The sequence below is a fragment of the Carassius gibelio genome, chromosome B18 (genome assembly GCF_023724105.1).
Source record: "Carassius gibelio isolate Cgi1373 ecotype wild population from Czech Republic chromosome B18, carGib1.2-hapl.c, whole genome shotgun sequence".
Classification (NCBI taxonomy): domain Eukaryota; kingdom Metazoa; phylum Chordata; class Actinopteri; order Cypriniformes; family Cyprinidae; genus Carassius; species Carassius gibelio.
The window spans coordinates 19,315,682-19,459,860 of record NC_068413.1 but is presented as its reverse complement, the minus strand read 5'-3'; the positions used below and the strand labels follow the sequence as shown (position 1 = coordinate 19,459,860).

At 38.2% G+C, this 144,179-nt stretch overlaps 4 protein-coding genes and 1 long non-coding RNA gene across 8 annotated transcripts; 2 read left to right on the top strand and 3 right to left on the bottom strand.

Moving 5' to 3' along the window:
- Positions 1–35,313: 35,313 nt before the first annotated feature.
- On the bottom strand, positions 35,314–57,638 carry LOC127977662 (PTB-containing, cubilin and LRP1-interacting protein). The gene is made up of 3 exons (XM_052582647.1): positions 57,490–57,638; positions 46,617–46,763; positions 35,314–38,450 (listed from the first exon to the last, which is right to left on the bottom strand). Exons 1-3 carry the CDS (start codon positions 57,517–57,519, stop codon positions 37,962–37,964), a joined length of 666 nt encoding a protein of 221 aa, XP_052438607.1. The 5' UTR covers positions 57,520–57,638; the 3' UTR covers positions 35,314–37,961.
- Positions 57,514–59,866, top strand: LOC127977663 (uncharacterized). Its single transcript, XR_008158281.1, has 3 exons — positions 57,514–57,661; positions 58,747–58,850; positions 59,450–59,866. It is a non-coding gene; the product is annotated as an uncharacterized LOC127977663 (long non-coding RNA).
- A 1,232-nt stretch (positions 59,867–61,098) lies between these two features.
- LOC127976927 (delta and Notch-like epidermal growth factor-related receptor) lies at positions 61,099–92,899 on the bottom strand. Its single transcript, XM_052581512.1, has 13 exons — positions 92,486–92,899; positions 81,492–81,821; positions 81,306–81,400; positions 80,429–80,592; positions 78,894–79,042; positions 78,565–78,718; positions 72,657–72,770; positions 70,168–70,398; positions 68,127–68,249; positions 67,939–68,052; positions 66,862–66,993; positions 65,971–66,217; positions 61,099–63,722 (listed from the first exon to the last, which is right to left on the bottom strand). The coding sequence occupies exons 1-13, from the start codon at positions 92,780–92,782 to the stop codon at positions 63,611–63,613; spliced, it is 2,262 nt and encodes a 753-aa protein (XP_052437472.1). The 5' UTR covers positions 92,783–92,899; the 3' UTR covers positions 61,099–63,610.
- A 10,337-nt stretch (positions 92,900–103,236) lies between these two features.
- Positions 103,237–108,099, top strand: LOC127977486 (C5a anaphylatoxin chemotactic receptor 1-like). 2 transcript variants are annotated; one of them, XM_052582372.1, is made up of 3 exons: positions 103,237–103,468; positions 103,961–104,517; positions 104,637–104,918. In XM_052582372.1, the coding sequence occupies exons 2-3, from the start codon at positions 103,966–103,968 to the stop codon at positions 104,769–104,771; spliced, it is 687 nt and encodes a 228-aa protein (XP_052438332.1). In that variant the 5' UTR covers positions 103,237–103,468; positions 103,961–103,965; the 3' UTR covers positions 104,772–104,918. The 2 variants fall into 2 exon arrangements, with proteins under 2 accessions (XP_052438332.1, XP_052438331.1); XM_052582371.1 differs by having other exon boundaries at positions 103,961–108,099.
- Positions 108,100–109,136: 1,037 nt separating this feature from the next.
- Positions 109,137–143,757, bottom strand: LOC127977485 (dapper homolog 3). 3 transcript variants are annotated; one of them, XR_008158247.1, is made up of 5 exons: positions 143,246–143,757; positions 137,733–137,868; positions 137,442–137,534; positions 135,380–136,962; positions 109,137–110,571 (listed from the first exon to the last, which is right to left on the bottom strand). XR_008158247.1 is itself a non-coding variant. In XM_052582370.1 (4 exons), exons 1-4 carry the CDS (start codon positions 143,453–143,455, stop codon positions 135,632–135,634), a joined length of 1,770 nt encoding a protein of 589 aa, XP_052438330.1. In that variant the 5' UTR covers positions 143,456–143,757; the 3' UTR covers positions 133,950–135,631. The 3 variants fall into 3 exon arrangements, 1 of the variants encoding a protein (XP_052438330.1); XR_008158248.1 differs by having other exon boundaries at positions 143,242–143,389; XM_052582370.1 differs by lacking the exon at positions 109,137–110,571 and having other exon boundaries at positions 133,950–136,962.
- Between the last annotated feature and the right edge of the window lie 422 nt (positions 143,758–144,179).

Below are 144,179 nucleotides of genomic sequence, written 5' to 3'. Positions count from 1 at the left end.
ATATATATATATATATATATATATATATATATATATATATACACTCAACACATTCACATTTCTACGAAGGAAAATAAATGCTATCTGACCATATTTTTATAGTGACAAGCAGAGGAGAATGCACTCTTTTCAAGTTATTTACACGCACAAAGCAGCTGACAGAAGGAATCAAGTTTTTACTTCAGAAATCGGACTAATCACCATGCAAATGAAACCTCACAGTCTGTGAATTAAAACACTGTGCAATTACAGCCAATTATTACTGAAGCAGACGCAAGCGTTTGATTAACATCAGAACAGAGAGAGCGAGAGACGACCAACTCATGCGGTGCACGCTGAGATTTCTGCAATACACATGGAATGAGGAAAGGAAGGAAACAGGACCGTTCTCACTTGGTAGGGTGAGTGGCTTCACATCAGAAATACAGCAATCACTCACGAGGATGAGAAGAGTAGAGACCGGGAGGGAAAGACATCTGCTCCCGAGGGGAGATTGGGAAAAATCAGGTAGTCTTCACTCCCATCTGCTTCTGTTTTTCTGTCCTATATCTGCTCTTTTTATTCATCCCTATTCGTTCCTTCTTTAAACCGACAGATATCACACTTTCATATCTCATACTAGGCATGTTTAAGCAGCAGCTGAATGGCAAGTTCAGAGGCCTGGGTAAGATTTCCAGTTAATTACCGGAACCTAAAACATTAATGTAAATTAGATTAGAAATAGCATTAAATTAGGGATGAAATAGGTGCAAATAAGAGGTTTTCAAACAGAGGTCAAACAGGGTTTCTTATGGGTGCTGCAAAAAAAAAATTCAGAGGAGAAGTACAAAACACTTTCATGGCTCGGTGAGATTTCATATAGAAACTGTTGTTTTTGTGCTCCAAAACATTCATTAGCATATCAATGTTTTTTTCAGTGTGTCAGTCGGTAACACTTTATCTTAAGTTCCAGTTCTCACTATTAACCCTTAAATGCATGAATGTTTTGCCAGTCATTATTACATATTCTGGGCCCGGTTCCCCAAAACGTTCTTATCGCTAAGTAGTTCCTAAACTATTCTTTAACCTCTCTCTTAACCTTATGGCATGATTTCCAACACGTCCGTACGATAAGTATATCTTCTGTAAGTCACACCTTTGTAAGGTTGGTCTGGACCATTCATAAGCTCTCTCTTAGCGTTGTTTGAGCTCAAGACGCTAGTCTTTAGAAATCAGCGCAGCGCTGTACAAGTCAAAAACTATTGTATGTTGACAATGTTGTGGCTCAACAATGATTTTATGTTATGGACATTTTAAGACTACTAATAAAATATGTTCGCAATGGATACAGGCGTATTTACCAAGTTGAGTTTATGTGGTATCAGAAAGAATATGGTGTTAATTAGCCTAGGCTATTTTTCGTAATGACATTAAAGCATTTAAATTGGCAGTCACTTTTGATATTTAAAATCTGCCAAACAATTTGGCTCTAAATGGCTAAGATCTATAAATGGATAAGCATGGTGGTGTAAACATGCAGGTTAAAGTTGACCATAGGGGTGTGATCTCCGACCTGGTAGCAAGGTCCAGCAAAACTTCAAATTCTTCTGACGAGAAGCTTGGTGCCCATTTTTACGTTGCTTCCCCAGCATATTCTGTATCTAACTCTCTCTTTCTGTTCATTGTAGATAGGTTGCTTTTTATTGAAAACATTAACCAATGGCAATCAATACTGCATTAAACAGAAGTAACTGCAGCTGCTTGCCAATCAATTCTGATTGTACCTTACCATTAATATAAAAGTGTATTATATAATTTTTAGAAGTCGTTAAACCCATTTCAAGAAGAGGCACAAGTGGCACAATGGGATAAGGAGGATGATTAGCGAGGGATCCCCGGTTCGTCTAACCGTCACAACATATCGTGTGAACATATTACTGACCATTTGATAATTAAATTTATAGTCTATATTTTACTGATAACCTAACCCTATGTTAAAATAAATGTCACTGTAATAATTTGAGGAATGTTTCATTTGCATATAAGGTGTTGTCTTTCTTAATGCTGTATTGCATCTTCGCATAAAGTGGAAAATCGATTCCTGAGCAATCGATGGCAACTAATTCAGCACCCTCACTCACACCATTGTAACGTTGGACGTAAGAGGCAGCGTGCTAAGAAGCTTTCTAAGGGACACCTCAGGGAACACACTTAGGAACATAAACAACTTTGGTAAGATATATCTTTCGAGTCTAAGAGTGAGCGTTATCGGGGAACCGGGCCCTGGTCTTTAGCGACCCGACCTACACTACCGGTTAAAAGTTTGGGGTCAGTATGTTTTTATCTCTTTTATCTTTACTTAACTTATGTTTAAGTCTCTTATGCTCATCAAGGCTGCATTTATTTGATTAAAAATACAGAAAAAAACTGTATTCTTACAAAATGTCATTACAATATAAAATAATGGGTTCTATTTTAATATCCTTTAAAATATTTTTTTTTTTTTGTGATGCAAATCTGAATTTCCATCAGCCATTACTCCAGCATAAAATGTCACATGAAATCATTCTAATATGACAATTTATTATTAGAATTATCAATGTTGGCAACAGTTGTGCTGCCAAATATTGCTAGGAAACTGTGATTCTTTTCAGGATTCTTTGATGACTAAAGTTTAAAAGAACAGCATTTATTCAAAATAGAATTCTTTTCTAACAATATAAATATTTGCTAGCGCTTCTTAACGATTTAACCCATCCTTGCTGAATAAAAGTTTTAATTTTTTTCAAAAAAAGAAATTAGGAACATTTACTGACCCCAAACTTTTGAAAGTGTATATTGTTAGAAAAGACTTCTATTTTAAATAAATGCTCTTCTTTTTAACTTTTTATTCAGCAAAGAATCCTGAAAAAAAGTATCACAGGTTCCAAAAAAATATTAAGCAGCACAACAGTGTCAGCACAGATAATGAATCAGCATATTAGAATGATTTCTGAAGATCATGTGACACTGAAGACTGGAGGAATGATGCGAAAATACAGCTTTGCATCACAGGAATAAATTAGATTTTAATGTATATTAAAATAGAAAACTATCTTGATATTTTAAGAACAATTACAGAAGAATTGAATAAAGCATATTTTGTTGTCTTTTGAAACTTAGAAGGGTTCAATTTGATCAGATGATTTTACCAATGCTGTTATCGTCAGAGCTCACTTCCACAGTACATCCAGCATCTGGCTCATAATCTCTATACTATCATTTTCAATGACTTCAAAAACAATATTTTTATAACTCTCAGCTTATTCGCCACATCCACCATCAAATGACAGTGACAATTGTATTTCACAAGTATTTTTTTATTATTATTTTAATTAAACATACTATATTTTCTAATCTAAGGAAATAGCTCAAATACCCTATAATAGCAAAGAGGAGGTTTATTAACTGTATTTTAGTGTCAATAACATGTCCAATTTAACATCTGGGTTATGAAACAACCGGTTGAGATCCACTGATATGACGGCATACGGTGAAGCCAACGCCCTGCAAAACAGTTTTATATTATTCACACACACACTGCATAAAATCTGTACGCCTGAGAGTGCTTGCAAAAATGACCTTATATAACCTTTCTTTGCTTTTCAGTTGCATTTTGCACAGGTGCACTTTTGGCCAATGCAGTCTGAGGCACTTTAAACTATGTGTGTGCGTGAGTATGAGAGATAGAGCAAAGAATATTTGCTGCTGTTTTGAATCAGTAGATGGGTGTAAAGGCTTGGAAGCATAAAGAGCAAAGGCTTCTTTCGCTGATAGCAAAGGCATACGCATTTCCAAACACTTAATAAACTTCCAAGCTGCAGTGAGGCAAATATTGGCTGTGCATTGAACGAGCTTCTGTAGAGACATGTTCTGCTGTGGTCAGGCTGAGGCTGTGATCATCAATCCTGCCCTTCACAAACAGGTGTGGGGTTTGCCCTTTTTTTGTGTTTGCTCTTATTACGCCTGCGGTCAGGATTTGTGTTCGGACAGCTGGCCTAAGATGGGCTTAAAAAATCTGTCTTGCACTCGACTCTGCAGCAATGTACTCCAACACCAATAATGCAATTCTGTGCCTGAGGTGCGTTTTGTTCCCCGAACGCTTCATTTTTCTCCTTAAAGGGACAGTTCGCCCAAAAATGAAAGTTCTGTCATCATTTACTCCAACACTGCCATACAGTTACAAAACTGTATGAATTACTTTCATCTGTGGAACGTAAAAATATATATTTGCAGTGTTTAAAAAATATATGATTTAGTGCTGTCAAAATTAGTGAGTTAATTCCAATGATTAATTTTCCCAGTTTATAAGAATTCTAAATATTTAATGCAGTTAACTCAGGGGTGGAGCTACAGGTGGCCACCCCACTCACAGCTGCTGCTTTTTTTTTGTCTTCTATTTCTTGTCAAGAATTGTGTTTATTTAAACGCAAAACACCTTTTCTATCACATCAGTCCGGAGACTTTTCAGATGCACACTCCACTCCACAAGAAAACTAGAAACACTAGAAAAAGGGAGGAAATCCATAACTTTTGGATCTTTAAGGATTCGTATCTATTTCATTTACAGTTTAGTGTTTGATATTTGTATTAAATTTATGTATATTTCCTACTTGCTGAAGGGCACAGGTAAATATGGCATTTATTTTAATGGGTTTATGTGAAGATTGTTTAAGGTTAACTTAAATTAGGAGTTCTTATTTTTAAAGTCTAATAAATGTTAACATTTATAGTGTTTATAATTTAATGTTGATGTGACCTACAGTATAGTCAATGGTTAAATATTAGGGGGGGAAATATCAATTTCCTAGAGACATCAGTAGGATTGGTATCATTGATACTCATCTTCAGTCATAAAAAAATATAAAAAAAGAGTCTTAATTAAAAGTCAGTAACATTCTTTGGTTAAAATGTATCAATGGTAGTGATTAGAAATAAGAGCTAGAGGTAAGCAGTTTTATGTTTTAGTGCCATATCGCGTTGATTTCGTGTCGCAATTTTACTGGTTGGTAGTAAACGTGGGTCGTAACTGCAAACACACTGTGAGATGAACATGTTCAATTTCTGACACTCCCAGGAAAATTGTCATAGCCTATCTCTGGTCACAAGACAGTGACAACGGCCATCTTTGAACCTCTCTCACTGAACGACATATGACCACCAATTAGGAGCCACGGTCACAGAAATGTTCATTATTGTTTCACAATGCCAATCTTTTGTCTGGGACAGCAGAAAATCGTGTAGTGTGTCTCGTGCATATCGCTCGTGAGAAGTTTTCAGCAAGCAGTGACACGTGCACACATCCAAAGTGCACACATACATACGGCCGCATCGACAGCGCACTAATGCCTACTTGAGCTGTCTTCCACCGATGATTGTGCATGGATGAACAAATACAGACCAAATTACCCCAACAAGTGTTCCTTGGCGAAGATCCTAGTAAACACAGTCCATCAGACCTATGTTTTAACGTAAACGGTCAAGAAAGAAAACGCATGTGTATCAGTAGATTGGATCCATGCTTTCATTCTTAAAGTGAAAGCAGACTAAAAGAAAAATACACACATTTGTGTAACTAAATATGCAATATGCACACAAATATGCAAAAGAATTCACACTCCCAAGCATTGTTAGAGAAGTCCCTATATTAACTTGATGTAAATCTGAAAGAAAGAGAAAAGTTAGTGTGAAAGTCGATCTGGACAAGACCTGTAATGGCATTTCAGCAAAAAAACTAAAAACAAACAAAAAAGACAACCTAATTCAGAAATACTAGTTGAGAAAGCATGGAAGATCAGTCCTATAACACTACACCAACTATGATTCTCTTGGCAATAAAATAAATGATTTTGAGAGTTTGAACCTATTATGAAGACGTTTTAAAATCATGGCACAAAATTAATATGTTAATAAAAATATGGATAACACAGCCATTAAAGCACTAATAATCTAAGCTGAACATCCCTGTGAGTCGTGACTCTACTCTGACATTCATGAAGGACTGTTCGATTTTACTGTCACCTCAGACAAGCTAATTGATTTCATTCTGTTATAAACGTTCTTGTCAATCATATTTCAAGTGAGTCACGTCCCTAAAGTGCATGTGCGCTTCTACTAATTGACAAAATTGAGTCTATAATTATGAATTTAAAACAACCCCAAAATTACAATTAGACAAATTAAAGAAATTTCCATATTTAACAGCGTAGAAACATTACAAATTCATCAGACCATCAAAAACTATTTCAAATTTGTAAAAGCGTAAAAATGCTCAGAGCCCAGATTCGGTTGCATTAGGACTCAGTGAAACAATTTAAAAGACGTTAATTGTGAAAATAAATAAATAAATAAAATGAAACCGATACATTTTCCAGATTCTAGAAACAGAGAAAATGGAGCCTGATTATCAGGAGAGCAGAAGTTATGTAGGCAGTGCTGAATAAAAGAAAAAAATAAGTTAAATATATTTTCTGGTCTGCTGGCCAAAACACCAATCAGTCATGAGATGGTGAATACTGAAATATGAAAATACCAACTACTGAAATGAAATCATATTTACAGTATATTCCATCACCAACTCAGGTATCAGATCTTCTTATTTCCTCCAAATTCATATCAAAATATAACTTTCTCATAAATGTATACTTGTGGTCTGATGTGAAATGTTATTTCTGGATTTCAAAATTCCTTGGTAGTATTGTTTTCTGACAGCCATGGCACTGAATAGTCAGTAAACTGCAAGGCGAGTTTGTGGGGTTAAAGGTCAACTGATGTCCGATGTCTGCATCTCTGACAGGGACACCAAGAGGAAAGTGTGTGTGCACATGCATGAGAGATTTAAAAGTGTGTGTCCCTTAAGAATACAGAATGGCTAATGGTCAACAACACACACTTTAGTGTCAGTAAATACTTTCTGGGGCAAACACACACAAGAGACGGATGGATGGACAGACAAATAAATACTAAACAAGGCTATCACATTGGTCCCTATACTGAAAAAAGAAAAGAAAATGACAATGTAACTAAATAGTATTTTTAACATTTCTGCTGCATCTTTAAATAAAGTTGTATGGAGTGTAAAGTAAAATATAAAGAGTAAACATATAAATGCATATAAAAATACATCAAAATATGTCTTTAGCATTATGTTAATGTATTAAATTGTGCTCTATATGCCTGTGGAGGCAATGAATGGAAATGGAACTTGAATTTACTTTGAATGAAAAAAAATACCTCAAACCCATAAGGGAGTCTGCCTCCTCATTTCAGACTGCTAACACACACACACACGCACGCATACACACACACACACACACACACATTTTGAAGCTGCTCTGTAGGTAAGAGCTAATCCCGGTGAAATAAGGAAATAAAAGGCCAATTTTCTCTTCTTTCAGCCTGTTGTGACAAGCAGTAATTTCTCTTCTGCTTTCTCCTTCTACTATAACAGAGAAGAAAGAAAAAGTAGAGAAAGATGGAGCATGATGAAAGAAACAATTCACCTGATTTTTGTCAATAAAAAACCTGACTTTTGAATGTGTGTACATGTGATAGATACATTGCACGCAGAAGATAAACTGAACACAGCCTGAAGAAATGAAGGCTGATGTTTAATCTACAATAAAGGCCATTTAGCGTAGATACTGTAATACAACTTTGAGTCAAATGATAATTATTTACCTCAAATTCTCATGGTTCAGTCCCATGGCAGCGCAGATACTGCAGCGTCCGATTAAACTGGTTTGGGATAGTTAATGTTGAATAAATACGATTTTGTGCTGAAATACTGAGTGTTAAAGCAGTGCAAGTGTTTTGTGAAGTCAAACAGCCCTGCTAGTATTGTAAATGATGGATAAACGGAGACAGAATAAGGACAATAGTGTTCAGTAAAGTAAAGGACACAAAGAAATAAAGCGCATGATAGACACTGTGCCACAGGCGATGAAGGGAGGTCTTACACACACACACACAAAAAGCTGAAATGCTGAAGGACATAATCTTGATGAACACCTTGAAAAAGAGTCTCCACAGAAGGACTAAACACGAGTATCAAGTGATGACAAATGTCAAATTTACACAAATCCTTCAACTCTATAAAGTAGGGGAGGGCAGGGGCGAAAGTACCATTTTTCAGAAAAACTTCATTTTAAAAGATAATGTTGTATACAGAGATATATTTCTGCTGTGGCCAGTAACTCAGAAGTGTGGACTAACAATACCCAACCAATACCAGGTGGTATTTTGTAGAAATGTAGAAAGACTTCAGTATAATTTCACTTTGAACATAAGTTGAACATCAGTTGGGTCAAAAGTAACACAACAATATAAGCTAGATTTTTTTCTGTTAGTCTTATTTTTCTTAAGTATACCTGATTGTGACCTTGTTAATAAGTAACTGCAAACATATTTTATCCTTTATCTTTGCAAAAAAAATATTAAATTACATTTTCATATTTTCATTTTAAATTTAAGTTTAAGTTTCATCAGATGTCTTAAAACCTGACTGTATTTTTTTATTGTAAATTTCAATGTATTTTTATATAATAAAAAAAAATTATACAGAATGCACAATATAAAAATCTAATCACATTAGCATAATAATAAAAACCTCTAAACATAATGTAACAGTAGGCCTATTTATGTTTCCATCCAGTTGTTTTTATGCATGAATTGAAAATGTGCATTAAAACATCTGGAAACACTGCAAATTCACAGGTGGAGGTGTAAAGGCTAAGATACGGCTAAAACCTAAATATAAATGTGACGTAGCAGCTGCCCAGAGAGAGATGTTCCTCTATGTCCGGAAACACCCTCTCAAAAACATCTGGATAAAACCAGACCTCTGTTTGTCTTTCTGACCCTCACTCAGACATATTCTTTTGGTATAATATGACATTAACATTTGTAAGAAATGATGCAAGACACAGAAATTCACAATATAGCTTGCACTGGAACAAAATAAATACTTTTTTGATTGTAGCGGGACAAAAGTAACAATTGTTACTTTCATCCCGACAGCAACACCTGACATTTAAACTCGATTTAATTTTATATAAAAAAAAATTAATATGCAAACTTTAGGATGTGTTAAAGCACTAAATAACCTGTAGATTGATCATTATTATGACACATGAAACGAAAAAAAAACAAAACGACTAATAAAAAAAAATTACTGCTTCAACAATTTACTTTTTGTACTCGAAAACAGTTTTATGGTCCTAACTTCGGGAAACGATGAGGAAATCACATGATATTTCTCAGCTCCGTCAAGGATTGCATGCTGAATATCTGTCATAGCTGGGAATGCAAATGCAGAAAGAGACTCGGAAAAAAATTGCTTTGTTACTTTCGACCCATGTTACTTTTGACCCCGCTCTCCCCTACCTTAAAATAGACAGCTTCTTAAATTTTCATAAAACAATCAAAATTTTGGTCAAACGAAATACAAATCAGAGAAAACAGAACATTGGCCAGAAGATGCCATGTTATAGACATTCACAGACACAGTCTCTAAAAATACCCTGCTTGAGGTTCAAGGCAGTAGCTACTGCAGATGATTTGATATTGAAATAATATATACGTACACACACATTTCCAATATGCTTTTAAAGATTTCCAACTCTAAAATTCGTGATGGCTGTACTCACACATCTCATTAACCCTGGATGTAGTTTGTGTATAATTGTGAGGAGACTGGGAAAAGAAAAGAAGAATGCGCGATAGGTGTGAGAGAGAGACTGAGACAGAGATGGTAACGGTGACGGTCTCAGTCAATCAGTGAGACTCAATTACTTAATAATGTCTCATTATTGAGCCCTGATTAACCCTCATCCATCTCCTGATATCACTGCAAGGACACGCAGAGGACGAGAGGCTTTCATTCCCCTCTTCCTGCTTTTTCGCCCGCAATTACGCTTCATTGCACTTTCTAGTTTCTGTCATCTCATTCCATCCATCAATCGTTTCCTGCATTCATTCATCTCACTTGTCAGTGTGTCATTTTAGATCTAAGAAGGTCTGCCTGTAGGAAAGTGAAAATCACATATAAGATCTCTTTAATATCTCAGGTGTTTCTTCAGTGCAAATTAAGAATTGAATAGCTTCTTCTTTGAACAGCAAATTCTTCCAAAACCAAATGATCTGTGCTATATATATATTATACAAACATGCTAAACCCCAACATTTATCATATTTGTGTATATTTCATTATTTCCCTTAAGAAAGTTTAGGTTAAAATTTTAGTTTAGAGAGTTACTTTAGTATTATTGATATGTTGTTTTACTATAATTAAAGTTTTGAATAATATTTTGAATTCATATTTAATTTCTGTTTTCATTTTACGTGTCAAATTATGTTTTTATATTTTTTTTCTGTTTTTATTTCAGTTTTATTTTTAGATGTTTTAGTGCTTCAGGTTAAAGTAAAATGAGCAACTAGTTGAAAAAAAAAAAAAATATTTTTTTAATTTAAGTTAATGTTTGTTTTAAACAACAAACAATTTTAATGGTTTTAGTGCGATTTTTGTCTAATACTGCTTAGTAAGTTCTCCATTAAAGAGGGGGGGGGGGGTGGGGGTGAAATGCTATTTTTAGTTTTTTACACTGTTAAAGAGTTGGATTCCCATGCTAAACATGGACAAAGTTTCAAAAATTAAGTTGTACGTTTGAAAGAGTATTTCTGTTCCCAAAATACTCCTTCCGGTTTGTCACAAGTTTTGGAAAGTGATCAGAGCGAGAGCGTCGCGAAATGTCACAAAAGAAGTGTGTTTTTGGTTGCCAGGGCAAGACAACCCTGCACAGATTACCAAAAGAGAAACAGCATTAAGGGACCAGTGGATGGAGTTTATTTTTACAGAGCATCAATGGAGTTGTGCAAGTGTTTGTGTTTGTTCCCTGCATTTCCAAGATGCTTGTTTTACAAACAAGGCCCAGTTTGACGCCGGATTTGCACATCGTTTATTTCTTAAGGATAATGTAGTCCCAACGAAAAAGGGTCACGATCGTGTGTTGGAACCGCAGGCGGTGAGTAAAACTGCTTCAAATATCTCTGTGTTGTTAACTTAGCTATCAGCTCGTAAGCACATCAAGTAAACAACATGCGATGTTGTCATCAAACTGCACTTTCCACATGTACAGCTTAAAAAAAAGTGGAACTTAGTCATTTTCCAAAACTGCTAAGCAAATATATACAGTTTCAGTACATACCACATAGAGACGTCGTTGCTGATGCTGCTCTTGTTAAATTTTAGCCTCTGGATCTGATTCTGGATCATAAATAAACGGCTGAATCTGACTGTTAGCCATGGTTTGTTTTGGTTGGTTTTTTCCTCACGGTAATGTCACAGCTTCCAAACGCTCTCAACTCAAAAGCCTACTGGCGCTCGTGATTCTTTAGCTCCGCCCACACGTCACGCCTCCAGCCGGTCGTGTTTTTCCGGGAAAAATCGGTACAGACTATCTTTCTCTTATGAATATAATAAAACTAAAGACTTTTTGGAGTTATGAAGGATGCAGTACTACTCTGTAGGTACTCAAGATTAACAGGATATTGAGTGAAAACAAGCATTTCACCCCCCTTTAAAGTCAACACAAAACTCTCAAATTGACCCAACTTTCTTGCTCAGTTCACACTTTTGGTCTCATTGTGCTTTTTTTTTTTTAATTGAAAAAAATAAAATAAAGAAAAGTCTTCATACAGTATTTTTGAAACAAAATAGCATGCTCTTCAAATTACCTTGTTTTATTTGATAGGCAGAAATGGGCTTCCATAGTTTTACCTGTTGTTATTTTTAACAAACCATATTGAAGATGCATTATCAGATTTGAGTTGAACTGATGCAAGTGTGTGCCAAACCGTGGGTGAAGAATGCGGTTAGATTTTTAAACCATCAAACCCCTAGTATAAATGTGTCGACTCTGAGCAGTAACATTTTGCAACCTTGTTTTCTTCTGAGTGTGAAAGTGCTTGAACTGGCCTGCTTGTGTTTGGATCAATGGAAACCAAGCATGAAAGTCAACACTTGACCACAATGACTCTCTCTGCTTATCGCCGTGCTCCCGAGGCATCGTCGGTATCCATAGTGACACTGATATCTGCATCGCCAGTCGACGTCTGATCTATAACATCACTCTTGACAGATACCTTTCTAATTAAATGCCATTGATTGGATCTCACCTCTCCACCAGTCTCGTTTAACTTCCCTATCTCGCACTCACACAGATATACACATACACAAAGAGTGAAAGAAGGCCAAATAATGAAAGTTTCCACAAAAAACCCTATGCTATCATGATGAAGATCTAAAAGGGTAAGCACTCAATTACTTATACATATTGTATAAAAAATCTACCAAAGCATCTGATTGGCCTTATGTGGGCCAGAAGTACAGCATAATTACCTCAAATACAGCAGGATGTGCACCGATAAGACAAAATGTGAACATCAGGACCTGCTGTATTGACTCTGAACTACTTCCTTAAAGTACAAAAGACTAATCGACACCAAAGAACAATTGGCGATCCGTTTCAGCGAGATCCTGCTAAATTAAATTTTGTTTATTTATTTTTTTTTTTTGTTTATGTACAGAGCCGAAACCTTCTCTGACAGGTATAAGATCATTCTTACATCTCATCCTGGTAACACCAGAGAAAAACTAGCTGTCTATCACTCAACCAGTGACATTTTAGATACCCTTACGTTTCCTCCAAAAACATGAAATACACTCTGTGCATGAACACACACACACACACACACACACACACACACACACACACACACACACACACACACAGTAGTTTGAAGCCATTTAATATGGAAATCAAGTAGATATTAATTTACTAAATAATGTTTTGTATGCATTATTTATTATTTTTATTTATACTATTTATACTTTTTGTGCAATTACTTGTCTGTCAGTGTAATTTCATAAAGTTCAAATTGATTTCAAAATGCAGGTGCATGCAAATTTTTTTTGCATTTTGTGTTTTTCACTTAAATAAAAGACAGATTTTCCCTATTTATTTCATCATTGAGAATTTCTTACAAAAAAAAAAATAAAAAAATCTTGTCTCATTCTCATGAACCCAGTCTCATGTCTCGTCTCATCTCATGAGATAAATGTCTCGCCGCCTACAATGTACTAAATGTACAAATTGCATAAATAAAGTCTAAACCTGCATTTTTACAACATTGTGTTTGGGTTATGAAAATTTCTACATGCATTTGTAAGTAAACAGGTGCTCAACTGCAAACACCGCAAGTGAATTTTTGTTTGTGTATCTCAATTGTACTAAAAATTGACAAATTATTAATTTGTTTTTGAAAAGTTTCGTGTACAGACAGCAATGCAGTCAAAACAATCTTCGTTTGGAAGTTTGTACGGATCGGCCAAAATGACTAACAACACTGTATTACTCATGCCAGGCCAGCATGTGCATAACGGTTTTCATCGTTTACACAGAAAGTAATGGGATGATTTTCAGAGACTTGCACTTTAAAATCAATTAACCAAAGGTAACATTTTCAGTCTTTCAAAATGCTTTCGTTGTGTAAATGAATGGCCAAAACACCACAAAAAATAAATAAATCAGTTTTTATTTTATTTTTTTGTCTAAAAATATAGATATTGTCAACCAAGATGTTTCAGCCAATTCATTCACCCTACCAAACCATTTCTGGTAATTTCTGCAACCCAAAATGTTTAGCAAAAACTTTTTAAGCTGAAATTTTTGGTTGCTGAAACTACAGTGCAACTAAGCAACTAGAATCATGATGGCAGATTGGGCAAGCATTGCTCACAAAATGTAAAAGTATGGTTGTGTCTGTCATTTGGCACTTGACGACAGAGCCCCAGTCAAGGGAAAAAATCCACTTACTCCAAACCCAGTGTGTGTTTTTGTTATATTAAATCTGTATTTGTGTGTGCCATTTGAAAGAGACAGACAGAGAGTTTGTGAGAGCACAGAGAGGATAATCCTGTTATCTGGAGAGGGGAGCAGGCTATGATTTCTGCTTTTAATGACACATCTCAAGCTCCACTATTGGTTTATATTAATAGAATCTCTTTCTACAAAGGCTTGCTTTTCTTTTACATTAAGTTTGTGTGTGCATTCACTCTTCCAAATGGCCATTTCACGGAAGTAAGGTTCAGAAATAACCCTCATTAATATTGCACTGCTAAACACAAAACGTGCTATAAAATATGTGGGCAGATTTAAAGGGCAAAAGCCTGCCGTGCCAAGCGAGTCAGTTTGCGTGCCTGTGCCAATAGGAGGTGCTTTTCCTGCCGGGTGTTGTGATGGCGACACTGCATTGTGGGGTTCGGGGTCACCATGGTACTGTGAGGCAGCTAGACAAGATAATTACTGAGCAAGCTCAGAGGGTTGAAACAATCGACCAATCAGAAAGGCCAAAAGATCCCCCATGCCAATAATTTTCTCTAACAAAAAGAGTTTTTTCCTCCCACTCTTTGCTTTCAAGTTGGATTGTTTTTTTGTGCATGTGTATCTTTACTGTCTTGTAAAATGGATCAGTCTGAGTCAGTATTTTCCTGTTTTGCATAACCAGTGGAATAAAGATAGTCATAAGGGTTTGAAAAGTCGTGAGGGTGAGATGAAATGTTAAAAGAATTTTCAATTTACAAAGTTTGGAAAAATTACGATTTGTAATGTTTTTGAAAGAAGTCTCTTGCCCTCAGTGAGGCTGCATTTATTTGATAAATGTCTATATTAATAGATGTTAGAATGTAATTTATTCCTGTCATTACTCCAGTCTTCAGTGATGCATGATCTTTCAGAAGTCAATTTATTATCGGCAGGGGGGTCGGACTGAGGGTAAAACCAGTACTGATTACCAGGACCCCAAAGGAAGAGAGGGCCCTTGAAAAGTCTGGAATATATGAATATATATATAAATGGGGGGGGGGGGGGGGGGGGCATTAGGACTTAGGGCCCCTGATTATTGGTGCGATTAATAAAAAAAAGTTCTATTTATTGTCATTGTTGTAATACAGATATTTTTTGCTGCTTAGGATTTTTGAGGATTTTTTCCCAGGATTCTTTGATGAATACAGTTTATTTGAAAAATAAACTTTTATATATGTGTGTGTGTGTGTGTGTGTGTGTGTGTGTGTGAACATTAAGTTGATTGAAGTGACGGTGAAGACATTGCAAAAGATTTCTGTTGTTTGTATATACAGTATGTGTGTATATATATAGAAAATCAGTAAATTAGAATGATTTCTAGGATCATGTGACACTGAAGGCTGGAGGAATTATGCTGAAAATTCATCTTAACATCATAAATAAATTACATTTTAAAAACATAGAAAACTGTTATATTATATTGTAATAGTATTTCACAAAATTACAGTTTTACTGTAGCTATTTCAAACAAATAAATACAGCCTTGATGAACATAAAATACTTCTTTCAAAAACAAAAACAAACAAAATCTGAATTATTCCAAACGTTTGACCAGTATTGTGTGTATCAGATGTTTCGATGGATTGTGAGAGAGCTGGTAGTGAACACAGTCACAGAGTAGAGCGAGTGGAGGTCACGAGCTGCTGGATTACTGTTCAACAGAACGAGAGAGAGGCTTGTGTTCAGTCTCATGGCCTGTGGTTGCAGACCCGTAGAGGCGTCTTATCATCTGTAGACAGATGGCCCGTCCAGTCCAACTATCCTCTCTCTTTTATCAGTTAGCACCTCTACTCTTCATCCGCTGTTTCTCTTCTCTCTCTCATCGCTCTCTTCTTCTTCACTGTGTCGTCTGAAGATAAAACAATCTGAGTTAACTTTGGCTAAATCCAGGGGACTAAAAGGGGACCGACACTGTCAAACTCCAAAAAAAACAAAATATTAGTCTCACAAAGTGGTTTACACTCATATTACAGAAATGTAAGTCACAAAAAATCCCACTTTTCACTTGTAGCTTTTCAAGTCAAGTCAAGTCTGCTTTGTCAATTCTTCCACATGTACAGTACATACATACAGAGAATCGAAACTGCGTTACTCTCAGACCCTTGGTTCATATGGATAACATTGAACAGTAGAGCGTAAATATCTAGATCAAATATGAAATATAAGATACAGCTATACAATATGGGAATATAAAAAAGTCATATAATAAAATTAAAAATAAAGTTAAATAAAGCAGCTCAAGGCACATGGCAGATAGAGTGCAAATCAGTGAAGTGAACAAACAGTGCAGATAAAAAGATTTTTAGTGCAACAAAAAGCTTATTCAGTATGATTTAAGTGACAAAAAAAAACACTTATTTGAAATATTTAAAACAGTATTTAAAACACTTTTAACACTTATTTGCATTCATCTTTTAAATATGTTGCCTTTTTGAATTTGTTGTGTCAGATATGATGTTTCTAAAGCCAACGTATTTGAATGGCTGTGTAAGCTAATTATTTTTATTTTTTAAATTTCCTCATATAAATCTATCATCTGAAGATATGGAAATTAAATGTGATATTTTTTTTAAAGGTGTCTTTTATCTATTTATTTATTTATTTTTTTTTTTTAGCTGCACGCATCTTCAAATTACATTCTACAAATAGTAATAAAGAAAGACAGAAATGACCAGAATGTTCTTTCACATTTTGGTATGTCAAAACAACAACAACAACAAATAATAATAATATGGTCATATGGTTTTAAAATAAATGTTTGAAATAAAATATCCAAGCTGATTTTGGGCATTTTGTTTGTAATCATCTCTATTAAGGCCCGTTCACACCAAGAACGATAACTATAAAGATAACTATAAATATAACGATATTAGCATCCACACCAGCGAACGATATCGTCTGTTTATTCTGAGCGCACGTGCGTCTGCTGCTTTAAATCCTCGAGCTCGTTATAGCAGGGTGGATTCTGATTGGATGTCAATGTTTTTATCATTCATCAGCTGGAAAAAAAATCTTTCTGAAAATGTTTCCAACGATAACGTTTCTCTATGCCTTTATCGTTATAGTTGTAGTGTGGACTCTGCTATTCTTTAATATTGAGAACGATTTTTAGAACTATATCTTTATCGTTATCTTTATAGTTATCGTGCTTGGTGTGAACGGGCCTTTAGTCAGTAATATTTCTGTTTGGCCAATGTGTAAGCAAATAACGCACCAGGAACTCTGGCAACTGAGCTTCCAATTTCCGTTTTAATTAGTTTAGTCTCTGAATTATTTAACAGAAATCTGTTAAATAAAGCATATTAAATAAAATTCTAGCATAGATATCAGCCTGTTCAGACTAAAAACTATCAGGATATTAAATTTTTTATAAAGTTATAAATGGAGCTCCTGGTTTGTCCTCCTCCTCTCTTTAGTGTCCTGCTCAGAGCATGTCTTCATGCTCCACTGCGTCCAATCACGAAACGGGTGCTCACCCCTCTGTGAGGTCCTTACATCTGTGCTCTGGCCTGCTGGCTTTTCTGTGTCCCCTAATAGCCAAAGAGCCACCTGATTCCAGGTCAGTTGTGCCATAAAAGTGCAGCAGTGAACTAGAGGAGACAAGCAGTCTCAGCCTCAGACAGCATCACAGACCCTTCACTGAACATCAGAGGCAATCAGTTTGAGAAGCTTTAACCTGATTGGCTGACTTTTATACAGTTTTAGTGTACAGGTTTGTATTAGTTTGCCGGAAACATCTGATACATAATAATATATATATGTTTCTATTCTATTCTATTATTATATTTATTTTATCTTCTTTTTATGTACACTACCAGTCAGTAGTGAAGTAAGTCATGTTTTTTGAAAGACTCTTATGCTCACCAGGGCTGCATTATCTTACCTCAATAGTGAGAAATGACAGTTTTTAAGTTGCTAAACTATTTTACTGATAAAATCATCAGAGCACCATTGACAACATGTTTCTGTGTGCATGTGTTTTTCTGTGTGTGCGTGTCCATATTGTATGTGTGCGCATTTGTAAGGGAGAGAGAGCGGGAGAGAGAGAGTATGTGCTTTCTGTACATCAAAACAACAACATAAAAATCTTGGTCAGTGTCATTGTGGATTTTGCTGCTTTTGCTGTTTTAGGCTGTAAGGACCTTAATATAACTGAAATCAATAAACAGGTGCATCTAAATTAATTAGAATGTCGTGGAAAAGTTCTTTTAATTGTGATGATTTTGGCTCACATTTAACAAAAGGTCTGGTGAGTTTGCTGGCCAGTCAAGCACACCAACACAATGGTCATTTAACCAACTTTTGGTGCTTTTGGCAGTGTGGGCAGGTGCCAAATCCTGCTGGAAAATGAAATCAGCATCTTCAAAAAGCTGGTCAGCAGAAGGAAGCATGAAAAAAAAGCACAATGACCAACACTATCAGATGACATTGCACCCCAAATCATCACAGACTGTGGAAACTTAACACTGGACTTCAAGCAGCTTGAGCTATGAGCTTCTCCACGCTTCATCCAGACTCTAGGACCTTGGTTTCCAAATGAAATACAAAACTTATTCTTATCTGAAAAGAGGACTTTGAACTACTTGACTTTACTGGGAAACAGTCCAGTTCTTCTTCTCCTTAGCCCAGGTAAGACGCCTCTGATGTTGTCTGTGGTTTAGGAGTGGCTTAACAAGAAGAAAACGACAACTAGCCAAATTCCTTGACACGTCTGTATGCCTTGACCTCAGCCTCAGTCCATTCATTGTGAAGTTCACTCAAATTCTTGAATCGATTTTGCTTGACAAATCTCATAAGGCTGCGGTTCTCTCTGTTGGTTGTGCATCCTTTTCTTCCACACTTTTTCCTTCCACTCAACTTTCTGTTAACATGCTTGGATACAGCACTCTGTGAACAGCCAGCTTCTTTGGCAATAAATGTTTGTGGCTAATCCTCCTCGTGAAGGGTGTCAATGATTGTCTTCTGAACAACTGTCAGATCAGCAGTCTTCCCCATGATTGTGTAGTGAACCAAACTGAGAGACCATTTTGATGGCTCAGGAAACCTTTGCAGGTGTTTTGAGTTGATTATCTGATTAGCATTTCACCATATTCTAATTTGTTAATAATAATTCTAGATCGTGAATTATTGGATTTTTATTTAATCTGAGCATAAATCATCACAATTAAAAGAACCAAAGACTTAAACTACTTCAGTCTGTGTGCATTGAATTTTTTTTAATACACAAGTTTCACAATTTTAGTTAAATTACTGAAATAAATGAACTTGTCAACAACATTCTAATTTATTGAGATGCACCTAGACATGTAAAACTACTTTAGTGCAATTCCCTGAAAATGATTGCACACCTCAGACTGTTCGTCAGCCAATCAAATTGAAGCATTAAATTCAATGTTTATGTCAGTTTATGTTTAAGCGGGCAGATTTTGGTTATATTTTACAGTACTCAAAACAGTAAATGAACACTACACACTGGACCAGACTTTATGTGATTGTCCTAAGTCAGGATGCTCTACTATGCGTTCAGAAGGGATGGATTGATGTCAGCATGTTAGAATAGTTAATTCACACTTTCCAGTTATAATAGGATTGAGCGTGTAAGCCTGCTGTGATGTATGAGAAAATAGATTTATATGTTCATCCCATAAGCCAGAGTCAGTTAAAGTCAGTGCCTCACAATGTTCACAAAATCATTTTCAACTTCTTAGGAAACACCTGGAAGAGAGACATAAATTATTTCTCTTTTTATCATCAGCATGCATTGATTATTTTTCCCCCATGCTGATTTGAAATAATAAATGTCATATTTTGGGGTAAAACCCCCAGTTTTTCCAGTGGCTAGATTCACGATGCACACACATCATATGGTATCCCGAATCTGGCTGCTTTTGCACACAGAGTAAGTAAAAATCATTTTGGTTTAATCCTTCTTTCAATACAGAAACACACACACATTCTCGCAGCTCAATTTCATGGGTTTGGAGAACAAGAATGGCTCCTGTTTAGCCTCGCTGATTCATGTAGAGCAATTCACAGCAGGAAAGATATAGAGAGACTGAAATTAAACATGTATATGTTTTGGTTATGATAAGCTGCAACTCTCTCTCTCTCTCTCATGCTCTCTCTCTCTCTCTCTCTCATGCTCTGTTCTGGTGTGTGAATAGAACTCCACTTATCTGTCTAGAGTAAAGTACAAGGTAAAGCATTTTTGTCTCAAAATGTGCTTCATGAATAAAAACATTCAATTTAGATGTTAATATGTCAAAAATATAATGTAACTAGACTGCTTCAATCTTACTACATTATTATGTTTCACCAATGAAAGTAACATTTAAAGAAATTGCTCAAAAAAGAAAATGCTGTCATCATGCGTTTCTCTTTTGTGAAACACAAAATGAGATGTTTTGAAGAATGTTCATGCTGCCTTTTTCTTGAAAGCAGATGGATCTGTGTATCATTCTTTCATTAATTTTAATATTTAATATTGATTTAATATTGATTTAATATTGAAAGTAGAAAAATAATTTCTGAATTCTGATTTATTTTTCAAAAAAAAAAAAAAAATGCTTAAACAAAAACTTAAATTTAGTAAATTTTGTACTTTAGTAAACATATAGTAAGTGCAGATTGCACTGTAACAGGGACATCTTAAAACAAAGTAACCTGAACATATAAATGATTATAATTTGGCACTTCAAAACAAACCTTTACAAAACTGTTTTATGTAAAAAAATAAATAAAAATAAAAAATTACATTAAAACGCACATGCATGGTGAATAGCTGATAGAAAAAGAAAGCTGAATGAGCTAACAAATATGCAGAAAATAGAATGAGAGCAAAAAAACTGCATTGCAGTGGAATCAGCTGGCGTGAAAGACATTAAAAGCTCATAAGTTTTGAATTGGGAATTTATGGAGCAGAAAGTGAAGTTTAAGAGAAGTGGGCCATCCAATGCACAGCATATGTTCCTCATAACTTCACCCTGTTGCTCTATTTTCACATTCTCATACAGTGTGCTTATCTGATAAAAATAGCCACTGAAAAAATAAGTGAAATGGAAAAGTGTACCCATCTTGTTATCGGTGTGTATATATATATATATATATATATATATATATTCATTCTAAAGCACTACAATGTTGTTTATCTACTACTCCTTTCCTCCTCTTTTTACTGGAGCGTCACAAAAGCGAGATTCTGGAGATACTGAACTACATCCAGCAGGTGTTTCTGTGTTTGTATGGATACTGTAGATTGGAGTGATGACAGCAGAGAAAAGCAGATGTTCTCCTGGAAAACACTGTATCTGTTCTCCATCTCGCAATACTTCCGACCCCAAGAAATGTAATAATCTTTACCTTTATAAACCTACAATAACAACTGAACCCCAAAATTAGATTTTCTCCTTTTCCGTCTTCTCTTCTTCTTTCCCCATTTCTGTTTGACCTTTATTTTGCTCTCAATTATATCCAGATTTTGCGCTATGTTGCACTTCCCTTTGTTCAATCTCTCATTCATTCACTGAGCATCATCTGAACTCAACACTCTCATCCACACACACACACAGACTTTTTTCCCAATATAAAAAAGTCTGAACCCTGAGGGGGAAACCTGCATTGCTGGAAGGCCTGTGCTGCTCAGGAGACTGCAATAATTCAGTTCTGAGTAACACTCGATTTTAGAAAATTCGATAGATTACATAAATAAACAGCACTGTACACTGACTTTAACACGTTGCTGTATGAGATATTGAGAAATCTCACATGTGGTTTTTAATTCATGAAACTCAAGTTTATTTCAACGCAACATGAATGATATATATTAGTGCAGAATATAATGTGGATGTGAATGTAATATTTCTTCCTCCTGATATCAATATAAGCAGGTTTGAGGGAAAGCATATATGAAGAATGAGTGTGCCAGAGGGGTCAGTTAGGTCAGTATACGGCTAATCCTGTTAGCCCTGGAGTTAGCATTAGTGCTCAGACTTGTTCTTGAATATTACAGCAGAAAGGGACAGCATCATTACTCACATGATCCTTCAGAAATCATTCTAATATGCTGATTAGCTGCTCAACACATTTATTATTATTATTAATAATCAATAATGTTGAACACAGTTTTACTGCTTAATATTTTTTGTGGGAACAATGATACACTTTTAAATAGACAGGATAATGTAAGAAAATTTTAAATGTAATTTCAAATGTAAAAACAGCATTTATTTGAAATTTTGTTACTTTGGCTTAATTTAAAGCATCGTTAATAAAAGTGTTAATGTCTTTCAAAAACAAATCTCACACAAATCACTTTCACACAAGTATATGTCTCTAAAGTCTTTTGGGGAAAGTACAATGGCAATTTTAAAAACTATTTGTGTGATTGTGCAATGAACACAGGGCATGGCTGGTCCAAGAGCTACAATCCTTCTCAAAACAATGCAAAGCTTTCGTTCTGAAAACTATTATGTACCAAGCACACATACAGTAATTGTATCATCTCAACATGTGAAGGCCTTACAAATCTGAAGTCAATAACTTATAATATAATAATCCAGTATTCCAGAGCAATGCCAACACAATACTTCAATCACTACATATATCCAATCCAGTAAATATACAAACCGACTCACACACACATTTGCATTATCAAACAAGATTCTCTTTTGACAAACCACCCCATTAAAATCTCTCAATACAACACAGAGACTGTAAATAAACTCTCTCTCTCTCTCTTTCTTACACACACACACACACACACACACACACACACCTAACAGCAGGTAATGAGCAGAACCAGACTGTCACTTACGTCAAACCGAACTCTCTCTCTCTTTCTCCAGCTCACTGGGACGAACGTCTGTATTTTTCTCCGAGTCCTCCAGGATCATTTGCTTTCGTCTTCTCCTCCTCTGTCCTTCTTCTTCACTTTGTCATTGTTTTTCAGCACCGGTTGTGCTCTTACTGCAGTGTGTTTGTGTTTATGTGCAGCATATAGTGTGTTAACTACGTCTCACGGCGGTACTGTTGAAATAATTAATGTCTTTCTTAATTGTTATGCATGCAAATCATCATTGTTTCTTGTCGTTGTGGCACAATACGGTTATGTGTGTGTGTAATGCAGATCTAATCCCTTTGAGGAGGTGAGAGAGCAGCTGCTTAGCAGCCAGGACCCTATAGGGAATAAAAGACGAATGTTTCAGCTCAACACACACACACACAGTGCAAATGATGCTGTCATACACTTCAGCTTAACGCCATCCTATTATGCAATAAACATCAACTGCGTATTTAACCTCATGCTAAACACTCACCTTCCACACAGAAAAGGCACTTACACTCACATATACTTGTATAAGTGGATTAGACTGTCAAAGTAGGACACAGTTTGAAGCTCTTAGCTACAAGCGTCCTTGACACAGCCATCATTATGAGCAGGCAAAACAAGCCCAAGACCTCATACGCCATCAATACACTGGACAGCACGTCTTGACCCACTGAAACTGACTCGGTGATGATTTCTGGATGTCAAAGTCACCGAAGTGATATCAATAATGAGCAAAGTGGAGCTTAAGCAAGTCAAAGATTAGAGCATGAGGTCATGTGTTCATTTGTCCCATCTGGCTCCCTGAGTACATGTGCACGCACAAAGTTACGTCTGCTCTCGGCCTGGGATCTGATCAATAGCTTCCTCTCTGTTAGAATGAATTGTCAAGTATACAACGAGACAAACAAACCACCTGTTGTTCTCATTTTCTTTCACTCCCTTGGCTATCCATTCTATTTCACTTTAGAAGTAGTTTGTCTGAAGGCCAAGCAATGATACAATTCTCACTTTCACCCTGTACAACCTGACATATGTTGCTAGTATTCATATGGAAAAAAGGTAAGATGAAATTCTGATAGTTTATTTATATCAATGAGATCTTAATAACAATAGTCTATAACTATATAAATATCAGATGTCACTCTTTATCTTCTCAATAATGTCTTAGTAACATGTTTTATGGTCAAAGGTCTAAAGTTTTAAAACTTTCAATGCAAATGCAATGCAGTGATGATTGGAAGATGAACAAATAAACACTTGATACACCAGTTAAGGATCTAAGGATTGATCATGTCGATAATTTAGAGGCTGTGCTGTAAATGGTGAAAGTTAACAAATACCTTACTTACTTTCTTATAAATGCAGCTAAAAATATATGTTCTCTCATCATTTACTCACCATAATAGTATATGAAGCACAAAATGAGATAATTCAATGAATATTATTCATTGTGACTAATGATTTACTGTCACACAAGCATATACTCTGGAATGACTTGAGGTTGAAGTTTTAATTTTTAAATGAAATATACCTTTATATTTGATCTATTTCTAAAGCTATACTCTAAAAAATACTGGGTTGTTTCAACCCAACTTTGGGTCAAACATGAACTTACCCAACATTCGGGTTAAGATTGAATGTAAAAATGTAACTCAATGGTTGTGTTTGTCCATATCTGACCCAAAGTTGGTTTGAAACATCCCAGTATTTTTTATAGTGATATAGTTAGAACGCAGAAGACTTAATATAGTGCTTAAGTCATATGGAATACTTTTATGATTATTATAAACCATCTCAGATGTCCACGGACATCAAATAGTGTGCTAATGTCATTGCATATTGCCTTTAAACACTCTAACTGGAATACTGCTCTGGAATACTGGCTTCACTCAACCGGGATTCCCGGAGTGAGGTTATCCACATACACATCCGCACGTGTGACTAGCACATCCATAAATGCACAAACAAGCTTGTGGTTTTAAGGTTAATATTGTTTATCAAGAGGTTTTTCTGCTCAGATCAATAAAAATCTTCATGAAAAGATGCAGAGAGATGAAGAACGAATGAGTGATTAATGGAGAGAAACACTGGGGGATGAGGAGAAAAAGAGAAAATTCGTCTTAACAGTAATTGAAAACATTATTTCGCCTCAGCACCTGTCAAGGTTTGTTCATCCATCAGATGCACATTCACACGTTAACACAAGACACTTGAAAGGGGCAAAAGAAAGCATATATTTGGTGTAAGAATACAATATTTAAACCAGACCATCATTCAGTGGCAGTGGTGTCTTTTTTTAGCTGGTTATCAAGCAGATAGAGAGGCTGATGGGAAGGATCTCATGTCCGTGGCCAAACGAAAAAAGACCTGTCCCTCCGCTAATGGCATCATTCAGGTGTGAAATGAATCACCTGACCTTTGCAACACACACTCACAAATACAAACACACACCTCTCTATTAGTGTGAGTCAAGCTGTCTTTCAATCTCTACACAGCTGAATTTCTCCTGAAGGAAAACCAATCCCAACGGGAGGCCATTCATTTATCCGTTTAGTTTCTCTTTCTGTCAATCTGTCTCCTCTTCATTCGAACATAACCTCTTCCTTTCTACAATCCATTCACAAGTTTCAACTGGAATAAAAAAAAGTCTGTCCTCTGTGTATTTTATCTCTCACAAGCAGACACTGGCCATTTGATCTATTTCAGTCCATTCGGAAATCCACACGCATTCAAGATACATCGAGCACTGAACCCTAAAGTCATGGAAGGCAATGCTACAAAATCACTCAATTAATCTATCTATCTATCTATCTATCTATCTATCTATCTATCTATCTATCATCTATCTATCTATCTATCTATCTATCTATCTATCTATCTATCTATCTATCTATCTGTCTGTCTGTCTGTCTGTCTGTCTGTCTGTCTGGTGTGTGTGTGTGTGTGTGTGTGTATAAACAATGTATTTGACATTTTTATTAATTTTTTATTCAGTTATGTCATTCACCATTTTTGGGACTGTAGGTCAAACTATCTGCTATTGGTTGATCAAACAGATAGTCCCGCCCACAGTCACAGTGTTACATTTTGGGGGTCACCACTTACTAACCTACTAACAGCTGTCTTATCATATTAAGCTAAGATGGGATACGGCATATTAGTGCCAAAATAAATTACACACTTCACCTTTAAAAATTACTGTACATCTGTGCATGTGTGTGTTTTGGTGGCTGTGATGCGAGCATGAAGGATATTTTTAGCCGACCTCTCATAAAATACTTCTATTTTCCGCTCTCATGCTTATTACTGGAGGCGTAGGTGTTTTCATTGTGGGCTGAAAGCGCTAAACAGCAAAAATGGAAATTCTGTCATCATTTACTCACCCTCATTTTTTTCTAAATCATATGGAACCTTTCTTCAATGGAACTGAAAAGGACAGCTTTAGCAGAATGTACAAGCTGCTCTTTTCCATAAAATGTATGGGGAAGTCATGGTCTAGTGTGTGTTCACGGTGTGTGTGTCTGTGTGTGTGTGCACTTTGGATGGGTTAAATGCAGAGGACGAATTCTGAGTATGGATCACCATACTCGGCTGTATGTCACTTTCACTTTTGCATTTTTTTTCCCTTTGCTGTAGCAAAGCAATTCCACTTCCATCAAACCTGACTCATCACAGTCACACGACTCTACAAAGGTACAAGTTTTGAATAAAATATGCGACTTCTACTGGTGTGTCCCATTTTCAGTTAATAACTAGAATGAATTTCTGTCTTGTCATACTTTTATGGCTCTTTTTGAAGCTCGCAAACCCTGGTATGTTTTAAAAGAGCAGCAATACCCGTAACACACACACACACAGTTCAGTGATGGACGTGCAGGTCAGTAAGATTGGAAGCAGTGCCTGGAGCCCGTCTGGTAGTTCAGAGAGCCAGACATATAAACACACAAACATTGTTAATCAAGTTCGGGAAAGTACCAAAGAAATTCAATTATGAATGTTCCTACGTTTCTGTTCTTGATCACTGTTCTTAAGTCAGTTTAAAATGTACATTTGGCTCCAAAGTCAAAGAAGTGAGATCACTTCAGAATTAAAAAAAAGAGGATGAAATATTTCTGATTATGCAATATTTCAAGTTCACTAATCAAATAAGTAAATATGTGACTGACACTCAAAATGGTCTAATGCTTTCAATGCAACTTTAAAAAAAAAGTCATGTTTAGAACTGGTGGTGAAACCAACAGAATCAGGAGTGAGCACCTTTACATCCAGTGATGCCATCGACTACAAATCCATAAAAGTATTCAAACTAAAGCATGTCCAGTACAGTTATAAGTTAATAAACAGTTAGGCATTCAATAATTGTTGAATGAAATTATATTCCATCAAATGGCCTACTGATACCAAAATATAATGGTACTGTCTGTGATCACATCACAAATTGCTCTACCTCATTATTTAATTTTTCTTTTTCCCTTCTCCTCTACAGTATTGTCAAACCACTGTAATTTCAACATTTCATAAATTCGATTAATAATCAGAGTCATTCAGAGCTGCACGTGCAGGTGTTGAACTTCATAAAGACCAAAAAGTCAACGCTGGCAAATGACGGGATGCATTTGAAGGTCAGATTTTAAGGTGTTGTTAAACATGCATTTTATCAAGCACTCTTTTTGTTCGCCGTGATATTTCACTTTTTTGAGCTAAAAATAGGTCACATATGAGATTTGCTTAGATCCAGTGATAAAGTGAGGCGGTGTCTACAAGGGTCATGTCTAAAAAGGGTAATATTTTATGTATGTAAGATCTGAAATGTGGAAACAGTGATGAGAGAGGGCAAACATTTTGCATTTTAGGTCAGAATTGCTGTCTAATTGGCCGATATTGTCTTATAAATAGCTTGGATAGCACTTCATCCTTTATAACATGGAATTTTGAAAAAAAAAAAATGTTTGTTTATGTTGCAACAAGATGATTTATTAATTTTTTTTTCTGAAAAATGACAGTTTAGAACATATAAGGTAATACAAAAATATTGTAAATATGGCATCATTATTGTTTGCTTACAAAGTTAAAAACAGCTTCAAATGATTCAATGTGTATGCGAACTGTTTTTAATTCAAAATGAATAATAATAATATATGGAAATAATAAATCAAATAATATGGAAACCTAGTCACTGTTCTTTAACATTTAAAGCAAAATGGGCACAAAGGGATTTGAAATTTAACTTTTACTCAAACTGTAATGTATATGATAGGATACAATACAGAAAATTATATATTTTTGTGTGTATATATATATATATATATATATATTTTTTTTTTTTAATCTTACAAAGCTATACTCTATTATGCTAAGCTCGACTTTCCTAAAAAACAAAATCTGTGCACTTCAAAGATATATGAGGCAGAACCTTTTGTTAATTAAACTTTTATAGCTATCGATTAAGAAGATTGATTAAAAGTAGGATTTGATGCTTAAATCTGAACAAATATGTTATTTGAAAATCAGAGAGAGAGCGAGAGAATCCCTCTCCTCTCCTGTCCTCACACTGCATCTGTGAGAATAACAAAGACGTCTGTAGGCAGTGAAGCAAAAGTGAGATAGAAAAAAAAACTGCCTTCTTTTACCACAGTGTCTTCTGAATTTTGTTATCGAAAACAACATTTCCAAGAAGTCCCCTCAAAGAATTGACAAACATGGAAAATCAGGTTCTCATGAAAGAATTGTAATTTGTTTGGCTCTTTTCTGCTGCGCTGAAGCCCCGGTGATGGAGGAAAACTCAGAAGCAGTGAAGCTTTGAGAATCGATAACCTGGAGGGACAGAGGAAGTGCGGAGCACCGTGTGTATGTGCTTTCATCCGCTCTCAGAGTAAAAGGTCACTGATGTCATCTGTAGGTGTGTGTCTATGTGTGAATAAGTCAGTAGTTGTGTGTGCATGATTCAGCAGATGTTTTTTTCTGTCTCAGTGGGCTGTGAAGATCAGAGTCTGCCCTGTTAATCACTGTCAACCAAAGACACATTTACTTTGGGTGCTTTTATCTACATTCTTACATTTAACCTCCGCTGCATGTTTTTGTGTGTGTGTGTGTGTGTGTGTGTGTATTATGTGTAGGCAAGTATGACTTTTGCTATCGTCACCCTTAACCCAAAGTATTGAACTTGGTTCACAGTCTGTGTTACACACATGAACATATCTCAAAATAAGTGAGAAGCGTGCATTACTTTTCTAAGAAACTAACCACTGACATAACCATTGCAACCTTCTGGAAAGGCCTAAACATGCATAAAAACACACATAACATCAATCAAAAATCCAAAACACACTCCAAACCTGATCTCAGGAGCATCTTTTTCATATAAACTGTGATTCTATAAAATATATTTACTTATGTTTGCACAGGCACTAAAAAGTAGAATTGTGAGCTTATCTTATACTTTTTTCAAAATAATATGTGAAACATTTTCTCAGAACTGAGAGATGTTAAATTTCAATTCTGAGAAGAAAGGTCTGAATTGTGAGATATAAATAGCACCTTCATTTTTTTTAATTCCAGGGCGGAAACCAAAAAAAAAAAATCACAAGAAAATAAGTCAGAATTACAAAATGTAAACTCAAAATGAATTGAGAGAAAATAAGTCGGAAACTGCAAGATATGATTAAGAATTGCGAGATGTAACTTGTAATGGTGAGGATATAAGTCAGATGTTCTTACTTTTTTGTCAGATTTGCGAGAGAAAATTTTCAGACTAGTATTTATTTATTCTTAATCTATGGCAGAAAGAAAAATGTTAATGTAAACTTGTAATTTCAATAGAAAATGTTAGAATTCTGAGTTTATATATTTCATAGATCTGTCCTTTTTTAAATTGTGAGGATTTGATTTCTTTTCTATCAAGGAAACAGGCGTTCATAGTCACCCTAACTGAGATCATATGCAGCACACATTTCACAGTCACATTTCCTCCAGATTTTTTGTTTGTTTGGTTTGTTTTTCGACGTGATTTTTAATTTTTTTTTGCATGACATGATGCCAGGTGAGTGTGTGTATCCCAGGTGGTTTATAATGAACTAAGGGTCTGTGAGATTGAAATGTCAGTGTGCTGTTGGGGAGTTGAGCTGTAATCACATAAAAAGGTCAACCGAGTGTTTCCAGTTTCGCACGCAGAAAGGAAAACAACAAGAAAAGTGTGTAACCTTAAGCCCACGCTAATACCAATGAACACAAAGGCTGGCCTAACACAACTCTTTCAAGTGTTTACCAATCAGCTATTGCTTTCAGCCTCACTATTAAATCCACTAATAATCTGATTCCACATGAAAGGAAAAGGCCATTCATAGTGTCCTTAAAAAGAGACCTTCACTGCATCCCATCACTGGAAGCATCTATCAGGGTCACAGTTTAATTAGCCTTTTGTGTTTCCAACAGAAGCCTGCGCTAAAAAGCACAATCTCCTGGGATTAGACACGATAAAAGGCATGATTGCTTTTTTATATATATTTATTTTCTAAATGACTTGGGATTCATTCACACAGAATGAGATTTTGCGATACTAAAAACATGAGACTCAGGGCAGTGTATTGAAAAAAATGTCATGTTTTCATGCACGAGGCGTCGCAAAAGACATACTGGAAAGGTCAAACTTGTCTAGCACAGGCTTGCGTCTAGAGAAACTGTGGAAAAGGAGAAAGCGTTGGTATTGATCCCGCTTTTACTGCTAGAATTTTAGAAGTCTAGTTTCTTCCTAGATTGGAATTTTTTTAGGAGTCTCATGGCACATTGGTGACATCTAAAGGATATCAGAGCCTGTCTGTTGTTCTGGCCCTGTGTAATGAATGAGGTCACACATTTATCAAAAATATCTTCAGATGTACACCTTCCATCTGTGTTCTGCCCACCCATGTCATCTCTGCACAGACTAAACACCTCGGATCTGAAGATAGCCCTCACAGTCATAAATCAAGAACAAGAATCAAAGTCCACATCTCCTCTGATCTCAGGTACACACCATGAGAAAAATCAATACAAACCTGGAGTGTTTTTAAAGTGAGGCTGTTGGGTTCACATCAGAAGGTACATTAGAAGAAGATGACTAGTCGTTTGCAGTTAAACCAAAAGATTGTGTAGTCAGGGGAACGCTTGATCATGTGACTAATGTGTAAAAGATCCCACCTTCTTTGCATATATATGCATTGCATTATGAACTCAAGGTGAAGTGACCTTGAGCTCCTGAAGACAAATGTGTTTTGTTGGACTCTGAATCATATTCTAACCACATTATTATTTATGAGAAGTCTGTTCTGGTCAAGTGCAGTTCTCTATTTTCTTAGCAACACTGTCCATTTGTTTCTCATCGGAATGTATTAATGCATTTGAAATCAGAATTTGACATTCAAAAGGTGTTCCAAGGACATGCAGGGATTTTATACTCGACTCAGATGGGGCAGGTAATACATATGTAAAGTGCTGGGGTCAGATGATGTACAGAATTAATCCAAGCAAATGTGTTTGCTCTGTCTGTGTGTGAGAGGATGAGATGAGAGTGCTTGACAGACACTCAGATGGATCAAGCATTGGAATAATACACAGCGCATACAAAACCTCTGCTCTTACCCCCGATTTCACTCAACATGGGGACAGGAGAGCAGTCAGTCAGTGGACAAGCAAGGTAACACGTGTTACTTGTTTCAAAAGGAACTCAGTAGGCTATTAAAGTAATTTGTTGCTTTATAGTTACTTGAAAAAGCAATCTGATTATGTAACTCAAAACTGCTAATAACTTTGTACATGGGGATCAAGTAATTCTAAGCAAAAGTGTATATTTTTTGCTCAGTTTTGGCATCTGAATAAAACTGATTTGTATTTTCATCATTTAGTATCAACTCAAATCTCTATTATAATATATGAACCACAAAAGCCTTATAAAAGTCAACAAAAACACATCAATCTGAAATGAGACACATATGATTCTTTTTTTTCCTACTTTCACCAAAAGACAATTATTATAATTATATTATATTATTGAATATATCAGGCTTTACGGGGTTAATCTCCACACATTTTCTTGAACTTGATTTCATTTAACTGATGTGTTTTTGAGTGTAACATCAGCAGGTTGTAAGGTTGCATCAGCCCTTCTGCTTCGCCGCTTGTGTTTGGAAAGAATCAGTCGGGTGGATTAATGACACTTGATCTTTACAACCTGAGAAAAACAAGCAAGCTAATTCATCCGTTCGGACATCACTGATGCCTACTCAGAGCTTCCATTAAAGCCCCTGCATGATGCTATCTGCATTACAAAAATCTTCTTGGGAACACTATGCTATTTCATTACCCACAATGCACCTGTCTCTCTGATACGAGTTTGTGTGGGGATTAAACCAAATCGGGTGCTGACCTTCATTCCTGTGATAACGCCACCTCACACTGGTCACAGATCAGCAGTGGACACATTAGCTTGGACTCTGAGGTTGTGATAAAACAGGTCATAGTTCTTCACTGATGGATGATTGTATGATAGGAGATCCAACAGTGTTCATAGAGGTGAAGAAGAAGAGAGAATTGGGCAGGGGGATTCTCTTGATGCTTTTTTTTTCAGATATCAGGATTCAATCTTTGCTGCTTTCTAAAAGGTCAATTAGAGATGTCAGATATGCTGAGATACTACTGCTTAATCTGACACAGCCCCTTCGAGCCTCGGATCAGCTGATGTCCCCTGATGTCTGTCACTGATTTACATCTTGTTTTGACTAGTACCACCATGCCCTGCTCAACACTGAGGGTCTAATTCCAAAATTATTCCAATTTTAAAAAGAAAGGAATTTTGTGTGTTCTTCCATGAGTTTTCATATTGTTATCCCTAAACAAAAGACTCTAATGGTTCTTTTTAAAGTGAATCAAAAACATACAGGTCAAACCATATACTGTATAAAAACATGGATGTAATGTCTGTGACGTCAGGCTTCCAAAGAGTGTTTTTGAAGCTGAAAGTTCCTGGAGGCGGCCGTCGCCAATATTGCAGCGTGTCACTGAGCATCACTCCTGGATAATCGAAAATGGGCAAAAAGGCGGGAACTGGTTGCTGAAGCCTAGCTCGCCTAGCAATGTCAACGGGCAATCGCCCTGTCACTCATGTGGCCATGCCCTTAATCATGCAGAACTTTAAGTCTTAATATAACTTAAACTGTTATAAACTTGAGTTATAAAAAAAAATCACCCCCCCTCACAGTTGTCATGAAGGGCAAAATTAGCTATATAGACCAAAATAATTTTTTGATCCAGGCTGTAAACGTATTTTTTTTTTCTTTTCTGCTGTAAAGTTGAGCATTTTAACATGGTGGCTGACTTGCTGCCTCGCTGCCATGAGGCAATGACTTTGTAGGCAGCGTTTATGCACGAAGGCATCTCATGGAACAGAGTTCTATCAGTTTAATGATCTACGACAATATAGAACGAGTTTTTGTGATAACTAAACAAATATTTAATTACTATAATACTGATTTCTTGCTAGAACTAACATCAAAAGTGCAAAAAGTCAGAAATATACATTTACACACAAACTTACCACCAAACGCAACTTTCAGACGCCATCTTTTTTTCTTTCTTTTTTTTTTTTTTGCAGCTCAAACATCACGGAATGGAATGCACAGGATTGTGGGATATCAAAGGCAGTAAAGGATAGGCTACATCTATGTTGCCTTCAAAATTCGATCAGAAGAAGGTACCTCCGGGGACAGGAAATAAAGCAGAATTTGGATTTGAACGTGTCTTGATGCCTTCCTTCATTGGAAGGCAGCATTTTAGAGTTGTTCAGAATGCCGCCTGTGGGATTGACTCTCTTTTGCAGCCAGCCTCTTGCGGACAGTTGACGAATTACAGTTTAAGTCAATTCTGTATTGGCTTCACGAGAGAGAGCGGGAGGTTGCCGCTTGAGTCAAGAGTGGAGTCAGATTCCTCAAACAAATGACTCTGTCGGTTCTTTTCAGTTAATCAAAAACACAATACGACTGTAGTACAGTTCCCTAAACAAATGACTCATATACTGTAACATGCATCTCAGTCGGTGTAGTTAGATTCCCATACGAATGACTCTTATGAGCTGGTTCTTTTTGATGAATCAAAACAGCTGGAGTGAAGATTCTCATTCCCCAAACAAATGACTCTTATGAGATGGTTCCTTGTAGTGAATCAAAATCATACAGCTCAGCCAGTGTAGTAAGATTACTGAACGAATGACTGCTATAAGATGGTTCTTTTTAGTTACGCAGCAACTTAAGTAGTTTTTCAGCCAGCTATTTTTTTTATTAGAGTTATATTAATTATCAGTACTTGTACTCAAGTAAAATATTTCTTAAGTAATACTTTTACTCAAGTACAATTTCTTAGTACTCTTTCCACCACCAATTATTTATAAATTACAGTGGATTTGGGCATCCATCCGCCATGACACTTGCTGTAAGAAAAAAAAAAAAAATGTTGGATTTCTGTGATGACTAGAATATAGCACCACTGGAAAAGGCTCTCAGCCAATCAGATTCCAGGACCAGAAAGAACTGTATGTATCTCTCTGTGTGTGTATATAGAACACAACCTCCAATTCCAACACTGTCTGTGAATCAGTGCTCAATAACAAGATAGAGCTGAAGCTGAAGAGCTGAGTGTGCAGTAGAGCTGTGACAGATCTCACTCATGACGCTGGCGAAGGGTTTCGTCTAAAGTGCCTCCAGAGGGAGAGAAATAAGAGCTTGGTGCGTCTGAAGAGGCTTATAAACCCTTTGATCCGAGCCCATATGTTCAGCGATCTCACACATGACTGAATCTGACAGCAAACTGTATTCACACTGTTCACTTTGACTCGTGAGAGCTGCTTATATAAAGCTTTGAGTGCACTGCTGCAAATAATACATATTAGTATATCGAAGTATTTATTCACGCTGGTCAGCATATTTAATTAGTCTACACTTCTGAATCAGTCATTAGTCTCCTACAGTTATGTCCAATCACATAGCTTGCGCGTCAGGATCTTGTCAAGAGCAAATTTCTTGCCTCAGGCTTTATTCTATAATTATCCTTTGCGTAATGATTTTGCTTTTCATTTTGAACGATCGATTATTATTTGACACACAAGGCTCCTTCACAAAAGTCCTGTCAGTAGAAATAAAAGCAAGCATGTGAGATGAAATTAATGAGCAGAATGTAGCCTACCATATCATATGTGGAGGTGTATATCATTAATTTGAATTATGATTTCAATACCACATTTCCATTATACTCTTCAATGCTGCAGCGTCTTCTAGAGGTTCAAGATGAAGATAACAGTGGCATAAAGTAAAAAAATATATTTTTTCTAGGTTTTCTAGGACTCTGCCGCCACCTACCGACTAAGAATGGACGTGCAACTAGCGGCACAGATCTCAGTTACTTTATAGGCCTAGATTATATATTAATATTTAAATGAAATATATACATAAAATATTTAATTACAAAACCTGATCCATACACCACAGTCTGATATGTAAATAATAACAGAAAATCACCACAAAATAGCTTGGTAAATAGTTTATATATGACTGTATCTTTTTATCTTTGCAAATACAGCATAAAAAACACATGGTGACATTTCAGAACATTAAAGCGGGTCTGAGCCATTAAGACGTACGTAGTGAGAATGTTCATCTGCAATTTTACAAATTAAACAACAACAACAACAACGAGACGCTCATCTTCATTCTCTCCTGACATTTCATCACTCACAATGAAGGCTGGCCTCCGCTTCCAGGCCAAATTCACAGTCGGCCTTAACACTGATTTCTTCAATGGTGCTTGTCACTTCAAAATATCAAACATTTAATGCATTATTGAAAAGAAGAAGAAAAAATGGATACATTTGTATTTACACTAATCAAATGTTTTTTTTTTTCAAATACACTGTAGCTCTATATCTTTTATATATATTTCTTTAGATTTATAAATGTCACTGCCAGATGCACTCCAACAGAATCCAAATCCCAATTAGAATCCGATTTCAAATCAGAATTCAAAGTAGAGTCGGTTCATTCATCTGCTCGATGCTCCACACTCCATCGTCCCATAACAGGGTTTTCACCGGTGGGTGGAGCCACGTGTAAAATCACGCATGCATTATAATTACACACACGTACTGCTGGGCATCTTGTACAAAGAGTGACTCTAAACCACTATACAGCTTCCAAATTACCTGCAAATACAAATGTATATTTAAACCAAAAAAAAAGTAAAATTATAATAATATTTAAAAAAGGCTTTCAGTACCAGTACATACTGTATATAGCGCTTGCAGCACAAGAGACGTCATACATTCAGCATGGGAGAGACAGGCACTCTAAGGGGCAGCTATGCTATTGGGGTCCTCCCTCTCCCTGCACAAAACATTAACACCGCTCTCTCCAAATCCACCAGAAAGTCGTCCCAACACGTGAACGAAGGACCGTTAGCGATGGCAGAAACAACGCTTTTTGAAGCTTGGAATCAGCTGAATCATTTGCTTCATAAAATCATTTACGGTTTCAAAGCACACAAAATCTGTACAGACTGGCGGCACCTGCTGGTCAAAAAAAGTGTAAACGTAATAAAAACTCATTATGACACCTTTTATAAACCAACTGCAAATATTTTCATGAAAGTGTAATCTATTAAAGGTAATCCACAAATAATTACATATGAAGGTTCTTTGAAGTTTGCGTTTTATTAATTTGTATTGTAATTATTGTTTTTGCTTCATTTGGCAGGTGCTAGGCAATTAGAAGCGTAATTAGAAGTATAGCCTAATTTTCTTAAATTATACATGCAAACTTTATTAAAAATGAACCTGACTCAGTTAAAAAAAAAACACTACTAGTTTCACTAGATCCACAGCATCTGGATTTTTATGTTTTGAAGTCGAGGTTTGAAACAATTCGGCATCACAAAGCCTTACTTAAGCTAAAATCACATGATTTGGGGAGTTTGATTCAGCGATTCGAAACAACAACTACAAAAAAATGTTTCATGAAGCCTTGTTTCAAAAGGACCTATCGCAAGTTTCGTGAATTACAGGTGTGGTCACAATATCGTAAATTTCGCGTCGAAAGGTCTACTATAAATAGCTTAGCAATGTATCAAGCTCAGCTCACACTTAAGCCTCTTTCAAACCAAGCAAAATCTGCACGGTGAACTCTTTCCTCCTCACAAAACGTTTGCAGACTACTATCAGAATGACTGGAGTTTGCTCAAAAACAAGGGTGAACATGACCCTGCAGGAGTTCAAGAAATAATAGTTCACCCAAAAAATGAAAGTCTCTTATATATATTTTTTTTCTATACTATGGAAGTTCATGGCTACCGCAATTATTAGTTCCCAACACTCCTCAAAATGTCTTCTTTTGTGCTCAACAGAAATATACACAAAGAAATGAGGTTGAGTAAATGATGACAGAATTTTAATTTTGAGTGAACTATGGCTTTAAAATACAGATGCATCTGGAACATCTTGCTTTCAACATTTTATTTAACCCAAAAGCGTTAGTATTTTTTGTTGGAAAGTGCCTCGCGCACACAAACACACTAAACTACGCTGGACAGACAAGCGCACTCAGTTTGTAGAAGAGAACCCGTTCCATAGTTAATCAAAGGCTCATGAGCTGCAGACAAACAAACCCTAGATCGCACATTGACTTTTGGCATTTAAAAAAAAAAAATAACACTGATATCGATGGATGGTCCCTATAATTACACTTCAATGGCCCGATAAAGGTAAAGAAATGCCCTGGACTGGCTGCCCACCATAAATATCTTTTTTATCTCTCGGAAACACACCTCTGCATTATCTAAAAAAATGACATAAAAGATTTCAGCACACACATCAGGAACTCCCAGATCCAACGGTTTTGATGGGCAGGACGAAAGCAACATAACAGGTGAACGTGTAACAAGTTCTTGCCAATTCACACCTGCCATATCAAAACCAGCAGCTTTCCAGTGGGAGTGTGGACGCTTTAATAAAACGGGCACGAACTGTCTGGCAGCCGAGACGGAAAAAAGGCAGACTAGTTTCTTGGTTTGTGGTTTGAATTTCCATTTGCGTTCTCTTTCTGCTGTGGTTATTTTTCTGCATATTCTATTATGGCACAAAGACGTGAAGAGCGCGAGAGGCGTTCCCGAGCCCCGGGGGTCTCTCAGCCGTCGTCGGGTGTGCTGGCCTCTTCGGGGAACTCGTCGGACGAGCCGCTCTTGTGGATGCGTCCTTCGCTGTGCATGCTGTGGAAGGTTTTCTTAAAGGCTTCCATCATGGAGTGCGCCAGTTTTTTGGCCTCCAGTTTACTTTCGCACTCCACGGCGTGGCAGTCCATCTGGAAGGTCAGATCGTCGTTGATTTGCCGGTAGATCCAGGCGAAGACATTGGGGCTGACGTCGTGATCCGCCGTGCAGTACGCGATGCGAGCCACCTGGAAGGTGTCCATGGCCCCCGTAGTCTCGCCCCGGCCGTCCAGGTGATGCAGTCGTACCTGGAACGGCCGGATCTCCAGTATGCCGTTGCTAGAGGTGATGGAGTCATCGTGGGCCACTGATGTCCGCTTGGTGTCCCATAATCCCACCACAGCTGACTCGGTGCAGCCGGACAGGAAGTGAGTGCCGGAAATCGTCACCTTGCCAAGGTAGGTTACCTAGTGAGGGGAACACACAAAAAGAAAAATTCAGACAAATGCCCACATGCATGAAAGATATAGATATATATGCAAAACATTTGGGCACACAATAAACAACTAGTTAATAACCTGAAAACAATACATGTGTTTGCTTTACTGGTTACTGAATGTGTTATATATTTTGTTATACTGAGAATATGTGGAAATGTTTTGTTTCATCTATCATTTTTTAATTATTTGATTTTTCTTAGTATTTATTTTCACATATCTGTGCATGATAGAAACACAGTATGGATATTATATTACATAACTTTCAGTTCAGTAATCATTTTGTGGAATTGCAATAATAATGGAAAAAAATAAAACTCTTTAAAACTATAAATTATTATAGAACTCTAAGTATTAAATAAGGTCTGTTTTGTTTGGGTCGATTTATTAATTACATTTTACATTTTCCAAAAAAGAAAAAAAAGAAACACTTTGGGGAAAAAATATTATATTAATATATAATAATTATATTATAATAGTTATTATTATTATTATTATTATTATTATTATTATTATTATTATTATTATTATATTAAAATGATACCATGTAATCATGTAACACATTTTAAAACTAAAAGCAGAATTCGTCACATTCTTTTTAAAAAATAATAAAGATTTTACACATATTAAATGTGTGCCGTTCCTTGATGGTTACACTACTTCACATAAATCATAACCTTTAGTTAAAAATGAAAAAAATAAAAAATAATAATAATAACACACACACACACACTATATATGAACTTTAGAGATACACTGTTTTTTTTTAATTATTATTTTTATTTTTTAAGAAAAACAAAAGATTTCAGTTAAGCGGAGTAGTTGTGAATACCTGATCTTGTTGTGTTTGAATGTATGTGTTTTGGCAAAGGTTTGGGAAGAAAAACACTATGTCTGTCTATCTGTTTTCCTCTTCCAGACGTTTTGTTTAGTCTGCATCCACAAGGTCTAACTCTGGCCTCCCATTTCTTTAACTCATTTAAGTATTCAATTAAACAATTTTTTTTGTTGTTGCATTACACACTGTACAAACTTTGAAGACATGCAAGAAGTCGAACATCTGTGCTGTACTTGCTAAGAGAATTTCAGAACACAATGCCAATTCATCCCTCTCATGAACATGACTGTAGCGTCTCTCTCTCCAGATGCGTTTGGTTTTTCTTAATCTCATTCCTTCTCTCGTGTCTGAAACAGAAAGATGAGGCCTTCCTGCGAGCAGGGAGCGGAAATGCCTGTAATATCTCTTCTCTCCTGAAAGTGATTTACATCAGAGCGAGAGAGAGAATGAGAGAGAGGATGAGTGTTCTCTTCTGGAGGAAAGCATTCGAGCTGAAAGCAGCCCCTCACTACTCTACGACGTGTGTTTCCAATACCTGATGGATAACATGAGGCCTTAAATCGCAAATGAACTCAATAACACAACAAGAAAAAATGTGAGAAGTGTTGACTACTGTTCAAAAGATGAGGGTCCGTATGAAATTAATACTTTTATTCAGGAAGGAAGGACACATTCAAATTGATCAAAAATAACAATTTATGTTTATGTGATTTTTTTTTTTCAAATCTCACAAAATATTAAAGAGCAAAAACTGTTTTAACACTGATAATAACTGGAAATATTTCTTAAGAAGCAAATCAGTATATTAGAATTATTTCTGAAGGATCATGTGACACTGAAGAGTAATGATGCTGAATATTCAGCTGTGCATCACAGGAATAAATTACATTTGGCAATATATTCTAATAGAAAACAGCTATTTTAGATTGCAATAATATTTCAAATTTTTTATTGTATTTTTGATCGAATAAACGCAACCATGATGAGCATAAGTGATTTCTTAGAAAAATATGTATCTGACCTCAAACTTTTGAACAATAGTCTATATAAAACACACACACACACAAAAGATGCATAAAAACTCTGGTAAGCTAAATGTTTTGTGCCAAAAAAAAAAAAAAGTCTCCCCAAAAATCATTAAAATATATTAAGTGAAACCAAAGTTTAACAGCCCAGTTAACAAACAAACAAACAAAAAAAAAAAAAACAATATTTTATATATATATCTATATATATATCTATATATCTATCTAATATATATATATATATATATATATATATATATATATATATATATATATATATATATATATATATATATATATATATCTTTTTTTAGTTTGGAGTGACCTTCACCAATGAATTATTTACAGTAAGATAATATTTACAGTAAGTAATATTTGTTTTATTAGATAAAACTAAAATCAAACCATACTATCCACGATCCTCACCCTTCCATCATCAAGTCATTCCTCATCTATGTGATGTGTGTTCCCTCAGCGGCGACATGACAGATTACAGTCTTTCTGAGAAAGTGTGTGTTTGTTCACACGAACCTCACGATGTCTGCTCCTGTGTGTGTGAGCGTGTATCTCAGGTTTAAACTCTGAGAAATCATCAAACACGGGCAGATTGATGCCTCTCAGTCACCACAGAGTCTAGACAGCGACAGAGCGCTCATTCATCTCTCCGTCCTCTCACATCCAGACCACTGAGAGCCATCCGACAATACAGCTGCTCTTCCAGATCCCTGATGCTCAGGGCTCAAAGTGACTGACTGCAAATACATTAACCTGATGAAAATACAGCATCCTATGATTGTAAATTAACTAAAATATGTAAAACATGTAGTATATCCACACAGTGGAAGCACATGCACAAACCTACACTAAGTACATGGAGAAGCAATGTTGTTTGTGCAACTCTGTTATGCAACATGTGGCCACAATTACTCACTATGTATGTGATTCACTCCTTTAGTACTTTATTCCAAGGGCTGGGTGTTATGGACAAAAATAGATGCATCTCAATTTTTTTAGCCTTTCAGTAAAAATTTTCGACATTCATGTATTTACAACAAAATAATTTGATTTATTTTTCTTTTTCAGAGAAACTTCTGTTTCAACCAAACAGTCAATTTTGTCTGTACAAAGCAATATATATATATATATATATTTACAAGGTTAATAGGCTTGCAATTTTGTATGCAAACCAAATTTTATTAAAAAAAATAATATTATATTTACTGCGGTATTTTCAACCAAATAACTAGTTAAATCACAAGGCAGTACCAAAAAAAATAATAGTACCCAGTACTACTTTGTCTACCAATTATGTAATGGCATATACAAATCAGTCAAAAACCAACAAATATTTCCACCACACACTCATAAAGCTCTACAACTAAACAAGTGGCTCTGCTGCTGACTCTTGTGTCCAGCAGGTGGCAGCGTGACGAATCACAGTCTTCTGCTGCTCAACACTCTTCACCAGCTCAGCATTCCAGAGCGGAACGTTAATGATTCCAGAATGAGAGGCGCATGTGTCCCCCGAAACACATCTGCACACAGTCATATACACAGAGAGAGTGTATGTGTGTGTGTGTGCCTAAGCCATAGAAAGTTTCTTCTGAGGGAAAGTGATGGCTTTATTTGGTCTGTGTGTGTGTGTGTGTGTGTGTTTGAGTGGGGGGGGGGGGGGTCACTATGTGTGTTAACAGAATATATTTAAATGTGTGTGTGTGTGTGTGTGTGTGTGTGTTTGTGTGTGTAAACAGCACACAGAACAGACTTTGTACGCGCTGAGCTCACAGAAAGAATCTTTCATAATGAAGGCTTTCCCAAACATACAGCACCAACATACACAGAAATAAACTCCACCAAACACATTCTCACAAAAAAAAGCATCTAAATGAAGAGTAGCTAGTACACACACACACACACACACGCGCGCACTATGAGTCACCCGCTCTAAGTGTTGCTACACTGCTGAGGTCCAGACACATTCTCTACACAAGTGTGTGAACAAAGCAAATTTTGTGCGTCACTGTATTTCGAAATTTGTCAGAACTCAAAACATAATGCTGGACAAATGTGTGCCGCATTCTCAGAGTCGCCACATGAGGTGCTTTCGCAACATTTGCAGAAACATCATCTTCTGGAGTCTGTTTTCTCTGTCATGGCACAGAAACAGTTGAAGAGACTCTTCCTGGTCAATTCAGTTAAAGCTGGTCAACGTTTACATGTTTCTGTGATTTGGTTGATTACCACATTGTTGATTCAACATTTTTACCATTATGGGGCATAAAAAAAAAAAAAAAAAAAATTTTTTATTTGAACTGAAATATTAAATGATTTTATAAAATGAAATTATACTTTTAAATATGAAGCTATACCTGTTAGTAGGTGGCTGCAATTTACTGTCTTAATGAGCGAGTCATTGAATCATATACTTAACCAATTCGTTTAAACTGCTGATTCATTTGTGAGTCTTAATAGTGGATTATTGAGCAAAACATGATTTTTGGCCATTGTGCTTAAAAGTGCTGGCAGATGAACGTGAGATTGCGGAGGCGGAGTTAAAGCAATTCAACACACACACAAAAATAATGTTTCCATTAATGATGAAATTTTGATTTCCAACATTATGAGGTAAAAAAAAAAACATAGGTGAATGAGATCTAAGAACATGCCTTTATAAAAAATATGCCAAATGATATTTAATGCTGGCTTTAAAAATGTGGCGCTCAAAGATGTCTGTCTAGCACAACCTTCCACAGACCATCAACCAAAAACTTGTGTAGCAGTACCGTAACAGTACCCAGATTGCACAATAAGTGCCATTTTCAAGTCCAAGGATGTCTACTTCAGCCTCATGGCTTCTTTAACAGGGTCTCGCTCTCTCAAAGTGCTTATTCAGTTCATGGGAATTCTAAGAATAAGACAGAGACAACAGGGCAGAGGAAGAATGTGTTTATGGCGTATTGTGGTGACAGTTTAAACCCATGTGTGACCCTGATTAAAGAGCGGCCAGTTCCACAAACCACACAGTTATGAGGAGATCAATACAGAAACCACAGTTACAGACACACAACAACACACACATTCATGGGAAACATTCATCATTCAATCACATCTGTCTGCACACACACTGCAGAAACAACACCCAGTACAATCTCAATGAGACGCGAACTATTAAGAACAGGAATAAGACGATCCTGAAACAAGAAATGGCTTGAAATCGGGATTATTAAAACTAGTTACTTAAACATACATACACACACATACATATATACATATATACAGATGCATTAAGAGCTGGGGGGTGAAAACTTTTGAACACGATGAAGATGGCCAAATTTGTCTTATTTTGTTGAAATATAATTTTTTTCTATTTAGTTCTGCCCTTCGTCAGCAACAGAAGATACTTGTATGTTTCCCGGTACACAAATTAAGTACAATTTACCTTGATCTTCAAATTCCAAAAGTTTTCACCCCCCAGCTCTTAATGCATCTAGTTTCCTTCTGGAGCATCAGTGAATGTTTGAATCTTTTTAAATAGTTGTGTTTGAGTCCCTCAAATGTCCTCAGTGTGATAAGATGCATCTCAAAATCATAAAGTCACTGCTGGAAAGGGTTCAAATATGCAAAGATGCTGGGAAACGGTAGATTCTGTAGGACCTTAAAGATTTTTCTGAAGAACGCTGCTCAGTTTAACTGTTCAGAACAAACAAGGGACTCATGCACAACCATCACAAAACAGAAAGACAGTCGAGGATCATCATGTGACAGAACACAGTACTAAGAACCAAGGGTTCCCAAACTTTTGAGTGGGGTTATTTTAATAATTTCAGCATTTTTTTTGTCTTGTGGAATAAATGTTAAAATATTTTATGTACAATATCTTACTCAGGACAGTACTAAATAAAAAATAACATGCATTTAGTATGATCTCTCTTATTTTTTGAAAATTACTCATATTTTCACAGATTCTGCAAGGGGTGCCCAAACTTTCGAGCCCCACTGTATGTATATATATATATATATATATATATATATATATATATATATATATATATATATATATATATATATATATATAAATAATTAGTAGTACAATTAATACAATTCTAAATTAATAAGAAGACATATGAAACTGACCCAGATCAAAACAACAAAAAACAAAACTAATGAAACTTTAACATTTTAAATATAAAAACAAAACAATAACATAATAATACTTTGAAATATATATATATATATATATATATATATATAAGAAATTAACTAACCAGGTTACAAAAACAAAGAAACACACATAACATGGTAGTCTACTTTACAATTAAAATAAAAACAGAAAATACAAAAAAATACAACAAAAATTCCTAGACTTAAGCTCATTTTTATTTCAGCTAGTTGCCGAAGCAGCATTTAGAATTTTAATATAGTTTAAATTCATGCATTAAAATAACTTAACGTAAAACATGAATTAAATCTATATAAACATTAAAAAAAAAAAAAAAAAAAAAAAAAAAAAAAACACAAAGATACCAAAACTTAACGACATGATTCAAACTGTTAATAAAACTACAATAGCATCTCAATGACACTAAAATAACACTGGTTTAAACAAGAAGAGCAGACATTTTATATATGCTATTGCCTAGTGAGAAGTGAACACACACACACACACACACACACACAGAGCGGGGATGATCGCCATGGAAACAGCATATAGGCTAGCTTTGTTGTGTCGTTACATAATCAAAGGGTCTCAATGGATGATTAGGTGCTTCTTTCTGTCTTTCTATCACTAACCCTCTCTAACAGCTACCCTCGTGCAACAACACGTGGTCAGACATCGTTTCAAACGGCCTCTGCCATCTCAAGAAACATGCAAATCATTAGAAAACCAGTCTACACCCAAAAATGTAGAAATGCTTGTGGTGGAGTGTGAGTGAGTGTGTTTAGGGCAAACCAGATGCTTTATATTCTCTGAGGTCCATGTTAAAATACACAGATGAAAATATGCGAAATGTTTCAACGGAGCGCAAATATGTGCCCACAGTACATTCCTTAATGGTAGAAATGTGGCATAAATTATGGAGGCTCTACGGCTTTCAAGAGAAGGAACGAGAAACACTAGTGAGGTGGAAGAAACACGACAGAGACAGAGATACTCAGCATTTGTCTTAGCCAGCATTTTGCCATGAATGGATGCTGAGGTTTCCATGGCAACAACATCGCAGCTTCTTTAGTAGGCCGATATCCTTGAGAGATTTTCTGTATTTTTAGCTGATGTATTATTCGGATGTTCTTTTCTCTCAATACATGCATGTGACTCTATAATATTCTACAAGGACAGGTCGACAAACACTAGAACACGAATACATCCAAATGCAGGAATCCATTTTTAATATGTGAAGCGTGTCATATGTGCACCACTATTGGAACTTCAAAAAATATTGTTTTCCCACTGGACAAATAGGTTGTCCTGCCCAAACTCAAAACACTGCAGAACAAAATAACACACTTCAATTTGAATATCTTCAGGATTATTTGGGTCATTGTGGAGCTCTTTTACATTTAAAAATCAAATCAGGTCAATGACATGATGCACACTTATATGTTTAGATCTATTAATGTGTTTTGTAGATATGCATGCAAAATCTACATCTTTAAACATTGAGGTGATTCAACTATCCTGAGATCATGACGAAGAAACCTCGTTAAAACTGTGACATTCTTGAAAAGAACAAAAACTACAAATATTTTAACAGAACTGCTTGACTGTTTGTTTAAATTTGAAAACCTTTTGTCTGCCAAATCATTTGGTGCAACCAAGATCCAGATAAAGCATAATACATTAAATAATATTATAGAGAAGACACATCATCAGTCGATAAAATATTTGATAATTGTATATTTTTAAGACAAAGCAAAGTTAGTTCAGATTATAACATGTCATGCAGTTCGACTCCCTAAAAACACAATTACATTATATCTTGAATGAATAAATCACGATATTTCAAAAAACAGATGTTTCTTTTTTTGATTATACAATGTTAAGACGTTTACACGCACATGCATTCAAGGAATAACTAAAAAAAAAGGTTATTTCCTTTATTACTTGATGGTTGCACCACATGACGATAAATTTAAACTTCTTGTGAAAATGGTATCAACGTTTTTTTCAAAAGTACATGACAACAACATACATTACTAGGAACTTGTCACACTTGTTTTTCTTTTAAGACGCTCTTATTTGTCATTGAGCATTAAACACAACAGCTTGTTCACCTTGTATCCTGTGTGTGTGCGGTTCTTGGTGTGAGGTGCGGTGGAGCACAGCTCGATGGCTTCTGGCTCATGAAAGATCACTGTAGGCAGCGGCTCCTTGCGGAGCGTCAGCACGTTGAGTTTGGTCTTCAGCATGGTCTGTAAATGCTGAAAAAAGAGAAGAACAACTCCGTTTAGGCTGCAGTTTGAACATTTTTAACAAATACAGATTCACAGATGCCTCTATTTAAACTCATAAAACACCATTTCAACAACTTGGATGTTATGCGCAAACGATTCATTCATCTGTCCAAGTTAAAGTTTACGGCACACTTGTGTGATATTTCACAGGCGTCTGTCTCTCTCTATCGCAAAAATAATCTATTTACAGCTTATTCCACAGAAGAACGTAGAGAAGGAGCAATGGAGGCCTTCCATGAAAAACGTCCTGCTCTTTATTTGTGCTTAAAAGTTTACCAAAACATATCAGTCTGCATTTCCGCAGGGTCATAATAAAATGTCTTCTAAAACAATGATAATTCAAAGTTTTGGGATGTCGACCTTAAACTTCCCTTCCTGAAATAAGATATTGTTATCCAAACTTTACCTCCTGCAGAGCGAAGTGTTCCTCTCCAGAGAGAGAGAGAGTTTCTGAGAAACAAGAGGACATTCTCAGAGTAGAGTCCTCATTTCAGGAAGCCTCGACACACATTTTCTCCCTTTACATCAACACTGGATGCACGTTTCTGTAACTTAGGCAAGTTTTCAATGGGCTGATCCACAGGAACAGTTTCACTTCTGTTTTAAGTGGCCAACAAAAACAAGTGCTGAAGAAACATCACGGGGCTGAGCTTCAAAAAGAAGCTTTAGTACCAAACCAAAGAGCATTGTTAAGGATTCAGAATTATTTGGGATTTGCTAGAAGCTGCATGTGCTGAGAACAATGTGACCCAGCAAAAACAAAATCATCTCATTGGATTTTTAACTGTACCTGTGCATGCAAAAGTATCTCTGAGCATGCAAAAGTGCTTTGATAGACTTATTTTGAACCTCCAAAATGTTTCTTACATTATCTCTCAGCTGAGGTCTGCCAATATCTGCTACGATTCTATTCAAAACAATGTTCCTGGCCCAAACTGCTGCCAAAGAGCTTCACTTAATGACTTCCACACCTCAACTACACTAATACCCGAGTTTGTCATCTTCAACCAAACTTAAGGGTCACATCTGCAGCACAGTGCCACACTAACAACAAATTAAACCAATGGTTCTTAAACATGTTCCTAATCAAAAATACTGGATTTTACTCCTCAGTTCATCAGTAGTTGCTTCAAGATCAAAATAAGTGGGTGAAACATAAGGGAGATATCCAAAACATGGACTAATGTGGGGCCATAGGGCAAACAGGGTTTGGAAATTTTACACTTGTTTTCATCATTTGGTCGAAAAGTTTGAGTCCATTATTTGGCACATTTGCGTCATCAACTTGAGTACTCGTGGCAAACAAACAAAGGTCCAAAACAAATGCTCTACTGAGAAAAAGGTAGGGCTGGACGATTACGACAAAAAACATAATCGTTGATTACTCTCTTGAAAATGTAATTGTGATTATTAATAACGATTATCACAATTTACATTAATGATGTTTATACCATTGTTTGATGCAACTGCATGCTGTATTTTTATATGAAATAAGCTGAAAGTGTAAAAAAAAATATTGGGAAAAAACGAACACAAATAATGATAAAATAATGGTACGAATACTACTAATAAGAACAATATAAAACACACTAAGGATTAATTCATGAATATTAATCAGGTTGTGTCTGTTGTGTTTGTGCATTAGCTCCGCCCACTACCGGAGAAACCGGAAGTTCTTAATCTGAAGAATTACAAAGGAACGCCATTATTTTGACAGGAAAATACATCAAAGAATATTGTTTACATGTGGCGCGTCAATTCTGTCTCTATTCTCTATCTCTCTACATGTGTGTGAGACAAAGCGACGGCACATTGTGCGCCTTTACACTAGAGTTTATGGTATGTCAAATAAAATGCAATTAAAATATGCAATGTTTCTATGCATATAAAAAAGGGAGGTAGAAAACTTGTCAGATTTAAAGGGATCATATGATTTTTTTTTTTAAAGATCATTATTTTGTGTAATTGGTGTAACAGAATATGTAGATATGCTATAATGTTTTGAATATCGTAGCACTCGTCGGAAATGTAATGCCCCTTTCCATAATCGTGAGCTTCATCTTTCAAAATAAATGTTAAGACAGTTAATAATGTCCTTAATTTTACCATCAGTTCAAGCCTGAAAGAGGAACAGTGACGTGACAGAGACAGTGATGAAGCTCCTATGTGATTGCAGTACACAAGAAACACACACATAACGCGCGAAACTCTGCATTTGGACATTCAACAGCAAATACTTAAACTAATAACAAATTATACTTACAGTAGCTGATTCAGAAGCGCCAGATTGTCATAGCAAAGTCAGAATTATCTCCTCTCCTAGGTTCACGAAACTGTTGTCCATAAAATGTGTTGCTGTTCAGTTGTAAGTAATCTTAAAGATTTTTAAATGCATCTACTTTCAGAAGGTCAAATAAAGCGCTTTTGCTTTCTCCTAGATGCACACACATCTTCCTGACATGACTGTTTCAACACTAACTGTGTTACTGAAACCACGCCTTCTTTATTTGTGTGAACATTTGGGCGGCATTATGCAAATTTTCCACAGTGAAGTAGACATGTGGGGGCGTGTTTGAATGAGACGTTTTAGGGGGGAGTGGCAGAGTCTTAACTTAGATTTAAGAATATCTCTTTTGATTTGAGACTTTAGTCTTTGCAACTTTACAGATCTTCTTTATGAACCAAGAGCTTGTGACACTCCAAAGAGAAAGGAAAAATTTTAATTGCATCATATGACCCCTTTAAACTGTGAACCATGTATTTTTGTGTGTGCCCACAACCTGCTGTGTGTGGGTGAGAGATGAACCTAAACTGGGTCAGTGTTTAACACATTATACGGATGTTTGTGGGTCTGTCCTACAATGATGGGTTTAACAAGACCAGGAGTGTCTCTGTTCATTCATATATCACTCACAGACAGAGACAGAAAGAGAAAAACACAAGAGAGCTGGAGTGAGTTAGTGAGGTAGTGAGACAATGGAAACGGTTCAGCCAGATCTCTGGTGGCTATCAGCTTGATTACATCTGACAAGCCTCGTATTTCATCCACTCTCAGATTTAGCTAACTTCTGGCGACATTCTTCAGCAATTTGGTCTTGAAAAAATATAGGTCAGAAACACATAAACAGAGTCTTTGCAGAATATTTTGAGTTAAATGCAACAGTCTTCACGACGGCTGCCAATATCTGCAACAATTCAAAACACTGTTCTTGGCCTTCACTGCTGCCAAAGGCCTTCGCTTAATGACTTCCACAAATGAACTACAAAGCCATCTCCATGCCGTCTCCACTCATCTTCAGGGACATGTGTAGCCACCATTAGATTATCCAGGCAATGTTTTCAAACTCCGTTTAACTGTTTGTTCAAAGCGTGAACTTCCCATTCATGTCTCAATGGTCTGCGCTCCAGATATTTTCACGCCTCAATAGTAACAGTAAATTTAATAGCAAATAGCCTACATTTTGCTGTTCACTTATTGTATACAGGCTTCAAAATTAATAAAAGATGTGTTTATTTGTGAGGATGGTCATAAAGAACAAAACCTGTAAGAATCATAAACTTTTCTTGGCCAGAGAGCTCATTTTCCACAACGATCCAAAAAGCTAGTCCAAAAATCCTACTAGGTTTTTAACAAGAGAATCAGGGTGATATGAACTTGGCCTGTACAAATATAGTAGGCCTAGTCACTGCAGCAATTTATTAAAGGGATAGTTCACCAATAATCAATTACTCACTACTCATACAGGTTGTGACAAACCTGTAAGACATTTGTTCACCCCTCGAAACACAAATTAAGATATTTTTTGATGAATTCAGAGAGCTTTCTGACCCTGCATAGACAGCAAGGGAACTACCATGTTCAAGGCCCAGAAAGGTAGTAAGGACATTGTTAAAATAGTCCATGCAACATCAATGGTCCAATATTTTGAAGCTACAAAAGCAACGACTTTATGCAGCAATTTTTTCTCTTTCATGTCAGTATTTCAGAGGAATCCAATTGCGCTTCCCCTTCTTAGCTTCATTAAATTATGGTTGAAACACTGATGTCATTTGGACTACTTTGACAATGTCCTTACTATCTTTCTGGGCCTTGAACGTGTCAGTTGTGTTGCTGCCTATGCAGTTTCAGAAAGCTCTCGGATGCCATCCAAAATATCTTCATTTGTGTGCCAAAGATGATCAAACGTCTTATGAACAATACGAGGGTGAGTAATCGATGACAGTTTTTACTTTTGGGTGAGTTATCCTTTTAAGACAAATTAATTGCATGGCATTTGCAGCTCAGGCGATTGGCTCAAAGTGTGTCCAACCAAACTTTGCAAGAGATGCGAAGAATGCGAGTTGCTCTCCAAAGGCGATTTATTGGTCTATTTGAAGACTGACTTTCACACAGAGATGGTATAAGCCAATAGTAGGTTAAGAATAAGAGTGTGTACAGACAAAGCTTGAATGTTTCAGTGTGTGCGGCCTGTCCGGGTTTGCATATAACTTTATGATGGTCCGTGTTTCATTTCACATGGACCTGCCAGGGCCAAGTTAGGACAGACACGTAGGAGGTCCCATGCTGCCACTCGATACAAATATCTGACCAAATGGTGTGGGAAGATGCCAATGGCAGCGGTAAACCTCAAAGTCAATGCTGGCCCCGTCCACCTTCATAAAAACACCAATCAATGTCAAGTAGCACAAGCACCACTCACACATACGTACAAATAAAAATATACATTGGTTTAACTGTAAATGCATTCATTTTCACATATTTTTCTGGAGTATTTGCACACACACGCATTCCCACCCATAAGCTCTCCGTGAACCCTGTGAGAGATTCCTGCCAGACACTAGAGAAGCTAACGGCAGACATATCTGTGGTATACCCCCAAACTCACTCAACACACACACACCAAATTATATTCTTGGAAACTCTGCATTGTAACAAGTAATGCAATAAGGTAGTATTGTACTACAGTTCTCTCAATTAATCCTTTAAAGAACACCCAAAAACACATACTTCACACAAATGCCAAACCCAAATCTCTCCTCTCCATGCGAACACACTACAGAAAGACTGGATTCAACTTTAAAGGTGGGTTCACTTCAGTTCCCTTATAATGACAAACACTGGAACAATGTGGGATGGAAATTTCTACAACAGGCAATTTTGTAATGGGACAAAGAATTAGCATCTACCATGGGCGTCTTTTCCGGATAGACCTCAGTGTTTTAGAAAATTCACTGTTATTTAAAAGTCAAAAATCAAGTTACCTTTGATGAGCTATTCTCTGAGATTTAAACTCAACTGAACTCAGATCTTTGATATTTTTAACTTAAATTCAGACACTATTGTTACCTACAGTAGTATTTATAGCTGAAAATGTAATTATTTGCACTTATAGTTAGCTTTAATTTATGATTTGGGGCTTTGTGAATCAAACTGTTACAGGATATTACATTTTAAACTTGTTGCATTTAATAAGTGTAGAAAATTGTTTTAGTTTATACTCTAAAATACAGCTGGACCGATTATCGGTGCCAATATTAAGAACTTTTATGGTTAACAGTATTGTTCATTTTCAAAACCAATACACAGATAAAATAATAAAAAAGTTTTCGCCAGAGCCCACTTTATTTTTACCATAATTGTAATTTTTGCAACAGATAGTTCACTATTGGATAGTTCACAAAAAATTGAAAATCATTAACTTGCCCTAAAATAGGAATTTCTTCTTTTCTGTTAACATAAAAGAAGATATTTTAAAAGATGTTGGGAAACAAAGTTGCTATTGACTTAAATTGAGTAATCTTCATTGTATCTCCACACTATGGACGTCAATGGCTGCCAGCAACTGTTTTTTCCTCAACATTTAAAAAAAATATCTTCTTTTGCATCCAGCAGTAGAAAGAAACTCATATATAGATTTGGATCAACTTGATGGTAAGTAAATGATGACAGAATTTTCATTTTTGGGAGAACTATCTCTTTTAAAAAAAGGCAGACCTGAGAAGTGCATTATATTCTGATTTAGCATTGGCTCTCCAGAGCAAGATTTGAATAGCCCTGGTCTGAGACTCCTAAATCGATATTTTACCAATCTTTTTTGTTAAAATTATGTAGGAAAAGTAATAGATTAATTTATCACAAGAGTTCACATCAAAAACCTACATCATAACAGGAGTTCTGACCTGTGTCAAAAAAAAAAAAAAAAAAAAAAGTTGTCTTTGTTGCCTTTTTCTCTATCACATTTTAGAAATCATCAGAAATTATATTTCACTTGAAGACTTAAAATCTCAAAATGCATCCTTTGAAACCCATTTTAAAGTCAAACATTGCATTCCCATGAAAATGGTACATCAAAATCATATTACAAAATGTTTTCAGTCATGAATTATAAAAAATTAGGTTTGGATCATGCACTTTCAAGTCTATGTTCAAAAATGTGAGTGACAGACTATGTAGATATGGGAGGAAAAGAAGAACTTCTTGCATTAATTAGTTACAGCTTGTAACAAATAAAAATGTTTTTTGAAGTATAGACAAATCAATGTGGGCATGTTTTGCATTGGTGGCATAATTTCTGTTTGTTTGTTTTTTTGGGCATTTGAACAGAATTACAAGTCCTGCTGAGACTGGTGAACTCTAAAGGGATAGCTCTATCAATGTTTACTCACCTGCACATCGTGTTCAGATCACTGACTTACTAAATGATCCAGTCTGAGATGTTAACATCTCACTGGACGTGATGTTTATGATAGGATGGGATGGGGGTGGTGGGGGGATTCATCTGCTCTGATTATAACTTGATAAAGGTCAGTTCTGAAGCTCAGTTTCAAAAACAACAACACAGAATACAGCAGAACGGTTCCAGATCACAGAATGGGAGACACGAGAATGATATTGAGCATTGCCAGTAACCCAGCGATGCCCGTTACCATAGAAACGCCATAAAGAGAAAGCCTGCCTGTAGTCATGGTTACCATGCAGCGGACGCCGTGCGTGCTTCAGTGCATTCTGAGAAAAGTGCGTTGCAAAAGTATTAGTGTACACGAGTGTTTGTGTGTGGAGGGCTCATGAATTAGATCTTGTTTCAATGCATTGTAAGAGAATCAGCCCCAAGTCCCTTTGTTAATTGCAACATCAGGCCATTGCCCATCACTAGTGTGGCAGTCGTATAACTGTACCATGCCTGGAGGGTCTTTGGAATCAACACTGGGAATGTACTCTGCTCAAATCACAGTGAGACCCTCAGCGCCGGAGAAACGATGTCTTGATTTGTGATGCTAAGAATGTGTGTTTGTGTAACACTCGATTACACTGGGCAGAACGTTCTGTATTACAGATAGCCATGCAGGAGTGATGTGAAACCTATTTTTTGCCTCAAAGCAAAATCTCATTCACTCACACAGTAGCACACAGAGTAATGACAGAACATTTCCATTTTGACACAAGTTCCCCAACTCAACTGAGTTTAACTTGTTTTCAACCCAGAATATCCTGGATTTATTACCTGATAAGATAAATCAACTTGAGCCATAATTTCAAATCATCCATCCTTTCCTTTTTGTACCAAATTTACAACTTGCCACAACGACATAATTATTCTTCTATTAGTTATGTACGTGCATGATCATGTATGGAAGAACATTTTTAATTATAATTTTTACAATTCTGCTTTTAAATCCTCCGAAAAATGTCCCTACTTGCCACCTTCCATTGCTAGTGCTTCACTGTAACCTCATTGTTATCTTAAAGAAAAAGTCTTAATCATTTTATATGGAAAAGAACATTGCAACTGCGCTTAACTTCTATTAAAGTTGCAATATTCCTGTAATAAACATGATACGTTTTGCATTTATCAGAGTACTAAACCATGCTTTCTACATGCTGTCTCAGATCCAAGTGAGAAATTGCTCTGTCTAACTTCAAAATGAGCAAAGTGTGAAAACACAAGTAAATGCTGGTCTGCACAAAGTCAATGAACCACAAGGGTCTACTCAAAAAGCAATGGGTTTTGAGGTTGGTTCTGGCCAGTTGAGATCCAAGAGAATGGGGTTATGCTGGGTGGAGCTCTCTGAGAGAACAAAACTCTTCAATATATTCTTTGACTGGCTAACATATTGGTGATTATACTTCGGCAATATGAGATATAATATCCTACTGTTGCCATACATAATATCTGATTGTAGTGTTTGATGGTATAATCCCATTAGATTAAAATCTCCATGATGTAATGCTCTTAATACAGCCCATGGAATTCAGTGAATCCTATTATATCCAGTCTTTATGAGATTAGAAAGAGCTCACTCCAGATCCAGGAAACTGAACTGTGTGTAAACAGTTCTAGTTCATGTCTTTAACTATGTACTCATTTTTAAACGTATTACCAAGTACATACAGTAAACAGTTCTTAAAATAACCATTTTTACTGGTGAGAAGAATTGAAATTATCATTTTAATTATCAAAAAAATTCAACAAAAATACACTTTTTTCACTATAAAGAACCTTTAAGGTCACATGAAAAGATTCTTCATGGAACCATTAAAACCAATAATGAACCTATATTTTTAAGAGCAATACAGCGATTCAATTAGGTACAATATTGTACTTTAGATAGGGAATATTAATTTGAACACCAGTGTAAATAGCATATACTATTATCTATTTAAGTACATACATGTACAATAAGAAAGCATCAGGAATGCTTTAAACACTCAGATTTATTAATTATTAAAATGGTGTCAACTGACGAGTAAACATGTTCCTGAAATACTGTGTATGAAGTACATACTATGTATTTTACTGGTGATAAACTAAAAAAGGGGAAAATCTGTCTTTTGTTACGTCTTTAAATGGTTTATAGTGGATTGAGACAAACATTTTGATACGCATAACCGCACATTTTGTTGATCAAATCAGTAAAAGCAGCTTTCAAAAGAGTTTACTATGCTATTTAATCAGTGTCACCATGCCAAACTCTGGGGAAAGGTTGTGCAAGTTTATCTGGCAAAGTCCACCCAGCTCCACATCTGGATAATATTACAAACAGTGGAGACGTGAAGCCCAGCACCCCAGGAGATAAAAATAAAAATACTTGACGTGAACTTTTCTTTTTTTATTTGAAGGAGATTTACAGGTAACTGCTGGACTTCATCTATAACTGGATGAATTTGAATCCTTGGAGAAATCTGGCTAAATATTCTGCACAGAAACTGGATTCCAGTGTCGCTTCCTTGCAAAGTTACACTGTAAAAAAAAAAAAAAAAAAAGGCACAGCTTGTCAACAGATGTGCTGTACGTGTAAACCCAGTCTGAGGTGCCATTCAGATATTATCAGGCATCTTGAACTGTTTTAAGTTGACATTCCGACTTAAAAACATAAGGCTCAATCGTAGTATTGTGTCTGCATACTTTAGGATTCCCACACCTTTTTAACCAATTTCCATGGACTTTCCATTTGTGATGTATGGCCAGGAAATAACTGCTACAGGAAAATTCAGTTTAAGATGGTAGCTTTAGCAAAGCTTCTTGCCGTTTCAAGCTGGTTGTTAGCTGGCTGTCCAGCTTTCATGCGTCAAAGGCCATCTTAAGCTATGGTATGACCAGCTGGTAGCTAGTTTGATGCTGCTAATGATTAAGTAAAAAATTCTGTCATTAACTCACACAAAAAATTCATTCCAAACACTAAGACTTTTGTTCATTTTCAGAACACAGATTAAGATATTTTTAATCCCGTGCTGCATAACACAGGAGAATAAACCTCACTGGTTCTCACGTGTCAAGCAAGCCTGCTTGAGCTCCTAATGTGTGCGCTGATTAGGGTTTATACTGAATTAAATCTGCTCATTATATAAAGAGATCAATTATCTTCAGAAAATGTGGACTAGACCATTCAATTCATATCAGTTTAGCAATCTCTTTATAATTGTTTCAAAGTGTACAAAATGTGGAAGAACAGAAATCTATCGGATCTCATTAAAAATATCTTATTTTGTGTTCCAAGATGAACAAACGTCTTATGAGTTTGGAATGACGGGAGAGTGAGTAAATCGTGTAAGAATCTTCATTTTTGGGTGCACTGTCCCTTTAAAGACCAGTGTGGACCAGCTAAAAACTTAGCTGGTTTTAGTAGGATTGTAGGCACTCTTCTGAAACTAACAGATCTGCTTTGTGATGAGCAGTGACTTTGTAGAAGTCGTGACTTTTACACATTTAAATAATTTATATGGGTTTTTCCAGGCCTGAAAACCTCAATTTTGAAACTCTCCAGTTGACGTGGGACTCGCGGTGTTTAAAAACAGCGCAAAAGCAACACAAGAACGCGCCCTGTGTGAACGCGCCCTCAGCAAGGCCAGGAGCACAGTTGGTTCCAGCAGCACAACAGCGTCGCTCCAGCCATTACACAGACAGCAGACAGACACACCGACGCTGGGAAATGGCCTTGGGTCTGGAACGGCATGATATGGGTTAGAAGAACTGTAAAACTTCCGCTCTATTTTGCGACCAGACTAGCAGCTGCAGTCCATACGCGCTGAGCTTCAGCCAGGAACAGCGATACAAAGTTGAAGAGGTGTAGCAGTTTATCAGATGAACGGAGGCTGAATGAGGCTTGCTGGATGGCTGGCCTGCACACCGCGTCTCCAAAATGAACGACAGACAAATAAAAGCGTTTCTTACAGAAATTAGACGTCCGATCTTACCTGCAATCGCTCCGACGCAGGCTGCCACATTTTTGTAGATGATACGCTCGATTGTCAGGCTGGAAACAGGGATAGACCAGCTATATCATCTGCTCGCTGACGGCGCGTGCTTGCTCCTTCTCTCTCCTCAAGCAATCCCGAGGATAATATAAAGAGACAGTGGATTCCAACGGTGCGCAAGAACCAAACTCCGCCTGTGTGAACGCACAGGCTCTTTTCTTTCTTTCTCTCCCCCTTTCTCTGTCCCTCTGCGTCCTCCGCCCCCTCTCTCGACTGCTGTTGTTCTCACAGTGACCAGAAGAGGGCGCCACTTAGTGCAACGCCTCAGACGTCACGTTTATATTTTAAATATTTATTTTCACAAAATTCATGAATGCAATATTATAGAATACAAATGTTTTCACATATGATGCGCAACTCTAACAAAATCCATTACGTCATAAAACATGAGATTTTTAACATCAAGAATTATATGATGAACATGAATGATATTCAGTTCACAAAAGTTGTCACGGAGGGCGTTTCTAGCTTTGATAAGTTGTATTTGCTTTTTGATTTCGTTGGGCTGTGCACTACTGGGCCACCTTAAGTAAGTATTCGAGTATGAACATATTTTGATAGTCTTATATTCATAAATGACAATCAATCCTCATTTATCTACAGTAGTACGGATGCGTGCACAAACTGCATGCGCAATAAAGAGCTGCTTTGTCTTTGACAAATTAAAGCAGACATTTGCAAGTTTTGTTTTCCCACAATAGTTTGTAAGGTAAGTACACCTAATCCAGTACTCTTTTTGTTTTATGTCTTTAAAATATTAAGCTAGTTTACTTTCTCCGTTTTTAGAAACCCCTGCTAATGATTCAGCGCATGCGTGAACTGTTCAAATAAAATACGAACAAATTCAGAACTTTATGCAGCTCTGATTCTAAACAGCAGCAGAAAACACGACTTGATTGCTGAAATATTCTAAAAGAAAATAATTATCTAGAAAAGGGTCTTAATAATAATAATCATAATAAAGTTTTCCTTTGAAATATATCTTCATTTTAGTTAATAGTTTACACTTGCCTTTACGGTTTTATGTCCACTATGCCAAACTTTGTAAGCCAGAGAGAGAATAAATAAATAAATACAGATATCCAAATTTATTTTAAAGAATCTATAGACCGATATTTCTGCTATATATCGAACATTATTGCCCCTATGACAAATAGTTCCATTCTTATTTAGTAAGACTTTTTTTTTTACAACTAGGTATAAGCTTTCAAACCAGTTGTCCACTGAATGAATGAGTGTTTTGGGGACTCACAGAGAAGCAGTGTGATTAACTCAGACCTTCTGGAACCATGATATCACAGGTCAGAGACTGACCCTACCCAAATGCTGTGTTAAATGAAGATTTTCCATGTTTAACAAACAGTTAAACCACCAAATCTCAAATCTATGTTACATCCATAGTAGCCTACACATCTGGTATTTAAAGAGAACATTTAAAAATGCAATTTATATTCTGGTCTTAGTTTGTACGATGGCTAAGGATGCAGCATGCTCACACATATTTGACCTATTATTAATTTACTTATTCATGTACTTTTCAGTTTAATTCATGTGAGTGCACTTTTTAAAAATAATTACAATCACAATATTTTTGAATAAAAACGGCATCAGATACTGTATGTACGTTTCTGTTAATCTCATAACTGCATATGCATCAGAATCCAGGATTTTGTATTTTCTATATGTAGTAGAACAATTGCATTCATCTTTATTCTAATCCAGAAACTGATTCTAGTCGAATGAGAGGTCAAATAAACACTTATGGGGGTTATAAGGGACCTCAGTCTGTCTCAGAGGTCAAAGCCATCAAAACCGTGTCCTTTCTTGCCTGTGGTGGGGGGACTTCTGAGCGACCAGAGCATCATCACAGTACGCCATTCTTACAGATGTTTACTTTCAGAACATCTGGAGCCCACACAAGGTCGCTGAAGGTTCCAGGACATCGTTTGAACTCCATATAAGGGCACGGCCAGCTGGGGGACATTCCATGTGCAGACTGATGGTAGAAAACACATCCTCTCTTACCGTCTGCATCTGAGTGTGTGTTTCTCATCATGAGGCATGAGACACGATTGCAACACTGAATTCTTTTACAAATGTCACATTTGCTTTCTACAAGGAAAGTGGTTCTGAGTTTGGACTGTTTGGAGAGATAAAGTGTGTTCGTGTGTGTATGAGGCGTAGCATCTGTTCTTTTTTGGATAAACAAAACACGTCTGATGCGTGCGGCATCTTCCTAAACGTCTGGTTCCCTGTGATAGGAAGTTACATGTTGTGCTACCTTATCTACAATTAAATATCTTCAACATGTACTAGATACATCCGTTTGTTCTTTTAAAGGGGGGGGGGTGAAATGCTATTTCATGCATACTGAGTTTTTTACACTGTTAAAGAGTTGGATTCCCATGCTAAACATGGACAAAGTTTCAAAAATTAAGTTGTACGTTTGAAGGAGTATTTCTGTTCCAAACATACTACTTCCGTTTTGTCACAAGTTTCGGAAAGTTTTTTTCGAGTATGGGTCTGTGTGACGTTAGATGGAGCGGAATTTCCTTATATGGGTCCTGAGGCACTTCTGCCGGAAGAGCGCGCGCTCCCGTATAGCAGAGCAGAGACATTCACTGATCAGAGCGAGAGCGTCGCGAAATGTCACAAAAGGAGTGTGTTTTTGGTTGCCAGGGCAAGACAACCCTGCACAGATTACCAAAAGAGAAACAGCATTAAGGGACCAGTGGATGGAGTTTATTTTTACAGAGCATCAACGGAGTTGTGCAAGTGTTTTTGTTTGTTCCCCTGCATTTCGAAGATGCTTGTTTTACAAACAAGGCCCAGTTTGACGCCGGATTTGCGTATCATTTATTTATTAAGGATAATGCAGTCCCAACGAAAAAGGGCCACGATCGTGTGTTGGAACCGCAGGCGGTGAGTAAAACTGCTTCAAATATCTCTGTGTTATTAACTTAGCTATTGGCGCGTAAGCACATCAAGTAAACAACATGCGATGTTGTCATCAAACTGCACTTTCCACATGTAACGTTACAGCTAAAAAAAAAAAAAAAAAGATGACAAAGTGGAACTTAGTCATTTTCCAAAACCACTAAGCAAATATATACAGTTTCAGTACATACCACACAGAGACGTTGTTGCTGATGCTGCTCTTGTTAAATTTCAGCCTCGGGATCTGATTCTGGATCATAAATATACACTGAATCTGAGTGTTAGCCATGGTTTGTTTTGGTTGGTTTTGTCCTCACGGTAATGTCACAGCTTCCAAACGCTCTCAACGCAAAAGCCTACTGGCGCTCGTGATTCTTTAGCTCCGCCCACACGTCACGCCTCCAGCCGGTCGTGTTTTTCTGGGAAAAATCGGTACAAACTATCTTTCTCTTATGAATATAATAAAACTAAAGACTTTTTGGAGTTATGAAGGAAGCAGTACTACTCTATAGGTACTCAAGATTAACAGGATATTGAGTGAAAATGAGCATTTCACCCCCCTTTAAGGTTCGTCTCGTTTATCACATTAAACATCCAAGCATTAAAAGAGGCTTTAGGCTTTCACTTTAACTTTTATTAATACATCGTTCCACATATATAACCAAATGGGTGTTATCTTTATCTAACAAAAACAGTGCAGGGGTTAGAAGTTTCCCTTTAGTACTGATCCTAGACACAACCTGTTCATTCACCTGAAGATGAAGATAAAATCTTAAAACTTGCCTTCATGCTGTTCATTTCCGATCTTCTGTCAAACACCATAACAGGATATTTAGAGAATCTCCAAGGGCTGATATAGTTTGGTCAAGCTCCAAAATGGACAAAACACAGTAAAAATGCCAAAAGTCTCCCAAATAGCTTCCAAATCCCATTCACCCTTTTGTTCAATTGGAAACATTCAAATAGTGAGATCAGCTTTAAGAAACCTGAGCCAGTTTTATTTGATATCATTCAAACCAAACATGGCACGATGTTTCTCAAGGAGGAATGTTTTCATACTTACAAACACGATTTGAAAGCTATGACAGAGATTTTTGGCGAGCATTTCAGTCTGCTCTTCGTACAGTTTTATCATACAACTTCAATGTGTCTTATGAAAATTAACTGTTTTGATGCTTTTTCCATTACTTTCATTGAATGGAAAAAAAAGCAGCTTGGACATTCTGCAAATTAAGTCAATTTAGGCAAATCATTTCCTTAATTCAGGCTTTAAAAAGCATCCAAATCAGCTACAGAGGGCAACTTCTACCGGTCTATATACTAAGCAAAAAGATAACCATAGGAGTACAATGAGTATAAGTAGGAGCAGATAAGAGAGAAAGGGAGATGGGTAATGGAAAGAATGAAAACATCCTATGAGTACCACTCCAGCCAGATGCAAATGAAGTGAAAGAGAGGGAGAAAGAGCTGGAAGCCGTTGCAGGAACACCAGAAGCACATGGCAGAAATACACCAGTCTTAACCAGAATCCAGGACCTGTCAGAGACACTTCACTTGTTCCAATACTCTGACTCACTAATGTCTCAGTAGATACTAATGGGGAAGGTAATCTTATTCTTGGAGGCTATTTTTAACTCCATTTCAATGCCAGTAAACATTCTGTGCAGATTAAAAGTTTCAAAGTTTCCTACTTGTGCACATTATTTTCCCTACAACTTCAATTACCCAGGCAGCATTTTCAGCTCTTGAATTATCCATGGCTCTCACACATTAATGTGTTTACACTTAAAATCAATTAAGTTTAACAATCTGGAAAGATGTAAGGCCATCTAAATGCCACAAACTTTTTTGTTTTTTTGTTTTTATAAATTAAGAAAATGTCAAAACCCATTTGGCACACTTTTATTTTTCCTTTACTCAGATTTCACTTTGCTCATAAACTGCTGGTTTTGCACATATCCGTTTATATTTGGACAATGAAACCAAAATGTAAACTCAGTTTGATTGTATTGCCAAATAGTTTTTGAGCAAATTCTGGATAGTTATTGCCATTTTACAGTATGTCTAAACTGACTCACTAGTTTTCGTGAGGATTTTTCTGAAGATTTTTTGTTTTTCTCTCCTCAACTCTCTGATAATTTGTGGTCACATTTGCAAAATTTCAATACGATTTTGCAGGCAAATATTTTATTTTTTTCCCCCATTTTCAATAGTTAAGGGAATGAATGACACACAGCTCACACAGAAGTCACCTTCAAAAGCTATGAATCTGCATGTGAAACTCCCAGTCGCATAGATTCCTCTAGAAATCACTGGATTTAGCCTGCAAAATTTAGCCAGGCAGCGGTAAATGTGATCAAAACTTAAGGAGCTTTGCAGGTGTACTGGAACAGAGAAGTCTTCCAGAAAACACTATGAAATATAGATCAAGAGGCCTAGTTTAATACTGAGGAAAACAACACCACCAAATATTACTTTTAAAAGCACTTTGTTGTGCTGCCTTCACATGGACAGTGGTATCTTAAGACTTTGCTAACACCAAGTTTATGACACAAAAGAGACCACAATAAACAAGAAAGAAAGAAACCGCAAACAACAGTGTACAGAAGGTTACAGAGTAATGCCAAACCACTGACCATATCCATGCACCAGTAAGGCAACCTACATTAATTCCTCTGTATAAATTAACAGTTTAACTGTACTATGAGTTTTATTACTCCTAATTCTAAAGCTTTTGCTTGGATTGCTGCTTTCATATTTGTAATCAGAGTCTAGAGGGTGGAAGGGTTTGGTTAAACACCCCCTCTCATACACATTTTGCAATGTAGCTTGTTATTCATCTACTTACATTCCACAAAATATTTGCGTCTGCAAACAAAGCACATTTGTTTGGGACTATTCCATTAACTAATTCTGTGCAGCACTACTAGTGCCTGATATGAATTAAAAGCTTCATGGTTTATAATGATAAAATATATCAATTTCAAAAGTTTTTTGTAAGGTTTGATTAATTTTTTTAAATTTGTTCTCTGGAAAGAAATACTGCACGGATTGGCTCGTTTTAAAGGCTGGAACAGTGGCTGTGTGTATGTGGTACAGTATGTGTGTGTGTAGATGTATTGCCTCACAAATCTTTAGTTTTAATGAGTGCAACTAAAGGCTTGTCGTCAGGGCTGTAATCTTCATAACTGATGGGAGTCGCATCATACATCGCTGGTCTAGATTTCTTCCCAAACCTGTAACACACACAAAGGAATAGGAGATTTTTTTGTTGAATAGATGTTTTAACTCATGAGCCTTATAGCCTGCAATGACCTGGTTTGACCAGCATGGCGCTGTTGTGCAAGATTTTAATTCAGCCCTCTTGGCTGCAATCCAATAACAGAAGTAGACGCTTATGAGAAGTGCAATGAAACCAAACCAGTTTTACGAATCCACCAATATACTCACGGCAGAGTTCTCTTCACTTCGCTTGAAGGTTAAAAGAAGTTTGATATAAGCAAGTATTGGTTTACTGTTAGCGAATAACCCAGCGCTGCTGAGAGCTCGGTTTAGATGAATATGCAAATATGTGCTGCACATTTTCCTCCAGGAATGAAATAAACACACAACAAAATGAAAGTGGTGAGAAAACCGTTGTTAAGAAAGCATCTGATCATATTGATGTGGATAAGTTTGCATCACTCGGCTATGAGGTCACATTGGGGTGAAGTCGAGGAAATGTAGCCACAGCCTAGTGTGATGCCACATTCCAGCAACTCGTAACCGGTGTTTTTCCAACCTTAAATCCATGAAAGTGCACTGGAACAGCAGTCAAACCCGTGACTTCCCACCCTTGAACTAGTACTGGATCGATGTACTCCGAGTTCTGATGTCACACAGCACGCGAAACAACGATAGCAGTCCCTACGAATAATACTGCCTACGGATGCAGTGTTTATTGCAAGTGGTACACGTTGAAAAAACGATTTTAGGTCAATGTAACGTTGCAATAAAATAATTAATCTAGATTACTTATTAAATAGAATGTAATGAAATAGTGATTTCAAGCTCAAAAATGTGCCTGGAAAGCAGCATCAGAACTATAACGTCTGACTGGGATGAGGAAGAGGTGGTAAGAGCCAACATGTATGTCAAAGCCTATGCATGGTCTGAAGAGAATGAGTGGAGAGTTGGTGAAGTGTCCTGGTGAGTTGCTATCATTTAGCATCGCAGCAATGAGCACTGAAGCTAGTCTACGAGCAGCAGTGCACAATAACGTCAGGTATTTTTTACTGTCATTGAATAGCACAGAGTGAAAAATCTAAGTTTTCTTTATATCTAGTGGCAGTGATTATGACGTTAGTTCAGATAAGTACCGGTAACCTTTGTCATAGTGTCGTAGAACTGGTAAACTTTGTCTTTGTCATCTAGAAATAGAAGGCATCATGCTAGCTATATGGACGTTTCTAAGGGTTTATCTCTTCCTCCAGTGAAAATGTTGTTGCAAACGTAGCCGCGTGTCTGTCGTTGTGTTTGGCAGGTGTTGGTTGGTCGATATCTGTCTGTTAGTCTGTCTGTCTATCTACATATCTAGTCTATCTATCTATAAATATCTATATATTTATCTATTTATCATTAATCTGCGCTATCTGAATACCCAAGGTGACGTAATGCAATGCATTGTGGGGGAAAGGAGACCGCTGTAAGATAGTACCTACTTTTTTGTATTATATTACGTTTTGTGATCCAAATCCAATGGATAACAGTTTAAATGTTTATTACCAACAAGCAAATTGCACAAATTCGTTAAAGAATTAACCCTGCAAAACAGCTTTTAATGATTAATCTGTGAAAGAATCGCTTAGTCGATTAATCGTTACAATAATCTTTAGATGAATTGATTTTACAAAAGAATAATTTATTGCGTCCCTACAAAATTCTGTCATTAATTACACCCCCTCATGTCGTTCCAAACCCATAAGACCATCGCTCATCTTTGGAACACAAATTAAGATATTTTTTATGAAATCTGAGAGCTTTCTGACCCTTAATATACAGCAAGGGTCCTACCACGGACAAGGCACAGAAGCATAGTACGGACATCCATAAAATAGTCAATGTGACATCAGTGGTTCAAGCTTAATTTTATGAAGCAATGAGAATACTTTTTGTGTGCAAAGAAAAAAAAAGACAACTTTATTCAACAATTTGAATTTCTTCTCTTCCCTGTCAGTCTTCAGCGCACGTCCTTGCTACCTTTCTGGGCCTTGAACATGTCAGTTGCGATTCTGTCAATGTAGGGTCAGAAAGCTCTTGGATTTCGACAAAAATATCTTTATTTGTGTTCCGAAGATAAACGAAGGCCTTATGGGTTTGGAAGTAATTAATAACACAATATACATTTTTGGGTGAACTATCCCTTTAAGTTGTAATAGAAAGAAAAGACTGAACATTATTTAAAAATATCTTCTTTTGTGTTTTACAGTTGAAACTATATATTACCTTGCATGGCGAATCGAGGCGATGGCGTTGCTGAATTCACTGTCGATACTGCGGCAGTTGTAAAACTCCTGGTAGCTGTGACGGGAGGAGCCCTGGTACTCGATACGGCTGATGCGACAGATGCCAACGATGAGGATGATGAGCATCAAGACGAAAGCCACGCACAGAGCACCAATGATTATGTACAGAGAGTGACGTGGCATGTTGGTCAGCGAGTCGACAGGCTGAGCCATCTTCCACTGCAGATCTGAGAGAAAAGAAAGTGTAAAAGAGTGTCTTCTTGAGAAAAACTTGCGCTGTACTATGTGGTTGATAATGATTTCTGTTATAAAGTTGCTAGGGTGTTCTGGATGGGGCATTGCTAGGGGATTCTGGGTGTCTGAGTGCAGTTCCTTTCATTTACAACAGCAGTCTAGCTGATGAAATGCTTTGAAAACAGCCACAGACCAAGTGTCATCTAGCAAGGTCATACACACACACATAAACACAGTGGGATAATCCTGAGAATCTCTGAATGGCCAGTTATTTCAGAGAGTTACATGGCCAAGCCTCCTCGCACGTCACAGTCATCCCACAATGATGTGACCCGCCAGAATGTGAGGAGGTTCACAGAAAGCTAATGGTGCAGTCACAGCTGCCATAAAAGGCAGCAGCACGTCACTCCTCAGAGGATCCACTGTGCATTCACAATGCTGTCCTTGAGGTCTAAGTCATCAAGGAAAAATGACTGAACTGCCACAAGCAAAACAGGAATACCGCATCCCTTTAAGGCGCTGCCCCCAAGGATTATTTTAAACCATATCTGTGTTATAAATTAAAGAATTATAAATAATTAATGATTATGCAATAACTGTGTAGTGTTTGTAGGTAGGAAGTCTGGCGTAAACTCACGGATCTCACAGCTTCCGCCGACCCAGCCAGGAGGGCAGTGACAGGTGTAGCCGTTTGATTGGTCGATGCAGGTGCCGCCATGGTGACATGGGTTGCTCTCACACTCATTGATGTCAACCTCACAGTTCTCACCTACAAAGAGACAAAAAGGCAGAATACAGACCTACGATCAACGTTACGCTCAAAATATACAATGGCTGTGTTTGGAATGCATACTAGTCTGCTGTGCAGTACACATGTAAAACAATACAAGAACAATTTATCTTGAAAAAAAATGTTTTCTGTTTAATCCAGCTTGTGCAAAATTTTTTATAATGGCTGACTGATCAAATGGTAGAAATCGATAGTCAAGTTGAATGCAATGCATTGTGTGCCATATTGCACACTTACATTAGCAAACATATTAGGTTAGCAATTTTCCAACTGGGGTCCATGAAAAGGTTTCACAGAAAACAGAGTCAAATAAATATATAAAAAGGAAATTAAATAATATAAAAAGAAATATTACACAAAAAAAGTGGATTATAAATGTTTTATTAAAATAAATTTAACAGTATGGTACTACAGACAAAAACAAAAAACTTTACACAAAAGAAAAGTTGATTACAATCAAAAATAAATAAAAATATATTGTAAATTATTAAATTAATACTACGTCCTACTTACAGTACTAGTAAAAAGTATCTTAATGCTCATTTGCTTAATATTCACCTAATTATTAGAAACTAAATATTTATCAAACAATGTTTTACACTATCTATCTATCTATCTATCTATCTATCTATCTATCTATCTATCTATCTATCTATCTATCTATCTATCTATCTATCTATCTATCTATCTATCTATCTATCTATCTATCTATCTATATTAGGACTTCATATGCGAAAATATATAGCTGCCTTTCAAAATCCTTGTCCCTTGCACAAATAAGATAATTTTTAGAAGTCTGTGAGTTCTAACAGGTTCAAAATCCCTATATTAGAAGTAGTAGAATGGTAGTGTGGTAATATGTTATTTCGAACCCAGCCAAAGACACACATATATCATAGAAATATAACAAACACTAATATTTACCCATATATCCTGGAGGACACACACAGGATGCGTTTCTCCCTCCGCTCTCACAGCGTCCTCCATTCTGGCACCTGAGCTTCAGACAGGGGTCCTTAAATATCTCACAGTGCTTACCTGAAATAACCCACAGCACATTAATCACATGCCATTTCTACTGACATTTTTATCTCCAAGTGCATTAAACGCACCTGTGAACTGTGGGGCGCAGATGCACTCATAGGCATTGATCAGGTCTCTGCATGTGGCATAATTCTGACAGGGAGCAGACAAGCATTCATTATACTCCTCCTCACAGTACAGACCATGATAACCTAAGAGAGTAGATAGAAAACACTAAATTATTGTCTGTAGCAATCAACAGCATGTCATAGATGTAGTCGATAGAGCTTAAGTTGTATTTCTCCTTAAGTTTTCATAGAGAGCCACTAGAGAGCAGTGTTCAGTTTAGTTGGGGTTTACAGGATGAGGACAGCAGGAGCAAACTGATGGCACAGATGACTGTGAGAAAAAATGTTTTCTGTGTTGTGTATATATTGATCCATAGATATCGTCATTAAATGGCTTAATTTCTTTATTCTGTTTCGAAGTTTAAAAATAGGAGTAAGGGATCTGTTTAAATCGCTAACCCCGAGTAAGAGCGATAGCAATAGTGATGCTAAAGGTCAAAGTAAAAACACTGAATGCAGAGCATTTCAAAGTATACCACATTTGATATTGTGCGCAAACACAATTCTTTGCAAAAAATATGGTTACTTCACAAACTAACTGACTTCGCCAACTACTGGCCTGGCATAAATAATACAGCAATTTAAGTTGTTTCACAGATCCATGTGAACAGTGATCAGTTTGATAAAGTAATTTGTATACATTTATTAAAGCAATAAAATATCAAATATCTGGATAGGCTAACAAAAACATAAAAAAGCAACGACACATCATCGCATTTTTGTGCGCCAATCTACCTGACGCTGAATGCCTTGTTTTTGCATTCGAAAGTGCATTTTATTTTTAAGCCTGAGGAATAATCAAAATTTACATTTTTATTTGACACCCCTACAACCATCTTGTGAACAAACTAATTAGTGCAAAATGAGTGTGCATGTGCAAGCTGAGCGTACAGAGTATGTGCGGTTAGAAAAATCAGGCTGTGATCTTGCAGTATTATGATGATGCTGAAATTTACACAAACACCATTTCATTGAAAGTGATACAGTATACAGCCAAGTATTTTGATGCTCTGCAATTAAACCGATCCAAAGTGCACAAACACAGCAGTGAACACACACTCGGAGCAAGGGGCAACCATTTATGCTGCGGAGCCCAGGGAGCAGTTGGGGATTCAGTGCCTTGCTCAAGGGCACCTCAGTTGTGTTATATTAACGGGCCGACACTTGAACCCACAACCTGAGGATTAGGAGTCAACTCTCTAACCACTAGCCCATGACTTCACCATTGTGTGCAGGAACACAACCACTTGACATATGTGCACTGGAAAGTCTAATCCTCATCCAGTGCTATTTCTTTACAGAAGTTATGAGCAATAAAATACATTTGTTCTTGTTTAAATTAGAGTTATGGGTATTTCTTAAAACTTTCACACAACTGCTTATCAAGACATGCTGGGAAACAAAAGTTTGGACAAGTGATGTGAACAAACTAATTAGTGGAAAAACCTCAAGCTAGTTGAAAAAAATATATAGAATGTGCATGGTTTGGGCTGTGCTTATACAGTACATGCATTCTATGTTGATAATTAAATTTAAGCCATGCACACATCACACACTGTACGTATACCTTAGTGTATGTGTAAAAAACAGAGTAAACCTTAGCCTTTTGGGTTTTACATCACTCACTAGTATCCCAGGCAGAGAATGCTGCCATTAAATCATTTAGCTGAGGATCATTTTGTGTTTACAGAGTGTGCAAATCTCAGCAATCCCACCGGAATGGACATTTGTTGTCAGAAGTGTCTTCTTCATAGCGCCATCCCATTGAGCATTACTTGCAATCCCACCGGAGAACGTTAGGTCCCATTGGACACCTCTTATCAGAGCGGGGTGATATCAGTGGATAGACTAATCTGACTGCACAGCTGGTGCAGTCACACTTCACAGACAATGATGTCTGAGCACGCAATATGCAGGAGGCAGTTGCCATGGCAACCAGACATAGTTGGAGGGAATGTAACGGACAGACACAGCTATGAGCGGAGGCCAATGAGATCCTCACCTGGTACACACAGACACCTGTAACTAGTGCCGATGCTGCGGCAGATGCCGTGAGCGCATGGGTTGAGGGCACAGAAGTCCACTAGCTGGGCGCAGGTAGGTCCAGTGAAACCTGCAGGACAGGTGCAGCTGAAGCCCAAACCAGCACCATGTGGGGAGCAGCTGGCATTATTGTGGCAGGGCCCAGAAGCACAGGGATCAATCTTCTGCTCGCACATGGCACCCTGATAACCTAACACAGAGAAAGAGACTATGATGTGCAGTATTGCATAAAGGAACCAGTTTGAGTCTGATGCAGTTCATTTTATCTGATCATTTCATAGGGCCTTGGAAATGTAATTTGGTTGTATATTAAGATGTGGGTGTGGCAACTCAGAGACAAACGTGAGCTTGTAGGGTTGTGTTTAAATCAATAATTAGTAAAAGATTTTGGTCACAATGCAAGAACTATTGGTTTTATACACAGATGAGCGACAAAATAAAGGAAAAAGCTGTAGGAAGTGTCTTAGTAAGGTTGAGCTACCACTATTACCAGATCAGCTTCAATGCACCTTGGCATTCTGTAAGTCTCTGGAAACTCTATTGGTTGGAATGAGAACCACTGTAATGTATTTCAATAATGATGATAGATAAACTTCGAAACGTGTTCGACTGGATTAAAGATCCATAAAGTCAGTAAAACCCAGAATTCTGTAAATAAGTGTGTGCAGGCACGCATGTATAGTGTATGTTTGCTGTTGGGCATTTGTAGTCTCCTCTTAGTAACATGCACGCACCAGCAGATTACAAGCTTGGTGGCTATGATCCCCCTAATAAATGTCAATCACACACAGAGAAATAGAGCTCAGTGCACTGATCCACCCACAGTTTTCCTTACGGAAGCGCTTTCATGCATTATCTTAATGAAACTTTCAGAGCCAACATGAATGTGCTTCACTGCCAGTATTAGAGGAATAGTTCACCCAAAATTGAAAATGCATTATTTATTTATCCTCATGTCATTCTATGTAATTCCAAACCCTTTTATTCTTCATTCATTTTTCTTTTCTTTTTTTCTTTTTTTGAAACGCAAAAGGTGAAACACGGACAGATCATTGTGATTATGAATGTGAAGCTCCAGCAAAAAAAAAAAAAAAGAAAGAAAAAAAAGCACCTTGATAGTCAAACGTACATGACAGCTCAAATCAATGTACATTTTTATAAAAAATTATCAAAAAACATTGTTTTAATGTGTCTCATGACCAAACCTCACTGCCATCAAACATCACATAACTGGTACCATATTTCATTTGAGAGCTTCATTGAAGGGAACGGTTTGCAGTGAATTATTAAAATTTTAGTCTGCCTCTTACACAAAGCCATTGTATGGAGACTTGGAACATAGTGAAGGACTAATTTTACAGTGCATTTATGGTGATTCATAAATGTGAATATTACCAACTGTAATTGTATGATAAACTGCTTTGAAAAAATCATCCTATTGTGTTCCAATGACAATCACATTCATACATTTAGCAGATGTTCTTATCAAAAGGGACTTACAATAGAGGAGAATAACCAGTTTTGCAGCATTCACAGTATACAATGCTGTGTTTATTAGAAAACTAGAGGTTGGTAGAGCAGAGGAGAAATGCAGAGAAGAATTCAGTGGGTTGTAGAGAGGTTAAATGCTGGTGGGAAAAGGATATCTTCCGCTGCTTCTTGAAAGTTGATGGTTTCAGCAGTTTGGGTGAAGGATAGTAGCTCATTTCAATAGATAATGGAAGAAAGGGTGACAGCTCTGGAAAACTGTCTTCACCGTTTCGAATGGTACTAAAGGTTTGATTCCAACCGAATGTCTTTCATTGCTGTTTGCCGTCGTTTCTATTACCATCCAGAGTTTGAATGGATGGTTTAGCCCTGAGATGCTGAAATAGCTATTAACTGCCTCACATATTTAAAGCTGTACCCTGAGCTGTACCACACTAATTAGAAATGTGCTAATGGTGTCTCTTTCCTTATTGTTTCAACGTTCCTTTTGTTTCAAACAGTGGCTTACTGTGCCTCTTCACACTGCAAGATCGATATTTCAGCCTACGAGTGCATTTCTGCCACCGAAGTTCAAGGGACTCCTATCAAATTTCCTTTCTAGTCTGTTTCTAGTGCTTCTTTGGGAAGCAGAAGTGGTTGTGTCCCTGTTCTATCTGCTGACTGAGAGCGTGCCCTGGTTAGAGAAAGAGCCAGCTCTGAAGCTGCGGTCCCCTTGAGAGAGAGAGGGCGGCGCTGGGTTGTGTTTCACAAGTAATTGGAAGAAAGGAAGACAGTTTAAAATAAGCAACTCTCTGACACACTTAGAGAGACCAAGAGGAGATGGAACAGAAATAGAGCTTGAATCAGGACGATTCAAGATTAACGCACACATACACTTGCAAAAATACACACTTAGACAAGCACACAACAGATTTGATCGTGTCAGACATGATTTCATAAGAGCAGGCTATTAATAAGTACCTTCAGCACAATAGCAGTGAGGTCCTTCTAGGCTGCTGGAGCAAGTGGCTCCATTCCCGCAGGGTCCAGAAACACAGTGATCTACCAATGACTGACATCGGTCTCCCTCAAAACCTAAAACACACACACAGAGTGTAGTATTATTTACATTTTCCATAACATATACAAAATTAAAAACACATTACATTTGAATGCATCATACATAGAGACTGACCAATAATCGGTTTTAGTGACCGATAATAACTTTTCCTTTATCGGTCTTGTAATATCAGATAACATGTAATTTGAAAGGGACACTGTATTCTGTTACACCAAATACACAAAATAATGATCTTTTAAAAAGCATCATATGACCCCTTTAAAATGTTTTCCTTTTTGTGGGCATGTTGTTGATTTTTGTGTTTTACTATTCTTGAATGACTGACAAAGATCTCCTTCAAAGCACACAGACAGACTGCATTATCTCAGTTCTAAAAAAAAATTATATTGTAATGCATCATACAAAGTAGACAATGACCAATAATCGGTTTAAGTGACCGATGGGTTTCCTTAATTCAATATCGTTTTTGTAATATCGGATCCACCGACAATGAATGATAATGTATAATTACTGTATACACAACAAGTGAACTGATTGTGCTTGCATGATATATAAAGTAAAACATAAAATAAATATACATTTTGCATATCAGTTTTCATACATATACAAACAATCAGCATTGTTATCGGTTATCATAAGATCTATATCGGTTAATCTATATTACAGAAGCTGTCCTTTTTTTTTTACTTTCCTTTGAGTTCCACTCTATTTATATTGAACTAAAAACCCTCACAAAAACCTTTATGCATTTTTTACATTTTCATTATGACATCATGCCATTTTCCTCATGGGGATATTGGTGATTTCAGGTTTTCCTATCATTGTGGAAACAGTTATTCCTTGTAATGTTGAAAAAAAAAAAAAAAACTCACTCTCACACACACAAATGATTGCAGTAAACACAATCTGTTATTTTCCTTCAGAGCGAAAAAAAAAAAAAAAAACTTGACCAAAGCCTTCAGTTATAAACCAACAAGAATCAGTTGTCCAAAGCAGGCTGGCTGCTTTTCTTACAACACCACTAATTAACATCATTTATGCCTCCCTGTGTTCTCCATAATCCGCTTACAAAAACGGTAAACAGTGTTTGTTCATGTGCTTGCGTGACTTCCACTAGACATTAACAGATATGCCTTGCAATCAGCATGTCCATGACAGCATTTCTTAAAAAGGCACAGTTGTTTCTTCTAGAGGGCTTTAAATAACAGGCTTAAAATAATCTTCATTTATATGATCAAAGTCACAAATCCCTGACCTTCAATGTCTCTTGCGCAACCCTTTTTTGTTCTTCCTTTTTCATTTTCTTCCCCTGCCCTATCTTTCCATTTAAAGCTTTATTAGAGCATTAAAGCCCTGTTCACTGCCCAAGGTTAACCTCCATTATTCACAAAAACAGACACAAGACAGCACATGCATATACACAATTTATAAGACATTGCTTCTTGCTAGATTCCTGTTATGCAAATACTCAGCACTATTTCATGTTCATATTTAAATGTATTTCAATTAATAAAAGCACATTCAGATCTCAAAGCACCGAACCCCCAACTGCTCCCTGGGCGCTGCAGCATAAATGGCTGCCCACTGCTCTGTGTGTGCGTTCACCAGGGCCGCGGCAAGTAATTTTGAACAGGGGGTGCTGTGAATATTTTTTTTTTTTGTGACAAAAAACCTATGAGCCTATAGGCCTATTTAAAATACATTTTAAAAATAAATACATTGAAATTTACTACTTTATTGTTATATACACTTCAGTGCACAGCCAGCCAGGGTCTGAAACACACAGACATCAGTTCTCAGATATGCGCAATGCGCTATTAATCTGAAGCAGAAGCAGAATCAGAAATAATAGTTTAATAATCGAAAGAAAACGAAATAATTACTTTCATTACAATTTCAGATAGCCTATACATACATGCAACTTATTTAGATACAACAAATAATATTACAACAAAATATAATATTAATCAAACTTCACAATAACGCTAAAACAATGCAATCGATTTGGTCAGCTGGCTTGAGTCACTGCACGTTTATGTCATACACAACTCTATTAACTCCAAAATCTTTTTACGCACACCACAAGGAAATAATCTCAGACTATTAAAACGTTATTTAACAGTTCTCCACAACCATTATGCAAAGAACACACAAATGAAATAATACTCTCAATCCCCACCACCTTACAAAAATACTATAGAGTACTATTTACAATTGCTTGGCTAGTCAAAGCTGATCCCACACTTGTTGCCAAAAAAATAAATGTTATTTATCAAGCGCGTTACAAATATTTTAATAGGCCTACATTTTTTTTTATCTCCCTCTCGTCACTAGGGGGTGCTGCAGCACCCTCAGCACCCCCACTTCCCGTGGCCATGGTGTTCACTGCTGTGTATGTGCACCACAGTGAACTATTAAAGAGATGGAAAAAGCAAAGAAACAAATGTATTGGCAATGAAAGCTTGGTGTTTTGAGTAAAAAAAAAAAAAAAAAACTATCTCAGAAAATGAGAATATTACTTAAGACCAATAGAAAAGAAAGAACTTCGAACTGCGTCCTCTAGGGTGCGCTAAGGAGAACACCTCATCGTGACCCGTGTCTGAAGCATACATTGAAAAAACACCAACGAGTTGGTCGGCGACAGCCTCTGACGTCACTACTGTGCGTGACTAAACAGGCACTGAAAAAAAAAGGCAGCCATCTGCTTCCCGCGGTTCAGGACCTGCCGCAGCTGAGGCACGGAGGGGAATGAGCTCTTGAGAATTTCAGGTGGATCTGTCTGAATGTTTAGAGAGGGATTTTCCTTTTCGTGAGAGAGAGCCTTGGGAGGATGATGTTATATCTTTAATACTTTCTGATACTGAGGTTAGTTGTCTGCTGGGTTTTTACCCAGGAAAAGCAGGACATATTTGAGGATGGTGAAGAAGGTGAGGCTGAGCCTTCTCAATCCTCCTGCCCTGCTTATGTAGAGCTGTTGGAGGTTATGGATCATGCCACGACAAAGTTGGACTTGTCATGAAAGCGCACTAACAAGGTGACGGCGTGAGGCTGCCTCAATGAGCGTTATCTTTCTGACCATAGCCCTCCAGCTCAGGTGAGCCTTCCATTTCTGCCTGATCTCCATAAAGAGATCGAAAAAAAATTAAAGAGGCAGTTTTATTCTCGCATCCATTGTTTTCGGCATTAGAGTTGTGCCAACATCGAGGCAATGCGCGAAAACAGCTAAGAGAGAATGCCCCATGTAGAAAGAGCTTTCTTTTTGCGGGGGAGACATCCTCTCTAAATCTCCCTCCTTGCCATCTAAGCTCCTAAAAAAAATATATCTCGCTTAAATGGCAAGGTATACGCAGCAGCAGGTCAGGCTGTGGCTTTATTACACACGATGGTGGTGCTTCAAGCACTGCTCCGGGGTGTGTGTCCACAGTGTGTGTGTTTGTTCACTGCTCTGTGTGTGTGCAGTTCGGATGGGTTAAATGCAGAGCACAAATTCTGAGTATGGGTCACCATACTTGGCTGAATGTCACTTTCATTCACTTCACTAACTATCAGACTGATCTGCTAGGAGACCTGGATAGAGGCGAGGGCCTTTTTCCTGATCAGGTAGCTGAGCTGCGCCGCGCCGCGCCGCACCACAGATCTCTCTCCATGTGTAATGATAAAACCTTCATATTCATCTGGAAGAAGGAGGGGGGAAACGGCAGACAATCAAAATGAAACTTTAATTACAAAATAAACACAAAACAGCGCATCAGCCCCTCACAGACGCCTGATGCGCACAAATAAAAAGCAAACATAAAATAAATCCCAGGCCTGGTCCTCTCTCGTCATTCACTGTCGTCGCTCCTGTTTTATATCCTTCCATCTCCTCCGTGGGACTCGAGACCGGTGAGTGTCGCAGGTGTTGCTCATCTCCAATCACTCCACCGGCCTCGCTCGTTCCCACGGTCTCAGCCCCGCCCCACTCGTCACACCATGCTACCAAGCAGGCCGCCTCGGCCATGGGCAGGATTATGGCAGCCATGGTGGTAGCAGAGAGACATCTGTGAATGAACCTGGCAGACATCGGGAAGAAAGAAAAGGCTTTCCTCTCGATGCTCAGGTTTCGGTATTTTCGTTAAGACAGTGATCAAGAAGTTCAGTGAGACGAATGCGCGCTCTGCTGCTTTCAGATCCTTCGTTCCAGGTAGGTCCAGGTCAGATCCCGAACAACATAGGGGTCCTGGCCTGTCTCGATCTGAGGATCAAAGACGGGCACAGCGCTACTCGCGCTCCTCCCTCACCAGCGGACAGGGGTAAGAGGAATCGTGGGTCACAAAGGGGTAAGCAGAACCTAAGGAATGTGATCCAGACAAGGCAGCGTTCTCGTCCAAATCAGATAAATACCTAGGTATCAACTCATTCCCTTTGGGAATTTTTAACTTCTGCTTTTATCCTCCCATTCCTAATTCCCTGTAAGAGACACTGTGTCCTCTAGCTTTCTGCCATGCTTCGGACACAAGCTTCAGACGAAGAAGTGAATGACATGTTCTCTTTAGATTTTCTGTGGGGTTAAGGTCAGGCGAGTTTGCTGGCCAATTAAGAACAGTGATACCATGGTCCTTAAACCAGGTACCAGTAGCTTTGGCACTGGGTGCAGGTCCCAAGTCCTATTGGAAAATGAAATCTGCATCTCCATAAAGTCGTTCAGCAGCAGGAAGCATGAATTGAAAAAACTTCCTGGTATATGGCTGCGTTGACCTTGGACCTCAGAAAACACAGTGAACCAACACAAGCAGAAGACATGGCACCACAAACCATCACTGACTGTGGAAACTTTACACTGGACCTCAAGCAACGTGGATTGTGTGCCTCTCCTCTCTTCCTCCAGATTCTGGGACCCTGATTTCCAAAGGAAATGCAAAAATTACTTTCATCAGAGAACATAACTTTGGATCTCTCAGCAGCAGTCCAGTCCTTTTTTAAGCGAGACACTTCTGACGCTGTCTGTTGTTCAACAGTGGCTTGACACAAGGAATGCGACAGCTGAAAGCCATGTCTTGCATACATCTGTGCGTAGTGATTCTTGAAGCACTGACTCCAGCTGCAGTCCACTCTTTGTGAATCTCCCCCACATTTTTGAATGGGTTTTGTTTCACAATCCTCTCCAGGGTGCAGTTATCCCTATTGCTTGTAAACTTTCCCTTCCCTTCACTTTTCTATTAATGTGCTTGGACTCAGAGCTCTGTGAACAGCCAGCCTCTTTTGCAATGACCTTTTGTGTCTTGTCCTCCTTGTGCAGGGCGTCAATGGTCGTCAGCAGTCTTCCCCATGATTGCGTAGCCTACAGAACTAGACTGAGAGACCATTTAAAGGCCTTTGCAGGTGTTTTGAGTTAATTAGCTGATTAGAGTGTGGCCACAGGTGTCTTCAATATTGAACCTCTTTACAATATTCACATTTTCTGAGATACTGAATTTGGGATTTTCCATAGTTGTCAGTTATAATCATCAAAATTATATATATATATATATATATATATATATATATATATATATATATATATATATATATATATATATATATATATATATATATATATAAAATGGAATTAGTGAAATAAATCTACTTTCTGATGATATTCTAATTATATGACCAGCACCTGTATCTCACTGATGAATAGGGATATGCAAATGTGATATTCCAGTCAAAAAACAAATAATGCTAATGCTAATAACTAAGATCAAAACCCTGTTAATCCTATCATAGTAATTCAGCCATGTCCTGACACAGTTTCCTGAGAAACCCTCAAACACACATAAGCTCACACACCTGGCTGGCAGGTACAGGAGTAGTTTTGTCCTTCATCTCTCTGTTTGAGGTCAGCACAGGTGCCGTTGTTTTCGCAGGGCTTCAGGTGACAGGCGTCAAACTCCTCACAGAAGATCCCAGAATACCCATCATCACACTGGCAGTAAAACGTGGCCTGTGTTTCACATTTAAGCACACATCATCAAATCTTCACAGAAAGCCCACAAACATAAATATTATATCAACATTTTGAAAAGCACAGATCCAGGGTTGTAATGCTGGTCCTTTAAGTTCTTCAAAAAGAGAAAATATGAGAAGGAATAACACTTATTATGATCTGAGATCATTACCACAGAGGACTGGGTGATGCATTTTCCTTTCCCAGAGCATTGTGGGTCGCTGAATCCACTGCCGGGCTCCACACAGTTATTGGTTTTTACATTGAGATGCAGCCTCAAAGTGACCTCCGGACCAGAGGGTGCACCAACATGCAGCACACCTAGAGAGAGACAAAAAGAAATCCACAATTGTAATAAAGAGTTACCCTTTTCCCAAAGCAAATCCATGTCATAAAATTGTAATATTTTTTACTCAACTATAAACCTACAAAACACAATTTCCTTTTAGGCTCAGGACCTGATATTTTATAACACGCTATGACAACAACAGTTAATAACTGCTATGACAACAACAGCGTCTTCTTTCTCCCTCTCAGACATAAACAGACATGCACACACACGCACACACACACGCACATGCACGCACACACACACACACACACACACACACACACACACACAAACACATAGCAATGCCTCAAGGACAGACATTGTTTGGCTCACAGAACCAGACAGGGTCAAATAAAAGACTCATCAATGTGTCTGGAAAAACTCTGAATTGCAAACAAGTTGGAAACAGACATTATGCTCAAGGATGTTTCAAAGGCAAAGTCCCAATTTGAAGCACGGATTTCTCATACTGTGTGTGTTTGTGTGTGTGTGTGTGTGTGTGTGTATATGTGTATATATATATATATATATATATATATATATATATATATATATATATATATATATATATATATATATATATATATATATATATATATATATATATGTATAAGGAATTACTTGATTTAAAAATTGGGATATACCTGTATATATATATATGTACATTCACCGGCAACTTTATTAGGTACACCTGTTCAACTGCACAAATTGCTAATCAGCCAATCACATGGCAGCAACTCATTGCATTTAGGCATCTAAATGTGGTGAAGACTTGCTGAAGTTGCGTGGAAAGTTGGGAAGTTGGGAAAATGTTGCGTGGTCTGATGAGTCTCTATTTCTGCTGCAACATTCAGATGGTAGAGTCAGAATTTGGCATAAAGAACATGAATGCATGGATCCTTCCTGCCTTGTCTCAATGATTCAGGCTGCTGCTGGTGGTGTAATAGTGTGGGGGACATTTTATTGGCACACTTTGGAGCCCTTAGTACCAATTGAGCATCATTTAAACGCCACAGCCTACCTGAGTATTGATGCTGACCATGTGTATCCCTTTATGACTACAGTGTACCCATCTTCTGATGGCTACTTCCATAAACCATATCACAAAGTTCAGATCATCTCTGGTCATCAACTGGTTTCTTGAACATGACAATGAGTTCACTTTACTCAAATGGCCTCCACAGTCACCAGATCTCAGTCAAGTAGAGCAGCTTTGGGATGTGGTGGAACGGGAGATTTGCATCATGGATGTGCAGCCGACAAATCTGCAGCAACTGCATGATGCTATCATGTCAATATGGACCAAAATCTCTGATATTTATTTATATAATCCTCCATGTTGCAAGCACATACATATGTTTGAAAAACACACTTACTGATGAAGTAGTTTTCTCCAAAGGGCATGGACTGGTCAGGGAGCACCAGGCCATCTAAGCTCTGCTGAAACCACATGATTGTACCATCTGCAACCGAGCACTGCTCATAACCAGCCTCTCCTACACGCCACAGCACAGCAGATCCACTCACATTACCCACCAACCTACACACACACACACAGATCTCATCAAAATCAGTCACATGCCAGTATGTCAATGAACTAAAGTCAGGAAAATTATGTAGCAAACTGTACAATGGGAACAACGATAAGAACAAGATATGCTTGGACTTTTATTCTTCCATAAATGTGAGAGCCTAATGTATATTGTATAATTTTCTGAAATTTACTATATTAAAGCTTTTTCAATAATTCATATGATCAAAAATATAGATTTATCTGTCATTACTGGCCAAAAATCATATGAAAAGTACTTTGAAATTATATGGTAAAATTGTCAGTGTATTTCAGTGTTTTAAATGTATAATGGATGTAAAATAATAATTTATGTATTTGATATTGTAATATTTAATTGTTCGTTTTATTACATTTTATATATATAAAGTATTTGGAAATTATATGGTAAGATTTTCAATGTACTCCAAAAGCATGACTGTGGTTTAAATGCATAATTATATAATCAATTAAACAGATAATCTATACAACTGATTAATTATAGTTCCATCAATATTTGTAACATTTTTATATATTATTTATTTAATATTTATATATTTGTAAAATTATTTTTATTATGTTTTATTTTGCAATAGTTAATGGCTAGAAATATCCATATATGCTACAAAAAACTGAAAGCCCCCAACTCTCTTATTTTAATATATATCTTTCCAAGAAAAATAGGACTTGAGAGAGTTTCTTACTTCACAGCTGTTTCCTCGGCGACCTCCATGGAAACGGTCATCATTCCTGCAGACTCACCTCCGGCGGTACTCACACATTCGGCTTCATCAGTAATCTTCAACACACACCCGCACAAAATAAGCTACATACAGGAGGAACCCAGCCGTCATGACACACCGGGCTCACACAAACGCACACCTGCTCACCTGCTGTTCCTCCCACAGTATCTCCACCAATTTCTGACCCGGTTTGGGTCTCCACGGCTCCAGGGTGGGCGGAGCTTGAGTGCTGGTGGGGACTGTGGTTGGCTGGAACACTTGAGTGGTGGTCGCAGGTGTGGCAGGCGTGGCATGTTCCGGGGCGAGGCTCTCGGCGAGGTCCCAGGTGGACTCGGACAGGTCAAAGGTCAAGGTAGGCAGGTCACACTGGACCCCACTGTAACCCTCGCTGCACTCGCACGCAAACCCATCCCCCTCGGTGTCCTGGCTACAGTTGCCATGGAGACAGGGGCTGCTGGCGCATGGATCTGCAAAAAACTGCACCCGATAAAAACAACAAGTATGAGAGATGAAAACTGCATCATATTATCAAACATTTTAAATTGCTCCAGTCGCACAAAACAGCAGCGAACGATCCAGCTTTCATTTCAGGCAAACATCTATCGACTAACAATCACATGGCCTGAAGACTGAGAACTGAGAGCAATTAATATACTGAAAGCACAGACGAGCGCTGTTATAAAAATGAACAATAGCAATAGAGCCGTCCTGCTCTGCCCGCAGGAACACCTGCACCAAAATCTACAGTGCTAATTCTTTTATCTTACAATTATGTCGTGATATTGATCCAATTACTCTGATTATGCTCCATTTCCTTTGCCAGGGACATGCCTTCTTCCCAAGAGATAAAGTAGGAATTATATGTGCCATATTTGTGCATGTGTTCATCTGTAAGCTGTTCATACTCCATACTGTGTGTGCTGGCATTACATAAGTAATCTAACCTAAAATGCTTCTGCTGGATAATAGATGATATTAAGGATAATCAACAACATATGGCCGCTGAGTTGAAATAGCTTCTCCTTATATATAAGAACTTCTCTGTAGTACTGAATCAATCGAATCAACATTATCAGGCCCAACATTACAAAAACTTGTTTGTAATTACTGTAACTTTTACAAACCGTCATTCATTGAAAAAAAATAAATAAATTGCATGTTTTGTGTCACATTAAAAGTGACAATAAAAGTATGTTCAGGTTTATCTGAGACAAGTAGAAGTGAATCTGACAATGTTTTATTACAATGCTGTATGTAATTAAATTAAATTCGTTGAGTGGTGCTAAATGGTTAATGCTCTGCTGCATTTGAAATTCTACATTAAACCTGGCCTTAAAATAGTGTCAACAAGAGCAAACCTGAGATAAAAACACATTTGCTGATGCCATGTTAGCTTGCTTAAACAAGACTTTGTGTTCTTTTATTGTGATTCACAGAACTTGTACCCGAGTGCTTTGTGTCACAAGGCTAATGCTATACCAGGTGCGCTAACAAGCAAGTTTACTAAATCCTTACATATGGAGCTGGATATGCAACACAGATGCCAAAATATTTCAGTTTACAAATCATGCACTATGGTAAAACTGCACAAAATTAGTGTGTTTATTAATCTGCCAACATGATTTGTGTGAAAAGGAATGAACCTTTATGATTTGTTACTGCTACTAGTGATCATTTCAGGAACTGCAGTGAAATGCATGTAGATGTAAAGGTCTGTAGAGTGATGTTTTCATATGAGCCTGGGTTGAAAATTCATCAACTGTAAATATTAATGGTGGAAATAAAGTGTAACTTAGCCCTTTTAGGTTGCAGAGAATTTGAGATGTTATGTCCTTCTTCACATCTGTCCTCGAGCCCCGTTATTAAGCTAATCAACTCAAATGTGAAAATCACAGAGGCGCATCTGAAGTGCACTACAGTACTTCTGCTGCACGTGTTGAGAGCTACATGTCTCACCAGCCACAATTATGCTTTCACATCAGATGAAAAACATAAATATAAAAAGTGACATACTGTGTTTTTAAATGTTTTTAAATTAACATGCAGTGTCACTGTTCATCGAGTCCAGCTTTAACACCTGCAGCAGTTGATTTATTATTATTATTATTATTTTTATATGTATAAACAAGTAAAGATACACATCATATCAATCAATATGAAGTATTCAATTATTGTCCATACTAGTAATTTTAGCTTAAGACATGAAATTATACATTTGTGTTCATAACAAATTCAGATTTATTTAAAAATGATGATATTTTAAACTAACGCATAGTGGGGCAGGTTTTATCCAATGAATTAGGAATCAGTACGTTTTTTTCCCCCTGCTGCTCTAAATCAGTGCTTCTCAGTGGGTTTGTTTGTGACCAAAAATTGGGTCACAGTTCTCTTCTTAAAACTAACCTACTGTAAATGCACATAATAATAACCAAATAATCTTGCATTGTTAGGATAGGATTTTCCATGTTCAAGTAGGTCATGTTAATTTAGATTTACCATTTGTGAATAAATTACTATCCATTTGATTTGAAAGAGTTTTCAGTTGACCGTATCCAAATGGGAAAAAAAATTATTATGGAAATAAACGGCTACCATATTTTGTGTTCAGCAGAAGAAAGAAACAAATGACGTTGAGTAAATGATGACCGAATGTTAATTATTTTTTATTTTATTTTTTGGTTGAACTAACTCTTTAAGGGATTTTTTTTTCTCTTGAAACTATTTCGATATCTTGTTATAGGCCACCCATGTATTATTATGAATCTGGGTCCTAAAGAACTCATTTACAGGATCTCTCCCTGCATCACAGTCTACTGATGGGGGATATTAAAAAGGCCAGGAGGCCTACAATGAGAAAAAGGTCGGGCGGCTGAAAAAGGAAGCAGAAATAGTGTGGGGAGAAGAAAAGGTCATGGGTGAGGAAAATACCTTCAAATTGCGAAGCAATGGATGAATCATTTACAGTATCAAACTCTCACAATTCCCAACTCCAGATATCTCACCAGATCTGCTCTCACTGACACTAACACATCCCTGACCTTTGACCTCTTCAGTCTGATTTGAACAGAGAGCCTCCTCTAATGTGAAGAGCTGTGGACTGGTTTTAACCCAAGATATTTATCCAATAGAGACAATGTTTAATTTTCTTTCACTGCGACTGAAGAGAGTATTTCAAAAACCTTTCAAAAGCCCAAAAGGTTAGCTACACGTCATCTTTCAGCAAAGATCATCACTTATTCGCTTTCCCTATTTTTAAAGGTCAAATTGCTTCTAAATCGTGCTGAAATGTCTCCTTGGACATTAATAACAACTCATGGGTGCAAACTTGAAAAGGGTGAGCACTTTTCTACTTAAATAGTTTTATTAAGAATATGCATAAGACTTTTTAATTTTATAACCAGTCATTAGTAGCATGGGCATGATATATAATATTCAACAATACATTGTATGGGTCAAAATGATAAATGTATCTTTTATGCCGAAAATCATTAGGATATTAAGTAAAGATCATGTTTCATTATGATATTTTATAAATGTACTACCGTAAACATATCACAATGTAATTTTTGATTAGTAGTATGAATTGCTAAGAACTTCATTTTACAGGCATTTTTCTTAATATTTGAATTTTTTGCACCCTCAGATTCCAGATTCCAGATTTTCAAATAAATATAGTAATATAGTTGCATCTCTATGCATATATCTTGGTCAAATATTGTCATATTCTAACAAACCATACATGATTTATCCAGCTTTCAGATGATGTATAAATAAAAAAAATACAAAATACAAAATCGTCCACGGTCTCATTTTATATATAATCATTTTCTTTTCTTAACTGTTTCCATTCATTTTAAATCCAAATGTAAACAATTGTAAAAGTTTTTAAATTCCTTGTTTTTATTGCTGGGATTGTTATCTTGTAACGATTATTTTATGTAAAGTACTTTTAATATCCATTGTGTATGAATTTTTTTTTTTTTTTTTTTTTTTGAAAATGCATGGTTCTCCACATTTCTATGATATAAACCAAAAAACTTTTCACTTAGATTATTGTTAAAAATATTACAAATTGCATATTAGAAAAAAATATATATATGGTATACATATATTATTGTTGTTTCGTGGCAGAGATCCAGTGTTTTCAAAGCAGTGTAATCACTAAATATCTTTAAAATCAGGATTGGTCCTTGATTTGGTCTCAAGCCGTGGGACACATTTATAGGTGGGACATTATTCGGAGAGAAATGTGAGTGAGGTTGGAGCATCTTGCACATGTGACACTTGTATTGTTGTTTATGGACAGGTAATTATGTATTTGTACAGTTCCTGTTGACCTGGACAGCTTGGCACTTTCTCAAAGCATAATCACAAATCCACTCAAAAAGAACAATGTGTAGGTGTGCACATGTTCGTGTGTTCAGGAAAGAGCACAGAAAGAACAGAATATTTCTAACACACACACACACAGCTTGAAAACCCACTGCCATTCCCACTCACTATTAATAGAGAAAGTGAGAGAGAGTGCGTGTGACAGCTCATGTCTCATCATTCAACTGTATGATGATTATGAATTAAAGAATTCTCCAGTTTTCTTTGAGAAAAGGGATGGTTTTCATTTATGAAAGTGTCTTTCAAGCAACGTTTGCACTCATACTTTATGAATATCATCAAAGGCCAAGAGTGAAATGGAAATGAAAGTGTGATTGGCTCATAACCACTAAACATCAGAGGATGGCCTGAATGAATATTAACCAGTCTGCAGACGGAGGACACAGTTAACAGAGAAATAAAAATACTTGGAGTTGCATCAGAAAAAATAAAAGTTGTTTATAGCAGCACGGGCCACAAAGGATTCGTGTTTACTTACATTAAAGGTCGAACGAAATGAGATTCAACTCATTAGCGCTATCTGATGCAGAAGTGGAAAATCTTTCTCTGGGGTTTTAATGCAGAAGGCAGTTTTATTCAATGCCATGGCTACATAATAACACACAAAGATGCACTCAAAGCCATACATCACTGGCAGTGACATTTATTAATGCAGCACGGTCTGAAAGGCAGGTAGAAAGAGCAGATGTGCCACCAATTACCCATCCAGATGAGGCCAAATCAGTGCAGAAGAGCTGCCGAATTACAGTTTCTTTAGAAAAATTGACTTGTGTTTCTAAATGAGGCAAGACTAAATAGGCAAGATCAATTTTCCCCATTCAACATCATTATAACAAATAGCTACTTTCCCAGAAGCTCTTAGAATGTGATGTTCGTCTTAACGTACCGGTAATGCATGGTTTTTGATCTAAATTCTGTTGAATTAGACTTGGCATCTGTTTAATAGGATTTTCTTGAAACTACTCATGTTTAACATGAGGAAGTAAGAGTTAAAGTCAGAATTGTGGGATATATATATATATATATATATATATATATATATATATATATATATATATATATATATATATATATAAACAATTTTGAGTAAAAACAAACAGCAACTCACAATTGCGAGAAATAAACGCGCAGTTATGACTTTTTTCATAATTCTGACATATAAACTCGAAATTACTTGTTATGAAGTCCAATTGTGAGTGAAAAAAGTTTATATCACACAATTCTGAATGTAACTTGAAATTACTTTAATAATTATATTAGCAATGATACATAAACTCCAAATTTGGAGGAAAAAAGTTAAAATTGTGAGTTTATATATTGCAATTCGGACTTTATACCACACAATTGCGACTGTATATCATGCAGTTCTGAAAAAAAAATAATAATAATGAAGATGTTTATCAGAATGTCTAGGGTGCACTCTGAGTGGTAATGTGTGCTGTGCAATATGGAGCTCCATATTGTATTGCGTGCACAATATAATAATTTGTTCTTTGTTTTACTAAATTGTGTGCACAACAAAATTTGTTCCCTCGTTTTACTAAATCACATAGACAACATTACTAAATTGTGGCAATGTTTTAGTTGAATCAAATCGAGTGAACAAATTATTATACTGTGCCATGCACACAATTTATTTAAACTGATGCAATGAGTTAGTAATTTGTGTGCACAACTTAGTAAAATGAGGGAACTAATTATTATGCTGTGTGCACGATTTACAATTTTCCCCCTGCATGTCATGTGCGGAGCTCCATCGTGAAGCTCCAAAAGCATCACAAAAGTACTTAATTTGACATTATTCATTTGACCACTTAATTTCAAATCATCGTTGAAACCAATTTTAAATATCACTCTAATTTGTGCACTTTTAAATTTAGTGCTTCAAGATCATGTTCCTCAAACAAAGCTATAATATGACTTTAGAAACACATTTTGTGGATGACGTTTTCTGTGTTTTTAGTGCACTTTCTGTGAATGGAAAAGAGCAGTGTGCATTATTCTCTCCTAAATATCTCCCTTTGTATCTATCTATCTTTGTATCTATCTATCTTTGAATCTATCTATCTTTTTACCCCTTCCATTCTCATTTTAATGAGAATTCATTCTACCCACAAATCCCTAATTTAATGAGACTCCCTCTCTTACATGCTTACAATTCTCCATACAGCTAGTGTGAGTCTTCAATTTTTAAAAGACAAAATCTTTGTAGAAACATTGGTCAGTCCAGCTCTCTCTTTAATATTAATGAATTCCCCTTGCTGCTTAACAAGCTGGAATCAAACCCGAAAGACCAAAGAGAAAAAAAGACAAAAAAAAAAAAAAAACATGACGACCCTTAAAATAGGCATCCATGGAGATATGACAAACAGATCTACGGTTTAGTATGCATCCACCTACTTTAGTAAAAAAGTGACTGTTCAAATCCAAAAACACATACATCCTTCTCCTTCTAAACACGAGTTCTCAGAAAGGACAGGTGACTCACACACAATCACTTTGCGTCATGCTGGTTAAGAGGTCAAGTGAGCTCCTCAAGGGCAAAAAGGCTACTAACTTACATCAAATGATTCCAAATCATCTCTTTCTCAGAGTTCACAAAAAGTAATTTAACAAAAAATGTGATTCTGCTGCATCACATACATCCAGTCACATCAGCAGCAGTTAATGAAGTTCGGAAAAATGGCTGTCTCATTATAGGGCAACTGAAGAACACCAGCCTTGCCTGGAGAAATGGAACACTGAGTGACATCACAATGACGTCAAGCCTTGTCGACCAATCATGGTGAATCTTGTCAGTGCATAAACCAATCACGAAGCAGCATCCTTTCTGGCTGCACTGGGGGAGATGTAAAGGAGCAGTATGACGTTGCAGGACACAGGTTTAGATGCAAGCTTTAACTAAGGTTGAGGAAAGGACAGGACGCTCGGGATACACACAGAAACCATGCAGAGAGATGCATGAGATGCCACCACACACAATGTCTTAACTTCATGAGTGCCACCTGTTGTCCAGTGAATATACATGCGCACACAGTGAGACAGCTCTTCTGTGGATCCCTGCTCTGGGTCCAGCAAAGCTTTGGTGTTATTTAGGTCAGAAGCCCTAACTGTGTCTAGCTGTGCTACTCACATTCAGGCTTTGTTCCCAATAGTGTATTAAACTCTGATGCGTCTACAGCCAATAAAGAACAAATCTATGGTTAAAACCCTCACCCTTTCCCTAAGGGAATTTAAGCATATCTATGAGCTGCAAAATAAATAAATACAATTTAGCATTATATTTAGTGCTTTCAAGTGAATAATCGCGATAAATTGCATCTAAAAGAAAAGTGTTTGTTTACATCATATATGTGTATGTACTAGGGATACACAGAAGTGTATTTTTCAATTTATTTTAAATGTAAAAAAAAAAAAAAAAAAAAAAAAACACTAGGCTAGGCTACGATTAGAACAGTAGCCAAATATTACGAAAAATATTACGGAGGATCACACACATCTCCTGCGTCATAATTAAATTAATGTAAAACCTCTAACCTTTCACATGAAATGAGAGTTTCCTTTCAATAAAACAAGACGCTCTGCATTAACAGGTGACAGCCGGTTGCGAGTGTGGAAATGAATGTCCCCAGCAGTACTGAAAAGTCTTTCACTTGGCACAGATGTTGGTGGCACAGAAAGGTTGATCTTTGCCATTTTTGTCTTCCCCCACTGAAGGGGGTCCTCTCTAAGAGGAATCAAAGGCTCACCGAGAAAAACGCTTATCTCCACTTCAGCGCCCAATGTGACTGGCTCTGTATTGCTACAGAACGGTCCTCATGTAAACATCATCACGTAATCAACAGCCGTGTGACGTCGACCAGTGTAGCGCAAGCCTAGGGTTGGGTTCGGTGGAAAAAAAATCTAATGTTCGGCCGAAACCAAACCCCATCCAAAAGCCCAATATTCAGCCGAATCCGAATCCGAATCCTGGATTCGTTGCAACCCTAGTATGTTCAGTACTGTGTATGTTTATTATGTATATATAAAGAACCACACATACAGCATATATTTTGAATGTATTTCCTTGCATATATTTATATTCATATCAATTATATAACATAAATATATTAAATATATAAACATAACATATTTTCTTAAATATATAGCTACATACATGCGTGTGTGTGTGTGTTTATTTATATAAAAACTTATTTTAGATGTATAAGATCGCGTTTAATCGTTTGACAGCACTAGTATATATATATACATATACAGGTGCTTGTCATATAATTAGAATATTATCAAAAAGTTAATTTATTTCTTTTAATTTTGATTATTATAACGGACAACTAAGGAAAATCCCAAATCAGTATCTCAGAAAATTTTAATATAACTTAAACTCAGCTCAGCTCTTCTGCATTCTTGGGTCTGGCATGTCACATCTTCCTCTTCACAATACCTCATAGATTTTCTATGGGGTTAAGGTCAGGCGAGTTTGCCAGCCAATTAAGAACAGGGATACCATGGTCTTAAACCAGGTACCGGTAGCCTGTTGGAAAATGAAATCTGCATCTCCATAAAGTTGGTCAGCAGCAGGAAGCATAAAGTGCTCTAAAACTTCCTGGTATACGGCTGCATTGACCTTGGACCTCAGAAAACACAGTGGACCAACACCAGCAGATGACATGGCACCACAAACCATCACTGACTGTAAAAACTTCACTGGACCTCAAGAAACGTAGATTGTGTGCCTCGTTGCGACAGCTGAAACCCATGTCTTGCATTCGTCTGTGAGTAGTGGTTCTTGAAGCACTGACTCCAGCTGCAGTTCACTCTTTGTGAATCTCCCCCACATTTTTAATGGGTTTTGTTTCACAATCCTCTCCAGAATGCGGTTATCCCTATTGCTTGTACACTTTTTTTCTATCACATCTTTTCCTTCCCTTCACCTTTCTATTAATGTGCTTGGACACAGAGCTCTGTGAAAACCCAGCCTCTTTTGCAATGAACTTTTGTGTCAATGGTCATCTTTTGGACAACTGTCAAGTCAGCATTTAAAGGCTTTGCATGTGTTTTGAGTTAATTAGTTGATTAGAGTTTGGCACCAGGTGTCTTCAATATTGAACCTTTTCACAATATTCAAATTTTTTGAGATACTGAATTTGGGATTTTCCTTAGTTGTCAGTTATAATCATCAAATTAAAAATAATTAAAAGAACATTTGAAATGTATCAGTCTGTGTGTAATGCATGAATATAATAAACAAATTTCACTTTTTTAATGGAATTAGCGAAATAAACTTTTTGATGATATTATAATTATATGACCAGCACCTGTATATATAATTAGTTTTTTGTTTGTTTGTTTGTTTTAATTAATTTTTTGGACATTTTTGTTTTCCCTTTTAAAGGCTGCAGTCGGTAACTTTTGATGCTCTAGCAGTTAATAAACAGAACTGCTTGCGTCTTGCAAAAGTTACCTACTGCGGCTTTAAATATGTCTATATAGTTTACAGTCATTTTATTTACTAGATTTAGTTTATGCAGTTTTGGTTATTTTAATAAATCAGCTTAACTAAACATAAATTAAAAAGTGTTATCTAAAATAAAATAAGGTTAATTTTTGAAAAATATATTTTATTTTTATTTTTAATTTTATTTTTAATTTTATTTTATAGTCATGGCCTAATGGTTAGAGATTTGGACTCTCAATCAAAGGGTTGTGAGTTCGAGTCTCGGGCCGGCAGGAATTGTAGGTGGAGGGAGTGCATGTACAGTGCTCTCTCCACCTTCAATACCACGACTGAGGTGCCCTTGAGCAAGGCACCGAATCCAAAACTGCTCCCTGGGTGCCGGTGCATAAATGGCTGCCCACTGCACCGGAGTGTGTTCACGGTGTGTGTGTGCACTTTGTATGGGTTAACTGCAGAGCACAAATTCCGAGTATGGGTCACCATACTTGGCTGTATGTCAAGTCACTTTCACTATAGTAACTATTATGACTATTGCAGTTAAAATTAATATTGTTTGAGTTAACTATTTACACACACACACACACAAACACATATATAAACAATTGACTTTCTTTGGATACATCTAATTGTAGAATTTTCTTGTTTTCTGCATAAAATTAATATTTGGAAAGGTTAATTTTTTTACTAAGAAGAAAAAAATCTTATGCAGAAATAAAAATATTTTAATGAAATTTTTCTGTGAAAACAATTTTGAAAGTAACTCATTTTTATTAGCATATTTATTATTATTATTTTAATGTAAATGTTTATTGGTTAAGTATATATTGTCATGCAAAACAAGAAATATATCAATTAAAGATTTGTTTATTTTTTTTACTGATCCAAATGCTCCTAACTAGAGATTGTAATAAAGCTTGCATCACCCATCACAGAAAACCCCATAGTGGTTTCTTATAAAACAAAATGCATGCAAGGAGGTCAACGCTGGATACTTGCGATGTGAATCAAAATGGTGTCAGACTGAGAATGTTTTCTGCTGTTTTGTGTAGCAATACACTGCACATACCTCAGATACACATATCTAACTGCAAGACAAACATTAATGCTGTGATCTTTACCTCTCACACACACACACACACACACACTCAGAGCCGCCTCTCCTCTTTTCCTATCTGTTGCCACAGCAACACAGCACTCTCCATCACATCTCACCGACAGCACATGAGCTTCTGCAGACTTTTGACAGAAATGCAATTATGATGGTTTATTCACACCGACGCGGCTCTGCTCTCACCTCACAGTTCTGTCCCGTGAAGCCCTGTCCACAGATGCAGGTGTAAGCCCAGAAGTCAGTCTGCATCTGTGTGCTCGGACTCTCCTCCATCTCTCCCACTCGACTACAGACGCCTCCGTTCAGACAAGGTCTGCCCTCGCAGGGGTCCGGCGGGGCGCTGGGGGCCTCGGTAGGGCCAGGGCTGGATGTCAGAGGGGTCCCGAGTCCATCCCTCACCCCGAGGATGAGGAGGAGAGGAAGTATGTAGCGCTGCATGAAGGCGGTGTGGATCTGGTTCTCTCTGCTCCTGCTCTGCATACGCTGCTGTGGAGGACAGATCAGTGGATTACAGTCGTTCGCTTGCGGCTGTGTGCGTGTGTGAGAGAGAGACAGAGGGAGCGGTTTGCTGGACTGAAAGGTCTGAGCGTGTTTGAGGACGGGAGAGAGAGGAGCGGAGGGGAGTGACGGCAGGTGACGACACACATGCTCCTCCTCTCAGTGTGTTTCTGCTGTGTCAGTGGAGCTGAAGCTCTGCAACAACAGTCAGACACCTACACATCACACAGACTTTCTCACTGGATGCATGCAATTATAGCCATCTGAGATCATTTTGTTGTTATTACTTCAGGGTAGCGAACACATATTCACTATTAATCCAGAGTTTTCCCTAAAATAAATAAATAAATAAAATTCCGCTTACTGATAGTAAGTCAGGCAGTTTTTGTAGTAGTTATGTGGTCCCACTTAAGTAGTAAAGATTAGTAAAGATGACCTTTACTACTACGTACTTACATAAAAAGTTAGGGACCGATTTGGTGGTATAGGTAGGTAGGTTTAAGTCATAAGGGATGGGTCAACAGTGTATTCACAAATGTAACTACAGAAAATGCAGATGTAATTACATGCAGGTATTTAAAAAAAAAAAAAGTATAATGTGAAAACATGTATGTACACAATAAAAAAGTTAATTAATATAAATGTAAGTACATAGTAGTTAAGGCCACTTAATGTAAAGTGGAACCAGTTATTTTTAGGTCAGGGACATGATTAATGGATCCAAAATATGAATAAGGCATTAATAAGTGATTTATAAGCTCTAATAAACAGTACCAATATGCTAGTACGCATCTAGTTAAATGTTCCCTTAGCTAAAATGTTACCCACTTCACAATATGGTTACATTACTTGGCCATCATCACTTAACAAGAACTAAAAATGAAATATACCCCTGAAGCATTTATTACTCTCAGTTAATGGTAATGGTATTGTTAATATCTGTTTATATTATTTAATGGACCTTCACTAATAATGTTAACAAAAATTGATAAATATTGTAAATCCATTGATAGTAAATGTTATAGTGTTAACTAATCATTTTGACTAAATTAAATAAAAATAAAACAAGAAACCGTTTTTAGTTCTACAAGTACATTTAGGAATCATAACACTGTAATGTACAGTATAACAAATTCATTTTGAGATTTGTTAAAAATTATTATTATTATTATTAATATTATTTGTATTTATTATTTTTTTGTTGTTGTTGAAGATTAACTTAAGGTGAATGTTAAGATAATCTAAAGGTAAAAAAGTAAAATAAAAGTAGTATAAACGAGTATAGCAAATATTGACTAGTGTCATTTTAGTATTATTATAGAATTAATCAGCATTCAATCTGGTTTTAGTTTATTTTCATATTTTCATGTTTCAGTTTAAATTTCAGTCATTTTGTCACATGCTTTTGTTATAATTACTATTTCATATTTCTATTTAGCTTAACTTCAGTTTTAATAATTTTAGTACTTGAACTTTTTCAGTTAGTTGCAAAGGCACAACTAATTAAATTAAATTAAATTAATGACATTTTCATTTAAAATGAGCTTTTCCGTCTAATATTCAAGTTTTATTTAATTTAGGCTTAATTTAAATGAACAAAAAAACAACACTCATGATAACTGAAACTGATTATAAAAAAGCAGCCCTGAGTAAATGTTACTATACTATTACTATACTATTACTATACTATTACTATACTAAGTGATCAGACTCAGTTGCATGTATTGGTTCCAGATGATAAAATGATTAAATGAGAGAAAAGCGTTCCAGCAATAGAGCAGAATCAGAATCATATTTTGAGCTCAGGCTTTTTTGACACACTAATATGTGCATAGCAGCGCACCAGAAATGACTCAGAGCATCGTAGCTACTGAAAGACAACATCTTGGCAAGAATTTTGTTCTCATTTAAGCAGCTTATTATTTACCCTGCAGTCTCCAGCAGAAATGCACAGAACATCCAGTACATTCTTCAAGCAACTCAACATCCAACATCTACTTGGCCCTTTCAGCAGTCCAGTTACAGTAACATCACACTGATGTGCGTTTCTAAACCCGCTTCTCACTGAACAGCAGCTTCTACATCCAAAACGACTGTGAAGTGAGTTGTGTTTTATGATGGCAGACGCCTTCACTGCGCTTCCATCAGAATCTTCTTCAACTCCTGGTTACCATGACAACTGCAAAGGCAGCCCCAGTGCTGTAGCATCTTCATTGTAAGGACAAATTATCACTATAAACTGTTTATGAGCTGCATATTACTAGCATATTTGCTGTTCATCAGTACTTATAAAGTACATATTAATGCCTTACTCTGCATGACCATATTAGATTGCTTAATCCTACTCCATTCCTAGACATAACAACTTATTAACTATTAATAAACAGCAAATTATTCTAAGTGTTCACTGAGGCAGAAGTCCTTAATAGTAAGCTATAGCATTAAAAGTGTGACCAAAAAGCATATCTTTTAGACAAATTTTATACTCATGTTGTCGGTTTAGTTTCAAATGACACAGGAACAACTATTGCACATCTTTTATAAATTATAGAATTTGATTTTTGAAAATATTTCCTGAAAGATTATAAATTTTTTCAGGTAAAGCGTCCCTTTACAGTAAGACTTGTTTTATTTATACCGCTATTCAGGAGCAATTTCTAGACAATGGCGCCGCCTCCTGGTCACAGACGGTAGGACACTTTATAAACAGTGTAAAAGTATATAGTCCAAAAACTAGCTTTATTTCCCAACTTCTTCAAAATAGAAAGAAAGCGACACACAAGAGCCAAGAGCGAGTTCGAGGCCGCTTCAGAGAGGAAGGGATTTATGTGCTTCTGCAGAAGTTTGAAGGCTATTTTGGGAGCGATTGTGACAGATGGAAAGATGGCTGGCCTTCACATGCAGCAATCAGTGGCTTCTTGTGATATTTTCTTAGCATCAGATTGATGGAGTAATTTGGCAACTTCTGATGGACTTCACCAATCATCCAGTTTCTCCATCAACTCAAACATTTTCCAAATTATGGCTGAAATGTCAAATTATGAATGGGAGAATATGGCACGAACCCCACGGCCAAACACACACAAGAACAAAACCGCTTTCAACAGTATAAAAACCTCTCAGATGTTTTCCACATCTGTGTGTCACTATGAATAAGAAATGTATTTGCACTGTGACCATACTGCATTAATGTGTCAATGTCATTTCATCGAATGTGTTACTAAATGCCTGCTATTTGTTTAGCATTTTAATAAAACCATATACACTTCTGTTCAAAAATGTAGGTTAGATTTTTGTTTGTTTCTTTGTTTAATTTGAAACAAATTAATAATTTTATTAAGAAAACTAGTATAAAACAAGTCAAGTAAATGCAGCCATGGTGAACATAAAAAACCATCCAAAAACATTAAAATATCTTCACCCTGAATTTTGCATGGTAGTCTAAACCAGAATGAAGTGATTCTTTACATGCCATGTCAACCAAAGGAAAGACTCATGAAGAATATACTATTATGATTTACAGTGACTGCAGTTACAGACCTCCGCAGCTGCAAAAATATGTCTAAAATCAAGTCTGCTTATCATATCATCAATCTGCACCTGCTGTTATTCTTGTCTCATACTAAATGTAGATAACATTTTGTAAAGGAAGTGGCATAGCATTTCTGATTACAAACCAGATTGTCTGTTTCCTGCTAATGTCTTCCCAAAAAATAAATAAATAAATAAATAAATTGAAATGAAATTTATGCTATTTCAAGCTATATATGTATTCAGCCCTTCCCTGTCTACATGCTTAATTGTAAGAATTGTCCAGATTTGGTTAGATGGACATTTGGTTGCAATTAAAAAGCAATGCATGTACAATGCATGTTTAAAGCTGCAGTCGGTAACTTTTGTCGCTCTAGCGGTTAATAAACAGAACTGCTTGCGTCTTGCGGAAGAACATCGTAGCCGGAACTACTTCCCTCTGTTTATGTCTATGAAGAATCACAAAGGTACTGGGTTACTCCGCCGCGGTACCCCCGAAGCAATCTAAAATAGTCCGAATATAAACACTTATTATAGGTGTACCCTAGTGATTCAGGACAAGCTAAAAACACGGTTTGGAAAATTGATTCATGGTGTATTTGCTCATTATATACATTTTTCTACATTTTGAACACAAACAAAGTTACGGACTGCAGCTCTGATTGGTTGTTTCTTAACGGGAGCGATGTATTTCTGCAAATGGCAATAGGACACTGGGAGGAGCCACAGGAGCTTGATTTTTTTCACAGGTTATCGGTCTCATATTCTACTGTCAGGACATAATGACAGGTTTAACAAATATGTAAAAAATATATTTTTACAAAAGTTACCTACTGCAGCTTTATGAAAGCCAGCTCTGATATCTGATATTAGATCCATGCACACTAGTAAGTGCACACCTGGCGCGTGTGCCAGACCGTTTGAGTCCACTCACTGCTCCGACGTCACCGGTCCTGCCATACTAATCGACACAGACACTAATCCAGCTCTTCTATAAAGCCTTTCTCCTCTGCTAGGGAGGGAACGAGAGAGAGAGGAGTTTAGGATAAAGACAGTAAGGCAAGTGGAAGAAGTCTCTGAGGGAAATGCTCAACATTGCAGTGCTTGACTGGAGTATCTACTTGCAGTATTTTTCCTATTGTGTCCACCACTGACCCATAGCCACAGGCCTTCACTGGTCACTGCACTCTCAGGCGTCGCACTGGAAGGACAGTGTCCCCCGATGGGGCCGGTGGAGGGGCAGTGCTCTGGGAACTGCTCCTCTCTGCCCCCTATCATCATACCCGACATGGGCAGCATGGAGCTCTGCACCACACAAGAGGATGGATGCCTTCCCACAGATGGGTAGGACCCCATACAGATTCTGTGTGCCTCTTTCTGTGACTGAAGACTGAACAGATGGCTTGAGTTTGAAATATGTAACAGGGGACTAACACTTATGTATAACGCTAATGGCTTTTTGGCCTAAAATGTGGCAGGTATGCTCGATTTATAGCTTAATTGCATGCATGCAAACTGATGATGCGTTTGCTTTTCAATGTAATAGTAATGCGATTTTAAAGGAATAATTTATTAAAATGATACATGTATAATTTGTGATAAATTTAATATACAACAACATAGCTTTACAGTTAAAAAAACATTTTAAGAATATGTTAACAGTAAGAGAAATATGCATTAAAATTCCATCCCATGATGGCTAAAACATTATCAGTTTTTGCTGATACATTTCTGGCAACTGGCAGATTGCACTGCCAAAAATTAACTAAAAATATTTGTACATTATATTATTATATTATTTATATTATGTTTTCTTAAAAACTGCATTTAAACAATATTTATAGTGAAAAGTGCTATACTAATAAATTTCCTGTTCCAACAAACTAAAACAATAGTCCAGTCTAGAGTCATGAATGCATGAACTAGCTTTTCTGCTTCAGAAACAAGATAACATGTTTCGAAGCTTGGCAATGTTTCTAAGATGGAAGAATGCAGTTTTTGTAACATTGGAAATATGATTTTCAAAAGACAAGTTGCTGTCTAATGTAACACCCAGATTATTGACTGTAGAGGAAGTAACAGTACTTCCGTCTAGTTGCAAATTGCAATCAAACAGATTCTGTGTACTGTTTTTTTGGTCAAAATTAGTAATATCTCTGTCTTATCCAAATTTAATATGAGAAAATTATTGGTCATCCAATCATTTACATTTTTAACACACTCCGTTAGCTTAGATAATTGGGAAGTCTGGTCTCGTTGAGATATATAGCTGAGTATCATCAGCATAACAGTGGAAGCTAATTCCGTATTTTCTAATAATATTACCAAGGGGCAACATGTATATTGAAAATATAAGGGGACCTAGGACAGATCCTTGTGGTGAAGTGACAGCTGTAATATTTTAAAATTAGTTTTACGCAATAAATATTTAAACAGTTCAAGTTTAATTTCAGCCTGTTATATTATCACACTTTTGAACATGCAGCAATCCAAATTGTACAGTATAATGTTTTCTTAAATGCCTGGTCAGGGGATATGGGAAAAACATTCAAATTTGTTAAAAGAACAACCACATACAACCACGTTTACTTGCATATCTTGTTAGAAAAGTTCACAGCTGCACTGCAAAATAAACTACAGAAAATTTAGTTCAATTCTGCCCACATCGAAATTTTGTACTTCTCCCTTTTCAAGTTTAGAATAGCATATTTGTTTCGAATGCAACATTTCTTTGCTTAAAAGCGTCTATTCAGCACATCAGAGTGAATGGAAAAAGTTGAGCTGCTAAATGTGATTCGACACATACTGCACGGATCACACATCCCACAATGCAAAGCTCTCAACTCTGCATTCCATTTCTAGTGTGATGAATGAACCAGCTGATAATACCTGTGATCTATATTTCACAGCATTATTATTATTATTTTTTAAATGCTGAGATATATTTGTCACAATTTATTTATTTATTTTTTTCAAGTTTTAACTCGATGCCAACTCATATGCAACAAGATATCATGTGACTTAGCATTCACAGTTTTAAGTTCCATAAAACATACTTTTTGAATAAAAAAAAAAAAAGTGCAATGGACAATATTCTTTATGTAGATTTCATATCTGCAGTGATGACCCATAATGCCGTAGTCATCCAGTCTGTTGGTAATGAAAACTGACTATATGAGGGCATAATCCATTTTGATATAATCTGGCCCTGGCTGTCTCTTATAAGCATTGTAATCCGACCGTTCAGCAGAGGGTGGAGAGAGGAACGATTAGTCACAGGTCACCTGAGAGCAACTGCGCCACACCAACAGACCAGATATATATATAAATAAAATATATTATATATATATATATATATATATATATATATATATATATATATATATATAATATATTTTGTTTTTGCCTTGTTTGAGTGGCTCACATACCTGCTTAATATTATTGATTTAGCTTTCCATCAGAAACAATGAAATGTTAGGTTTATGATAATCACACAAGCAAAGTTATAGTGTCACGAGGTGATATTCAAAATTATTTTTATACAACAGTTCAATTAACTAGAAGTTCTTGTTAAAGCTATTTTTTTGTTTGGTTTATTCCTCGAAATACCAGTTTCAAAAGAATCTTTTCTTTTCAGCTATCCCACTACATGTCTGTTTTGTTTATTAATTTAATTTAAATTAATTTTGTTTTATTTATTTTATGTTTAACATGATAATACTCCAAATCCCTCACAACAGGTTGTTCGTCACTCTACCTTAACAGTCTGTTTACTGATTTCAAAATGTAACTTGCAAAATGTTAATAAAATATAAATAAATTAAAGGGCTTTAATGCAGCAACAATACACTTGTACAGCTATTTATTTATTAATTTATTTATTCACTAAATTTAGGGGGCTCAAAAGGTCACAAAAATACACAAGTGAGTATGTGAGTATATGAGAGCAACGAATAGTAGTTGTGACTTGTGACTGTTCCACTGCTATTCCAACTTGTAGGCCTAATTCAGATTTGTTCCGTATGCCATGATCTCACTATATAACAGAGGGATGGAGTACCCAGAGCCCCAGGACATGGAGGAATACCCAGTTCAGACAAATGGGGACAGACTGCCCTTTCAGGTAAAAAACTCATGAGTCATCGTTCATCCTTTTGTCTTTTCTGTGAAGTCTGTCATGAAATAGGGTAAATTTAGGTAAAATGGATAAGGTTTTGCCTCGCAAACACTGTGTAGATTTTTTTATATTGCTGTGTCAACATTGGCTCATCCAATCTCATGAGTTTGGCGTGGGAATATCTGTTTGGAAAGTGTACAGCAATTCCATTAGTGGTGCCATTATTTGCACACAGCAGCTTCAATCTACTCATTTGCAGACTTAAAGAGTTACTAGGTATTGCATCAACAGTGTGGTCATGCTGAAGCAATGCTTATCTAAGTATTGTTTTATTTGATTACAACTGCTGTTCCCTCACTAGTTTTTAAGCAATAAAGATCCCAAAGCAGATTGCGGCATCACATATGCTAGAATTTCACAATGGTGTTGAGTTTCATCAGTTACGTGATGGACATGAACCACTGAAGATTTCTCTGCTGTCTCTCTTTCCTTTATTTTGCAGATCTTCCCAGATCCAGTGGAATTAGTTTTGAGTACTGAAGGATGTCTGACTTGCGTGCCGCAGGAAAAGGAGCGCCAGCCGTCCATCGTGGTGGAGCCGACTGACGTCAGCGAGGTGGAGAGCGGTGAGCTGCGCTGGCCCCCAGAAGATGTGGGCTTTGACGAAGATGAAGATCTGTTCTTGGGGCAGTGCATCCCACCTGCTAGCATCGCAGACTGGGGGGAGGATGAGGAACAGAGCTCGGTTACTGAAAACGACCAGCAGAACACATCTCTTTTAGGTACTTTCACAACCATTCAGAACCACATCGAGACCCACACAAATTGTGTTGCCTTCCTTTGGGGGTAATTTGGTGGGAAAACAGTGGTTATCAGTCGAACTGAACATGGTAAAACATGATAAAACAGATCTGAGAGTACTACACTTTTCAATGAAGTCATATTTTTGTAGACCAACCTGGAAGTTTGTAGCACACTAGTTTCCCTGATAAAACCCCAGTAAGATTTTATTTCCCCCACTGGCTGTTGGATTATTGCAGAAACTAAGCTCTGTGAATAACAAAAATTATGATTCTTACAGTACATGCTTTGTTCATAACGATAATCTTCACAAATGAAGATGTTTTGCACTTTTGAAGCCTAAGTAAAAAGCTAAATAAACTACATCATGGCCACAAGACTTCCAACAACTCTTTATTTGAAATCTACAAGTTGGAAAGTTTAAGAATAGTTTGCAAGAATGTGATTATGAACACAACAAGGCTGTGAAAGCAACTAGAGAGTTGAATGAATAGCTGTTGGGTATGATGACATCTCATGTCCCCGACAACCTCCGTAGTCCCATTAAGCCTTTTTTTTTTTTTGTCTTTTTTAGATTTTCAAGTAAAATCTTATATATACATCACAAGTGGGTATTACTGATCATTTTAATGTCAAGGAATAGGATGCGACTGGAAGTGTTAAAATGCTAACTTTGTTTCCAGGTTATGGCATACAAAAATATGCAATTCTTGCAGAACTCTGTTGGTAGATAAAATAATGCTCAAATTAGCCAAACTATCAAACATACAAAACCCCATAGAGCAGGGGATGTGTGGAGCCATGAACTTTCAGACTGAAGTTCCATGGGCTTAAAAAAAACATAGCAGTGGTTTCTGCAGGAAATCAGTTTACTTCTCTATCTTGCTCCTAAACCTCACTGTGGGCAACAGATGTTGCAGCCAAAATGGGTTGTTGCTAAACTACTGTATATATGTATATACGTATTGCTCATTTTTAGTTTCATTTACATTAGAGAAGTCTGGTTGCTTTAGTTTTGTTTCAATTTCTCTATCTGTCTATCCATCTGTATGTAGATCTTCAAACAGAAGACTTTAGGGACGACACCCCGACTCTACCTCCAGAGAGTGCTTCAACGCTGAACTGATGCCCAATGAACCCTTCCTGTAATGACTTTATACAGTAGGTCATTACCATGAACCCTACACTTATTAATAAACTCTTCAGGAAATGAGAGGAAGGTTACTGAAGACCAATGGGACTGTGCGGTGTAGACTGTGGTCTGGACACTTTCCGTAGACTAGAAAAAAAAAAAGCAACAGAAACTTGTGAAGACATTTACTGAAATGAAATCATATATTGTAATATAGTGGCCCATAGAGTCATTACAGTCTTTCGTAGGTTTTTTCATGAAAAATTATTATTTATTTTTTTCTGTATTTTGGCATTTAAACCAGTCAGCATGTTCACATTCCCCCTTATCATGCAAATCTGAAAGAAAAAAGAGAAATCATCGAAAAAATGGGAAGGAGCATAACAGAAACTTGCATTTTAGTGACACCACTTATCTTCTGTAGAAGTGTTATGTAAAAGAGTTCATGTAAAGAGTTCAAATGTGTTGTAATGGAATATTTCTTTCAACACTTTGAAAGAAAAGTTTAATTTTGTGCCGTATTTGTCCCTTTCTTCTTTTATCCATGTCAGTTGCATTTCTGTGATATTCATCTGCATTTTAACTTTATAAAAATACTTTTAATTTTAAAAATACAGCACATTGTGTATGTTTATAACAAACAGAAACAACTATTTTTTCCAAAGCAACTTTGTCACTAAGTTGTTGAGAAGCATTTGTCTATGCAAAATGTACATACAATGTTTTTCCTCAATTCAAAGCAATAAAATGCATCAGTACGACTAGTGATTCTTGCCTAACAGTTTTGTCCAATCACATCACAATAACATGACCCTAAAAAAGGAGAACAACATCTGCTGATACAGATAGCTAGACATCATCCTTCTCTTCTCTGTTCCAGTTACAAATGAGTCTCCCAATGAGTTTAGAAAGTTTTTAAAGACCAACATCATGTAAAAGTGCTTGTAAAACATTGCTAAGGAGAAGGCTCTGCACACCACACTTCACCTGCAATTGTTTCCTGGTTATAAGAGACACAAAAACAGACGAGCTGAATCACATCTGGTGTAGGAGATCGGTATAACTTCACAGCGTGAAATTCTGAGAGGTATTTTTATTGTTCATTTTCCTTGATTTTTCACACTTTTAGAGTTTCATTTATGTATTGTTGAACTGAATAAAGAAAAACAAAATGTTTCTTTATTCCGAGAAGAAAAAGAAAAGGAAAAAGATTTTCATTGTATGGACACTTCTTTCATGTTCCACATAAGAAAGAATGACTTTACAATGAAGAAATTATAACATGATTTTCATTTTTTTTTTTTTTTTCAAAATGTACTTTTAAGAAGACAAACTTTAAGAAACGCCTTGCAATTTTTTTACAATGACCTCTTAAGTTGTAAAAGATTCATAAAAAAACAAAACAAAACGTGTCTTCACATTTGCATCATAAAGTTGCAACGTTTGACTCTTTAAGATGAGATTTATTTATCAAATAACATGACCAGACTCTTAAATAACCACTAGACACTTCTTTAAGGGTTTTAGCTTTGAGTAACATTGAAGATTTACTGTTGTTTGTCTGTTTCTCATTTCACAGCTGAAATGGAGGAATTTGACTACATTTACCCTGATTACTCTAATATGACCGACTGGTGTGAGGGGGTTGCAAACTGCACCCCTTTAGTGCTCCCCACTATATCCCCACTGTCCAGCATTGGCTCTCGGCATTGGATCACTCTGGTCTGCTACCTCATTGTGTTCCTGCTGGGTGTCCCGGGGAATGCTCTGGTGGTGTGGGTGACCGCGTTTCGAATGCCGAACAATGTGAACGCACAGTGGTTTCTGAATCTGGCCATCGCGGATCTGCTGTGCTGCTTGTCGTTGCCTCTCCTCATGGTGCCACTCGTCCAGGACCAGCACTGGCCTTATGGTGCTTTGGGTTGCAAAATACTCAGCGGTTTGCTCTACATGATGATGTACTGCAGCGTTCTGCTCCTGGTCGTGATCAGCTTGGACCGTTTCCTACTGGTGACCAAACCAGTGTGGTGCCAGAACAACAGGAACACGAGGCAGGCCCGCTGCGTCTGTTTGGTCGTCTGGATTCTCGCTCTCCTCGCTGGTTCCCCTCAGTTTGCTCACATGGAGATACATGAAGTGAGCAAGACTAAGATTTTATGCCATGGCAAATACAATGGCTTAGGTCATGCATGGTCCGTAACTCTTACCCGCTTTTTTCTGTCTTTTCTGCTGCCTTTCCTGATCATCTGCATCAGCCATTGGAAGGTTTACCTCAAGACAAGCTCTGGCCGAGGGCAAAAAGGCAGCGACAAGTCAGGCCGGGCGCTACGTGTCATCCTGGCATTGGTGCTCAGCTTCTTCCTATGTTGGATTCCTTTGAACATTGTTGATATTCTTCAGTTAATAATGCAAAGCCAACCCCATCACATTCAAGCCAACTTGCATCTAGCCAGTGTGCTGACGCTTTGTTTAGCTTACATTAACAGCTGCCTGAACCCGCTGCTATACGTATGTCTTGGCCGCGGTTTTAAGGAAAATCTGATTAGCTCACTGCGAAGTGTGTTTCACTTAGCATCCGAGGCACCGCCCCATCGAATCAGCATGACTGCAAACAGTAAATCAACCACAGACGGGTTCAGAGAGGAGCCAATCTATTCAAATACCATCCCCAGGAATCATTTGTAGGTTTATAGAAATAAACCTACACATTGGACATGCTGCTCAACTAAGATGAACAAACTTGTTCACCAGTAACCAGTAGGCTATAGTAAATCTCTCACCTGTCATAGTTAATCAAAAACAGCAGAGCACAGTTCACTATGTTAACATGCACTTATTTTCACTAATCAAAATTAATCCAGTTTTAATTCAGATTCTGGAAGTTGTGTTTATATGAGCACTAAACCTTATAGTCTGATTCACATATATTTGTTTATATGCACACTGCACCTGTTGCGAACAAAACTTAAAGTGCATGAAACAGAGAAAGCCACTACAAGAATGTTGCAATCGTCCTATCTGTAAGCCCCGCCCACTTAGTTAATGTTGCGAACTCGGACAAACAGTTGCTGAGTCCCAATTCGCCTACTTATACTACGACCTAAAAGTATGTATTTTTTTTTTGTGAGGGAAAAGTACATACTTTTGAGTGTGTAGCAAAAGAGTATGCACGCTCTGGGACATACTTCTATGACGTCATGCAACATGAATGACAACGTGGTTGACTAGTTACGCACACCACAACTGTTAACGTTTCATTCATTCTTTATGTCCAATAAAATTTTATTTACTATTCCCATCATTTTTTCTCATCGTTTTTTTTCACAATACATATTTCTATGTGTGTTTCTACCAAGTTGAGGAGTGAGGAAGCAAGGCTGCGTCGTAGAACCAAACGCAGGACGTTTGTGAGGCGGCTGGTTCTGAAGTTCATGTGCAATGTGTGTAACGAAATAAAATATAACTTTAATTAGGGTTAAACATTTGAATTCTCACACTTAAAAGCTGAGGGCGCATCTCCGCTGCTGCACCCGGCTGCCATGTTTATATCACCACAAAGCCATCGCAAAGCTCCTCCCTCCCGTACGCAATGGGTTGTGGGCAATATTAGCACTTAGAGTGTGCATTGATCTGCACTTCGAATTCTAACCGGAAATAGTAGACCATCCGGGTATCTTTGGAATACTATTTTCAACATACTACGATTTGGGACGTACTAATTCTAGTTTCGCATACTATTTAGGACGGATAGTATGCGAATTGGGACTCAGCAAGTGTTTCTAACTGTCTTACAATGACAGCTGTCAGTGTGAAAACCTTTGTATCTTTCGATACATTTTGGACACAGAAAGACCACCATTCAAAAGCAACTTAAATATTCAAAGGAGAGATATGAAATATTTTAAAATTAATATGATAATGTGTGAGTATTAATTTGCAAGCGAGGGTTTACAGATCACAATGCAAGCGGAAAAAGCCTCATGTTACGTTCGTCACGATCACAGACAACAACAACCCGGATCAATGCTGTTTATCTGTCACAGGGTGCGATTACATTAATTTACATTTAACCAGTTTAATATAAGAGACAGTGAAATGTAGACCTTCACTTATGTTTTTATTTTTTTGTCCTACACTGTACACGACGTGAGAACAGTCCGCTATTTAGATTTGTACGCTTTCTTCTGGATTAAATACAACATAGTTGATTAGCACAGAAAGTAGTTTTGGCTGTTTGTAAATTTGGACAAAAACGCAGTTACACACTTATGGAAGCCATATTGTGAATGTAGGCTTCCACACCAAAATAAATGTTAACAACAAACTGTATCAAAGGTGCACACATAACAATTAATGTAAACTTTCGATGTGTTTTATTTTGTTCTTCGCATTTGTAAAATGCCTGCTGCTCATGAGCTTGACTAACAAGTAAGGGCCAGTAAACAGTGAGTGTTAAAACTGAATTTGGCAAGCTAGTGCTGAGACTCCCAGCCGTGAGCTGTGGCTTTTGGTGTATATGGGTGAGTTTCGAGGCCACATATGTATATTCACCTGCAGCTTCTTAAAAAAAATTCCACAATAACTTTCTGTTTCTGACATAAATCAACACAGAATTAATGGCAAATTCATATATTGTTACAAAGTATTCAACTATTATGGACACTCTAGTTACCTCAGCAAATAAACATGAACGATCATCTCTTCCTCTTTACTTCTAGTTACCTCAGCAAATAAACATGAACGATCATCTCTTTCACTTTACTTCTAGTTACCTCAGCAAATAAACATGAACGATCATCTCTTTCACTTTACTTCTAGTTACATCAGCAAATAAACATGAACGATCATCTCTTCCTCTATACTTCTAGTTACCTCAGCAAATAAACATGAACGATCATCTCTTCCTCTTTACTTCTAGTTACCTCAGCAAATAAACATGAACGATCATCTCTTCCTCTTTACTTCTAGTTACCTCAGCAAATAAACATGAACGATCATCTCTTTCACTTTACTTCTAGTTACATCAGCAAATAAACATGAACGATCATCTCTTCCTCTATACTTCTAGTTACCTCAGCAAATAAACATGAACGATCATCTCTTTCACTTTACTTCTAGTTACATCAGCAAATAAACATGAACGATCATCTCTTCCTCTATACTTCTACTTACCTCAGCAAATAAACATGAACTATCAACTCTTTCTTTTTACTTCTATGAATACCATAAATCATGGCAAACTTATGGCTAAACATTGATTTTGAAAACCATAGGTAAATTATTTTAAAGCTAAAATGTTGTCTGAATATGGGTTAGCAACCTAACTGCACTACAAGTCTAAATATAATAGCACTCCATGGCAACTGAAAACAAAAGCTGAGCAATGAACATAATTCATGTGCTTTAACGTCTCCTGCTTAATCATTGTGAACTGTAAGTTTGTGTTGCTGTAGCATTTTTCATCACACTGCTTATCGTTTGTAGATACAATCAGTGTTCGAAACACCCCCACCGCCCAAACTATAATACTTGTTGATTTTATTTGTTGATTGCTTGATTGAGTGTTTGCAAGGGGGACCTATTTATGGGGAGCTTTGACACATTTCAAACAATGTATATAATCTGCTTTTTGACCATATTTTAACAATTTCTGTATAACTAATCTTATTCTGTATAAACATTGCAAATATAAAATAAAGATATAAAAGTTTTAACACCCATCTGGAGATTATGAACTTTTTTCTGGTATTTGCTTTATCTTCTGTTTTAAAGGCACAATGCATAAGATTTCATGCATCTGTGTATTTATGCTATGCCAAAAATTCCCAAGGATTTGTAAATCCAGAGAAATTCCCACTTTAATTAACAATGACTCATCCCTGGTCATTATCCCCTATCAATGATGTAATATCCCTCATAATCAGTTACCGCTTGTAGAAACGATGGCAACACACGGACACAAATGCTGTAGGCTACAGTTAAACTACATTCATTATGGCTGTCAAAAATAAAATGAAAAGTGTTGACTGCAGCATTAAATGCAAATCTAATCTATGCTGCACCATGATTTTGTTTCCCTCTTTTACAGTGTTGAACATTATAACCAATGACACACGAGTCTGCTGAGTTTATGAATGCATCCAAGAACTTCCTCCTTTATAGCGACATCAAGCTTTGCCTTTGTTATTGTTTTGAAAATGCAACCTCTGGTGATGAAAATGTAATTCTAACTGTAGAGTGACAAGTGAAAGCGAAGTGACGTGTGGCCAAGTATGGTGACCCATACCCAGAATTTGTACTCTGCATTTAACCCATCCAAGTATGCACACACACACACACACACATGCACGCACGCACACACACACACACACACACAGTAGTGAACACAAACACCCAGTTAGCAGTTTGGTACCTTGCTCAAAGGTCTCACCTCAGTCGTGGTATTGAAGGTGGAGAGAGTGCTGGTCATCCCCCCCCCCCCCCCCACCTACAATCCTTGCTGGACCTGAGTCTCAAACCTGCGACTTTCAAGTTATAAGTCCGACTCTCTATCCATTAGGCCATGACTGCCCCAGATTTTAAGTACCTGTCAAGGATAATTGTATTTTTCATTCAAAAACAGGGAACAAATATGCCATCTTTACACCATTTCTGTCGAGTCCTACATAGCAGATGTATTAAATTACATAAATAAATACATAAACAATAAAAAACGATTTTGCTACATCACTTCAAATCACACTCACGGATGACTATGAATATGTTTATTTACAACATGCAATGTGCAGGAACATTTTCAAAGACCACATGAAAATCTTTAAAATACACTGTGAGCATGAAATCAGAAAAGGTGAATAATTATTTTCAGGAATGGCATATTTTAACACACTCCACACTGGAATCTATTTCCACTGTACAGCACAGGTAAAGGAGTTTGTCTGTGTAGCAGCAAGAAAATGACATTTCCCAAGTCCTCCAATGCACTAGGTGGCGCCAGTAAAGAAGCTATGTGACATCAAATTCATACAGTATAAATACTAACCAATTACTATAAATGTTGAAAAATTTCAGTACACTACAAATGCATTTTAACAAACATGCTACAAAATATTCATCAAGCTGACTTCATTCTTATGAATGGATAAGGTATGTGCAAACTAGAAACAACACCTGGGACATGGCAGGCAAAGTGGTACGTAGTACTGATAAAGATGCCTCCATTAGCACTCCAGGAACATCCTGTCATGTGTGTAAGTCTTGAAAATGGCCTTTTTAAAATGCTAAGCTAATGAGAATCAATTTCTCTTCATGCTGCAGATTGCTCTGAGTTCCTAGTAATTCCTGTTTGCTTGTGGAAAGTCCCAGACATTTCGGACTGCATGATGTTATCATTATGAACATAGTGTTAAAACGTCATTGCGAGCCACACTCTTCACAGTTCAAGCCCTGGCTCGAGGTCCTTTCCTGATCTTGTTTACCTCCCTCTTCTTAAAATGGCTTTATTTAGCAGGGAAAGCTACAATATATAGCAGTATTGTTAAAAATATAAGATTTATGAGCATGCCTTAGAACTTAAAGCTGAAGAAAGGGATTTATAAACATACACAGTCATACTTAAAGGGATAGTTCACCCAAAACTATAAATTCTGTCATTTACTCACCTTCATGTCATTCACATGCAGAACAAATATTTTAAATAATGTTGGTGATCAAACAGTTTTGGTGGCCATTGACTTTGTTGTATGGACTAAATACTATGTGATCCTTTTGTGCTCCACAAAATAAAGTCATATAGGTTTGAAATGACACGAGGGTAAGTAAATGATGCCAAAATCTTCATTTTTTTGTACAAACTAATTCATGTAATCATATAATATTGTAATGGGTTTGGTGTGCTTAGTGGGTTTGATTTGTATCTTGTCCTTGCATCTCATCAAATATTTTATTAACAAGAAGAAAGATACTATAATCCCAGAGGTAAAAATAAGGAAATCAAGATGCTGCAAAAAAAAAGAATTTTTTTTTCTTAAAATGAAATTAAAAACAAGTGTATATATCTGGTTTAAGTCTGACATCACGTCACAGTTTCCTGTCTAAATGCTCTATCAGATCCCAAAAGCAAGCAACAAACAGTGCTGATATACACCCACAGTTTGCTGTAGAACTACTAAAAAAAAACATGATCCTAACCTCACACATTTTTTCTAAATAAATAAAATATTGTTAACCATAACTTTGTGAGGCCAGAGACTGTACACTGTGAGTTATGTGCTATAAATGAGTACTCATAAATAACTGTTGGGACAGTATTCTCATTTGAAATGGAGTACAGGCTTGGACCCGAAATCAGTATTCAGTACACCACATATAATGTAAGAGTATTACATAAAGCTCTCAAATGAATTTTAAAGGATAAATGGGCAGAGATGTTCATGGCCAGACTCAGACCGTGGTCATGAGTTTGAGGGAGCCTGAACGAAATCGCATGATCTTCTTTTTGAGCGCATGTGAGGCTTTAATCTTGACCACGGCATTGGAGGGATTCTGAGAAGAAGAAAGGGACGGTGTCAAGCGAGGGGGCAGTTGCTGAGGCCAGACCAGCCCTCCGCTCTCATCTGAGTCACTGGACACCGAACTGTTTCCTGGAGAGAAGGTCTCACTCAGACTGGAGTTGGACCCATCGGTCGGTGCAGTAGCGGCCTCTTGCACCCTCAGGTCCTGCTCCACAAATTGAACGGTGCGTTTGGCGGGTAACTGATTTAGTTTGAAATCATTAACGTCTTCTCTGAATATCCCGTCATCTTCTTCTTGACTGAGGTCTGCCGAGGAGCACCACAGCCGCTGATTAGATGGATACAGTTCGTCGCTATGATGCTTGCCCATGTCCCGTCCCACAGTATAATATTTGTGCTCTGGTTGGGCGGTCCACCCTTGAGATACGCAATTGTCTTCTGACCGAGAGCGGGTGGTCGACTTCGTTTGGCTATCTCCTTGAGTTGTCCACCTTTCCTCTGGACTCCTTCTGGCTAGGGACCAAAGAAGAGCCCACTTTTGGGATGGAGTGGGCTGGTGTTGCTCATGGGACTCAGCAGCTGACAACGTAGGTACGCAGGTGTGATTGCAGCAGGTGTGAATATGGGGTTTCATGGTATCTGTCATTGTGGGACGGCGTACGATGTAAACCGGTGGATGCAGAGGAGAGTCGTTGCTGCTGGTGTGGACTTCTTCGACTCCATACTGATCAATTTCCAAGGAGGATTCTGGCTCTTCACTGCTTAGGGAAGTTGGTCCAGCTTGGGCACTGGGAAGGTTGATGTAATATCCATCTTGGGATTCACGCTCATTCTCTCCCTCAGAGAGAGTTACCCATTCCTGCCACTCAAACTGTGGGTAACTTGGTGGGTATGTGTGTAAGCCATGCCACTGATCGGGATCAGATCTGAGTTCTGCTGTAGATCTGAGATGCCTTCGCTGCAAGAGTCCCAGGATGTACGTCTCCACACGCATTGCCTGCTGGATGTCTTCTTCCGTTGGGCCATCTTCTATCTTCACAGCAGGATCTGCCTCAGCATCAGAAGTGAGGCTCATCTCTGGAGTCAGGCTTTCATCAGCTATCTGATCTGTAACCCACTGAGGACTTTCTTCATCTTCTTCTTCCTCCTCTATTCCCTCCGCAATACCCTCCAGTGGGGGGTACGGGGCAGAAAATGAGCGGGGCATGGGGACATGTACTGTGGGCTCCATATAACCCTCCCAGTCCAGCATGTAGGCATCTGTCAGCCGGTGAGAAATACTATTATGAGAGAAACTGAAAGCAGGTGAGAGAAACTATTTATATACCAGTTTTTTTCTTTTTTTTTTCTGACACCAAGAATGCACAAGTATGATGATCCCCTTACAAAGGACAGCCTTTCTTAAAAGGCAGCTAAGGCCAGTGGTGCCCAACCCTGTTCCTGGAGATCTACCTATCTGCAGAGTTAATTTCCAACCCTGTTTCAGCACACCTGCCTGTAATTATCAAGTACCCCTGAACATCTTAATTAGCTGGTTAAGCTGTGTTTGATCAGGTTTGGAGCTGAACTTTGTAGGAAGGTGGATCTCCAGGAACAGGGTTGGGCACCACTGGCTAAGGCTATATATGGGTTGCCAGGTGCAGTTTTCCAGTGAAGTTGGGGTACTGTTAAGCTGTTGCTGCTATTGTTTTCCTGAGGGTAAAATGCTTATATTTGCATAAAAGGCTTATATTTAAGTATTTTACCCATTTTTTTAGGGATGTAACGAGTCACTCAACTCTCAATTCGATTCGATTCACAATTTTGAGTTCTCGATTCACAATTATTTAATGAGATTTAAGACAAATTACGAATTAAACGTCCTTTTATTATTGCTTGGACAAAATACAGCACATTTTGTCAAATTGAAATACAACACTATAATAATATACTTATATAGCCCTTTCATATCATTGCTCTTTTTATGGTTTTGATTACTTCTTTTCATTTGTAAGTTGCTTTGAATAAGATCATTGTCTAAATAAAAAAAAAAAAAATATATATATATATATATATATAATGTAAATGTAAATATATAAACTAAATTTAAGTTTTAAAACAAGCCCCAAATCAAATAAATAACAAAAATAAAATAAATCTCTTCATATGAACAAAATAAGTATAAATAATTAAATATATTTGTCTGTGCTCTTTCCATTTAAAAGGAGAGGCAACCACTGCATTTAATCATGATCCAAACAAAGATGCTGCATACATGAAACATGAGCAGTTTTTAATCTAAATTAAATTGTTCCTGTAGCTCAACTGGTAGAGCATTGCGTTAGCAAGCGCAAAGTTGGGGATTTGAAGATTGTTAGCCTGAATGCAATGTAAATCGCTTTTTTTTATTGTATAATTTAAAAATTTTAAGCAAAAACAGAATGATTTGATTTCAGTTTTGTGAAACTACATACAAATATCTACATGAAACAGAAACAGCAGATGAGCTGAACGAGAATGTGCTGCTTAAAGCGTTTCCTTGGTTTCTGCTGTAAAGCAGGGCTGCCTGCCCTTATGAAATTTAATAGTATGCATTATACAGAGGCAAGATGAAGAGGAAAAAATACCATCAAACTTTTCTCAAGACAGTAAGCTCCCCTCAGACATACATTCATATAAACTTGAATCGTGATTTGTTTAACATCTCAACCATTTTGAATCGTCACGTAGTTGAATTGATTTTCAACTGGCTCGTGGTTCATCGTTACAACCCTACATTTTATAGCCTTTCAATGACAAAACTGTGCCAGATAATGGGTTTCGAGGTGCACAGGTAGGAAGCCTTTAAAGTCCTGAGAGCTCTCTTATGAAAACATGTTTATGATTAATGTTATATAGTGATCAGGATAACCGAAAAATAGCCAAGAACTGACAGTGCCTTGTAAACCAGTCCAAAAGACAAAAAAAGAAAAAAAAAAGAAAAAAAAAAAAGATTTAAATACTTGAAGAAAGTCCGTACACGGGGAGGGGGTGGGGGTTTGGGGGGGGAGTATTAAAGCTATTATTTATCGGCTATTGACCGTATGGCTACTGGGGTGTTTATGAACAAAAACAAACTTGGTCACCAGGAACCAGTGTCGTAAACCTCTGAAACATTCTTGCACAAAACAAACCAATATATAACCATTTCCTGTCATAGCTAATCAAAAACAGCAGTGCACAGTTCACTATGTTAACATGCACTAATTTTCACTAATAAAAATTAATCCAGTTTTAATTCAGATTCTGGAAGTTGTGTTTATATGAGCACTAAATCTTGCAATCCTATTCACATATATATTCATATGCACATGCACCAGTTGCAAACAAAACTTTAATTGCATGAAACAGAGAAAGCCACTACAAGAATGTTGCAATCGTCCTATCTGTAAGCCCCCCCCCCACTTAGTTAAAGTTGCGAACTCGGACAAACAGTGTTGCTAACTGTCTTACAATGACAGCTGTCAGTGTGAAAACCTTTATATCTTTTGATAAATTTTGGACACAGAAAGACCACCGTTCAAGAGCAACTTAAATATTCAAAGGAGAGATATGGAATATTTTAAAATTAATATGATAATGTGTAACAGATATGCAGGTCATCGATTCATGGGTTCAATTCAAGCCACAAATGAAACCCTGTTTGTACTAAACGCCTGGCCTGGCGCCAGCCTGGCTGGACTTAAATTATTTTACGATACCCATGCGAGCCTCAAAGGAAACCTGAAAACCCCCCCCCAAATTCCTTAACACACACACACACACACACAAAGAAACTTTCTCAAAGTTACTTTTTTTTTTGTAAGTCCTTATTAATATGTATTTTGAATGTTTGTGTATTGCATAAAAATGGTTAATCCTGGGTAAATGGTTAAAGTGCTGACTTATAAGTGGAAATGCGTGATTTAATCCTTATAATTTCTCAAAGAGTCATGTTTCTGCAACCCCCACTCCTGACCAGGTCGTAAAGCTTTATGACCCCTGGGCAACAGAACAGGAAATCTAAGCCTTAGGAAAGAATGGTCAAATGTAGTCTAAATGTGTATATATAGTATTGTTTCCTTTTTGTACATTAGATGTTCCCATATAAATTGGGACTATCTGCAATTTATTATCGTGTGTTAATCAAATTCTGCATTTGAATGTAACTTCGTGTTTCTGTCAGTTATATATTATATATATATATATATATATATATATATATACACATATTGTTTGGTGTTTTTCAAATCGTCATGCTTTGACAGACCCACTTATCTAAAGTAAAGTAATGAAAAATGTATTATTCTGGAATTACGAACGTGCTAGAATATCCCTGATGAAATCGGACAAGTCCTAAATCATTAGGGTGGGTTGTTCCCAGAGACAAAGGAACTTTCCCTCCGCTTCAGATCGCGGACTTTCATTGGCTGTTTACGCGAAAAAGGGGCGTGACCTATTTCAAGCTATAAGAATTGACCAAACAAGGTTCTCTTCTCTTCTGCTCTTCTTCCCGTTCTCCGTTCTCGGACACGTCGCTCCGCGCGGCCTCGGGCCGCGCTCAGTTCTCCTCCCCCCTCAGCACACGGACTGAGGAGAGGAAAGCCATTTTAATGGCTCCTTTAGAAGCTTTCGTTTCGTTCTTTTCTTTTCTTTACTAAGTTTATTCAACTATTCGCCTCTCCACACAATGAAGACGAATTCTGGAACATTGTTTGTTGAACCTTTCAAATACCGCGCGAAGATGAACGAACACCTCTTTGCAACAAAGGAACACGTGACTCCACGCTCACGCCAAGATCCAGCGCAGCTTGCACGCGCGTCACACGGCCTCCGGCCCACGCGCGCAGTTTTCAAAGGACCACGTGACATCACACGTGCGTCGCCGGTACCACGCTCACCCACTGGGCCATGCAAGTATCGTTTTCTATGGAGATTTAAATGCTGCTTTAAAGTGTTGCTATTATTTGATTCGTTGTTGGTTCCACTAAGGTTTACTGACTGATTTTCATACCTGAGCTCATTCTGTGATCTCTCTCGCTTTCTACACTTCTCTCTCTCTCTCTCTCTCTCGCTCTCTCTCTCTCTCTCTCTCTCTCTCTCTTTTATTTGGATTCCGTTATGTCTTGTAAATGTTTATTGTCTGTATTTTCGTACGCATATTTACTCTGTGTGATTTGTAGTTTGATGTATTATTAGTTGAATTATTAAAAACCCATATATAAAATGATTGGCTTGGACTCCACCCCACTCACATTACGAGTCACTGAGATGTGTCTGATCTATAGCTACAAGCTCTAAATTTAGAAACTAAATTTATCATAAGGATAGGATAATATTTTCATGGCCAGAGAATACTTTTCCTTGAATTATAAGGCGTGATAACTTTATTGAAAATTGATAGGTCTACAGTGGTGTGCTGGACATACCACGGTTTGATCTGCAGTAATTTACAGTAAGAGATATCACAATAATTGATATGAAGAATGTAATATTGACATATTAATGAGTAAATTACAGTGCCCTGTGATTAGTATTGGTATTGGCAATTGAGCTATTTTTCATAATCAATAAAATTAAATGTAACTGTCATCTGAGATATATATTAATCAAATTCTTGATTAATTATTCAAATTCCCTATATATCATTTGAGTTAATTACTATGTAAAACTCGTTTTTGTTACATTTTATGGTGGAGGAACGCGGCTATTTCAAACTTCGTTTTGTGAGCAATCAATCTGTGTATATGGTTTTTAATAATTTCTGCACGTCCGCTATGAAATTATGTAACGTTACTTGTGAGATAAGTCGCAAGACGCGAACTCACTCAACTGACTGAGGCAAAAAGCTGGTCAGTAAGCACCTAGGTATTTATAGAAACTTAACAGTATAGTCACTGTTAATTTTAATGAAAGTAATCTGCAGTATAAGGTTAAAAGTATCCTGTTAAGAAAGACCAAAATCTTTTTACAGTGAGAACATTTTAATATGAATAATTAAAAGATGAAGAAATCTTTTATTAGTTGCAACATGTAAATCTGAACATGAGCGATGTTCCTCTGATTCAGTAAAAAGGCCTTGCTTATTAGATATCGTTATTGAATTCATGGTAAACCACATGATATTCAAAAAAATAAACGATAAAAACTCCTGGTCTAGAATTGGCTTAGCTACCCGATTTTAAACCTAAGACATTTAAATCATAAGTGCTATTTTGATAAATGTCTATTGGAGTCAACAGTTGGAAAATTCCTGTTTTTGTTACATTTGTGTTTCGGAAGTGAACGGATCCTTCCTTCAACCTATGTTAATATAGCACCTCAGAGTAAAACCTTTGGTTTGTTACTTGTAATTTTTGATGCAGAAAATCAGCCTGACAAACGATCAGATAATTTCTAAGTCATATTGAAATTGTAATTCCTCTATCTAAACACCAGAGGGAACGTGTGGGTTAGAAATTTCAGGGTACACCCTGCTTTCTGATTCCAGCTTGCGTGAGTGCAAAGCTGCCAACCTGTGGCCATTTCAGATAATGCGCTCTGATTGCTAATTTATAATCCCCTGTGATGTATATTTGAATTGGATGTCTAAATTCTCGATAATTATTTGCATTTACAGCTTTGCTCGTGTGAATATTATTACAGGGAAACAAAAGAATGTTCTCTGCCTTTGACTGTTTACATTTACTTTGAGTTTGGTTCAAACATGATTTGAATTAAAATGTAATTGTTAATAGTGGAAATCTAGATGTGTCAGGTCAACCACTGATTGACCCACTTAGAAGGTAAGCCATCTAGTGGCAGTCTCCTGTTAAATCGACTAACAGACCTCTGTCTTTTCCATTCTGTTTTGAAATTGCATGTCCACTTTTACCCTCTTTGATTAATCTCACACTGTTTGATTAATTTCATGATCATTAATGATGACTTACAAGCTATCAATGGTTATTATAGGATATTATTCAGATTTTCCTTTTTAATTCATACATGCTTATTTTAAATTTTGATTTAAACCAGTTTTGAATTTTTAATTTGAATTAAGTTTTCTGCTCAGCAGGTTAAAGACAGAGAAGCAGTACCCCCCCCCCCCCCCCCTTGTGGTGAAAACCAGCTACTCCTTCTCCCTTGTTTCATTACTGTCTTTTAATTTTATGTTTATTATTTTGCTTCTCTCTTTTGACTTAGGTTATTTTGATAATTACCATTATTATCATAAATTCCTTTGTTTTGTTTTATCATGATTAGGTAAAGCTGTTACCTTTCCTCTCTACATATAGTTACTCAATTGATGTTAAACAAACCAAACCTTAATTAACTTTAAGTTTCCTTTGTTCATCCTTTGTGTATTTGATTGTAGAACTCCCTTGGTGATTGGACAGTCATCTCAGGTTTCCAGTGAGCAAGGCTGCCCGATCGGTGTTACCGATACTGGCTGCGAGTGAAACTCGGTCCCTCTTGTCTCAAGAGACATCAGCAATTTTGGCACTCCAAAGGTTGTGCTAAAAGTCACAAGCCGTGCTGTCCTGCGACACGCCAGAGTAACGGAGGACCAGGGACACTGCGGTTCAGTGTTTGGGGAGCACCGGGGAGGTTGACCAAGCCACTGGTTCCCACCTGAATGACTTCAATTCAACCAGGTGAACCAAAAGTGATAAAACCTATCCACTTATTATAAGCCACAGAATATTAGATATTCCCCCGGATATATTTTAAGTGTTCTGACCCTTTTGCTTCTTTAAGCCACACCATATTTCTAGGTTTCCTACCCAGATAGCCCACTCACCTGTTGGCCCTATCTTAAAACCTAGCAGTAGGCTCAGGCCTCCTTATTCCCACTAACACATTGTGTTTCTATTGTTTTCATCTCATTTCAAGTGTTGTTTCACTTTGATCTTTTCTACCCTCTGTTCTGTTGTGATTTGTTTCTTTCATTTCACATAGAGACAGTATCCTGGGAGCCACCAACGAAGTTAAATAGTAGAGCGACCACCAGCAGCCGGTGTCATCACACGACCCGCTAGGCTACTGCCTGTCAAATCTCCATTTCAGGTCCTTCGTTGACCCAAGTTAATTGGCTACTTAACTGTCTGACTGTTTGCATCAGTCAGCCCCAAAATTCTCATAAACGGCACAGCCCGTATGAATATAGCTCGTTAAACGTAGAACGAACTTGCATTGGTCTTTTTGTGTGTGTGTGCTGTGCTTCTCTCGCCGACAGAGAATCAGGATGTTCCAGGCATCCAGTCCAGCAGTCCACGGGGGCCACCTCTCGACATGGTTGAAAGCAGTGATGACCCCCTTCCTGCCCAAGGATGCCATTAACCTGCAGCACCCAGAGCAACTAGACACCGAGCTAGATGAACTGATGGCACGCGATCCAAACCAAAGCGACTACTACAGAGAACTCGCCAGGATCTTCGGAAGCCTAGTTCCCATTCTCGTCGCCCAGGCACCGCTCAGTGAACGGAGCAACATCGCGGAGGAGGCCTGGAAGGACCAGGCCCCAACCCAGAGTCATCTTGATCAGCTTCTCCTCGAGACCCAGAACCAGCGCGAGAAAGAGGACGACACAGATCCAGAGCTACAGAAAGGAGTTGAAAGACTTCACAATGCCCTGCAAGATCTTCGCCTCGACACGGATCAAAGAGAACAGCTGGAGAGAGAAGCCAGAAAAGAACTCAACAAAAAACTCCAGCAAGGCGACGCTCTCCTAAAAAGAGCAGAGACTGAACTGAAAGAAAAAGACTATAAAACCTGGGCCTGCAAAACACACTTGCAAGCGGCCCAAGCTAAATTCAACAAGCTTACTCTGCAGAGAGACAAGCTCCAAGATGAACTTGACACTGTTCACACAGAACTGAGACAATCTCACAGATTACAGAGTGGCTGGATCGGAGAAACGCACACCACAAAATTTCTCCCGGGCCGCCACTCCAACCCTTTCAGCCAAGAACCCAGAGCTGGAAAAGGAGATGTAAGCTCACTTCTAAGGAAATCACCAGCCAGCTTACAAGAACATCTGTCAACAACGGAGGGAAGAGAACCCTTCCAGAGAACGCATGTCACCAAACCCTGCACTGCTCACAGAGAACTTCACAAGCTAGCCAGAAGCATCTCTACATTCATTCCAGATCCTGCAGGAGGACATGATGTTCATGCTTCTTTACAAGCCATTGACTTTCATTTGCAAACTGTCGCCAACGTGAAAGATGTGAACACATTGTACCTGTTAAAAATCACGGCCAGCCGTGATGTGCATTGCTTTCTGGATCGTCAACCAGAGACTGTCAAAGCGTACTACCAGCAACTGCTACAGACTTTGATTCTTGAATTCTCTGATCCAAACTCAGATCATGGGCTCCTTATTGCTATGGACCTCAAACAGGGCCGATTTGAAAACCCACAGACTTTCTGTAGTCAGCTACGAAACACCTACTTCGGAGCATGCAACGAACCAGGTATGGAACAGGATTTCAACTTAAAAACTCTGTTCCTCCCAAACCTACATGCCAGTTGGAGTTTTCATCTCAGAGTCCCAGCGTGTCCCCGTAACAGAACTACACAAGAGTTACGGAACTTAGCCCACAAAGCTTGCACCAAGCAAAAGACTATTTGTGAAAAGACTGTGAAAAACCCCAACGTCTCTGTCTCTGAGCACTGCTTGGAGTTAACCCTAGATGGCGCTCTACAACACCACAGTCACAGACATCTTTACAGAGAGTCAATACCATTCCAAGCCAGCAGAGGGCAACACAGTGCAGCCACGTCTGAGACAGCAGAGATCCTGAGGGTGCTGAAAGATCTTCTTCACATGAATACTCGCAAGGAAGATGAGCCAAGCACCCAGAACACTGCCGAGCTCCACAGTCAACAGCTACAGCTAACTGAACGAGACAGCACAGGTCCTCACACCAGGTACCACAAACACAAGGTACCAGAAAATGCTGTTTTGACTACCTGCCTTCGCAGCGAGCTACACAAGACCGGTCCTCATCACCCACCGATCGTCCCACCTGCCCTAATGCCAACATTCCTGGGCAGCCCTGTCAAAAAGGGGGTGGGCCGAAAAGGAGTCAACAGGGAAGACCTGATCGACACAGGATTAAACCTGACGGTGATCTCATCTTACCTTTTCAAAAGACTCCAATTTGAAGCTAAGAGACAAGATCGAACTCTTACACCTCAAACTTATGAACTGAATGTACAGGTGTACAGACAGGATGACATCCAGTTTGAACAGGTTGTTTCCATTCACCTGACATTCGTTCCGATGAGTCTAATACATCCCATGTATGTCCCACCAATGAACACTCATACATTGCTCATCGACAAAGACCTGCTAGAACACTTTGACCCTTTTCTGAACTTCAAACAGCTAAAAGACTTTGCTCAAGTGCGAGAACCTCTTTCTCTCCAGCCACACAGGTTGCTAGAGCCAGACTGTCAGGTCGCAGAGGTCACGGGAACTCCCACAGAGCCAGACGGTCAGGTCACAGAGGTCACGGGAACCCCAGCAGCCAGCCATGAGTACAACGCCCTAACAACAGGCCCAAGTTCAAGCCTCTGTACCTTAGTCAACAAACAGGGTACGGTGGTACCAGCTTACACCAAAGGGGTCGCTGTTCGGCTCAACCTGCAAGGTGGTCAAACCTTACACCACACGCTGGGTTTCTTCCAATCCTCACCTGAATGTGTGGAACTCGGACTCACACTTGCAAACAACAAGCATGTCAAACACCAACACCTGTTCCAGCAATGTGATAACATCACAAAAACACACAATGTGATCGTGTACTGGAAGAAGGTAAAAGGACACTCGAAGTTACCAAGTCTAGACGAGGACTTTAAAGATCACACTGACACCCTTGCCAAAACTGGCACACTAAACAACATTCTGTGGTCACTCCCAACCCACCCACCCACATTCAAGGTTGAAGTGATTACACACAGCACAAGAACTTTACTAGCTAAACTGCCTACCTCAGAATCGCTTACGCAGGCTCCGTTGTCTACACAGACCAACACAGCGGACATGCGGGCTTCTGAAACCTTGATAATAACTTTGCTTTACCACCTCTCAGACCCCTCCATCCACCCTGGCAACCAGTCTACAGTCACTGACAACCAAAGCCCCAGACCACTGCATGATACACAAACCATGCTGCGTGCACAGAACAATATTGTGGGTTGTGCACCGTCTGACATCACAATGCCAGGGCGTGTAATGCCACGGAGCAAAAGGGGGATACTGCCAATATATTTCCATGACGCAGCATGTGCTGCACCACGCAGCACCAGAGCCACTGACAAAACACTGAGTCAAGCGTCATGCCAGCAGCAAGATGTGGCAAAACATGGGCGGGGGCGAGCTAAACCCAGTCGCCGCCCACTAAGCAAAGAGGCTGCCCTGTCCAACCAAAGACAGCCCTCGTTTGTTTCTTTCTCCCCTTTCTTTCTCTCTCTCCCTATTATCTGTACCAGGATGCTGCTGTGGTTTGCTGTGCCGTGCTGTCAGCCAAAGAGAGGACAGCTGCCACCGAGAAAACCGCTGAGACTCCTGACTACCGATGACAGGGCACACTACCCCAGCACTGTAACCGAATACAGCTGTACAAGGTTCCGATGGAGAGAGGACTCCCTCACTCACACTGAGGCCGATGTCAAACACCTGTTCAGCCAACATGAGAAAGTGACGGTTACACAAATGGAGTTAGGTGGACACCACCACCGCTCCAAACAATTCCCGGGAGCTTTGCTTAGAGCCGCTGCTGCCGCCAGAATGTTTAACATTGTTATGTCCAGTGTCAATGCAGCGAACCAGACTGTAAACTCCTTGAAACCACTGTTTACTGTCTTCCAGAAGGACTTTACCCAGACTCAGCTGTTTACAGCATTAACAACAGACATGCTGTGGGAGGTTAGCTCCTCCAATGACAGCCTAACCACGAGTAAAACCCCACCGTACATGATACCCTTAAGCCTTGTGTTAACTGTGTTGTCTTACACCATCACCATGCCAGCTGACCTGCTACGAATGCACCTGGCCAACTCTCTGGATAGCGCCTTCCTACGGCACGCAAACCCCAAACAGAGAGAAGTGAACGTGCTCCTGAACCAACTCATCAGCGAGTCAAACCAAGTCTACAGACCTAAAGACATTGTCAGTGTCAGGATGTGGAAGAGCAACACCCACACCAAAACACACATTCCAAATGTGGTGGCCTACCACGACAGCAACACACAGCTGTACCTGGCCCCAAACATGCACATGTGTACTTTAACCAAAGACATTCATTATCTCTGCCTTAGCAAGCCCTTCCTCAGACACAACTCTGAAGGAATCTGCGAGCTGCAACCCTGGGTCAGCGATACGCGCTGCCCTGCCGAAGCCAAGCCTCGTACACAAGTCACAGAAACGCAAGCAGAGATTGTGGGTAACAGATGGCTCGTCAACACTCCTGTGCGCTCAGCTACACTGACCTACGACCAGCATGACACCGCCACCCGTGCCAACCTGCTGGACCAAGTACTGAAAGGTACCACCCAACACATGGACATTACTCCTGTCGATACAGCCCTCCAAGCACTGTCTCGACAGCCCATTCTGAACCAGTCATCTGCGGTCCTAGCCTGGACTGCTGCCGACACTGCACGGTGCATCTCCACCGTCATTGGTCCCACCCTGACTCTTGGCGTGACCTTCATCCTATACAGGATACTCAACGGATGCAAACCTCTACAGCCAAACTCATGACAACTGTGGCTGGAGGTCTCCGATGGAATCCCCGGAAAAGGGACGCAAAGTCAAAGACAATACCGAACCTCACCAAGCTGAATCCTCAGCTTCAGGAACCACCTGTCATCATGACCCACCTGCTGCATGACCATCACGATTCACCTGTCATCTGCCCATCCTGATGATTGCCGTCCGATGATGTCCACACAGGGACTTCATCTGACGTAAAGGGGGAGGTGTAACAGATATGCAGGTCATCGATTCATGGGTTCAATTCAAGCCACAAATGAAACCCTGTTTGTACTAAACGCCTGGCCTGGCGCCAGCCTGGCTGGACTTAAATTATTTTACGATACCCATGCGAGCCTCAAAGGAAACCTGAAAACCCCCCCCCAAATTCCTTAACACACACACACACACACACAAAGAAACTTTCTCAAAGTTACTTTTTTTTTTGTAAGTCCTTATTAATATGTATTTTGAATGTTTGTGTATTGCATAAAAATGGTTAATCCTGGGTAAATGGTTAAAGTGCTGACTTATAAGTGGAAATGCGTGATTTAATCCTTATAATTTCTCAAAGAGTCATGTTTCTGCAACCCCCACTCCTGACCAGGTCGTAAAGCTTTATGACCCCTGGGCAACAGAACAGGAAATCTAAGCCTTAGGAAAGAATGGTCAAATGTAGTCTAAATGTGTATATATAGTATTGTTTCCTTTTTGTACATTAGATGTTCCCATATAAATTGGGACTATCTGCAATTTATTATCGTGTGTTAATCAAATTCTGCATTTGAATGTAACTTCGTGTTTCTGTCAGTTATATATTATATATATATATATATATATATATATATATATATATATATATATATATATTGTTTGGTGTTTTTCAAATCGTCATGCTTTGACAGACCCACTTATCTAAAGTAAAGTAATGAAAAATGTATTATTCTGGAATTACGAACGTGCTAGAATATCCCTGATGAAATCGGACAAGTCCTAAATCATTAGGGTGGGTTGTTCCCAGAGACAAAGGAACTTTCCCTCCGCTTCAGATCGCGGACTTTCATTGGCTGTTTACGCGAAAAAGGGGCGTGACCTATTTCAAGCTATAAGAATTGACCAAACAAGGTTCTCTTCTCTTCTGCTCTTCTTCCCGTTCTCCGTTCTCGGACACGTCGCTCCGCGCGGCCTCGGGCCGCGCTCAGTTCTCCTCCCCCCTCAGCACACGGACTGAGGAGAGGAAAGCCATTTTAATGGCTCCTTTAGAAGCTTTCGTTTCGTTCTTTTCTTTTCTTTACTAAGTTTATTCAACTATTCGCCTCTCCACACAATGAAGACGAATTCTGGAACATTGTTTGTTGAACCTTTCAAATACCGCGCGAAGATGAACGAACACCTCTTTGCAACAAAGGAACACGTGACTCCACGCTCACGCCAAGATCCAGCGCAGCTTGCACGCGCGTCACACGGCCTCCGGCCCACGCGCGCAGTTTTCAAAGGACCACGTGACATCACACGTGCGTCGCCGGTACCACGCTCACCCACTGGGCCATGCAAGTATCGTTTTCTATGGAGATTTAAATGCTGCTTTAAAGTGTTGCTATTATTTGATTCGTTGTTGGTTCCACTAAGGTTTACTGACTGATTTTCATACCTGAGCTCATTCTGTGATCTCTCTCGCTTTCTACACTTCTCTCTCTCTCTCTCTCTCTCGCTCTCTCTCTCTCTCTCTCTCTCTCTCTCTCTCTCTCTCTCTCTCTCTTTTATTTGGATTCCGTTATGTCTTGTAAATGTTTATTGTCTGTATTTTCGTACGCATATTTACTCTGTGTGATTTGTAGTTTGATGTATTATTAGTTGAATTATTAAAAACCCATATATAAAATGATTGGCTTGGACTCCACCCCACTCACATTACGAGTCACTGAGATGTGTCTGATCTATAGCTACAAGCTCTAAATTTAGAAACTAAATTTATCATAAGGATAGGATAATATTTTCATGGCCAGAGAATACTTTTCCTTGAATTATAAGGCGTGATAACTTTATTGAAAATTGATAGGTCTACAGTGGTGTGCTGGACATACCACGGTTTGATCTGCAGTAATTTACAGTAAGAGATATCACAATAATTGATATGAAGAATGTAATATTGACATATTAATGAGTAAATTACAGTGCCCTGTGATTAGTATTGGTATTGGCAATTGAGCTATTTTTCATAATCAATAAAATTAAATGTAACTGTCATCTGAGATATATATTAATCAAATTCTTGATTAATTATTCAAATTCCCTATATATCATTTGAGTTAATTACTATGTAAAACTCATTGTTGTTACAAATGTGTGAGTATTAATTTGCAAGCGAGGGTTGACAGATCACAATGCAAGCGGGAAAAGCCTCATGTTACGTTCGTCACGATCTCAGACAACAACAACCCGGATCAATGCTGTTTATCTGTCACAGGGTGCGATTACATTAATTTACATTTAACCAGTTTATTATAAGATTTAGTAAAATGTAAACCTTCATTTATGTTTTTATTTTTTTGTCCTACACTGTACACGACGTGAGAACAGTCCGCTATTTAGATTTGTACGCTAAAATGCATGGACTAACTAACTTTTAACGTTAGCTAGTTTTGGCCAGAGATACCTTGCTAAAGCACACACATCTACGTCTAGCCTTTTTCATGCTGACAACTTAAATGCTGTAATATTTGTTTTGTTTCTAGTCAGATTTGTTCCACTGTTAAAAGAATGTTCTGGATCAAATACAACATAGTTGATTGCCACAGAAAGTAGTTTTGGCTGTTTGTAAATTCGGACAAAAACGCAGTTACACACTTATGGAAGCCATATTGTGAATGTAGGCTTCCACACCAAAATAAATGTTAACAACAAACTGCATCAAAGGTGCACACATAACAATTAATGTAAACTTTCGATGTGTTTTATTTTGTTCTTCGCGTTTGTAAAATGCCTGCTGCTCATGAGCTTGACTAACAAGTAAGGGCCAGTAAACAGTGAGTGTTAAAACTAAATTTGGCAGACTAGTGCTGAGATTCCCAGCCATGAGCTGTGGCTTTTGGTGTATATGGGTGAGTTTCGAGGCCATATATGTATTCACCTGCAGCTGCTTAAAAAAAAAACTTTCTGTTTCTGACATAAATCAACACAGAATTAATGGCCAATTCATATATTGTTACAAAGTAATCAATTATTATGGACACTTTAGTTACCTCAGCAAATAAACATGAACGATCATCTCTTTCACTTTACTTCTATGAATACCATAAATCATGGCAAACTTATGGCTAAACATTGATTTTGAAAACCATTGTTAAATTATTTTAAAGCCAAAATGTTTTCTGAATATGGGTTAGCAACCTAACTGCACTTACAAGTCTAAATATAATAGCACTCCATGGCAACTGAAAACAAAATCTGTCAGGAGAAAATGGGCAGGATTCAGATGCGGGTTTACGCAAGGCTTTATTTAAAGCAGAGGAGGCAGATCAGATGAGTCACGTTCACAGGATTACTCGTAGTGACTGGAAGAATAGTCGAAGCAGATGAATCAAACCGATGAGTAACGTTCCACAGTTATTTGTACGACCACTGAGACCGGAGGGATGACACTGAAGCTTCCAAGAGCTCTGCGCTGGGGAACAGGGGGCAGAGAAAACAGCTAAACACACTGGAGCCTGAGGACAAGACACGACAAAGGTGAGTGCCAAGAATAGCTAGAAGATCGGAGCTATTGATACGAGTAACAACAGTCTGACAATAGACAGAGAAACACGGGGACTGATAAGGGGAAAAAATTAGAAGAACATAGAAAACAGGTGGTGAGTAATTAGGGTTCACAACACTGAAACAAGGAGGGCGGGGAAAACTCAAACAGGTAGACACGGTGAGCTGACAAGAGACCCAAACACACACAAAAGGCAGGTGATTAGCCCCGAGACCCGACAGTACCCCCCCTCCCAGGAGCGTCACCTGACGCTCTAGGAAGGGGCCTACCTCGATGCCGCCGGAAGTCCTCAATCAACGAGCGGTCCAGAATGTCCCGGGACGGCACCCAGCACCTCTCCTCTGGACCATACCCCTCCCAGTCCACAAGATACTGAAACCCCCTGCCGCGGCGCCGCTCATCGAATAATCTCTTAACCGTATAGGTAGGAGATCCATCCACAAGACGAGGGGGCGGGGGGGTGGGCCGACTACAAGCAGGATTAAGGGGGGAAGAGAAAACCGGCTTGACCCTGGAAACATGAAACACCGGATGAACCCGACCAAAAGTGGGAGGGAGCTTGAGCCTGATCGCCACCGGACTAACCACCTTGGTGATGCGGAATGGCCCAATGAATCTGGGTGCCAGCTTACGAGAAGGCGCCCGGAGAGGCAGATCCTTGGTAGAAAGCCAAACCCGCTGACCACACACATAGGTAGGAGGAGAGGACCGGCGACGATCAGCTGCGGTCTTGGTTCGGCCAGAGGCTTGGACCAGAATCCTCCTGACTTTCTCCCAGGTGCGACGGCAGCGCTGGACGAAAGCCAGGGCGGATGGAACCGCTGCGTCGGGTTCCTGTGACGGGAACAGAGGTGGGTTATAACCAACAGAACACTCAAAGGGGGACATACCTGACGCGGCCACCGGAAGCGTGTTATGAGCGTACTCTGCCCAGGAGAGCTGCTGGCACCAGGAACTCGGATTGTTGGACGCTAGACAGCGGAGCATTCTTCCTAGATCCTGGTTGGCCCGCTCACACTGCCCATTGGTCTGGGGATGAAACCCTGAAGACAGACTAGCAGAGGCCCCAATCTGTCTACAAAATTCCCTCCAGAACCGGGAGACAAACTGGGGACCCCTATCAGAAACCACATCCACCGGAAACCCATGGAGACGGAAGACGTGGTCCACCACCAGTTGGGCGGTCTCCCGGGCGGAGGGCAGCTTGGGCAGGGGGATGAAGTGAACCGCTTTGGAAATCCACCACTGTGAGAACAACAGTGTTACCCTTCGACGGAGGAAGCCCTGAGACGAAATCAAGGGCAATGTGTGACCAAGGACGGGAAGGGATAGGGAGAGGGTTTAGCAGACCATCAGGAGGGCGATTGACCGGCTTACTTTGGGCACATGTGGGGCAGGCCAACACAAACTGTCTAACATCTGCGGCCATAGTAGGCCACCAGAAACGCTGTCGGATGGCAGACAACATCCTCCGAATCCCTGGATGGCAGTGACCCCACTCAAGGACCTCAGAGCGCAGCGCAGCCGGCACCGGCAACCTGCCCGCCGGACACTCCCCTGGCACTTGCACCCCTCGACCGGCCTCCTCAACTCGCTGCTCGATACCCCATGAAAGAGCCCCGACCACCACCCCCTCAGGAAGGATGGCCTCTGCCGCAACCTCCCCCCCTGGAGCACCGAACAGACGAGAGAGGGCATCGGGTTTGGTGTTCTTAGATCCCGGCCGGTACGAGAGGGTGAAGTTGAACCTGGCAAAGAAGAGTGCCCAACGGGCCTGGCGCGAGCTCAACCTCTTGGCTGAACGGATGTATTCCAGGTTCTTGTGATCCGTCCAGACCAAGAAGGGCTGCACTGACCCCTCCAACCAGTGACGCCACTCACCCAAAGCCAATCGTACCGCCAACAGTTCTCTATTGCCGATGTCATAGTTACGTTCTGCAGGGCTGAGACGACGAGAGAAGAATGCACAAGGGTGGAGCCTCCCATCGTGGAGGGAACGCTGAGATAGAACTGCGCCAACCCCGACGTCCGAAGCATCAACCTCAACAATGAACTGGGCCTCAGGATCTGGAACCAACAGAACAGGTGCAGAGACAAAACGGGACTTTAAAATGTCAAAGGCTACCTGCGCTTCCCGGTTCCATCTGAAGGACACCTTAGTTGAAGTTAGGGCTGTGAGCGGTGCAGCAATCTGACCAAAATTTCTGATGAATCGCCGGTAGAAGTTGGCGAAACCCAGGAATCGCTGCAGAGCCTTCCGGGAGTCAGGAACCGGCCACTGGGCAACAGCTTCAATCTTAGCGGGATCTGGCTTGATCCCCACCGTAGAAATAATGTGGCCAAGGAACGTAACAGACTCAGCGTGGAATTCGCACTTCTCCGCCTTGACAAACAACTGATTCTCTAACAACCGCTGGAGAACCCGTCTGACATGCTGGGTGTGTAATTGGAGAGAAGAGGAGAAAATCAAGATATCATCCAAATACACGAAGACAAATTGATTGATCATGTCACCCAACACGCTATTGACGAGTCCCTGGAAAACGGCTGGAGCATTGGTAAGACCAAACGGAAGAACCAAGTACTCGTAGTGTCCCGAAGGGGTGTTAAATGCCGTCTTCCACTCATCCCCCTCCCGAATGCGCACCAAGTGGTAGGCGTTGCGCAGGTCTAACTTGGTGAAGACCAGAGCTCCCTGTAATAATTCAAAAGCAGAGGACATTAAAGGTAGGGGGTACCTGTTCTTAATAGTAATGTCATTCAAACCTCTGTAATCAATACAGGGGCGCAGGGAGCCGTCCTTCTTCTGAACAAAGAAAAAACCTGCACCAGCGGGAGAGGAGGAATGGCGGATGAGCCCAGCTTGGAGTGACTCACGTATATACTTGTCCATGGCCTCTCTCTCAGGACCCGAAAGGGAGTATAACCGACCCTTAGGCGGAGAAGCGCCCGGGAGAAGATCAATGGCACAGTCGTAGGGGCGATGCGGGGGTAGCGAGGTGGCCCGGGCCTTACTGAAGACCGCCCGAAGATCATGGTACTCCGCGGGGACGCCGGACAGGTCAGAGGGATCCTCCTGAGGAACACAAGACACAGAGACAGGAGGAAAAACAGCACCCAAACATGACACGTGACAAGACTGACTCCAGGCTAAAACAGCATTGTTGACCCAGTCAATGTGTGGGTTGTGTTTATGTAACCACGGATGCCCCAGGATTAAAGGAGCCTTAGGGGAATCAATAATAAACAGTTCAATCAGCTCGCTATGGCTATCAGCAATATGAAGGCTTATCTTGGGGGTGATGTGAGTGATGGTGGTGAGGGGACGGCCAGCTAAAGACCATGCTGACACGGGACTAACCAGAGGAATAAGCGGTATTTTCCAACGTTGAGCAGAAGCAGCATCGAGGAAGTTCCCCTCAGCCCCTGAATCCATAAGGGCGAGCCCAGCGTGAGATCGACTCTGGAAAGAGAGTTGGAACGGCAGCTGAGTCCGTGCTGCAGGAGAGCTTGAATTAAGAACCGTGCCCACCAGGACTCTCCGCCTCACTGGTGGACCCTGGCTTTTAACGGACAGTGAAGGGCGAAGTGTCCTCCCCTGCCGCAGTATAGACACGCCACCGATGACAGACTCCTGCTTCTGTTGTGGTGTAAGCCGTAAACGACCCAACTGCATGGGCTCCTCCTCCGAGGGCTGTCGGCTGGCAGGACTGGCTGAACTGGCTGAAGAGGACTCTAGGTGGCGCCACGGGGCAGGCGCTTGCCGTTGTTTGCGGCGGCGGCTGAGACGGCCCTCAATACGGAGCGTGAGATTAATGAGATTATCCAATTCCCGCGGGAGCTCTATGGCCGCGAGTTCATCAGAAATTTGAAAATCCAACCCCTCAAGAAAACGAGCGCGCAGCGCGCTCTCATTCCAGCCACACGCCGCCGCTAAAGTCTGGAACTGGATGGCGTAATCCGTGACAGAGCTCCTCCCCTGAGTCAGACGCGACAACTGGGCCGCCGCCTCGTCTCCCTGAGCTGAGCGATCAAATAACTTTGCCATCTCTCGACTAAAATCAGTGAAGGTAGCACAACAGGGAGCCCGTGATCTCCATACGGCAATTCCCCATTCGCGGGCACGGCCCGAAAGAAGTGTAAGGACGTACGCTACCTTGGCTTCCTCAGTTGCGTAACGCCGGGGCTGCAGAGAAAACACCAGCGAGCACTGGGAGAGAAACGCTTGACAGGCGTTAGGATCGCCATCATAGACCGGCGGATTGTTGGCATGAGGTTCGGACTCGTGGGCCATACCGGTGTGAAGAATGGACCCCCGGTTTGTTGCCTCTCGCTGAAGGTCGTCCACCCGTGTGAGGAGCTCGGAGACTCGGGCACTGAGAGCGTCCACATCCTGCGCGGTGGTGTTGAGCTGGGTGGCATGCTGTCCTAACAAAACTCCCTGCTGCACGAGAGCCGAGCGGAGTGGATCAGATCCCGCTGAATCCATGATCTGGTCAGACTGTTCTGTCAGGGGAAAATGGGCAGGATTCAGATGCGGGTTTACGCAAGGCTTTATTTAAAGCAGAGGAGGCAGATCAGATGAGTCACGTTCACAGGATTACTCGTAGTGACTGGAAGAATAGTCGAAGCAGATGAATCAAACCGATGAGTAACGTTCCACAGTTATTTGTACGACCACTGAGACCGGAGGGATGACACTGAAGCTTCCAAGAGCTCTGCGCTGGGGAACAGGGGGCAGAGAAAACAGCTAAACACACTGGAGCCTGAGGACAAGACACGACAAAGGTGAGTGCCAAGAATAGCTAGAAGATCGGAGCTATTGATACGAGTAACAACAGTCTGACAATAGACAGAGAAACACGGGGACTGATAAGGGGAAAAAATTAGAAGAACATAGAAAACAGGTGGTGAGTAATTAGGGTTCACAACACTGAAACAAGGAGGGCGGGGAAAACTCAAACAGGTAGACACGGTGAGCTGACAAGAGACCCAAACACACACAAAAGGCAGGTGATTAGCCCCGAGACCCGACAAAATCTGAGCAATGAACATAGAAAATGAAAAGATTTGACTGCTGTATTAAATTTAGACCTGCTCATATTACATCATATTTTATTTGTACACATTTTTGCTCATTATAACCAATCACAAGGTTCTATTGAGCTTAGGAATGCAGTGGCCAATCAGAGGCATTCAGATTAGATTTGCATTATGCATTCATTATAATGCCTTAAGGATACCATTATAATGTTTTATAAATATGGGCTTTATAGAAAGTGTTACCAAATAAATTTTTATCTTAGAATTAGGTTTTCTCAATGGTAACAAGGACAAGACAAAAATATATGTCAGATTTTATTTGTTGATTGATTGATTGAAAGGAGAGCTATTTAGGGGAGCTTTGACACAATTCAAACAATGTATATAATATGCTTTTGACCATATTTTAACCACTTCTATAAGTGTATAACTAAGTTAGTATAACTAATCTTATTCTGTATAAAAATTGCAAATATAAAATAAAGATATAAAGGTTTTAACACCCATCTGGAAATTATGAACTTTCTTTTTTCTGGTATTTGCTTTATCTTCTGTTTTAAAGGCACAATACATAAGATTTCATGCAATTGTGTATTTATGCTATGCCAAAAATTCCCAAGGATTTGTAAATCCAGAGAAATTCCCACTTTAATTAACAATGACTCATCCCTGGTCATTATCCCCTATCAATGATGTAATATCCCTTATAATCAGTTACCGCTTGTAGAAACGATGGCAACACACAGACATAAATGCTGTAGGCTACAGTTAAACTACATTCATTATGGCTGTCAAAAATAAAATGAAAAGTGTTGACTGCAGCATTAAATGCAAATCTAATCTATGCTGCACCATGATTTTGTTTCCCTCTTTTACAGTGTTGAACATTATAACCAATCACACACGAGTCTGCTGAGTTTATGAATGCATCCGAGAACTTCCTCCTTTATAGCGACATCAAGCTTTGCCTTTGTTATTGTTTTGAAAATGCAACCTCTGGTGATGAAAATGTAATTGTGCCTTTAGAGTTACAAGTGAAAGTGAAGTGACGTGTGGCCAAGTATGGTGACCCATACCAAGAATTTGTGCTCTGCATTTAACCCATCCAAGTATGCACACACACACACACACACACACACGCACGCACGCACACACACACACACAGTAGTGAACACAAACACCCAGTTAGCAGTTTGGTACCTTGCTCAAAGGTCTCACCTCAGTCGTGCTATTAAAGGTGGAGAGAGTGCTGGTCATCCCCCCCCCCCCCCCCCAAACCTACAATCCTTGCTGGACCTGAGTCTCACACCCGCAACTTACAAGTTATAAGTCCAACTCTCTATCCATTAGGACATGACTGCCCCAGATTTTAAGGACCTGTCTAGGATTATTGTATTTTATTGTCAAGTCCTATATAGTAGATGTATTAAATAAAATAAATAAATACATAAACAATAAAAACAGATTTTGCTACATCACTTCAAATCACACTCACGGATGACTATGAATATGTTTATTTACAACATGCAATGTGCAGGAACATTTTCAAAGACCACATGAAAATCTTTAAAATACACTGTGAGCATGAAATCAGAAATGGTGAAGAATTATTTTCAGGAAAGGCATATTTTAACACACTCCACACTGGAATCTATTTCCACTGTACAGCACAGGTAAAGGAGTTTGTCTGTGTAGCAGCAAAATGACATTTCCCAAGTCCTCCAATGCACTAGGTGGCGCCAGTAAAGAATCTATGTGACATCAAAGTTCATACAGTATAAATACTAACCAATTACTATAAATGTTGAAAAATTTCAGTACACTACAAATGCATTTTAACAAACATGCTACAAAATATTCATCAAGCTGACTTCATTCTTATGAATGGATAAGGTATGTGCAAACTAGAAACAACACCTGGGACATGGCAGGCAAAGTGGTACGTAGTACTGATAAAGATGCCTCCATTAGCACTCCAGGAAAATCCTGTCATGTGTGTAAGTCTTGAAAATGGCCTTTTTAAAATGCTAAGCTAATGAGAATCAATTTCTCTTCATGCTGCAGATTGCTCTGAGTTCCTAGTAATTCCTGTTTGCTTGTGGAAAGTCCCAGACATTTCGGACTGCATGATGTTATCATCATGAACATAGTGTTAAAACGTCATTGCGAGCCACACTCTTCACAGTTCAAGCCCTGGCTCGAGGTCCTTTCCTGATCTTGTTTACCTCCCTCTTCTTAAAATGGCTTTATTTAGCAGGGAAAGCTACAATATATAGCAGTATTGTTAAAAATATAAGATTTATGAGCATGCCTTAGAACTTAAAGCTGAAGAAAGGGATTTATAAACATACACAGTCATACTTAAAGGGATAGTTCACCCAAAACTATAAATTCTGTCATTTACTCACCTTCATGTCATTCACATGCAGAACAAATATTTTAAATAATGTTGGTGATCAAACAGTTTTGGTGGCCATTGACTTTGGAAAATGTTGTATGGACTAAATACTATGTTATCCTTTTGTGCTCCACAAAATAAAGTCATATAGGTTTGAAATGACACGAGGGTAAGTAAATGATGCCAAAATCTTCATTTTTTTGTACAAACTAAATCATGTAATCATATAATATTGTAATGGGTTTGGTGTGCTTAGTGGGTTTGATTTGTATCTTGTCCTTGCATCTCATCAAATATTTTATTAACAAGAAGATAGATACTATAATCCCAGAGGTAAAAATAAGGAAATCAAGATGCTGCAAAAAAAAGAATTTTTTTTTCTTAAAATGAAATTAAAAACAAGTGTATATATCTGGTTTAAGTCTGACATCACGTCACAGTTTCCAGTCTAAATGCTCTATCAGATCCCAAAACCAAGCAATAAACAGTGCTGATATACACCCACAGTTTGCTGTAGAACTACTAAAAAAAAACATGATTCTAACCTCACACATTTTTTCTAAATAAATAAAATATTGTTATCCATAACTTTGTGAGGCCAGAGACTGTACACTGTGAGTTATGTGCTATAAATGAGTACTCATAAATAACTGTTGGGACAGTATTCTCATTTGAAATGGAGTACAGGCTTGGACCCGAAATCAGTATTCAGTACACCACATATAATGTAAGAGTATTACATAAAGCTCTCAAATGAATTTTAAAGGATAAATGGGCAGAGATGTTCATGGCCAGACTCAGACCGTGGTCATGAGTTTGAGGGAGCCTGAACGAAATCGCATAATCTTCTTTTTGAGCGCATGTGAGGCTTTAATCTTGACCACGGCATTGGAGGGATTCTGAGAAGAAGAAGGGGACGGTGTCAAGCGAGGGGGCAGTTGCTGAGGCCAGACCAGCCCTCCGCTCTCATCTGAGTCACTGGACACCGAACTGTTTCCTGGAGAGAAAGTCTCACTCAGACTGGAGTTGGACCCATCGGTGGGTGCAGTAGCGGCCTCTTGCACCCTCAGGTCCTGCTCCACAAATTGAACGGTGCGTTTGGCAGGTAACTGATTTAGTTTGAAATCATTAACGTCTTCTCTGAATATCCCGTCATCTTCTTCTTGACTGAGGTCTGCCGAGGAGCACCACAGCCGCTGATTAGATGGATACAGTTCGTCGCTATGATGCTTGCCCATGTCCCGTCCCACAGTATAATATTTGTGCTCTGGTTGGGCGGTCCACCCTTGAGATACGCAATTGTCTTCTGACCGAGAGCGGGTGGTCGACTTCGTTTGGCTATCTCCTTGAGTTGTCCACCTTTCCTCTGGACTCCTTCTGGCTAGGGACCAAAGAAGAGCCCACTTTTGGGATGGAGTGGGCTGGTGTTGCTCATGGGACTCAGCAGCTGACAACGTAGGTACGCAGGTGTGATTGCAGCAGGTGTGAATATGGGGTTTCATGGTGTCTGTCATTGTGGGACGGCGTTCGATGTAAACCGGTGGATGCCTAGGAGAGTCGTTGCTGCTGGTGTGGACTTCTTCGACTCCATACTGATCAATTTCCAAGGAGGATTCTGGCTCTTCACTGCTTAGGGAAGTTGGTCCAGCTTGGGCACTGGGAAGGTTGATGTAATATCCATCTTGGGATTCACGGTCATTCTCTACCTCAGAGAGAGTTACCCATTCCTGCCACTCAAACTGTGGGTAACTTGGTGGGTATGTGTGTAAGTCATGCCACTGATCGGGATCAGATCTGAGTTCTGCTGTAGATCTGAGATGCCTTCGCTGCAAGAGTCCCAGGATGTACGTCTCCACACGCATTGCCTGCTGGATGTCTTCTTCCGTTGGGCCATCTTCTATCTTCACAGCAGGATCTGCCTCAGCATCAGAAGTGAGGCTCATCTCTGGAGTCAGGCTTCCATCAGCTATCTGATCTGTAACCCACTGAGGACTTTCTTCATCTTCTTCTTCCTCCTCTATTCCCTCCGCAATACCCTCCAGTGGGGGGTACGGGGCAGAAAATGAGCGGGGCATGGGGACATGTACTGTGGGCTCCATATAACCCTCCCAGTCCAGCATGTAGGCATCTGTCAGCAGGTGAGAAATAAACTATTTATATACCAGGGTTTTTAAAATTTCATAAACTGTTTTAACATACTGTTTATGATTAATGTTATATAGTGTTAATGTTAATGTTATATAGTGATCAGGATAACCGAAGAATAGCTAGGAACTTGCAGCGCCTTCTAAACCAGTCCAAAAGAGGTGCGAAGACAAAAACAATAAAAAATTAAACAAAAACAGGGGAACACTTGAAGAAAATCTGTACACTATAAAAAAGGGGGAAAAAAGTAATACAATTTGGGATAGGGTCATTGGGATAGTTTTGAGCTATTATTGATTGGCTATTGACTATATGACTATTGGGATGTTTCAATAACCAGACCTGGCAACCCTGGCTTATGCTTTATTGCAGGAACTGTTATACAGTGAGGGAAAGAAAGTAAGAATTATATTATCAACACCACGAGTTTAGGTGTAAAATATGATTAAAGGAAACACTAACCCATAGATCTGGGCCTGTGACAGGACACACTGAGGTTTGGGGAGGAACAGGAACGCAGTGGAGGAGACAGACTTTCAATTTGCTCATAAAACCCTGAGGGATAAGATAAATCGAAATATTATTTACATTTATCATTTATTAGATTTCATTGTTTTATTCACAATATCTGGATGTATGTTTCCGAAATTGATTTGTCAACTATTAATAAACATCAAGTATCTGACATCGGAATTTGCAAACAGTTTTGCAGAACACTACGAGGAATAAATGATTCATAGAGTGGTGGAGAACCTGAGCTTGAAGCGCTGGGACTGTCCAAATCCTCCTCTGTATTCTGCTCACATGTGAGTCCTGGATCCAACCTCAACTCACTGAGCTGCTGTTGCAGTGCCAGCATTAGCAGGCTGGGGGCGCCCTGGAGTTTGTTCTGCAGGGTATGACACAACAGTCAATACTGAAGGCAACTGGAAAAGATTTACCTACGCATCTCTGTAGTGCCATTTTGGAGAATATGAGCTGAACACAGGAAGCTTACACTCTCCTGTTCCAGCTGCGCCACAAAGATACATTTTCTACGTGTATTTACGCTTTGACTTAAAAGAAAACAGCACATTCTTATGGCGCGGCTGACACAGAAGAGCATATGCCTCCTGTATTCAGCACATATTCTCCAAAATGGCACTACGGTGTTGTGGAGAGACAATGAGGAGATAAATTGTTGAATAAAGTCGTTATTGTCGTTTTATTCGCATACAAAAAGTATTATTGTCGCTTCATAACGTTACGGTTGAACCACTGATGGCAGATGGACTATTCTAATGATGCTTTTCATCGTTTTCTAGATTTTAACAGTGTAATTTACTTGGCAGTCTATGGGACAGTAACAAGCCTCCAGGTTTTCATCCAACATATATTCCGAAGACGAATAAAAGTTTTAGGGGTTTGGAACGACATTGTGGGAGAGTGATAAATGACAAGATTTTCATTTTGGGGTGGAGTATCCCTGCATTTGGCAGACACATTTACAATCAAGGTCTACATTTTTCAGTTCATGCACTTCCTGAGAATCAATCCTGTAACTTTAAGATTGGGAGAGCTAGCGTGTTACTGTCTGAGCTACAGGAATGCAATAACACAATAAGAGTGAAAGGTTGGAAATCAGTGATTTTACAGACCCCAGAACTGGTTCCTAGTAAATATAAAAAATAGTAATGATATGTAAAACATTAACATTAGAATAATCAGAATTTGTGTGGCAACAAACAGATATACTGTAAGAAGGCTTGGATATGCAGCTTCAAGCATGTAGCACATGTGTTTTTGTGTGCATGTATGTACCCTGTGTAATGTGTGCTCGTGCGCACCACTGCCAGTAGTTATGTAACTCAACGGCAAAAGCACAAAAACCTGGAACATCAATAATTTACCAAAGATGGGAGAGATACTGTTGTACTTGCTATTTTTTGATCCTGAGCTTCTGGTTTTGTTTCAGGACCTAGTTTCATGCACTCGGGAGCTAATAATTCATCTATAAAACCCACTCTGGTTGGCACCATGTCTTAAGTGAACCTGTGTTTAATGGCATCTGGGGTTTATTTAAGTTTTGTTCATGGTTTAGTTTGTCCAGATTTTGTTCAGGCATCACTGTATGTGCTACACCTGGCCTGAATCACCACTCAGAGTGAATTTTTTTTTTTTTTTTTTGTTATAATTTGCTAGTAAATGACGCAAATGTGGTTTAGTTTGGCTCATTATTTTAACCGCTTTCTCTATTTACAGTTCAGTGCTTTCTCTACTTATTATTTTCCATAATAAAGGTTATAATGATGACAAAACCAACGTCTAGGTGCATGGATCCAAGACAGATGTGAGAAACAGACTTGCGAGAATGAAAATATTTTAGTTAATGCATTTCATTTTTAGCATACAATTTTTTTCATAAGATTTACAACAATTTAAGGTTGAGTCAGGTTATGTTTAAGAAATGTCTGGAATAGTTTGGGTTTATTAAACATGGAGGCTTGCCATGGTGTACAGTAATACAGGTTTACTTATATATATATATATAATCAAATCTTCAAATATGATTCATAAGGCTTTTGAGGAATGTTAATGTGTTCATCTCCCACTCATCATTGTAGTGCATTGGATTAGCCTATCTGTTTTGCACCCTACAATAAAATACTACAGAGCTTTGATAATAAAACTATCAAAAACATAAAAATAAAAAAAAACCTCAGCATTTGAATATCATTTTACTAAGACATATTATTGGGAATGACATCTAATATTAATATGCATAGGTAAGTAGTCTGTTATATTGTTATAAAAACTTAATTTACAATACAAGTTTCAAAATGTTTACATCTCTCTCTCTCTCTCTCTCTCACTCTATTTCTCTCTCCTTGAGTGCGAAATCCATATTGTCATTTATAAAATGCCATAAAAGCCTAATTTTAGTGTACTTAAAATATTAAAATATTTTTTCTAAAAGTTCAATTAATATATATATATATATATATATATATATATATATATATATATATATATATATATATATATATATATATATTAATACAATAAAATACAATAAAATGTTTACTATGATATCATATTTTAGACTTTACAGGGTTGAACTAATCCTTTAAGTGTGTAAATTAATTTTTATACATTTTTTGGTTGCATTGTTTAAACAAACAAAGAAATATGACTGCATTAGTTTCATTTTAAGTATGTGGAAAGAGCCGAGTCAGTTTAAAATCAAGTGGGAATAGAGCAAATTGGATTTCAAAAAGCAGAAGCCTCTCTGAAATTCTATTTGAACATTGGACGACTGCATCCGAGCTAAGTTCAAATCTGAGACAAATTCTTGTTTTTCCTTTACATTCCTGCAACAAACCATATCCTTTGAAATCTGCACAGAAGTATGTTTATTTTTCAAGACTAAAATAAGACTTAAAAGAACATAACTGTTCTTATAATTGCACATATAAAACCATGGCAACATGGTTTAGCTGAGGTCAGAGCTCAAGCACATGAGAAAAATGACAAGTTAAGAACTGAAAAACCAAGCAGGAGGACAGCGAGAGTGGAGCAGGTCTGCCAGATGTGAACAAAGACCCCAACCCCACTCAAAACATGACCCAGTCGTGATGATTTTAAAGCTAATATTGGCTATTCTCTGTAAAGTCTATGACTCAACCTCGTCTCATGTTCCCTTGGAGATCTTTATTCAGCTTCACGATTAACCGTCGTGAGATGGTGTGACAGCATGCAGTCTATTTGATTATCAGAGAAACAGACAGGACCTGAGGGAGATCAGGCTGCTTGTGTATTCTCATTATCCGGCTGCCGTGAACGCCTTGCCTTTAATGTGCCAAAATGAGACACAACCAGCACCCCCATCGAACACACACACACACACCACCCTGCCCCCACTATATCACCACACACACATCGATCTAACACTCCTAAAGTACAAAATACATCACTAAACTGCACTAATTCATTTCTGAAGCACACATCCACACGAGTACAGGGGGGAAGCTTTGGCCTTGAGGATTGATGTACAGTAGTTCGTTTGAACACATGTTGTATGTACAGACGAACTACTATAATGCAAACACTGCTAGGTTCTCAACAAAGCTGAACTACACACAAACCTGTAGTGTGGCAAACTGGTTTAAAGCGCACGGATTGACATGAAACAACTGGGATGAGATGTAGGATTCCTCCCGGTTACATTGCTAATTATTTAATTATAGGGTGCATATGTAATTACATGTTACCAACAGGGCTGGTGTGAATAATCACTACAGCCTGAAGAGATAGAATCTGATTGTCTTTCTGTAACTGGTTAATTAACAGCTGAATAGATAGATAGATAGATAGATAGATAGATAGATAGATAGATAGATAGATAGATAGATAGATAGATAGATAGATTAGTTGCACAGAATATGTGCTTTGCCCTTACACTTGGCCATATTCCATTTTTTCTTCTTCCAAATGCTCTTTGAAATAATCTTTCATGAATGCAGATAAGCAACACTCAGATACCAAAAGCCCTTGACTTCTGAATGATTCTAGAATCTATGATTCTTAAGAACCGGGCTATTATGAATTTGCTATTTATTTATGAGGTACCAATATATAAGTAATTTAATGCAAATGAATAAAATAACTGTGGCATTCATAGTCTGTAATCTCATTCATACATCCGTTAAAACAAAAAGTAGAATGGTTTTAGAATCGTGTCATGATACTCGACTTCAGATCGTGATGTGCCTAAAGAGTCCCACTCCTAACAGATCCTGAGTGAAAGGCTAAATGAATGTCGCTTTGGTGAGAGAAACTCTCATCAGTCGGCAGATTGAAGAATGTTTTCCGGTGGCCGCTGGAGCGGAGCGCGCGAGCCGCTGACAGCTCATTTGGGTGATGCGTCTCGAGCTCACCGCGTGCGTCCCGCGAGAGTCTGACTCATTAATATTCCGCTCCATGCGCCTTTTGTCTGATCCATCTATGGGGGGGAGAAACTCTGGGGAGAGAGAGGCTGCTTCTTATTTGATTTCTCTCACCGCCTTTATGGAAAACTGAGTTAGAGTGCGGTCCCGACCCTGAGGCACACTGATGGACAGGTAATGAAAGCACAGGAGGGAATATACTGTATTACTTTGATAAACACTATGACTCGGAGTCATTGACTCCCCAGCTATTTATGAACGCGCAATACAGAGTTAAAGAAAATATAAATATCACCTAGTGTCCATCAGCGAATTGCAAGACTTAAAAAAAAAAAAAAGAAAAAAAAAAAGCTATAACTGTAATAATAATTGAATTACAACCTTGATATATAATATAATATAATATAATATAATATAATATAATATAATATAATATAATATAACCTACAATGTTACCCTGGACCACAAAACAAGTCATTTTTATTTGAAAGTGAGATTTATACATCATCTGAAAGCTGAATAAATAAGCTTTCCATTGATGTGTGGTGTGATAGGACAACATTTGGGGACTATTTGAAAATCTGGAATCTGAGGGTGTAACAAAACTCTAAACACTGATAAAATCGCCTTTAAAGCAATGCATATTACTAATCAAAAAATAAGTTTTGATATATTTTTGGTAGTAAATTTACAAAATATCTTCATTAGAACATGATCTTTACTTAATGCCCTAATGATTTTGGGCATAAAATAAAAATTTTCCATTTTGACTCATGCAGTGTATTTCTACTACTACATGCTACATACTGTAGTATAATATAATATAATATAATATAATATAATATAATATAATATAATATAAAATAATATAGCAGCAACGTTAATACAAATTTAGCTAAAGAATTGAAAGGCTAGATAAAGTAGAAATTGGTAAATCCACGCGAAACGAACAATGGATAGTTAAAGGTCTGTAGACCCCGCCCCTTTTCCTGAGTGCACATCAATCACAGCTGTCAAAAAGCATAGCCTACACTTGCTGTGAAAGGAAATTGCCTTTAATTATGCAGCACAACTGAAAGCTTGCATTAATGGCATTATAACGGCATGTTAGTGTTATAAAATATAGAACGGCACATTCGGTTTTCAGGTGCCAATTATGTAACACCAAAAAGTAACAAGCTTCTTGTTTTTGTGCACTCTTGCACACATGACTAGAAAAATAAAGACTGGCACGTCATTCCTAGTCATCTCTAAACTTTTCACAACACTTTACGTCCTAATATCCCCCCCCCCCCCTTTTTTTAAAAGCAAGGTTTTCATCAGTGAACATGTCGCACCTACCAGCTGTCGTCTTAAAGTGATGTGCTCCTGCTCTCTGCTGCTGCGGGCCGGACCCACATCACCCCAAGCGGGGCATCCCGGCACGGAGTCCCCGAGGGACAGGGCACCGAGGACCAGGCTCTCCTGCCGCTGCTTCAGGATCTCCAGCTCACACAGCCACGTCAAACTGGCCTCCAGACGCTCTTTATTGCGACTGCGCTCTTCTTCCATCTTCAGAGGAACCCCGAGGTCCAGCAGGATGCTCCTCACCCTTCCCAGCAGAACAAAAGCAATCAATCTTTCAATATGATCTGCGTCAGCCTGATTCTGTTATAGCTGTGGACGTTTATCACGTTCAAAAGAGACAATTCCCATTTAGTTTGAGCGTTTTCCCTAACACGCGTCTCTGTTACTGCGGTCGGACAATATTTGGGTATCTCAATTTTGAGTCTTCCCCTCACGCCCCTCGCATTGCTGAACATTGAGGTGTTCCCTGCTCATTAGAATATCCCGCCCTGCCCGCTGTGATTGGTTTAAAGCTATCAGTCACCGCCCTCTCGTGGACTCCCCACACTCTAATTGGTCAGTCCCCCCGCAGCCTCATTTGCATGCAGACCATGGCAGGTCTTCGTGCGCTCAAACATATACGGATGAATGAACGAACGGACGCCGAGAATATTCGTTTGTCTGATACGAACTAATACTGACAGATCAGAAGACGCGAAAATTCATGCGTGGGTGACTTAATAAGGATAATTACTGAAAACTTGTCAAATATGTCGGGTTTGCTGGCTAAGATATAGCTATATATTAAAATATCTTGAAAACATTTATATATATATATATATATATATATATATATATATATATATATATATATATATATATATATATATATATATATATATATATATATCCCTTGACTCTTTTTATATGCAAATGCGTTTTTCTCAGT

Excerpts from the sequence above, each read along its gene's own strand:
- LOC127977662 (XM_052582647.1), bottom strand. The coding sequence starts at position 57,519 with ATGTGGCAGCCTGCGTCGGAGCGATTGCAG. Across the intron at positions 46,764-57,489 it reads CTGCGTCGGAGCGATTGCAG|CATTTACAGACCATGCTGAA; the intron begins GTAAGATCGGAC and ends CTCTTTTTTCAG. Across the intron at positions 38,451-46,616 it reads GCACACACACAGGATACAAG|GTAACCTACCTTGGCAAGGT; the intron begins GTGAACAAGCTG and ends TCCCCTCACTAG.
- LOC127976927 (XM_052581512.1), bottom strand. The coding sequence starts at position 92,782 with ATGCAGAGCAGGAGCAGAGAGAACCAGATCCACACCGCCTTCATGCAG. Across the intron at positions 81,822-92,485 it reads TCACGGGACAGAACTGTGAG|TTTTTTGCAGATCCATGCGC; the intron begins GTGAGAGCAGAG and ends TATCGGGTGCAG. Across the intron at positions 80,593-81,305 it reads GCCGAGGAAACAGCTGTGAA|GTTGGTGGGTAATGTGAGTG; the intron begins GTAAGAAACTCT and ends GTGTGTGTGTAG.
- LOC127977485 (XM_052582370.1), bottom strand. The coding sequence starts at position 143,455 with ATGGAAGAAGAGCGCAGTCGCAATAAAGAGCGTCTGGAGGCCAGTTTG. Across the intron at positions 137,535-137,732 it reads TCCCAGCGCTTCAAGCTCAG|GGTTTTATGAGCAAATTGAA; the intron begins GTTCTCCACCAC and ends CTTATCCCTCAG. Across the intron at positions 136,963-137,441 it reads TCACAGGCCCAGATCTATGG|ATGCCTACATGCTGGACTGG; the intron begins GTTAGTGTTTCC and ends ACCTGCTGACAG.
- LOC127977486 (XM_052582371.1), top strand. The coding sequence starts at position 103,966 with ATGGAGGAATTTGACTACATTTACCCTGATTACTCTAATATGACCGAC.